General features: G+C 44.2%; 3 protein-coding genes across 8 annotated transcripts in view; 1 reads left to right on the forward strand and 2 right to left on the reverse strand.

Moving 5' to 3' along the window:
• igdcc4 (immunoglobulin superfamily, DCC subclass, member 4) overlaps nucleotides 1-27,837 on the reverse strand; it is a 64,489-nt gene extending 36,652 nt beyond the window's left edge. For 2 of the 5 annotated variants that reach the window (XM_014175439.2, XM_014175435.2), the window contains exon 1: nucleotides 27,354-27,835. In XM_014175439.2, the coding sequence (XP_014030914.2) occupies nucleotides 27,354-27,498 (145 nt within the window). In that variant the 5' untranslated portion in view covers nucleotides 27,499-27,835. Of the gene's footprint in view, nucleotides 1-27,353 lie in introns of all 5 variants that reach the window. The other 3 variants (XM_045708216.1, XM_014175434.2, XM_045708217.1) reach the window with 3 other exon arrangements.
• A 13,210-nt stretch (nucleotides 27,838-41,047) lies between these two features.
• LOC106587235 (secretory carrier-associated membrane protein 5) lies at nucleotides 41,048-49,371 on the forward strand. 2 transcript variants are annotated; one of them, XM_014175432.2, is made up of 7 exons: nucleotides 41,048-41,277; nucleotides 41,864-41,919; nucleotides 42,110-42,235; nucleotides 43,742-43,898; nucleotides 44,185-44,286; nucleotides 45,285-45,402; nucleotides 45,599-49,371. In XM_014175432.2, the coding sequence occupies exons 2-7, from the start codon at nucleotides 41,913-41,915 to the stop codon at nucleotides 45,788-45,790; spliced, it is 702 nt and encodes a 233-aa protein (XP_014030907.1). In that variant the 5' UTR covers nucleotides 41,048-41,277; nucleotides 41,864-41,912; the 3' UTR covers nucleotides 45,791-49,371. The 2 variants fall into 2 exon arrangements, with proteins under 2 accessions (XP_014030907.1, XP_014030908.1); XM_014175433.2 differs by having other exon boundaries at nucleotides 42,113-42,235.
• Nucleotides 49,372-59,036: 9,665 nt separating this feature from the next.
• Nucleotides 59,037-94,871, reverse strand: LOC106587234 (lysyl oxidase homolog 1). Its single transcript, XM_014175431.2, has 7 exons — nucleotides 93,351-94,871; nucleotides 74,360-74,468; nucleotides 73,043-73,180; nucleotides 65,287-65,443; nucleotides 64,897-64,992; nucleotides 62,302-62,417; nucleotides 59,037-60,808 (listed from the first exon to the last, which is right to left on the reverse strand). Exons 1-7 carry the CDS (start codon nucleotides 94,438-94,440, stop codon nucleotides 60,802-60,804), a joined length of 1,713 nt encoding a protein of 570 aa, XP_014030906.1. The 5' UTR covers nucleotides 94,441-94,871; the 3' UTR covers nucleotides 59,037-60,801.
• Nucleotides 94,872-144,179: the final 49,308 nt, after the last annotated feature.

Below are 144,179 nucleotides of genomic sequence, written 5' to 3' on the forward strand. Positions count from 1 at the left end.
TCAAGGGTCTTATTCTGGTGACATGATGATCGATGCTTGGCTGCCGTTTGACAAAGAAAAATGATCTTGCACCTTTGTCCATAATAATCTCATCATGTAGGCTATACCCGCACTGTATTTGCGAGCTGTTGGCTAGAATGCATGTGCCAATACCAGATCGGGCAGATTGGGAAACATAAGGAGCATTTTTAGTGACAAAGTAGACCGAGAGTTGAAAATGCCATGGAAACTAGAGGTCGACGGATTAATCGGAATGGCCGATTAATTAGGGCCAATTTCAAGTTTTTATAACAATCAGTAATTGGTATTTTTGGACACCGATTTGCCGGATAAAAAGAAAATATATATATATATATATATTTTTTTTTACACCTTTATTTAACTAGGCAAGTCAGATTAAAAACACATTCTTATTTTCAATGACGGCCTAGGAACGGGGGTTAACTGCCTTGTTCAGGGGCAGAACAACAGATTTTTACCTTGTCACCTCGGGGATTCGTTTTTGCAACCTTCCGGTTACTAGTCCAACGCTCTAACCACCTGCCTTACATTGCACTCCACGAGGAGCCTGCGTGGCAGGCTGACTACCTGTTACGCGAGGGCAGCAAGAAGCCAAGGTAAGTTGCTAGCTAGCATTAAACTTATCTTATAAAAAACTATCAATCTTAACATAATCACTAGTTAAACTAGTAATATCATCAACCATGTGTAGTTATCTAACGTGTCCTGCGTTGCATATAATCGATGCGGTGCCTGTTAATTTCTCATTGAATCACAGCCTACTTCGACAAACAGGTGATGATTTAACAACTGCATTTGCGAAAAAAGCACTGTCGTTGCACCAATGTACCTAACCATAAACATCAATGCCTTTCTTTAAAATCAATACACAAGTATATAACATATATAACATGAATTTCTTATAACTAGGGAAGTGACATTGTGTCACTTCTCTTGCGTTCTTGCGTTCCGCAAGCAGTCAGGGTATATACAGCAGTTTGGGCCGCCTGGCTCATTGCGAACTGTGTGAAGTCCATTTATTCCTAACAAAGGCCATAATTACTTTGCCAGAATTGTACATAATTATGACATAACATTGAAGGTTGTGCAATGTAACAGGAATATTTAGACTTAGGAATGCCACCCGTTAGATAAAATACGGAACGGTTCCGTATTTCACTGAAATAATAAACGTTTCGTTTTCGAAATGATCGTTTCTGGATTCGACCATATTAATGACCAAAGGCTCATATTTCTGTGTGTTATTATGTTATAATTAAGTCTATGATTTGATATTTGATAGAGCAGTCTGACTGAGCGATGGTAGGCAGCAGCAGGCTCGTAAGCATTCATTCAAACAGCACCTTCGTGCGTTTGCCAGCAGCTCTTCGCAATTCTTCAAGCATTGCGCTGTTTATGACTTCAACCCCCGAGATTAGGCTGGTGTAACCGGTGAAATGGCTAGCTAGTTAGCAGGGTGCGCGCTAATAGCGTTTCAAAAATCACTCGCTCTGAGACTTGGGAGTGGTTGTTCCCCTTGCTCTACATGGGTAACGCTGCTTCAAGGGTGGCTGTTGTCGATGTGTTCCTGGTAGGAGCTCGAACTGGCTATACTACAGTGCCTATAAGAACATCCAATAGTCAAAGGTATATGAAATACAAATCGTATAGAGAGAAATAGTCCTATAATTCCTATAATAACTACAACCTGAAACTTCTTACCTGGGAATATTGAAGAGTCATGTTAAAACAAACCACCAGCTTTCCTATGTTCTCATGTTCTGAGCAAGGAACTTAAACGTTAGCTTTTTTACATGGCACATATTGCACTTTTACTTTCTTCTCCAACACTTTGTTTTTGCATTATTTAAACCAAATTGAACATGTTTCATTATTTATTTGAGGGTAAATTGATAGTATTTATGTATTATATTAAGTTAAAATAAGTGTTCATTCAGTATTGTTGTAATTGTCATTATTAGAAAGAAATAAAAAAATCGTCCGATTAATCGGTATCGGCTTTTTTGGCCCTCCAATAATCAGTATCGGCGTTGAAAAATCATAATCGGTCGACCTCTAATGGAAACCCATTTAATTTGTATTTTTTAATGTGCACTACGTGTTTACGCACATACTTTTATCCGCAACAAGTCAATTTGATGGAAACAACCCTGATGGGGAAATTAGCATATTCATTTTATGCGCATTTTAGAAAAGTCGCATTAAAATCTGTCGCCAATTGAATGGAAACCTTGCTATAGACACCCTAAAGACTGTGCAAGTTGTCACTTAGATTATGCCTACATATCATTGTTCACCAGCAGACAAGCCAAAAGAAGCTTGTAAGAATAAACTCCCCCTCATATTCATCTGGAGGTCGAGCATTTTAAGCAGCTCGGCTGGCTATCTGTGGACAAAAGAGTAGTATTAACCACTCTTGGGTAGGGGGCAGTATTTTCATGTCCGGATGAAAAGCGTGCCCAAAGTAAACTGCCTGTTTCTCAGGCCCAGAAGCTAGGATATGCATATAATTGGTAGATTTGGATAGAAAACACTCTAAAGTTTCTAAAACTGTTAAAAAGATGTCTGTGAGTATAACAGAACTGATATGGCAGGCGAAACCCCGAGGACAAACCATCCCCCCCCAAAACAATCAGCCTACCACTGTTTTCAATGGCTGTCACTTTTATTATAAGGCGAAATCCTCCCAGATTGCAGTTCCTAGGGCTTCCACTAGATGTCAACAGTCTTTAGAAATAGTTTCATGTTGGTTTTTGGAAAAATGAGCCAGAAATTGTAGTTTTTCTAAGTGGCTCCCATTTTGGCTGTAATGTCTCCAAGCGCATGGAAGAGAGCGCGTTCTTTGGTATTTTTCTCCAGTAAAGACAATAACAATTTTCCATCTTAAATTGTATTGTTTATTTACGTATTAGGGTACCTAAAGTTTGATTATAAACGTTGTTTGACTTGTTTGGAAAAGTTTATTAGTAACGCTTTTGGGATTCATTTTGTATGCATTTTGATGGAGGGAAACTGGGTGGATTATTGACTGAAGCACGCCAGCTAAACTGACTTTTTATGGATATAAAGAAGGACATTATCGAACAAAAGGACCATTTGTGATGTATCTGGGACCTTTTGGAGTGCCAACAGAAGAAGATCATCAAAGGTAAGGCATTTATTATATCGCTATTTCTGACTTTCGTGGCGCACCTGCCTGGTTGAAATATGTTTTTCATGCTTTTGTATGCGGGGTGCTGTCCTCAGATAATCGCATGGTGTGCTTTCGCCGTAAAGCCTTTTTGAAATCTGACACAGCGGCTGGATTAACAAGAAGTTAAGCTTTAGTTTAATGTATTACACTTGTGATTTTATGAAATTTAAATATTTATAATTCTGTAGTTTGAATTTTGCGCTCTGCAATTTCACTGGATGTTGGCCAGGTGGGATGCTACTGTCCCACCTGCCCATAAGAAGTTAATTCAACTTGGTCTGGTCCACAGGATTATCACGGATAGAGTTCAGTACAGTGCAGTAGGGTACAGTACAGTAAAGTATAGTTCAGTACAGTAGAATATACTGTACTCTACAGTAATATACTCTTCTTTTCTCCACTATACTGTACTGTACTACATGACCAAAAGTATGTGGACACCTGCTCATCGAACATCTCATTCAAAAATCATGGGCGTTAATATGGAGTTGGTCCCCCTTTGCTGCTATAACAGCCTCCACTCTTCTGGGATGGCTTTTCGCTAGATGTTGGAACATTGTGCTGGGACTTGCTTCCATTCAGCCACAAGAACATTAGTGAGGTCGGGCACTGATGTTGGCTGATTAGGCCTGGCTCACAGTCGGCATTCCAATTCATCCCAGACGTGTTCAATGGGGTTAAAGTCAGGACTCTGTGCAGGCCAGTCAAGTTCTTCCACACTGATCTCAACAAACCATTTCTGTATGGACCTTGCTTTGTGGACGGGGGCATTGTCATGCTGAAACAGGAAAGGCTTTACCTGAACTTTTGCCACAAAGTTGGACGCACAGAATTGTCTAGAATGTCATTATATGCTGTAGCGTTAAGATTTCCCTCCACTAGAACTAAGTGGCCTAGACCGAACCATGAAAAACATGAAAACCAAACCATTATTCCTCCTCCACCAAACTTTACAGTTGGCACCATGCATTGGGGCAGGTAGCGTTCTCCTGGCATCCGCCAAACCCAGATTCGTCCAATGGACTGCCAGATGGTGAAGCGTGATTCATCACTCCAGAGAACGCGTTTCCACTGCTCCAGAGTCCAATGGCGGCGAGCTTTACACCATTCTAGCTGACGCTTGGCATTGCGCATGGTGATCTTAAGCTTGTTTGCGGCTGCTCGGCCATGGAAACCCATTTCATGAAGCTCCCGATGAACAGTTATTGTGCTGACTTTGATTCCAGAGGCAGTTTGGAACTCGGTAGTGAGTGTTGCAACCGAGGACAGACGATTTTTAGGCGCTACGCGCTTCAGCACTCGGCGGTCCTGTTCTGTGAGCTTGTCTGGCCTACCACTTCACAGCTGAGCCATTGTTGCTCCTAGACGCCATTGGACTCTGGAGCAGTGGAAACGCATTCTCTGGAGTGATGAATCACGTCATTTACAGTGGACCGGGACAGCTCTAGCAGGGCAGAAATTCGACGAACTGACTTGTTGGAAATGTGGCATCCTATGACGGTTCCACGTTGAAAGTCACTGAGCACTTCAGTAAGCCATTCGACTGCCAATGTTTGTCTATGGAGATCACATAGCTGTGTGCTCGATTTTATACACCTGTCAGAAACAGGTGGGTGCACAGTGGGTGAGAATGCTGGTTAAAGTAAGTGGAAAGAGAGGGGGCTCATGGGTAGGTGTCAGTAAGATCTTTGAGATGTGACATTAACTGGAGAGGGAGAGAGAAACGGAGGTTGTCCAGACTCATACTGTTATAACACTCTTGGTTTGACCTCCAGACAACAGAAAGACAAAGATAACAGTTATGAGCTGAACATAACAGTATGCCAGTGGAAGGGAGGACAGTGACCCAACTGCGGTTTGTGATTATTATGATTTCCCATTGTAGCCAATTCAGTTACAGTAATTACAGATTTTTTGGTAATTCATTTACCAATTTTAATCACTTATGGTAGGTCTACCATGACTTGTTACTTCTGTGAACTTTCATTATCCTCTCTCCTGGGCATGGGCCCTCAGATCCTCAAAAAGTTCTACAGCTGCACCATTGAGAGCATCTTGACTGGCTGCATAACCACTTGGTACGGCAACTGCTTGGTATCTGACCGCAAAGTGCTAAAGAAGGCATAGCCGTGGGAAGATGGGGGTGGGGGTGCTACAATTTAGCGCTACAGATGGCTATATACCCGTGTTACAGACACACTACAAACGGCTATATCAGTCTGCTAATAAAGGACTAGTAAAGGCCCAGTGCACATTTTTTTTAAATTATTAATGAAACAAATATTCAGGATTTTTTAGGGGGTGCTGCAACACCCTCAGCACCCCACGCCTATGACAGAGGGTAGTGCGTACAGCCTAGTACACTGGGGCCGAGCTCCCTGCCATCCAGGACCTCTATACCAGGCGGTGTTAGAGGAAGGCCCTAAACTTGTCAAAGACTCCATCCACCCAAGTCATAGACTGTTCTCTCTGCTACCTCATGACAACCAGTACTGAAGTCTGGAACCAACAGGACTCAGAACAGCTTCTACCCCCAAGCCATAAGACCGCTAAATAGTTAACCAAATAGCTACCCAGACTATCTGCATTGACCCCCTTTGTGCTTACTCTTTTGACTCAACACATACACTGCTGCTACTGCTTATTATATATCCTGTTGCCTAGTCACTTTACCCCTACCTATATGTACATACACTGCCTTCAGAAAGTATTCACAACCCTTGACTCTTTCCACATTTTGTTGTGTTACACTCTGGATATAAAATTGATTAAATTTTGATTTTGTGTCACTAGCCTACACACAATCCGCCATAATGTCAAAGTGGAATTAAGTTTTTACAAATGTTTACAAATGAATTAAAAATGAAAATCTGAAATGTCTTGAGTCAATCAGTATTCAACTCCTTTGTTAAGGCAAGCCTAAATAAGTATAGGATTAAAAATATACTTAACCAGTCACATAATAAATTGCATGGACACTATTAGTATTTAACATGATTTTTGAATGACTACCGCATCTCTGTACCCCACACATACTGTAAGGTCCCTCTGACGAGCAGTGAATTTCAAAGACAGATTCAACCACAAAGACCAATGCCTCGCAAATAAGGGCACCTAAAGGGTACTGTAGATGGGTCCCCACCAAAAAAATACATTGAATACCCCTTGAGCATGGTTAAGTTATTAATTACACTTTGGATGGTGTATCAATACACCCAGTCACTACAAAGATACAGGCATCCTGTCACACCCTGATCTGTTTCACCAGTGTTTGTGCTTGTCTCCACCCCCCATTATCCCCAGTGTATTTATACCTGTGTTCTCTGTTTGTCTGTTACCAATTCGATTTGTTCTGTCAAGCCTACCAGCGTTTTTTCCTGTGCTCCTTTCTGTATCTAGTTCCTGTTTTATAGCTTTCCCAATTTTTGACCATTCTGCCTGCCCTGACCCTGCCTGTCGTTCTATACCTTGTCATACCACCCTGGATTACTGACTTCTGCCTGCCCTGAGTCTGCCTGTCGTTCTGTTCCTTTCGGACTCTACTCTGGACTATTGACCTCTGCCTGCCCTTGACCTGTCATTTGCCTGTCCCCCTGTTTTTGTAATAAACTTTTGTTACTTTGAAACTGTCTGCATCTTGGTCTTTTCCTGAGCCTTGACAGTACGAACGGACCCAGCAGACTTGGACCAGCTCCGCAACGCCGTCTCCCCCCAAGGAGCCACCAATGGAAGGCACGGGGAGTTCCTTCGTGGTCTTATGGAAGTGTTCCAGACCTTGGCCGAACGCCATTACCATGCTTTGAACACTTTCCTGGAGCAATTCTGCGGGTTGTCTGTCAGGCAGCCTACCACGACGATAACCTCCCAGCCCCTCAGTAACCCGGCTGTTAGCAGCGCGGCCCCCCGGTTTCTTGAGAGCCCCGCTTACCTCCCCCGGAACACTTCGCTGAAAAGCCAGGAACCTGTCAGATGTTTCTTGTGCAGTGTTCTCTCATCATCGAGCTGCAGCCCTCTTCCTACCCCTCATATCGCTCGAAGATAGTGTACCTCATCACACTGATGTCCGGGAGGGCTCTCGCCTAGGCTACAGCCGTGTGGGAACAACTGTCGGCCGTTTGCTTCAGTCTGGAGGAGTTTGTGGCGAAGGTGAAGAAGGTTTTTGATCCATTGTCCGGGAGAGAGATCCGTACAACCGACGGATCTTGACTCACTCATTGCCTTGACCATCTGGATAGATGGGCGGCTATGGGAACGCAGGAAGGAGAGGGGGTCCGATTCCACTCGCCTGCTCAAGGATTCCACCTCGTCTCTGAGGCATCCCGGAAGTCCCCGATGTCTCTGTTGCCGAGAGGACCCGAGGCTACCCGAGTTCCACCCAGAGTCTCAGAAGTCTGCCGAATCACCTCTTCCTGCACCTAGGCAGAGCTAGGCTGTCCCCAGCCAAATGTCCACACCGGCTTCACACAAAGAGTTGCCTGTATTGCGGGACTACTGGTCATTTCGTGTCCTCTTTTCCACTAAAAGACCAGGCTCACCAGTAGGAGCGAGTACTCTGGTGAGCCATAAGGAAAACTTTTCCTCTCCCCTTACGCGCACCCCTTTCCATAAATTCTGCTGTGGGGGAACCAGTCGAAATCTCTTCGAGTACTGACCAACTCTGAGGCTGATGAGAGTTTTATGGATTCTACCCTGGTGTCCGAGCTGGGCATCCCCACTCAGCCCCTCTCCATTCCCATGGACGTTAGAGTGCTGGATGGGCACTCTACAGGCTGGGTCACCCACAATACCACTCCCATCAACCTACGAGTGTCAGGGAACCACAGCAAGGCTATCCAATTAAGTCTCCTCAGGTTCTCGTGTACTGGGATTCTCTTGCCTCCAGCAACACAATTCCCTTATTGACTGGACTACTGGTGCCATCATGGGCTGGAGCCCGTTCGGCCACGCTCATTGCCTGAAGTCAGCGCAGCCTGCCCCAGGACGTCTTCCAGTGGGCTCAGAAGTTGCCACCGGACCTCTCCGCCATTCCTGCGGAGTACCAGGAACTCTGGGAGGTTTTCAGTAAGGCCCGGGCCACTTCACTTTCTCCGCACCGCCCCTATGACTGCGGGATCGACTTTCTCCCAGGCACCACACCGGCCCGGTACGACTGTACTCTCTGTCGGATCCGGAGACCAAGGCTATGGAGACCTACATCAAGGACACCATGCATCGACTACCGGGGCCTCAATGACATCATGGTGAAGAACCGCTACCCGCTACCACTCATCGCCTCGACCTTCGAGCCACTCCAGTGGGCCACCGTTTTCTCCAAGTTGGACCTGCGGAACGCCTACCACCTAGTGAGGATACGGGGGGGGGGGGGGAGTAGAAGACTGCCATCAACACGGCCAGTGGTCACTACGAATATCTGGTCATGCCATTTGGCCTTACCAATGCCCAAACTGTGTTCCAGCCCTGGTCAATGACGTTCTCCGCGACATGCTGGACCGGTTTGTCTTCATCTACCTTGACGACATCCTCGTTTTCTCCCATTCAGCCCAAGAACATGTGCTCCAAGTCCAACAGCGCCACCATCCCCTTCCTTGGGTACATCATCGCTGCAGGGAATGTGCAGATGGATCCCAGGAAGGTGAAAGCGGTGGTGCATTGGCCTCAGCCTACGTACAGAGTGCAGCTGAAACGTTTCCTGGGATTTGCCAACTTTTATTCACGCTTTATCCGGGGCTACAGCACCCTGGCTTCCCTCTGTCTGCACTCAACTCTCCCAAGGTTCAGTTCACGTGGGCCCCAGCTGCTGACCGGGCATTCCGGGACCTCAAGCACCCCTTCACCACAGCTCCCATATTGGTTCATCCTGACCCGTCCCGTCAGTTCGTGGTGGAGGCCGATGCTTCAGATGTCAGAGTGGAGGCTGTCCTATCCCAGCGTTCTTCCCTGGACCTCAAGTTACATCCCTGCGCCTTCTTCTCCCACCACCTCAAGGCCAAGGAGAGGAATTACGATTTGGGAAATCGTGAGCTTCTCGCAGTGAAGATGGCGTTGGAGGAGTGGAGGGGGCGTAACATCCGTTCATTGTGTGGATGGATCACAAGAGCCTCTCAATTCCAGTAAAGCTAAGTGGGCCCTGCTTTTCACCCAGTTTAACTTCTCCCTCTCCTACCCTCTCCTACCATTCTTGGACCAGGATCCAAGAATATCAAGCCGGATGCGCTGTCATGCCGCCATAGCCCCGCGGCTACACCCTCGGACCCCGAGACCATCCTTCTCACCTCGTGCCTAGCACTCAGCCAGGGAATAGGGAAGCAGGCTGGGAACAGGGGGGGCCCAGATAACCAGATTTTTGTTCCTGATGCTGTCCGCTGCTCAGTCCTGGAGTGGGCCCACTCTTCCAGGCTTGCCTGCCACCAGGGCTCCCATTGGACCCTGGCCTTTGTGCGGCAACGCTTTTTGTGACCGACCATGGTCCCGGACATCTCCGCGTTCGTCGCCGCCTGCATGGTCTGTGCGCAGAACAACACTCATCGGGAAGCTCGGGCTGGTCTCCTTCAACCACTGCCTGTCCCTCACAGTCCCTGGTCTCACATATCCCTAGACTTTGTCACAGGTCTTGCCCCGTCTGATGGCAACACCGCCATCCTGACAGTAGTGGACTGGTTTTCCAAAGCCGCCCACTTCATTCCCCTCCCCAAGCTACCCTCTACCAAAGAGACAGTCCAGCTCATGGTGCAGCACATCAAGAATAGACTGACGAGTTTCAGAAGAAAGTTCTTTGTTTCCGGCCATTTTGAGCCTGTAATCGAACCCACAAATGTTGATGCTCCAGATACTCAACTAATCTAAAGGCCAGTTCAGAACAACAGTTTTCAGCTGTGCTAACATAATTGCAAAAGGGTTTTCTAATGAGCAATTAGCCTTTTAAAATTATAAACTTGGATTAGCTAACACAACGTGTCAGTAGAACACAGGAGTGATGGTTGCTGATAATGGACCTCTGTACGCCTATGTAGATATTCCATTACAAATCAGCCGTTTCCAGCTACAATAGTCATTTACAACATTAACAATGTCTACACTGTATTTCTGATCTATTTTATTTTATTTTAATGGACAATAAATGTGCTTTTCTTTCAAAAACAAGGACATTTCTAAGTGACTCCAAATTTTGAACGGTAGTGTATGAGTCCAGAATATATATATATATATATATATATATATATATATATATATATATTACGGACTCTGACATTGCTCGTTCTGATATTTCTTAATGTCTTTATTTTTATTGTTTGGATTTGTGTGTATTGTTCTGTATTGTTAGGTATTACTGCACTGTCGGTGCTAGAAACATAAGCATTTCACTGCACCTGCAATAACATCTGCAAATATGTGTATGCGACAAATACAATTTGATTTGATTTGAAAGGGGTAGAGAGGCAGAGGCTAATGTTTCCATGCCTGCTGTTTAGTTATACAATACCTCACCCTTCTAATAACTTCTAGATGGTAGGAAATGGCAAGTCCTGCATAACAGAGTCACTGGGAGGAGGAGCCGAGAGAGAGAGAAAGAGAGACAGACAGAGAGAGAGAGAGACAGAGAGACACATAGAGAGAGAGAGAGAGAGACAGAAAGACAGAGAGAGAGATGAAGAGTGAAATGTTCTGTTCCCTTCATATGAGAAAGAGAGGAGAGAAAGAGTAAACAGGTGGATAATGTGTAGGGCATACACCAGCTGTCAAAAAAGACTCAATCAGCTGGGCCTTTATAAAATAGATTAACTCTACTTTCACTAAAGCATATAAAACCCAAAATAATGGTCTTTCTAGGATCTCTTTTGTGGTTTTATTTTGTGGCTTTATTTCTTAGCAAAGCAAATGATAGGGTAACTTCCATACAGACACACAGACACTGGTCATTCAATCAATGAACTGTCTGGATATGAATCTCTATTGTTATCAGAAACATTATTACTGCACACAAACTGTGGCTCTGGTTTGACTAAATGGGTCATATTTCAATAGAAATCGTTTAAACACATTTGTCCATATCTATTCAGGAACGATAGATAGTACACTGGGATCTGTCACACAACGGCTGTTTTGTTGCTGAAGCGCGAATGTATGATGCATGGAAGAGCGCCTGTACTTTTGTGTGTTTATCTTAGGGTTTCCATTTTGAAAATGTGGCGCCAGACATTTGACCGGTAGCATCTTAATTTACCGGATATTCTCATTATAAACCCAGCAATGCTATCACGGTTAACGGAAACCATGGTATGTGCGTTTGCACGTGCATGACTGTTGGCGCGTGTATGTTTGTGTGTGACTGTGTGCGTGAGTGTAACTGTACATGTGTGGGTACGTGTGTGTGTGTGTACCCACAGGAGCAGGGAACATTATGTGCACTGCACCAGCCCTACGGAAAGGGTGGACAGAGACAGATGGGCTGATTGATAGCACAGTGCAAATACAGTCTGACGATCAGCAGGACGTTGGAACATGCGTTTGCCCCTGTTTGTGTGTGTGTGTGTGTGTGTGTGTGTGTGTGTGTGTGTGTGTGTGTGTGTGTGTGTGTGTGTGTGTGTCAGCATAAAAATCAACCAACTTTACGTGCATGAAGACAAAGGGCTTACGCCTACCCACTCACTCACAGGAATATTACCATATTATCCTTTTTAAATATATATATATATATATATATATATATATATATATATATTTTTTTTTTTACAATTTGTGGTCCAAGTGGCGTAACTACAGTAGTTGAAAACATCTATATCAACTATATGTGGCTTTCTAATTAAAATCAGTTGTCAAACATTGCAACAACAAGAAGGAGGAAAGTCCCAGGCAGCCATTAACCAAGGTGGGCAGGGAGGGACTCTCCAGTTTCACCACGCGCTAGGGAGCTCCGTGTACAATAACATTGACTAGGCGCCAATTTTATACAGCCAAACATACCTCACAATTGTCTAAACATTTAACCTAATAGCTTTTATCTGCGTCACCTACAGCCTGCTGAAGTAGGGTATAATGTTATCTGATTCTTCCTGGAGAAAAACGGAATCAGTCTAGTGGAGGGCGAAGAGGTAAAGCACATCAATATCTCTCTCTGAAGGGGAGGCAAGGGGCCTTCCCCTGTTAGCAAACACTTTGGCTCTTGTTTTAGTCCTCATGTTTCCTCTAGGCCCGCATTATTAGCAAAATTATGATCATTCTACGCAATTAGACAGGCCCACTGGACTGACGATGGACCAACCCATCTGGCATTTGCCAAAACTGCCCTATGGCCAGTCCATTTTTGGCATACGACATGGAATATACTGCATATTGCCTTAAATTTCACACAGTGTGGGTCATAAACATTCTGCTCCATCTATGTACCTTGTCTTGCTCTGGACCAAACTACAACAATGGAGAAGTTGGGAAACACTAAACAATACATTGCCTTGCTGGTGATTTTCAGTTTGATTCTCAAGAGTAATATCCACATGCTATAATTCCATCCAGGACAGGCTGAGTAGAGTTTGAGTCACACACTGAGTGGAGAAATGCACGCAACCCCAGCAGCAGCTGCAGTGTCAGCTGCTGGCCGTTCCAGCTGTGCCCGCCAGCGGCTCAGCTACAGCACGATTCTCACAGTCACCCACATGAGGTTTCACACCGCTCTCAAGTTGGCACAAACTGGATTTATACTCTTTATCATATTTATACTGTTTATCGTATAGGCCAGGCGTACAGTAAAGTGACCAATCATAATGCAGTTCAGCAGAGGTAGCAGAGGCCCAGGGAGCTAGACTCTTTCCCACTCATGTTTACATTTATACTCGAAAGGACAGTCTGCAACATATTAACAATGGGAGGCAGACAGATACATAGATGGAAAAAGAGAGAGAGAGGGAGAGAGGGAAAGAAAGAAAGAGAGATGGGGGAGAGAAACAACAGAGAAGAGAAACATGGCCTGAGTTAGCATTTGTTCCCCTCCAGTGCTTCATGACTGCTGGTGTGCTCGCTCTATGTACAGTACTCATTCATGCAAATCCTGGGCTGCTCCAATCACAGGCCTGTGTTCCTATAGGCTTTACAAATGGCCTCAGAGCAGCATATGGCTAGGGGCCTCGGTGTGGCCATGGCTACATCAATGGGTCAACAACACCAGCAGCAAAACTAACATGGGACGGACGGGAGGCTGCAGGAGGGAAAAGCCCATCCAGGGCAACCACAAGGTCATATACTGTAGCTGCAGGGTTGGAGAGAGAGGGACACGGACTATTAAAAACCCAGAACTCCCCCCTGACGTTTTATTATTGTGTCTGTGAGATTTGATTTGATCAACTCAACCAAATGGTTTCAGAGGGAGACACTTGATAGTATCACAAGGCAGAGATCAACAGCACTGATATAAACCGAGTGGTGGTGTGTTATGAATCAAGATGATACATTGGTCATATATATACTGGTTAGAATGTTCTGTTTTGTCTTTTTAAAACGGGTTAAATTGCTATTTTTACCCTGTAGGCACCTGCAACTTACCACAGGTGAGCAAAACTACATAATAAACGAGGCTCACTTGCCTCCAACCAAATTAATTCGAATTTTTAATAACTTTGTCAATTTTTGGACTTTTAAGGGCGATAAATCATTTTAAGTTTTGATTTTTTTTTGGGGGGGGGGGGTTCTGTGCAGTTGTAAACCAAAAGAATACGAGTGAAGACCAAAAGTTTTTTCAATTTCAACTTATTTATGAAGAAATGGTGAATGGTGCAAGGGGGACAATATATTTGACCGCAACTGTACATACATACATCATGGTTGGATTTGTGTCACAGGCTACACAGTTTTGTTTGTGTATACCCATGTGTACTCTGTACAACCTCTTATGTCCAGTCCAATATAAACCCCTAGCTCCTGCTCCTACTGAACCCCTCCAGTCTCTTAAATTGGATGCAGCGGAGAACGAATGCCCCCTCTTATTGAAGCCACCGAAGTTCATTGCCAAACACGGTACTGCAGGCATTGTTAGCAGAAAACAGGATCCCTCATTATAGTGAATGGAAAAATGGCGATCTTTGTGGTCAATCTTCATGATAATAAATAAAAATGACACTACAATCATGTTACCAATATATAATATAATATTGCTTCTAATTCACCAGATGTATGTCCTTAAAATTATTATTTTTCAAATCGCACCCAAAAGAAGCTATACGGATAATTGAATTGCTAATGGCAGCATACCGTACCCCGGTCGGCCTTCGACTTGAAATACTCAATAAAAGGGGGCAGCACTGAGCTAGCCTGCAATGTTGCTTCCTGGAGCAGCTCAAATTACGCATGTTATGTCTCCATGAGATGACATCTTAATAAGCGACTTAATTTAGCTTCAATGTGCTGTTGAGTCTTCACGTAGGAATGAATGGTGTCACATGACCAATGGCTTTGTCCATTCATATATACAGTCATTGATTGGATTAAGTAATATGGTGGAAAACCTCACCTAGCATAAAAGAGGGTTAATTAAGCAATGAGGTATGAGGGGGTATGGTATATGGCCAATATAACAGGGCTAAGGGCTGTTCTTAAGCACAACGCAACGTGGAGTGCCTGGACACAGCCCTTAGCTGTGGTATATTGGCCATATACCACAAACCCCTGAGGTGCCTTATCGCTATTATAAACTGGTTACCAACGTAATTAGAGCAGTAAAAACCCATGGTATACGGTCTGATATACCACAGCTGTCAGCCAATCAGCATTCAGGGCTCGATCTATACCATATTGTTTATACCCTTCTTAACTTTTCAGATATGCAAATAGTGTTTAGAGGTAGGGGCTAGGGATTGATTTGGGTCTGGACCCTACTCTGCACCTTGCCTACTCAATCAGGGTTCTCTCCCCTCATGCAGCGGCCCCTCCCCTCCTCAGTCCCCCTCCCCACTGCAATCCCCATGCTACTCCTCCTTGGTCATGTGACTGAGCGGACAGCAGTGTGGAATGGAAGGAATGTGATCGCATGACTGTTTACCCAACCAGCGCCGTGAGGAAGAGACCCTGCTCTTATACACACACACACACACACACACACAAATCACCATCTCTGCCTAAAGCACACACACACATACACACTAGCAACAGAACAAAAACATGTAGCCTGTAGCTTGTGACTCGTTTACCACACATAGACACGTCTTTTAACTCAAAAATGATTATCCCTTAGATAACACAGCTGACAAACCCTAATGAGCCAGACATAATAAATAAGAACCATCTAAAACAAATATATTGATGAAGTTACCGTGTGGCATTATACAATACAAAAATGAATCCATCAAATCAATTACTTTTCTTCAAGATAGCGGTACCGTCCTGTTAAAACTAACCAACAGTAGGCAGTGGGCACACAGCAGCAGCACATGAGTGTTTTAACATTCAGCCCTAGCTGTAGTGTAATACTCTGGGGATCACCTGACTGGACCCATCCCTGTGATAAACGTATCACACAGCATATTGATCCAGCACTATTGATCCTGGGCTGTTTATAGCCCGGGGGGGCATCAATACTCACAACGCTCTCTCTGAAGTCCCGTTGGCACTGATAGGTATTTCTAGAGAACATCAAAACTCCCCACAGCCAGTGGGAACTCCCCACAGCCAGTACTGGGAAATGGACTTGAGAGGGCCATGCACTGCAGCAGTCAACCGTGACCGTGTAAAAGGAGTAGGCCTATGTGTTGTGGTTGATTAAATAATCATCCCAAACCGATTGCAGAGATGAGGCAAATAAGTAGCTATACATCAACCAATAACCAATAAGCCTTTTTAGTGCGGAGTTGGCTTAAGTGTAAAGGTTGTTTTGAGAAACTTAGAGGAATCCTAGACGTCAGCCTACAGAGATTTAGGTGCAGTCTAATTGAACAGAATGAGCTCTGCTCTTATCCCAGCTGGCAGCCATCAGAGCAGGGAAGGAGGCTTTAGAGACCAGACATCTCTAACAGTGCAGGAAGATGGACGTCTTACATTCACAGGTGGATGGATCTCAACATCATGACGTACCTTACACATACAAATAAAACTTTTTGGTGCAGATCAAAAGTATACCACAGAAAAATTTAATTGGTGCACCGGTAATAACAACAAAAAACATTCATTCCACTCCATTACATACAATATTGTTACTAGGGGGCAATTACAGTGTTACTAACACACATGATAGTATGAAGTACAGGTCGATCGATTAATCGGCAAGGACGATTAATTAGGGCCGATTTCAACTTTTCATAACAATCGGTAATCTGTCTTTTTGGACGCCGATTATGGCCGATTACATAGCAATCCAGGAGGAAACTGCGTGGCAGGCTGACCACCTGTTACGCGAGTGCAGCGTCAAAAGGACCTTGTGGCTGCAAGGAGCCAAGGTAAGTTGCTAGCTAGCATTAAACTTATCTCATAAAAAACAATCAATCTTCACATAATCACTAGTTAACTACACGTGGTTGATGATATTACTAGGTTAACTAGCTTGTCCTGCGTTGCATATAATCAATGCGGTGCCTGTTAAACTATCACTTAATCACAGCCTACTTCATCTTCGCCAAACGGGGGATGATTTAACAAAAGCGCATTTGCGAAAAAAGCACAATCGTTCCACAAATGTACCTAACCATAAACATCAATGCCTTTCTTAAAATCAATACACAGAAGCATATTTTGTTAAAAGAAATTCATGTTAGCAGGCAATATTAACTAGGGAAATTGTGTCACTTCTCTTGCGTTCTGTGCAAGCAGAGTCAGGGTATATGCAACAGTTTGGGCCGCCTGGCTCGTTGCGAACTGTGTGAAGACCATTTCTTTCTTACAAAGACCGTAATTAATTTGCCAGAATTTCACATAATTATGACATAACATTGAAGGTTGTGCAATGTAACAGCAATATTTAGACTTAGGGATGCCACCCGTTTGATAAAATATGGAATGGTTCTGTATTTCACTGAAAGAATCATCTTTTTTTCTCTCGAAAAGACAGTTTCCGGATTTTACCATATTAATGGCCAAAGGCATCAATGCCTCTGCATCGTCAGCTTCCTGACTACTCATCTAATATTTGACAGTAATCTGGTTAAAGTCAAAGGGAAGCTCTCTGAACCACTTACAGGCAACCACCGACTTGTGCAACCACAGAAACCCTGAACCTGAAGACGACCACCACAATAAAGAGTCCAGTAGACACCATAGGCCAGACATACAGTAAAAGTGAAAGTCTTCCTGTCTCATTCAAGCTACTTCCCTCTGTCACTGAACAGTCCTTTATACCACCTCTGAGACTGGGATTGGCCCTCTGACACTACCAAACATGAACATACACACTCAGCCAGCCATACAAACCAACATCTTCACTGGACAAAGATATGCAGCTCCAATTCAGCCTGGGGCCTCTTTAAATAATATGCATCCTAATTTAGCTGTGTATCTCCAGGGGGATCACGATGCACTCACATACAAATAGAGTAGGCACTAGGCTTGGGCGATATGCTGTTTATACCATATACCGGGGTATTTCGAAATACAGACGGTATGATTTTCAATGCCGTTGCGGGGGTTGCGTCCTATGCCACTGCTTATAAGTTAAGTATAACTATAAGAAATCTAAGATGTGTCAAATAAATCATATCTGGCTCGGGGCTCCAGCTATGCATTTGGTTTGCTGACTTGCTAGCTAGGTGGCTAGATGTCAAGATCCAGCTTCTTGGTTACAGCAGAGACATTCAATCCCCTCCTGGATTAAGATCGCTGTTGCCTAAATTGTTTTGGGCGTCAAAAAATGTGCACCCCTTGTGTGCACATTCGGTAATACTGTATACCCCGGTATGGTACAGAAACGGTATGACGGTATGACAATCTGGATACCTCACAATCCTAGTAGGCACACATGTATGCACAGTCAGACACACACAAAGACACATACTACACTAATCATGCTTATAAACATGCCATTTCCACCCCACTGGGCTGTCAGAAACACAGCAATCACACCTCAAGGACCAAGGGATTGAGATATGGGCACAATAAATCAAATAAGACGGCTTGGATTACAAGCGGATTTTTGCCAGACAAAGTTCAAATAATGCTAATGACTTTAGCCAAGCGCATAGTCATTGATGCAACAAACTTAACATAATTACTCCATTTACAGAACATCTCATTAAGGACAAAGAAATGCAATTATCTTTATTAAGCAGGACTTGTTCACAAGCATCCTCCAGGGGCTGAGTTAGGTTGCTGAGGAAGCTGCAGACAGGGGCTGAGGTAGGTTGCTGAGGAAGCTGCAGACAGGGGCTGAGGTAGGGTGCTGCAGACAGGGGCTGAGGTAGGGTGCTGCAGACAGGGGCTGAGGTAGGGTGCTGCAGACAGGGGCTGAGGTAGGGTGCTGCAGACAGGGGCTGAGGTAGGGTGCTGCAGACAGGGGCTGATGTAGGGTGCTGCAGATAGGGGATGAAGTAGGGTGCTGCAGACAGGGGCTGAGGTAGGGTGCTGCAGACAGGGGCTGATGTAGGGTGCTGCAGACAGGGGCTGAGGTAGGGTGCTGCAGACAGGGGATGAAGTAGGGTGCTGCAGACAGGGGCTGAGGTAGGGTGCTGCAGACAGGGGCTGAGGTAGGGTGCTGCAGACAGGGGCTGATGTAGGGTGCTGCAGACAGGGAATGAGGTAGGGTGCTGCAGACAGGGGCTGAGGTAGGGTGCTGCAGACAGGGGCTGAGGTAGGGTGCTGCAGACAGGGGCTGATGTAGGGTGCTGCAGACAGGGGCTGATGTAGGGTGCTGCAGACAGGGGATGAGGTAGGGTGCTGCAGACTAGGACTGAGTCAGTGGCATGTAATAGGGATGGATTGGGTGGACATAGGCCCTGTTCCAATTTAGATATCCTTCCTAACTCAACTCCTGGGAAAACACAGATCTATATATGATTGGATGGGTAACTAAGGTTACCTACCAATCCACTACTTTCACCAATCACAACCAGTTAATATCTGTGATTACATTGAGAAAGGTAGGAATGAAGGGGAGGGAGGCATTGAACAGGGCCAATGATTAAGGACTAGGAGGGGCAGAGGTCAGTCGAGCCTCAGACAGAGGTAGGAAGAGTGAGGAGGAGTCAAATTGAAGCAGTAGTCAGTGGGCTGATTAACACTGAGCATTAAATCATTGACCATGGATGAGATAAGATGACTAGGGCGAGTCAGGATTAGAGAGTAAAATGAGAATGGGAGACAACGCTGGGAACCATAGAGAGGATGCCTCTTTTGAGTGAAGTAGTGATGAGGGTTCAGTGAAACCCCAGTAATTTGGTCGGTGTGCATGTGACACTCCTAGCAGGAGTACTGGGTTAGAGGGAGGGAGAGCGAGAGAGAGAGAGACAGAGAGCTTGTCTAAACACACAGACACTCACTCACTCTCACAGCATTCATTTGTTCCTGATGAGTTCAGCGGAGTTGACATATTTTCATTTGATCTTTCAAATGGAAAAAACAAGCTCTTTGTTTGTGGATCTGATACAGCGACATCCCATGCACCCAAACTCTCTCCAGTCAATTAATCCCCGCCCCACTATCAGCCCCTACTCCCACCCAGCAACCTCCATTCACCAGCTCCAGTTCCCACAATACCCTCCCAACCAACCCACCACCCTTAACATTCCTCTTTCTCTCTCCAAACATACCACACTCACAAACACACACACACACACACACACACACACACACACACACACACACACACACACACACACACACACACACACACACACACACACACACACACACACAGGAAAGCTCCCACTAGTCCAGCGAAGGCTCTACAGTGCTCCACTGTGGGAACACACCCTAGGGTGTATGAGGGCTGAGGGAGATGCTCACACACACTACTGTGGGCCTTGTGATGAGCACATGCCACTGTTGCCTGTTCCAAACACACACACCTCTAATAGCTCAGGCTGTCAACAGGTGTAGCGGTGGTAACGATCCACTCCAGTAACTCACGCAGCTGAACAATTTGTTTGTTTGTTAAACTCTGTCTGTAAACACGCTGGATGATTCAGAATCCATTGAAGAGCTTGAACGATTCATTGACGAGAGATACTTATGAACTCTTAGAAACATGTCGCTAGCTTCGGAGGACTCAAGCATTGTTAAGGACAACCAACCCAATCAACAAAACAAAATCAGGTTGGACAATAGGTATCAACGATGGAACCAAACCATCCCCTAGTAAGAGGGCGCGTGTGGCGAGTGGGGAGAGGTTTACAGATATGGATGTTGACTTGTTAAAATCCATCAATGAAAGGCTTGCCAAACTTGATATCTTGGATATATTACGAGAGGACATCAATGCATTATGTGCTAGTCTAGAATTTAGCCAACGTCAAATTGATGATCTAAGGAAAGAGAACACGGAGCTGAAAGGTACTGTAGACTCTATTCATAGCAAGGTGGAGGTGGTACAAAGGGAGAACAAACAACTTAAAGAAACCTTGCTTGATGTACAGTGTCGATCAATGCGGGACAATCTCATATTTTCAGGGATACCGGAGAATGACAACAGCAGAGGCTGTGAGGACACAGTCCGAGATTTTATGTCAACTCAACTAAAACTGCCCACTGATGTTGTGCGTGATGTCACTTTCCATAGAAGAGTCCATAGAATAGGTAAGGCCTCTGGAAATAGGCCACGGGCTATTATTGCATGTTTTGACAAATTTAAGCAAAAGGAAATGACGAAGAACATGGGCAGAGAACTCAGAAACACTGATTTTAGAATGAATGATCACTTCCCCACCGAGATCAATGAAAGGAGGAAAAAACTATATCCCATCATGAAGGAAAAACGTTGCCTGAATCAACGAGTCTCCATGGTGATGGATAAACTTTATATCAGCGGGCAATTGTATCGGGACTCTAGAGTAACTCCCTGGCTATTTTAATTTAATGTTCAAATTTGGGTTTGTATGTTGTAGTGTATCATGACAACTTCAACTATAACGAATACATGCTCTATTGATCTTCACTTGACAAGGAAAGGGTTGCATATAGCTCAGGTTAATGTATGTAGCCTTCCTAACAAAATACATGAGGTTTTTAACTTGGTCAACATAAATAATATTCATATTTTGGCCTTGACCGAAACGCATTTAGATGAATCTGTAAATGATGGGCAAATTAACATTCATGGATATAGTCTACTTAGAAGGGACAGGAATAGGAATGGTGGGGGTGTAGCACTGTATATTCAGAATCAGATACCTTTTAAGAGGAGGGATGACCTTAATGTATGTCAAGTAGAGGCACTATGGGCTCAGGTACATCTGCCTCACCAGGCAGCCATATTGGTGGGATGTGTGTATAGACCTCCTAGCTCTAAGGTGTCCTATCTGGATGACTTATGCACTGGGTTTGACAAGGCCACAGATAGCAACAGAGAAGTATTTATCTTGGGTGATTTGAATATAAATTGAAAGGATCACAATAATTTGAATAGAACAAAATTGATGAGATATGCGGAGAACTGTGGTTTGAAACAAATGGTTAATGATACTACTAGATCATCAATTAAGTTGGGTCATCGTTCAGACACATGCATTGATCTGATTTTCTGTAATATACCATCGCAATGCTTAAAAGCCAGATCAATGCCAGTGGGCTGGACAGACCATAATATTGTGACCATAACCATGAACACCAAGGTTCCAAAGAAACCCCCTAGGATTGTGGTCAAGAGAAATTTTAAAACATTTAATTATGAGCTATTTCTAAATGATTTGGCTGCTGTACCCTGGGAGCTGATTTATCTAGAGGATGATTTAAATCACGCTACAGAATGTTTTATTGATTTGCTCACTGAGGTTATGGACCATCATGCCACTATAAGAAAGAGTACAGTTGGTGCTCGTCCATCTCCATGGATTGATGATGAACTGGGTGAGGCTTTTTCTCAAAGAAATATGTTAAAAGTCTTAGCAGCCAAATCAAAATCAGAAATTGATGAACAGAATTATAGAACATTGCGTAATTATGCAGTTAAATTGAATCGAAGGAAAAAAAAGTTATTTTTCAACAATGCTTTTATTGATTGTAAAAATGATTCTAAAAAGGTATGGAATACAGTTAAGGGCTTACTTGGTACATCTATCTCATCATGCCCATCTAGTGTGGAGGTTGACGGGAGAATAATAACAAAACCAGTTATTGCCAATCATTTTGCAGATTTTTTCACAAGGAAAATGTATTTACTGAGCAACAATGTAAACATACATTCTTCCAAACAAGCTATTGTCCAATGGATTGATGATCATATTATGAGCAACAAGATCTGCTCTTTTAGTCTGCAAACGGTGTCAGTGGAGGAGGTGTTAAACCTTTTGAAGTCATTACCTGATGGGAAATCTACAGGTTATGATCTTATGGACAATTTTTTGCTTCGCTGTGCTGCTCCCCAGATTGCAGTTCCACTGAGATACATATTTAATTGGTCACTGGAAAAGGGGATGTTTGCAAATGTATGGAAGCATGCTAAACTTTGTCCTATTCCAAAAGACTGCAAAGAACCCGCTACTCCTGCCAATAGTCGACCAATTAGTCTACTTACTCCCTACACTCAGTAAGATATTGGAGGGTATTGTGAGTAGACAAATATGGGAATACATGGAAAATAATGATCTGATTACAGCCAATCAGCATGCTTATCGCAAAAATCATTCCACTACCACTGCATTGGTTGACATGACTGACCAGTGGCTCAATGCTATGGATAATGGCAAGTTTGTGGGGGTACTATTTTTAGATTTCAGTGCAGCATTTGATTTAGTGGATCATGAGATAATTTTGACAAAATTAATGCATTATGGTTTTAAGGAGGTAGCATTGAATTGGGTACAGTCATATCTAACTGACAGGAAACAGTCCACCTATATCAATGGTTCATTTTCTTCCCCACATGCTTTAAACTGTGGAATACCGCAGGGCAGCTGCCTTGGGCCACTTCTTTATTTAATATATACCAACAACCTTTCCTATGCCCTAGCTGAAACTCAAGCTACTATATTTGCAGATGATACTACAATTTATGCAGCAGGACAATCGGTTCAACAGGTACAGCAAGCTTTACAAGGAGATTTGGAGAATATTAGGGAGTGGGTTTGCCAGAATAAACTTGTTTTAAACACCAAGAAAACCAAAGTTATGTTGGTCTGTTCCACTAGGAAAAGGCCAAAACAGCATGGGATACAATTAAGTATGGGAGGAGTACAAATTGAAGAAGTGGCAGAAACCAAACTATTAGGAGTGCAGCTAGACAACTGCTTATCATAGTCATCTCAAATAACTAATCTATGTAAAAAAAATATTAAAACAGCATGCATAATCAGAAGGATAGCTAAATATTTACCAGGAAAAATTCTTAAGCAAATAACAGAAGCTTTAATTGAGAGTCAAGTGAACTACTGTTCTGTGGTCTGGGGAAATGCATCATCAAGTGAAGTAAGGAGGCTGCAGATTGAACAGAACAAAGCAGCAAGGATTGTTTTACGGTGGAGATATGGTTTTTCTGTTGCACTCATACGCAATGTTCTTGGTTGGTCATCAATCGACAAGATAATTGAAAAAAACATGCTTATTTTATTTCATAATATACATCATTTAAAACGGCCAAGTACAATTCACAACGGTAATCAGTTGGTAAGAGACAGACATTCCGTAAATACTAGGAATAGATTGTCCACCATCTATGCGTTATCCAGACAGAAAAGAGAAATAGGCAAAAGAACATTTCGATTTAGAGCAATAAAGAAATGGAATAAATTAACTGAGCAAACCAGAAACCTTTCAATATATAAATTTAAACATTATTTTAAAACAATTTAAATATAATACACAGAAATGTTGTGGGATTACAGTAGATGAAGAATTCATATTTTTTAGATTGATTATTTATTGGTTTATTACGATAGTATATTATGAATGTTTGTAATAGTGTGTTATATGTGAAAATGTGTTCGTATATAAATTGTATTTTAATATTTAAGGACTCTTGGAAGATTAGTCCAAATGGGGACTAAAAGAGATCCAAATCAAATCAAAATCAAATCAAACACACGAGCATGCACACACACACAACCCCTCAAGGTAATGTACTGTAGTTTGTATCTCCAGCTTAAACCTCATTGTGACAACATGATGGATAGAACGGGTAGAAAATGCATTATCCTGGAACAAAGTTTGTGTTCTCTAGCCTTGAAAATGCATTAGTAGAAATTACATGATCAACAACCTCTTTACCCATCCTATAGGTTTGTGAGCCATACTTGAAGTCTCACTTGTACATATACAGGTAGAACAGGGAAGTTCCTCCATGCATCTTGATTAACAGGAAAGCATTGTCAGTCCTGATACCACTATTCCTCCACGTTTTTGAAAGCAATGATCCAATATGTTTGCCTGTCCTCTAACGTGAGCTACTTCAGATAGTCTAAACCAGAACAAAATCCCATCGGCCTACAGTGAGGGAAAAAGTATTTGATCCCCTGCTGATTTTGTACATTTGCCCACTGACAAAGAAATGATCTGTCTATAATTTTAATGGTAGGTTTATTTGAACAGTGAGAGACAGAATAACAACAAAAAAATCCAGAAAAACGCATGTCAAAAATGTTATACATTGATTTGCATTTTAATGAGGGAAATAAGTATTTGACCCCTCTGCAAAACATGACTTAGTACTTGGTGGCAAAACCCTTGTTGGCAATCACAGAGGTCAGACGTTTCTTGTAGTTGGCCACCAGGTTTGCACACATCTCAGGAGGGATTTTGTCCCACTCCTCTTTGCAGATCTTCTCCAAGTCATTAAGGTTTCGAGGCTGACGTTTGGCAACTCAAACCTTCAGCTCCCTCCACAGATTTTATATGGGATTAAGGTCTGGAGACTGGCTGGGCCACTCCAGGACCTTAATGTGCTTCTTCTTGAGCCACTCCTTTGTTGCCTTGGCCGTGTGTGTTGGGTCATTGTCATGCTGGAATACCCATCCATGACCCATGTTCAATGCCCTGGCTGAGGGAAGGAGGTTCTCACCCAAGATTTGACGGTACATGGCCTCGTCCATCGTCCCTTTGATGCGGTGAAGTTGTCCTGTCCCCTTAGCAGAAAAACACCCCCAAAGCATAATGTTTCCACCTCCATGTTTGACGGTGGGGATGGTGTTCTTGGGGTCATAGGCAGCATTCCTCCTCCTCCAAACACGGCGAGTTGAGTTGATGCCAATGAGCTCCATTTTGGTCTCATCTGACCACAACACTTTCACCCAGTTGTCCTCTGAATCATTCAGATGTTCATTGGCAAACTTCAGACGGGCATGTATATGTATTCTTGAGCAGGGGGACCTTGCGGGCGCTGCAGGATTTCAGTCCTTCATGGCGTAGTGTGTTACCAATTGTTTTCTTGGTGACTATGGTCCCAGCTGCCTTGATATCATTGACAAGATCCTCCCGTGTAGTTCTGGGCTGATTCCTCACCATTCTCATGATCATTGTAAAGTCCACGAGGTGAGATCTTGCATGGAGCCCCAGGCCGAGGGAGATTGACAGTTCTTTTGTGTTTCTTCCATTTGCAAATAATCGCACCAACTGTTGTCACCTTCTCACCAAGCTGCTTGGCGATGGTCTTGTAGCCCATTCCAGCCTTGTGTAGGTCTACAATCTTGTCCCTGACATCCTTGGAGAGCTCTTTGGTCTTGGCAATGGTGGAGAGTTTGGAATCTGATTGATTGATTGCTTCTGTGGACAGGTGTCTTTTATACAGTTAACAAACTGAGATTAGGAGCACTCCCTTTAAGAGTGTGCTCCTAATCTCAGCTCGTTACCTGTATAAAAGACACCTGGGAGCCAGAAATCTTTCTGATTGAGAGGGGGTCAAATACTTATTTCCCCCATTAAAATGCAAATCAATTTATAAAATTTTTGACATGCGTTTTTCTGGATTTTTTTGTTGTTATTCTGTCTCTCACTGTTCGAATAAACCTACCATTAAAATTATAGACTGATCCTTTCTTTGTCAGTGGGCAAACGTACAAAATCAGCAGGGGATCAAATACTTTTTTCCCTCACTGTATTTCATGTTTCTACTCCCGTGTTCCTGCACTTTTCTTTGTCGAAAATTCTGTGGCTGGTCTCTCTCGCTCAGCGCCTGCCTGCCTCGCTCCCTCGCCGCCTATCGGTGGCTCCCTGGCTCTCAAATCACCGCTTCCCTTCTTCATCTGAAGGCCACCGCAATGCCTGAAAGGCAGCGACCAAGTGCATCCACTCCCAAGCCCCCAAAACACAAGGCACATGTTCGATATGACGATTCAAACATCACAAAATATAATAAGACTTCATTTGTTTCGAGGCAAGAGCACAAACATAAATACAATTATGTGACAATTGATGAGAAACGTTTTCGTGTCTAAGGTATGAGAGCAGCTCATAAATAATTGTAATAACAGTGTTATTTAGACATACACCTCACTAGAGGCAAACTCCTGTCGTAGCAATATGGGGTATTGCATTCGATTTATAAATCGTGACATCTGAAAAACGATTTTGTCCCACCGGCGACGCTTTTGAATTGTGAAAAATGATATTTGTGCAGAAAACCCACAGGCCACATGTTTAACGCTCATTATTTAAACCTCTTGAAACGCAACTCACATTCCTCAAACTCAACTCCACAGCACATATCTTCAATGAACGCATGCCTCCACTGTAGCATTAAATACGTTATAGCAGATAATGGTTACATAGTTGCAGATGTGCAACTAACTTTGTAACCGGCAGTCCAGCATTGGGTATAAAGATAAAACCGACAGCGTGTGCTGGAAGACGAATAGGCTATTGAAAAAAAGTAAGAACGTTACAGCCTTTGCTAGATAGACCTACCATAGTACTGATACCTAGACTGAACAGTTAGATACAAACACTTCAACGAGTAAGGTGCAAAATGTGTTCACTAACCAATCTCTTCTTATCGCACCTGCATGTTCTGAAAGATAACTATAATAGAATACATTACTAACTTGAAAGGCATGCGCAAGTCAATAACATCGCTTTAAGCTAAGCGACTTACCTTGAACGGATGGTCCACAGAAGCCCAACGAAAGTAGATAGAAAAACCAGATAGTCTCCACCGCCATGTAAAGCATTGATTTCCAGCAGAGGGGTAAAGCAGCGTGTGGGTCTCTACAGCCAGCTATAGCACTAGCAACATGCATATAATGGAATCCGCAATTAGATCCTCTCTGAAATAGACTATTAGTTGGCTATTAGTTAATGTATTTCCCTTTGGCATAGTACCCTGCTTTCACTCAGAACAGGGTTGCATTTAGTGGGGAGAGAGCCGTCGTGTCTCTCGGCGCTTCATCGCCATGTTGTGAGCGAATGTAAGTGTGTGTTGGCTGCTCCACACACACACACACACACACACTCGTACACACACACACGCACGGACGTATGCACGTATACACACACACTCCCTCAAACACACTGGCAAGTCCAGCTTTAGGTGTCTCCTGGAGTCACCTGAAACGCTGCCAATAATTTCACACACCCCCTATCTTTGTTGTTGAGCTCTACGCTTGTGAATAGACTGCTGTGTGCCGCAGCCGTGCCTATATAGCCGGCAAAAAAACTAGAATCAATCTCGCTGTATTGGGCTCCCGAGTGTCGTCTAAAGAACTGCATTTAAGTGCAAGAGGCGTCACTACAGTCCCTGGTTCGAATCCAGGCTGTATCACTTCCGGCCGTGATTGGGAGTCCCATAGGGCGGCGCACAGTTGGCCCAGCGTCGTCCGCGTTTGGCAGGGTTAGGCCATCATTGTAAATAAGAATTTGTTCTGCCTAGTTAAATAAAGGTTAAATAAATAATAAACATGCAATTCTGCAGTTTCATATGAAGACACAGCTTGGGCAGCTGAGTCAACTGACGTTTAAAACAGAAGTAGTGTCCAGCAGCGATTTTAGCATGTAAATATTGATGGGGCAAACAAAATAATTATAATAGGGATGCAAGCCAGCAAAGCCGCTACACAACACAACACCTAACAATACATTAATTGCACTATAGCGGTGAAAAACGGTGCCCACAAACTGTCAGGGCCTACATAAAGCTGTCCCAACAGCAGTCCCAACACCTTACCACTGCTACACCTGGCTATCAGCAGAGCCTTGTCTGGCAGTAAAACAGTTCATTCAGCTTCATTTACTGCCTTTAAAAAAAACTTAGCTGATATGGCTGACTTGCTTAATCAAATGTGGTTTCTACTGACAATGAGATGTACAAACTATGGCATAAGGGGACAACAAGGAGATAAGAGGTAATCTGTAATTTCGATTAAGACATTAATGAGCGAGCTGACATAGTCCATATATTTATTTGTTCAGCACTTTTGAAATGTACAGCAACAGAATTCAGAACATGGGCGTTCTTAGAGTATTCTCCCTCTACACCAAGTCAGAACCGTAGGCCAAAAAAGGGGGCATATAAGCTGACAATGAATGCTCTTACAATATTCTATGATTATATTTCTCTAAAGCAGTTATAGGCTACATGTGCACCACCAAGTCAGAACAGTAGGCGAAATTAAGAGGGGAAAATAGATCAAATTATTAGGGTGAGGCACATGGGCTACTAACAGCTTACTATACAACATACACTTAGTATTACTTTCTTAGCTAAGGAATACATATATCTCTGGCATATTACATCACTTATGCAGCAGCATACAATACATTTTTGGACTCACCATGTTGTGCTGTGCTCACTTGAACAGGAAGGTGGCGCAGCGGTCCTTCGTGAGCACATTTTCTCATTAAACTTTGTTATCGAAATCTGGCATTCTATGGATTTATGGTGCTTTCAAGACAACTGAGCACTCTGAAAAAAACAAGGTTGAATCATGATGACGTCAGTGATCTTCAGGTTGTAGGTCTAGAAAGAGGACAGAGTTCCCGACTTACAATTCCGAGTTGGATGACTGTTCAAAACCTATTTTCCCAGTCGGAGCTCGTTTGTTCCCAAGTTCCCAGTTGTCTTGAACTCACTGAAGTCAGATTTCCCAGTTCCGAGTTAACAGTTGTTTTGAGCACGACAGAAATCATGCTGGATTGACAGCATGGCAAACGTTGAATGTTTATTATTTTACATGTGGAAAAGAGACACTTAAACCCAGAATTGGGACCACACACCCACTCCACTGAATAGCAGGCTAGTGATTGCTCTGCAATGCTTGCAGTTAGCAACTGATTCCTTCCAAACCACTCATTGTTGAATTTGCGATTTCCAATTTGTTGTGTAATGTTTATGTCCAATGGCCAATGAGCACTTATACATTTTATTATAATTTCTCTTCATATGACAAAGATTAAAAAGGATTTTCATTAGATTGTCAACTTGATAATGATGATGACTGCTAGCTAAGATTTTTAAAGTATGATGTTGACATGATCAGTCCAATCAAAGCTACTGTAGATGTAACGTGATTTGACATCATATTTATCTATGGCCAATGACATTGAGCCTTCTTGGATGGGCACTTCTAATGTAACTCTATGGCAGCACCCAAGGAGCTTGAATTTTCAGGCTCTACCCTTAGATTTGGCAGTGACGTAGTGTCCCCATGAGTGACAGAACACTGAGCCAATCACAGCGCTACTAGAGAACATTACCAACCCCTAAGCTCCATATTTTCCGCTGGCTGCCCCACCACCACAGAATGCACTGAGCTAGGCTGCCCCACCTGCCCTGAATGACAGGTCGCCACTGGTGGTGTCCAAGGTTGGGTGCACCTGCCATGTTTTCAAGATGCACAGGTGGCACTCATAAAGCCTACAGCAAAACAAGATTTATCCCAGATAACTATTCATATCACACATCATTATGATAGCCAACATAATACATGCTCCCTAGTTGCTCCATGGTTTAGCCAGTACCCTTAAATCAGTTGAAAGGAAAGGTCATTTTTATCTCAATTCTCAGGGCATGCAGCCTCACCCTCTCCCCTATCCAGAGGGCTGAGAGAGAGAGGGAGAGAAGAGAGAGGGTGGTAGAGAAAGGGTAAAGATGAGGACCAGGGATTGAACATGTGCTCCTTCACTAGTGAAGGGGCTCTGACTGCATACCAATCACCCATCTAGTCGCCGCCTGGCCTGCCCTGCCGTGCCCTGCACCATGTGTTAAGGGACCCGCCGTTGGTTTTCACATGAAAACACATAGCAGGAGCCAGCTGGACCCCAGCCGTCTGAGAGAGAGAGGAGACAATAACATGCTGTGGCATACCCAGCAGCCCCATGTGCCGTTTCCGCTCTGCAGCCAGGGGAATAGTATAGTCTACAGGAGAAGATGGGTTGGAGAAATGTGGCTGAGGGATTAGTGCCTGCACAGACACTTTGCATTGCAGCCCCTTGTTTCCAGGGATCTGACGGGTCTATCTGAGTCCATCCTGTTATTGTGGTGAATAGGTAAGACGAACTCCCATCTCCTGTTCAATGCCTCGCCAATGTACAATGCACTCTGTCTATGCTTGGTGTTGAAATTAGTCCCGTGTGATTGGATTATGGCCACATTCAGAGAGATTGGTGATTTGGGCCAGGTGGGATGAATTTCAATACCATGTGCGGACACAAATCCTGTGATTGTGTTGTTATTTGGATAATTTGTTATTGGATTAGAAACGTTCCTTTTGAGTGTAATACCAGATGTGGTTGGGGCTTGAGTGCTTGTGGTCTGACAACGCTTTCTCTCCTTTCACCAGCCGTCATAAAATAGTGAGTGCATTGGTTACTTCAATACAGGAACAGCTGTCCGTAAGAGGTAGTACAGTATATAGTATGACCCCTGCAATTAAAACTCTATTACTATGCAAAGTGTAGTAGGCTGCATTCTGAAAGTGATTACTTACCCAAGAGAAATATGTTCCTACTTTAACCAAAACATAAATGAATGAAGCCTTTATAAACCATTTATAAGCTATATGATGCTTATGAAGACTTTAGAAATGCCTTTTAAAGTTGTTTGCTAAAAGTCTGATCTCAAACAGTATTGACAAAGAAAAAGAGACAGAGCGGACAACTTCTGTGTGTGACTTGTAACATGGCAGGAGCAGAGGGTGCAATGTTGCAGTTTTAAAGCAAGTCTGCTGCAGTTCTACACAGTCTGCCATGGGGCGGAGAGATGATTTTGCAATTTTATAAAAGGTTTCATGCAATTCTATTCATTTCACAATGGGGCGTAGAAGCAAAATGAGCAGTTTTACAGCTAATTTCCTGCAATTCTACACATTTTGCCATAGGGTGAAGAGAAATGTTTGCAGTTTTTAATATGATATCTGAGTAAGAGTGTCACGGGCGTCATATGAATTGGACCAAAACGCAGCGGGAATGTGTATGCTCATTTTCTCCTTTATTTGAAGAAACGAAACAAAAAACACACGAACAAAAAAGAACAACGAAAAACAGTCCTGTCAGGCACACAGCTAAGCAAGAAACAACTACCCACAAAAAACCCATGAAAAACACCCCTACTAAATAGGACCTTCAATTAGAGGCAACGAGGAACAGCTGCCTCCAATTGAAGGCCAAAACAATAAACTAGACATAGAAATAGAAAATAGAACATAGAAATACAAAACATAGAACACTACCCAAAAACCCCGGCAACACAAAACAAACACACCCCTGCCACATCCTGACCAAACTACAATAACAAATAACCCCTTATACTGGTCAGGACGTGACAGTACCCCCCCCCCCAAAGGTGCAGGCCCCGTATGCCCCTCACACAAAAGTAAACACAAAAAAAAATAAACCCCAAAACAAAAAATTATCCTAAATGAAGGGAGGGTGGTTCTTGTGCTACACCCCCCCCCTCCCCAGCCTCCTACTACGGAGGTGGCTCAGGCTCCGGCCTTACTCCCCAACCTAACCTGTCCACCCCCGCTAAATCCTTGTTATATTTTACCCCTCCCGAAGTCTCTGGGCTATGGCGCATCGCTGAAGACCTCGGGCTGATGCGCGTCGCTGGAGACCTCGGACTGGAGGGCGACTCTGGGAGCTCCGGACTGGAGGGCGACTCTGGCTGCGCCGGTTCCGGACTGGAGGCCGACTCTGGCTGCGCCGGTTCCGGACTGGAGGCCGGCTCTGGCTGCGCCGGTTCCGGACTGGAGGCCGGCTCTGGCTGCGCCGGTTCTGGACTGGAGGCCGACTCTGGCTGCGCAGGCTCCGAACTGTGGGCCGTCTCTGCAGGCTCCGAACTGTGGGCCGTCTCTGCAGGCTCCGAACTGTGGGCCGTCTCTAGACGGGGCACTATCGCTGGAAGCTCAGGATGGGGCACTGTCACCGGAAGCTCAGGACGGGGCACTGTCACCGGAAGCTCTGGACGGGGCACTGTCGCCGGACACTCTGGACGGGGCACTGTCGCCGGACACTCTGGACGGGGCACTGTCGCCGGACACTCTGGACGGGGCACTGTCGCCGGACACTCTGGACGGGGCACTGTCGCCGGACACTCTGGACGGGGCACTGTCGCCGGACACTCTGGACGGGGCACTGTCGTCGGAAGCTCTGGACGGGGACTGCGCACTGAAGGCCTGATGCATGGGTCTGGCTTAGGAGGCGCCAGACTAGGGACACGCACCACAGGGATAGTGCGAGGAGCAGGAGCAGGACGAGCTGGACTGGGCTGACGCACTGGAGGCCTGGTGCGTGGTGCTGGCTTTGGAGGCGCCAGACTAGAGACACGCACCTCAGGGCTAGTGCGAGGAGCAGGAACTGGATACACCGGGCCATGAGTAGGCACTGGAGGTCTGGAGTGCACCTCCTGCACAACCCGTCCTGGCTGGATGGTAATAGTAGCCCTGCACGAGCGGAGTGCTGGCACAGGGTGAACTGGGCTGTGCAGAGGCCTGATGGCAGCCGTGCGTAGAGCAGGCGTAGGGTAGCCTGGAACTAGGAGGCGCACTGGTGGCCAGATGTGCTGCGCAGGCATCCTCCTTTCAAGCTGGATGCCCACTCTGCACAGCACTTGCGAGGGGCTGGGATCGCTCGCACCGGACTGTGCGTGCGCATGGGCGAGATCGTGCGCACTTCCGCATACACCGGCGCTCTCCACTCCACACACATTTTCTCCTTTATTTGAAGAAACGAAACAAAAAAACACACGAACAAAAAAGAACGACGAAAAACAGTCCTGTCAGGCACACAGCTAAACAAGAAACAACTACCCACAAAAACCCCATGAAAAACGCCCCTACTAAATAGGACCTTCAATTAGAGGCAACGAGGAACAGCTGCCTCCAATTGAAGGCCAAAACAATAAACTAGACATAGAAATAGAAAAACTAGAAAATTGAACATAGAAATACAAAACATATAACACTAGCCAAAAACCCCGACAACACAAAACAAACACACCCCTGCCACGTCCTGACCAAACTACAATAACAAATAACCCCTTATACTGGTCAGGACGTGACAAAGAGTGACTAACAAGATCAATGGGGGCCCCCAGGTTGGTAATTCGACCATGATTACTTCAAGTTTAGATATCTGGCTAAACTAATTTTCCAATCTAAAAAATGTTAACTGACATTGGTGACTGTCAGTGACTGACAAAAAAAGTGAAAAACTGCTGATGCACAAATTTGTTTTGAAATTGCTCCTTATGCATTCTACTATTCCAATAAGTTGAGACCACGACCAAGTTCATCAATTATCTTTGTAAATTATTATTTGTAAATCATTTTTGATCCGCAGGGCCTACAAAAGGGGAGCCGCAGGCCGCCAGTTGCCCATCCCTGCACTACATAAATGTTAGTTTGCCCATGGTAGAAACAAAGTCGCAGTGCTCCAGACATGCATGTTTACAAAGTGATGAGACTTGATTTGTCCTACTAGTGCCACAGAGCTAGTTAACAACAGAAGAGACGTGGTCCTGAGCAACTCTACTCTGATCTTAATTCACTCTATTCCCCCCAAACCACAAACCGACAGAACCTGCCAGAACAACAACAAGAGTACCCCATCTGTGATTTGTTAACACTACAGAAACAAGCCTCGTAATAAACCATGTTCAGATGGAAAGCATTTTGAGATCTGTGGCGCTGTGATTCTACACTGGTCTCTCTCATTACCACATCAAAGGTTATTTTTGTCAAAGGATAATACAATACAGATATAGGATCTTAATTTGAGCCGGTTTGCTACAGCAAGAAAATAATCCTGCAACAACAGGAAATTTGAATTATTATGTGGATTATAATCAATGGACATTTTGTAGGGGTTGATACATTTTTTGTAAGGTAAAATCAAGTCTGAAATTTCAAAGTGGAAATTACAAACTTCAGACGCCTTTTTTAAACTAAAATACACTACAGGTTTTAAATGGCTGGAAAGTCAACAGGGTGATCAAATTAAGATCCTACATCTGCTCCAGGAACGATGGGCTGCTATTTTTACTCTGGGCCTCCTTTCTCTTCACAACGAAAACAAGTCAGAGAGAGCGAGCAAAGAGAGCTAAAGATAGGGCAAGCTTATTACAGACAAATTATTTACACACTTTGAGGTTCCACTTAATGAGGCCAATTAGGATAGTAAAGTTGTCAGGCTTCAGTGAACAGGGAAGGCAGTTTTTATTTTGGCAATGAACCTAATGTTTGTGTTTTTCCTGTGTGTGAACAAATCAGATTTTTCCTTCTTCTCCTAGGGCCTTTTAAAATGTAATTGGTTGTGTGTGGGACTTCACATCTTGGACAATGGATGGCAGTAGTAGACAGGATTACCACGCTCAGAGGAGAGGCTGAGGCAGAGCGATTGTAAAACCAAATAGGCCCAAACCCTGTCCTGTCTCGCTGTATACTTTTAATGGTTGCCAAAAAGGCCATGCAAATTAGTTGAGATAAGCATCCATTTTCTTCTCCAGCATCCCCTCCCAGCCACCTGTACGGTCCCATATCTCTCCTGGCCTCTATCTCCGGCTGTGGTTCCTGCCCTGGCCTTTGTGCTCTGTAGAGGTCACAGTGTTCTTGAAGTGCCGATGTGTTTGTATTTTGGTGGTGCTGACTGCAGTAGCCTCCACAGTGGCTGAGTTTCATCCCCCCCAAGGTCAGGTCTATCTGTCTGACAGGCAGCAGCAGGGCTGCTCTACAATAAGGAGAGGAGAAGACACAGACAGAGCACTGCCCTCTGGTGGAAAAGCTGAGGTGACGTTACATCAGACAAACATACCATGAGTTATGTCAACAAAGAACATGCTACAGGGGACGAGAAAAGACCAAAAGAAGTATCTTATGTGCTTCTTTTTTCGTTTACACGTCAGATGATGCAATTAGTGCGCAATTCAAACAACAAAAGTGGTTTGGGTGAAATGAATAGCTTTTTACTACCTCTTTTTCTTCTCAGAACAGCCATTCAACCAACACTAGTGGAATCATTTGGGGACCAAACTGTGCACTATGCAGAAGTTCATGGTCCATGTTTGCATATGTAAAGTAGGTGAGTGTGTGTGATTGGTCGGCTTGGTGTTATCCCACCCCGTTCCGCTGGAGGGGTGCCGAGTGCATGCTTGGCGAGGAGGAAGGGTCTCCATAGAAACCAAGACTTAGGGTGACTGGGCAAATGGTTTGCTTTAGTAGTACAATACCACCAGGGTCTCACTGGCAGCATGCCCAACCCTGGAGCACTGAGGAGGGGACAGGGTGGGAGGAGGACATTCATATTCAGAGTTTAACAAGGCAAACGTACTTACCTCACACACACACACACACACACACACACACACACACACACACACACACACACACACACACACACACACACACACACACACACACACACACACACACACACACACACACACACACACACACACACACACACACACACTACCATTCAATGAGGTACCAGGGTGTGTGTGTTTGTTCATGATGTAATGCCTCCCTCTTTTCATTATTCGGAGCACATCCTGGGTTATGATCTCATGGGCAAAGGCACAAAAGCCCAGCCTTCTGCCCACTCCTACCAATCTGCCTACAGAGGGAGAGGTGAGGGGTGAAGAGAGGGAGGGAGGGAGCAGAGAAGGGAGGAGAGAAAACATGAACTCTGTCCTCTATCTTCTTTTCTGGGCCGTGGAACATACAGTCGGCACAGCCCCCCCCTTTTCTGTTCTCTCTCTCACTTTCTCTCTCCACTAGTAGCACCCACTAGTAGCACCATTCACCATCTCATCATCAAGTCCTCATTTCATACAGTATGTGCCCTCTGTCTAGGGGAAGATATATCAAGTAATCAACCAGACAAAGAAAAGGCTCATTGTGCCTCATCAATGCAGTGTTGGCCAAGCTGATGAGGCAAAGCTGACTTTCCCATCCTAATCTCCTCTGCTGAGAGGGGCAAAGAGAGGGGAAGCCAGGGAGGAGGAGTGGAGGGGAACAGGGTGGGCAGAATCCCTCTGAACACAGGCTAAAACAAATATTCTGTGAAGGAAGCGGTTTGTATCCTAATTAGCTTAAAAGTAGATTTAAAATCTCAGTAAAAGGCTGTGTGGCTCGGTCCTGCTCTGGGAAAGAAAGCTTGGTCCTGCTCTGGGAAGGAAAGCTCGGTCCTGCTCTGGGAAAGAAAGCTTGGTCCTGCTCTGCTAACATGTCGTCGTCTCAAGTGTCCCATCAATGGGGGCCTTGTTTGCTGTGGGAGAGAGAGCCCCAACCACCAGCCAACTCTTATCTGTGTTTTGGCTTTCTATTGAAGGTGCATGTTATTAGAGATGGTTTTAATAAGCACTGTTGAGACTGGACCTGCCGCTGGTGAATATTCATGGAGTACAGAGAGAGGGTCAGATAGGAAGGAGTAAGGACGGGGGAGATGGGGAGAGGGGGAATGGAGGGAAGGAGGGGGAGAGAAAAGTGGAAGAGTTGCAGGAGTCTTAAGACGGGAAGCAGGGAGCTCCTGAAAGCCTGTTCAGAACATTTCAAAGACATTCACATTTCCATCTGTGAGTCTCTGATGTAGATTATGTGTAGCATGGAATATGTTCATGCTACACGTACGTAAAGAGAATGGAGCTGATATCTGTACATTCTTTACTGTCAGGGAGGCAAGAAGGATCTCTCCCAGAGATGTGCTGACCCCTGGTCGGCCCCTGTTACATCTGAAAAGCTTCAGAGCCATTCCAACATAGAGATCTTATAAACTGGAAACAGACATTTCCTCTGGCTGGGAAGATTTGGGGGAATGATTCAAGCGACATCACCCATTTGGGACTATACACTCTTATAAAAAAGGGCTCCAAAAGGGTTATTTGGCTGTCCCCATAGGAGAACCCTTTTTGGTTCCAGGTAGTACCCTTTGGGGTTTCATGTAGAACCCTCTGTGGAAAGGGTTCCCCTATGGGGACAGCTGAATAAACCTTTTAGGTTTAGATAGCACCCTTTTTTTCTATGAGTGTAGTAGCTCATCTCAATTATGGTTACATTTCCAAATACTATGTGGCTTTTCTAAATATGGCCTGTTTATCCTCAACGCTCCAAAGCGTATCCATCCACTGTGTTAGTTGGTGATGGACAGATACTGTCAGAGTGAAAGAATGCTTCAGAAAAAGATTAACATTACAGAGGGAAAAACCCTGTTTCATGAAGGCCGACTATTCCAGAGAGGAGAGAAATGTATTGATCATTTAGTCGTCTACTGCAGATCAATAGGAGGCTGAGGGGCCAGGGTTTTTAGGGGGAGGTTTGTGATGCCCAGCGTTGCCTCTCTCTCTCGCAGGACACTCTCCAACATCTCATCCCTGTGTCTAGTGAGGACAAGTGGACAGATGCCTACCTGCAGCCCTGTGGACAGGCAGACAGGGGCCTTTGAATACTAATAGCCTTGTTTATTCATTTTCCAGAGCTCTCTCTCTCTCTGAAACTGTAAGTTTGTCACAGGCTAAATTGTATAGTATGTGATGTGTGTCATGCGATATGAGAAGAGGAGACTAGACAATGACTGTAATGTGTCTCCTTGGGCAAGCAGGATTTCATCACTGAGAATTATTGCCATTACTTCTCAATGTGACACGTCAGGAAGATGAAATAGTCCTTGTGGTTTTATAATATGAGTATTTTCTGCTTTTTTGTTGTTGCCAGATGTGTCAACTGCCCTCAAAATACTTCTCTGTGTCATTGGAGAGGGGAGGTGTGCTGCCAACCGGCCTTCTTGTAGAGAAAACAGTGTGAAGGCCAATCTTTCCTCTCCCTGAAGCTGTGTGTGTGTGTGTATGTGTGTGTGTGTGTGTGTGTGTGTGTGTGTGTGTGTGTGTGTGTGTGTGTGTGTGTGTGTGTGTGTGTGTGTGTGTGTGTGTGTGTGTGTGTGTGTGTGTGTGTGTGTGTGTGTGTGTGTGTGTGTGAAGATAGAGACCACACTCTGAACAACAAGTACAAACCCACAACTCTGAAAAAAAAGGTGACTTACACAAACAGAGAAATAGGCACAGCAACTATACATAGGTTAACCACGACAAGCCAAAAGCCATTTTTTGAAGCACTCCATCTAAAATAGCACAGGAAAATGAACAAACCCAGAGTCACCCAAGTAGCTTCAGCAGCAGCAGTAGCAGTAGCATACTGACAGACCTCGCTCACACGCATTCACAGTTTGAGGAAAAGTGGATCACAGTGCCCCCTAAAGTTCATTGAACAGAAGTGCTACTGCAGGATTCCTGTGTTTTCCTTCTTTGTTGTGATGACTCCCACACCCTTCCTCTCAGCATGAGGCTCTTGGCATCCTCCAGTCTGTTGGTTTCAAAGCAAGGCCCCTGCCTGCCAACACAATAATCAGGTTACTACAGGGCTTTAGTTATGCAGAATAAAAGCCAAGTAGTGGAAATCAAATTACAATTTAACAACTTATCATGCAGTGCACTGCAAGGTTAAGCTCCTTATCCTGTTGATACAGGAATCACCAGATGTCCATACATGCTGCAGTACGAGCACTTTCAAATAATGACCATGCAAGTTTTACCTGGATTCATGTTAGAATGGACTCAGGATTTAACCTACAGGAAAGCACAGTAAACTTACAATGCAAACAAGGTATCCTCTCTAGATGCTCTGTAGGGACTTGACTCTCTCTCATGCTGTGTCTGGGACAGGCAGAGCCCAGTCAGCCCAGGGATCTAGATATACCTGTACTTTTCTTTACTTTGTATCACTAACATCCCGGTCAGCCATACGTCAGGTCTAACCTTAGCTTATGTCACCAGCTCTGATGAACACAGACTCATTGCCCCTGTCTCACCGGCTAACCTTCAGCCCCCATCACCCAGCCAGCCACCATAATGAAATACACAGGGCCATATGAGTTTAGAGCCACTGGTGGAAATGATTGGCCTTACAGAGAGCAGCTAACTGACTGACTGCCTCTGTCCTTACATGAACTGAACTTCAGCAGCTAGGCTAGGCTATACTGTCTTGTCTGTTTGATAATTCAATGTTTTTCTTCTTTTTTTCATCTCTGTGAAAATGTAAGTGGCTGGAAGAATCCTGATAAGGTTTTAGAAGAGAGGCATTTCCAGGTGGGCAAACATGAGGGGTTTATCTCAGTGATGGAAAAGATTAGAAGCAAATATAATGACTCATACACTATAAATATTATTATATGTCGAAGAATATATTTTTTTCAATCACACATTTTGTGGTAGATTTCTTAAATTGTGTCCCTAGACTTGATTTGATTTTTAGTAAGGATCTCTTTTAGCCCAAGGGCTAGTGTCCCAGGAGTCCAAGACTCAAGTACGTATTCATCACATGCAAATATGTGCATATTTTGACTTTGTGAAAGATATTGTAATCACTGATTGGGCACAATATATGTATGAATTATTAATGTTGTGGATATGAGTAATTGAACATAGGGACAATTGGGTCTGTAGTTGAAAAGGGCTGGAAAGGCTCTATGGTCAATACTTCCAATTTGTCATGCTAAGCTATTTGAGGACAATGAAGGAAGGGCAGTGCATTTTGGGTATGCCAGTCATTATTGTTGGAATAGATGTGTAGAATGTTTAACCAGTGTTGTACATAGAGGTTGAGGTTTACTGTAAACAAGAGAAGCACAGTGAAAAGATCTGCATGCTAAATTCATCCATCATAAAGCATTAAAGCATAAATGGCATATTACTCTGTAAGATGAGGAACATTCATAGGATGAGTATGTCAAGGGGATAGATAGATGATACCGTAACTTCCATCAGTAAAGCAGTGCTGAACTGAACCCCCTAGCTGGCAAACCAGAAACAAACCAATATCAACACTGCCATCTGCTGGCTAACCTCCCCTCCTGTTTTGTACATTATTGATAGAAGACATGAATAAACGTCAAACACTGTTAGTCCTGCCCATAAACCCCATGACCCCTATCATACAGTATAAATGAGACCCCTGACAGACCGTAATTGCTGACCATAATTTCTGCATATGAATATCAAACATTAAGTGAAAGATTTTATGCCACTAAAAAAACAAAATACATATTACTAGATAATTATTGAATAATAATCCTGTATTTGATTAATTTCATAAACGTTCATTTGGTGATCATTATGAGTGAAATTATCGAAGCGCGCCAGTAACACCAGAGTAGGTCACAGATTACTTCGCTTTCTCTGTAGACAGCGGGCTATTAACTTCAGCACCGTGGAGAGCAGCCGCCATGGAACGAGGGAGAGCCACATAGCGATTGGATAATAATGTTAAGACGCAGATATCGCGAGTAGAGAGCAGTGTGCCTATTGGTCAGGACTGACGGGACAGTAGATTTACTGACACTGAGAGGACAGCTACGGCATTGGAGATACATTACTTCCACGACCTCGTATAAAAAAGTGAAATAACAGTGATTTATTCTACTTTATCTCTTCATTATCAAGCTTTGTCATTCCTCATATTCGATGAGGTGGAACTGATAGCATGCAGCCGAGGGACAAAACATTGTAAATAGCAACAGTGCGCTCAGGACAGGAGGAGGTAAGCAGATTATGTTTCCAATGGAAGTCCGTAATGCCTTTAGAGTCAGTTGATCCCTATCAGGATAGCACTAACTTCAAAGATAGCGGGTTGACTTGAAGCGAGTACCGGTAGTATATGGGTCTATTCAGCGAATTCAAACCAAAACACCACGAATGTTAGGCTATGAAGACTCTGGCTGCTTTATTGAGTCTCCACTTTTACTCGCGCACCGGAAGGATCCCAGTTCTTAAACCCTGAAGATCCACCATTGAGCCGATGCCACCAACACGTCCCTGTGTGTGTGTGTCGCAAATCTCTTCAGTCGAATGTGACAAGTGACAACGTTGAGATTATAGATCTTGAAAACACTGCATTGGATAAAAGCATAGCTACAGTATGTCACAAGTGGTGTCACACATAAGCTGCACACTGGCATAATTGATCCATCTCTTTCTGTCAATAGTCTTTGTTCAATTATTGTGTTCGGGCCTACTAATATAACGTGCAAATACATTTCACCTGTGAGTGCGAAATCTGATGTTTAGTGTTGTTACTGAGTTTTAGAATGACTGCATTTACAAAGCTACACTTTCTTTATTTGTAGGTTCAAAAGATTGAGGACCAAAACAATCTGAACAACAAAACCAACAGTGATGGCTGGTAAGGATTTGCATGAATTGAAATTGACACACAGTATGCATATGTTTTGGTACATAATCATAGTGTTCTATAAAAGTCATTTACTGTCTTGTTTGGCTAGTCTCTGATCAACCAATCATACAAACACTAGTATCTAGCCTAACATGACACACCTGCCAATGCCACTAATGTATGATTGCCATTTCTCCAGCAGAGAATAACTTCCCTCCAATACCAGGGTTCATCCCCCTGCAGCCATGTTTCTACCAGGACTTTGATGAGGAGATCCCTGAACAGCATCGCACCATGTGCAAGAGACTCTACCACCTGTGGATCTGTGAGTGCCCACTGCCCACTACCCACAGCCCACTACCCACAGCCCATACTAGAACAACTCTAGTCAGCCACTCTGTCATAGAGTCCACATATTTAGGGGTTACGATGTCTTATTGCACTGTTATACTTCTTTCAGACTACTGAGCTGAGCCAAGACAGCCTAGCCAAGCTGCACTGCGCTGGCCTGATTACTCATCAACCATAGTTGCTGGAACTGTGCTGGAAAGGAACGTGTAAAAGGGAAATAAGTGTGCCAGGACAGTACGGTTCAGGAAGCCACAATAGTGTGAAACAAGTTTCCCCTCTGTGCAGAGTTTCTGTGTAGCCCTCTCTCCAGTGTAGCCTACTGTTTAGATTGGATCATTGTGGTGAACACACAGGAGCTGACAGTTAACCTCTCCCATGCCACATGGGTTGTCTTCATCCACCACAGCTACAAAGAATGACAGAGGGTCTTCTGCTGTAACTAGATATGTGTAGGTCAGCGGTGGTCGCTGCCGTTTAAGATGAGGGAAGACCATTTTTTTTTTTATGAGCATGGACTAAATCAATGATTTAGTGACGTGACTATATTTGTGTATAATTTTATCTAAAAAGGATAACTTTTTTACTGTTTGACTATTGACATTTTTCTGAAATTCACTGAGGAGGATGGTCCTCCCCTTTCTCCTCTGCGGAGCCTCCACTGGTGTGTCTCTCATCCAGGCCGGTGGGAGATTATGCATACGCTGCCCCTTCTTCTCATCTAATGACTTATATTTTATTCTCTCTGCAGATCCCCCCATTAAGTGATTAACATTTACACAGGTATTCTGTACCTCTGTGTTTGCACTTATTCACCAATAACAGTGTTGATGGAATAATCTGTTATATCCTTTCTGTCATTCATTTTGTGTGTTGTGCTTGCTCTGCATGTTTGATGTTTCTATCAGTTTATGTTTCCATGATTTCAGTCATTCTAAAATGTATTTTAATCCATTTAGCTAATCTCATTGAATAATCACCCTTGTTACATTAGATGTATTGGTCAAGAATAGACAGAAACTCAAAAGTAACCAATTAAAATACTTCTAGCCTTCACTTCGTTTCTTTGCCCGAGATGAAAAAAGTCTAATCACTTAATGGGTCTATTATTATAGCTCTGGTTGAGTTTGTAGTTCGGATGAAGGGATTTCTCTTCCCTTTGTGGACCAGTAATTGAAGCTGATTGGCTGCCTGTGGCAGTTCTGTGGAGCAGGCTGGAACTGAACCCCTAGCTCACGCAACGCTTTAATTACAACCAATTCGATCTTAAGAGGAGTAGATTTGCTAGATTACTGAGACTTAGAGCAAAACAGAGAAGGGAAATAAAATATGGACACCTGCAGAAAGGGCACTCAAGGAACCGGAGTGGACAGAAAGTGATCATTTATCTGAGAGCTGGTTCCCCGACTGGTGTTATATTATACTTTTGCATTGTTCTACTGGTGTGTATAACAGTGTGTTCTCCTGGTGGTGTGTTTTACAGTGCATGCAATCACCCTGGCTGTGAATCTGGTGGGCTGCTTTGTGTGGATGCTGGGTGGAGGGGGCGTGACAAATTTTGGCATGGCCATCATATGGTTGATTCTCTTCACCCCCTGCTCCTATGTGTGTTGGTTCAGGCCCATTTACAAGGCCTTCAAGTAAGTGGATTTCAGACACACCCATGAGGTATCCAACTACCACTAGATCGTTTTAAGCTATAACTAGGGCCCATAGTTTTTCTTGATCAGGCTATGTGGTCAGGAAACCCCCCCCCCAGTCTTACTATGACACCATTGTCCTTGATCATAGTGATATACCATCAGTCAAGGGAAATCAGTTACCGCCAAGCGGAATCTTGAAAAGGGATTTACTTATTAACAAGTACCACACTGTATAATGTGTTGTGTGTCCGTGTACTTACAATTCCTTTTGTTGTTCTCCTAGGACGGACAGCTCGTTCAACTTCATGGCGTTCTTCTTTGTGTTCATGGCCCAGGTGGGCATCAGTATTATCCAGTGCATAGGGATCCCAGGCTGGGGAAACTGGTAAACTGGTTACACATTCAAATCACCTTCAATAATAAGCCCATTATAAATGATTCTACACATGTATAAATGCTTCAAAATGTTCCATAAAGTATTATAAATGAAAGTTATTGTGTTACCGACAAACTCTGTTTAGCCAAAACATGTATGTCTTTAAAACAACAGCAGTATAACCTCCTACCTTACCACACCCTGTCATATCATTAACAATGCAATAGATGACAGTCAGGAAATAGCCTCACTCAGGACATTTATGACTCCATTCTGTCAATAGAGTTTAAGGCTGTTAAGGGCTAAATGTCACCTGGCTTCACTTTGATTAGCAGATATAATTGTAATGGCAGCTTCCATAAATGTCAACATTCAGAAATGGATGGTTTTATATGTGGGACACAAAATGTTTTTAAGGCTGAGCCAAAATATTAGCCTACTACATAAAGGGATCATGCTCTTTCCACGACATTGACTGATCAGGTGAATACAGGTGCGAGCTATGATCCGTTGTTGATGTCACTTGTTAAATCCACTTCAATCAGTGTAGATGAAGGGGAGGAGAAGGATTTTTAAGGAAGGATTTGAAAGTCTTGAGACAGTTGAGACATGGATTGTGTGCCATTAAGAGGGTGAATGGGCAAGACAAAATATTTAAGTGCCTTTGAACAGGGTATGGTAGTATGTGCCAAGCGCACCGGTTTGTGTTAAGAACTGCAACGCTGCTGGGTTTTTCACGCTCAACAGTATCCTGTGTGTATCAAGAATTGTCCACCACTCAAAGGACATCCAGCCAACTTGACACAACTGTGGGAAGCATCAACATGGGCCAGCATCCCTGTGGAACGCTCTCGACACCTTGTAGAGTCCATGCCCCGACGAAATTGAGTCTCTTCTGAGGTCAAAAGGGGGGTGAAACTCAATATTAGGAAGGTGTTCCTAATGTTTGATATACTCAGTATACAGGGGCAAATGGTAAGTGTCTTCTTCTTCTCTACATCTCTCAGCGGCTGGCTGGCGACCATCTCTTTCTTCAGCTACAACCTTTGGATCGCCTTGCTGATGCTCATCCCCACCCTCTTTTTCACTGCCACGGCAACGCTGTCCTTCATCGCCCTCACCAAGGCAAGTCTGTATCATCTGTGTTACGTCACAACCATGGGACACGTAGAGCATGAAGATGTGCATGGTGATCTTTATGTCGCTCACTCATGCCCATTGTGCCGGCTGCATAGGGCAGCAACAAAGGTCTCAATTGCTCTCTGTCATCTTTATGTGCAGCCTGACATTTTACTGTCGTCCCACTACTCCCTCTCTCCAGGTCCATAACTTCTACCGTGGCAGCGGGGGAAGCATAGGCAAGGCTCAGGAGGAGTGGACCACAGGGGCCTGGAAGAACCCCCACATCCAGCAGGCAGCGCAGCAGGCAGCTATGGGAGCCGCCACGGGGGCCATGATGCCGGATCAGCAGTACTCCAGCAACACCCCACAGTACAATGACAACCAGATGTAGGGGATAAAGTGGAGGGAGGGACACATGTCAAAACATGAGCAGGAGTTTGGTATCTGTTTATCCCATCCCCCAAAAATGTGTCTTCATCACAGCAGCTCTTTCTATGGCCATGGGTCTTCAACCTTTTTTTGCCCCGGGATCCCCTCCCAGGCAAACCGGCAACCCGGCAATCATACTTTAGCAATTTTTTTCTTCTCACATGTCGTCTTAGCATCAAGTGAATGATAATGGCAAGGAGAAGTAATCAACATTATTTTTTTTTTATTATAGATTTGGTAGATCGTTTTTCATTATTTTAATTGGGAAAGGAAGTGTAAACTCTAACATAGTCTATTAGCTAGAAAGGTAACTCCCGCATTTTGTTTTAGCTAAAAGCAGCTGTTTAGCTGGTTAAACAAAGGTTACCCATATGTTTGCAAAAATGTATGTCTATGTCAAGAAAGCTTACCAGCAGCCAGCGCCTACAGTATGTCAGATACTTCAGTGTCAGCTGGTTATTGGCTCCAGTGACTGTAATTTTCTCAATATTAGGAGTTAAGAAACAATGTTGACATCATTAGAAAGAAGATATTCTCCTCTTTCTGCTGTAATCATTGATTCTGTTGTTGCTAGCGATATACCCCTGCTATAGGGCACTACACTACCACACTATACCAGCTGACTCTGAACACCCACAACGTAAAGACAGTTCATGTTCTCAGCATCTCCATTGAATTACAGTATCCGGTTTCTACTGTGTGATGTCATATTTCTGCTTCTGCGGCTTTGTTTTGACGTGTCACATCAAAGATGTGTCCCTATCTTATATCACTGTGTTAGCAGGGCCCTGTGGCCACATGCACACAGCACCAACTCTGCTTGTCAGAGCTCATTCTGATCACCCACTATCCTCTCCTCAATGCTCTTCGGGGAGGGGGGGGTGATGGTTTTTGGTAGCCTCCTCCTGCTCATGACTTGTAAAGTCCTGTTCATGATACAGTATTTCAATTATATATTTGTTTGTTTTATACACTAAGTTACTGGACTCTAGGTTTTGTCGTGAATAAATGTATTCTTACATGGAAGAGAGCTATGTAAGACTGTGTTTGAGTGCAGTACCTTTTTTTATCTACAGAAATGTCAAAGCGTATAAAATCTTTTTATCACAGAAAGTAGCACAGAGATAACTTTAATATTTTACCAGGCGTGTTTATGTACTGTAGGAGATAGCTTATTTGTGGTATAAATATGTATTTTAAGAATGTATTCTTCATTAAGTGAATGCCAGCTGATTGAACAAAAAGGGCTCTCCTCTAAGCCATCAGGGTGCTTTGTGATTCTCAGGTAAAGCAAAGCTATAAACACTGGACAGATACTGTGAACCTTTTCCCTTTATGTCCATGTGTGTGTTTTTGATAGCTTATATAATATGTATTTAAAATGAAACCATAGTCCTGTTGCCTCAGGGATATTAGTTTTATTTGATTCATTCTGTAACTTGAAAAAGGTATTACTGTGAGCTAAAGAAGGCCAGTATGTACTGTAGTTACAGTACATGGAGATGTGTAGAAGTGCGCTCTTTTATCTTATTTATCATTTATTTTAACCCTTTAAACTTGATATTAGAGCAGCACTCAACTACTGAATGTGTGAACGACCTCAAAAAGTCAGTATCCCACATTTTACTGCAGACATCTGAATTTCAATACAATTGAAAGAAGCAATAACTTGCTGTTTTGATCCTATTCGTAGTATGCGCTACCTTTGATTTAATACTGAGGAGGTAGCGAGATTTGGAACTCCACTCCCTTTGAGTTTGGCCTGGACGTTGGCGTTGGTGTCCCTGGGGCTCACTGTCTACGTTGATATCTTTCATCAGGCTAGCTCAGAGGCTGTTTTAAATGTAGAGCTAACCGTGTGCTCCCAGCTCCCAGGCCTGAGCTGAAAGATCACAGGCCAGTTGCATTGTCATTATCCACAGTCATGGAAATGGGACTTTCTTCTTATAGTCTGAGAAGTAATGAATGCATACCAAAACACGGAACTCTTTTTAGGGGACTATTGTACAATATGTCTTTAGAGCAAGGATTTCCAAGCCTGTTCCTGGAGAGCGCTACCGTCCTGTAGGTTTTCGCTCCGGTCCTAACCTAGCGCACCTGATTCTAATAATTAGCTGGTTGATCATCTGAATCAGGTAAATTACAACTGCGGTTGGAAGGAAAACCTACGGGAGGGTATCTCCAGGAACAGGGTTGGAGAGCCCAGCTTTAGATATACGTGACATCTAACGTAAATTAATCAATTTCAGCTATAAATTAATTGCTAGGATTTCACTTTTGTTTCTTGTTATGTAATTGTTTTGTATTGAATGTCTGCATGTCTTATAGGGTGCTCTTTTTAAAAACGTGTTCTTAATGTCTTGTCTGTGGTAGACAATGTTAGACAGCAATGTTGTATTGTATGTCTTGTTGTATGGTTGTTTGACCACAGAGGGGCGCCAATGGTTCCTTTTATTTGTTTGAGAGAAAATCCCTGATATACAAGCTGCCTGCGCTCAGTCGTCTGTCTATTCATACAGTAGACTTTAAGTCTATAGCTTAGTCACTATTCAGTCAACAGCTCAATGGTTCCTCCTGTTCCCAGGTAGTAGCTACATGTGACCAGGAAGGAAGGGACAGATAGCCTTACATCTAAGTGGGCTCCAGTCAGCCTCAGCCTGGCTCATACTGCCCTCCTGCCACCTCTCTCTCACAGGACAGATGGCTGAGCAGGCGGTCCCTGTGAACACATTACAGTGTGCTCTATGCTGTAGGGGAAAGAGAGACGTTTATGGAGCAATATGGGTGCCACTTTCTCTGGGGTTGTAGGGGTTTGAAAATGACCTACATGGGCTCGTGTTGAGGGAAGGAGAGAGAGAGAGAGAGCAGTGGAAAAACAGTGTTCCCCAGTTGGTCATTAGTTCATGTTCTAGCTAGATCACTAACCTGGCCTAATCTATATATAACAAGGCTTCTTAACCCCTCAAGTAGCTGTATTCAACATTATTACAGTATGCACATTTAGAGAAATCCCCCAAACCTATACTTCTTTTCTCTCCTACATCTAAAAGGAATCAGCTATGTACTCAGTGTAGGAACTGTGGTGTAAACTATGCAGATAACCCTTGACTATGGAAGGGATGTGTTTGCAAGTACAGTTGTTTGGGCTTCAATTAGCCTGCGGCTGATGTAAAGATGTGTAGAGCACTGTTAGCTTAAACTGTGATATAATCAGTATTCAATTAGCTCCATCTCTGCAGTAATCAAGCAGAAGCATTGACCAAAGTGTTCCCCTGGTACACATTCATGTGCAACCACCACAGCTCATACCAGCAGATGCTGTTGCTTCTTTGTCATGTCCATGTTATTAAATGTGTGGGAGATCATTGTACCAGTGGGATATCCTCCTTATGCCGATCATGTGATCATTATGTGGTCATCTCGGAGAGGCAACGCGACAGTATTCTGAAGCACAGTTAGAAGGGGACTTTTATTCTAAAGTGCAAATGTTTTAGACTTAATTGTTACCTACATTTAAAAAATAAAATTTGTCTTGTCATTTTATGTTTTGATTTCCCTTACGGACATTAAACAAACTCTATTCCATTTTACACCATGAATGTATATTTTCTAGTCTTTGTGTGTCTTGACTGTGTGTTGTTGGGAAGTGGAGCCATGGTATGAATGTTAGTTGGACTGTCTGTTAGTTGCGGTCGCTGTAATAGCTCTCCAGTCCCATGCTGATTTTGGAACCAGGCAGTTAAATATGCGTTATGAGGGTGTTACATAATTTCAGCAAGTAGTTTTGAAAGTAGTGCTCCCGAGCCAAAACGGATCCCCGAAAATTGTGCGGTATTGTGTACAACGTCATCCATTTCATATGATATGTGACACCCCTCCCCCACAATCCGTATGATATGTTACGAATTCCAATTCGTACAATATGTTAAGTGCTTAAAGGGGAATCTGCAGTTGCTATCAATTTGTTGACTTGAATTAATGAATTATTTATATGTACCCATTAAATCATGAAGAATATAACTTAGAAATGCCTCATGAGCATAGTTCAGCTGTCGGTACGACCCAAAATATATACTCGTTTAACCCCAATGTTTGTTAAGGAAGTAAATGTAAACAAACACGATATAGACGAAAAATATGGTGAAAACTATCATTTTTATATAATGGATGGTCAGTGTTAGCTCTGGTTAAATTTCTCCAGCCCCATCCCTCAGTTTTTAACCGAAACAGGGAGCGGGGACATCACTTTGCTAATGATTAAACTGGTGATTGCCGCTTTAAGATCTCGTTCAAATCTCTAACTTGCAGTCTGGAAGTTATTCATGTCACTTGTTTACCCACCGTCTCTGTGCAGATCGTTAATCTACGGTCACTAAAGCATCTCACAATGTATGGCACCTATTTATTGCAATTGCCTTGTCTTCGTTTTAATCAAAAAGTTGCATTTCATAATTAAAATGTGATGATGAAATACTTTCCAAAACATTAAACACAACACATTTTTTCTCTATCTAGTGAGAAAACCTAGGTTGAGCCTGTGCATCCAGGTGGCAGTGACCAGAGACGGCCTATAGGTGGCAGTGTTGATCCGGTGTGAGTGAGTGGTGGGCTGTTAACTGTTCAACCAGTTGTCCACTGGGGGCAGTATAGGATCTGTGTTTTCCTCGCTCCGCCAGTGTGTGATTTCCCCAGATACACAGCCCTGAACACGAACAGAAAGAAATCCCAGATAGTCAAGGTGATAAAAGCGATATGGCCAGCATTTACTTGTCTGGCTAATAACTTTACTCTTGGTAAACTCAAATTTACTGAGCACAATTTCACCCTGGAAATCCTCTGAGAAGGTGTCTCATCATAGATTAGATTCAAAAGCCCTTTAAGTGGATTTATCCGTGGATGTCCCCTTGCTTTCCCGTTCTCCCTGTGTTGACAGTGATAGAATCACTCAGAGGAGCTGGAGGAGAAATTACACAGTGATATAGGCACCCAGAGGACCCACTAGCAGTCACGGACCAGCCCTGTTATTGATATAAACATGAAAACCTATCTGTTGAATTGGGCCCACGTTTTATGAAAGAACAAGTCAGATAGATGCCTTCTGGTTAATATGAAATAGCTCTGGTTGGCAGCTATGGAATTGCATCATTGATTCATAAACCACTAAGGTTGTATAGTTATAGTGCATATCATACTCAGCATGTTATAAGCATTTAGTAACATTAATAGTATTTAGACAGTTGCTGTTTTTAAAACATATTGTTTTGGTTTTCATGATAGTGTAGTAGACATGAATAGACCAGGAACTCAGCTTAGCAACATCTCACCCAGGTCTCAAAGAAGATGTGAAAACTGCTCTAGGTGTAGAATTTACAACATAAAGTCAATAGCCGTTCCTCAAAATGTGTCGGCATTAACTTTTGACCTGGCTGTGTATCCCCCTCCGCCTTCAATATTTTGATGACCGTTACCATGGCAAACTGCAAAAAAATTCCCTCATACAGTTAACACATCTCTTCCCCATGATCAGTCAAGCTTACAGTACATGAGAGGAGAGGGCGGTGGAGGGAAGTGTGAAGAAGGAGGGGGGTCCACACAGAGGTCACAGTGTATGACCCGGAGCAGGCCGAACACAGAGGGGCATTATGTGCTACCATTCAGCAGAGAGAGACAGACAGAGAGTTCCCCTTCATGCTGTTCAAAACACCCCCAGGGACCTGGGCTGAGGGATCACACCCTGGCTACTGCTAAACCCGGCTCTAAGAGGTGTGTGTCTGCGGTCACTTACCTAAACCAAACCTGGATTTCACGCTCTCTCTCTGGGATCACTCAGGCGTGTGGTGAGTCACCTGGACAATGGTGGAGCTGAAGATCAGGTTAGCTGTGGCCTGGTCTCAGTTGGCCTTCTAGACCAGGCCTCTTGGAAGGCCAGACTTTGGTTTCTCTCATTTAGTGGCTCATTAGGATAAATACATCAGCAGCTCAGGGTAAATGAACAGAGTGATTAATGGTTAGTAGAAGGGACACAGAAAGGCAGTATGGCAAACCCACAGGCATCCCCTGTTCTTATTTTCTTGAGTGTGACTTAAAATGATGTATTCTGGACACTCTCTCCAAGAGTAGAAGTGATCATGTGGTAAGAATTCCCAACCCAGCTCATCTTCTCACGCACATCACGAGATGGATAGAGCAGCCAGCCAAGAACTAAGGAGGGGTCACCAAGCTGTCTGGAGTCAGGCCACTTTACTCAGCTACAGCAAAGACCGCTGCCGCCACCGGGGTGTGAAATCACCTATCTGACGATGGGAGGCGTCCCATTGACGCCCAGAGGAGACAGGGACAGTACAGGCTGTAGTGTAGAATGAGCCCACTGAAATATGGTGCTGTCAGAGGGGAGGGGAGACGCTGAGCAGAGTGGCGCGGGCGGCTGCAGCCGAGGCCTCATCACTCCCTGTGGCTGACTTCATCAGCTTTCTGTGCGGCGATCAGTGGGAAGGATGACGTCTGCAGACATTCTGTACATACATACATACAGACAGATATACCCCTCACTAACTGGGGGAGTCCTGTCTCGCCTCCTGAACATCCATTTGTTTCAATTGTCTGGGACCATAAACACGAATATCCCAACCTCAACTTCTTCCCCTTTCAAAGAAGGGGAGTCTTAATGAGAATGTATTACCCTGTTGTTGCAGCCGTGCAGTCGTTCGGACTCCCAGGGATAGTGAAGGAACGAGACATTTGCATACTCCTTAAAATTGATGAGTGGAGAAAGTGAGAGAACCCAAGTTTTAAGAAGAATACATCTTTGCCTCAGACACCAAAACCGGGGCCAGATGTTTCAGAGATGAGGCACGAGGCATTTAAACTGTCAGGCTGTGCACTCGAGTGTGTCGTCAGTCTACTACTCAAGCTGCTTCCCAGCCTCGTATAACGCCCATCACTTTTGATGCAGAGTGCTAACACAAAAAGTGAGATGTTTGTTATGTCAGATATATACGGCACACTCTGCTCTGTATAAAATATGTGCAGGATGAGGCAGGATGAGCCATTATCAAAACAAATGAGCCAGTGACTGCAGCTGCATGTAAATCAGAATATAATCTTTTCTCACGGTTAAAATGATGGAAACAGTTTTTTCTTCTCGACTTACACTGTGCTCACTCAGTCATTGCTCCCTTTCTCTCCATCCAACCTGGACTCAGGGGTAGATGCAACATAGTAAACGGAAATCCGGGACACAAACTAGTATGATATGTATTGTATGGGTATGGTATGTATCAGTGGCGGTCTGTAACTCTTTCCTGCAGTCAAATGACCAAAGCGTCCTCTAGTGGCCTCATGGGTGGAATGTTATAAATATTTTTGCGCAGCAAATCTGGTGTTTGTAAGTCAAATGGTTTTGTTATATTTCATTCTGTGATGTATATAAAGTGTAATTGTCACGTGTGCTCCCTCTCCGACCTCTAGGTCACCAGGCTGCTCGTTTTGGCGCACACCTGTCACCATCGTTACGCGCACCAGACTCCCCAGAATCCATCACCTCCCTGATTACCTTCCCTATATATGTCACAGGTTTAGGCTACTACATGATACTAAAATGTTCACTATACCTATCATGAGGTTGCTACAACCTAGCCTATGAATGAAAGTTTACAATATAGGTGCACAGATTGAGAGGAAAATATGAGTAATCAAGGTGACAGACAGTGATACTACATTCAATACCACCTTGCACACTCTTGCCTGCATCTGGCTGATCTAGGGTGTAATCATTAGTCTAACAGTTGCAAACAAGACTTTCTATTGGACAAATTCCGATATGTTTATTCCAGTTTCATTACGTTTGCTTCCATTTAAGAAATGTTTTTCACCAGAATCGGCGGAATTACTAAAACCCTGATCACACGCAAACACAGTTGACTTTCATAGCAGCCACATACAAACAGCATAATCATTTTGCTTGTTGTAGAATTCCTTCTCGCAACTACGCGCTCTCCACCTCTCATTTTTTATCTTTGCTTGTGGACGCTTCTGTGACCAGGAAAAAAAAACCTTCCAAGCCAAACCTTCATATCATAACCGCTAACCACTACACGTAGCCTACATTGTTGTCAACAACCCGCTACAAGCAGTTTCCCCGGCGGGCAACGGTAGCAATAAATGAATAAAACCTAAAGCTTACCTTGACTTGGAAGAGTTCCTGTGTTGAAAAGCCATAACCAGCTAGCTAACATAGCATCCCTCTATGTTTGAGCCGGGTGTTTGAGAAGGCTAAACTAGCTAGCTGCATTTGTTAGCTAAGTGAAAGTGAAAAAAAATACAACAAAATGTAGCTCTCTCTCCCTCTCTTGCTTCTCCTTCATTTTTAAAGAAATTCATTTGTTCAGACCTGTTCAACTGTTGTCTTTCTCTTTGAGTCAACTACTCACCACATTTTATGCACTGCAATGCTAGCTAGCTTTAGCTTATGCTTTCAGTACTAGATTAATTCTCTGATCCTTTGATTGGGTGGAAAACATGTCAGTTCATGCTGCAAGAGCTCTGAGAGATCGGAGGACGTTCTCCAGAAGTTGTCCTAATTACTGTGTAAGTCTATGGAAAGGGGTGAAAACCATGAGCCTCCTAGGTTTTGTATCGAAGTCAATGTACACAGAGGAGGACGGAAACTAGCTGTCCTCCGGCTACACCATGGTGCTACCCTACAGAGTGTTGTTGAGGCTACTGTAGAAACTTCATTGCAAAACAGTGTGTTTTAATAAATTATTTGGTGACATGTAAATATATTTTAGTATAGTTTTATCTAAAGAGGATAACGTTTTTAATGTTTCCCTATTTTGATTTGTATGAAATTCGAAGAGGAGGATGGTCCTCCCCTTCCGTCTCTGAGGAGCCTCCACTGGTATGTATTAATTTGTGGATGTCCATCATCCATTTCGTGTGATATGTTATGAATTGCAATTTGTACAATATGTTACAATTTTCAATATGTATATGTTACAAATTCCAATTTGTGTCTAACACTAAGGTTAACTAGGTGGCTTACATTTTTTTTTATTTTACATTTATTTAACTAGGCAAGTCAGTTAAGAACAAATTCTTATTTTCAATGACAGCCTAGGAACAGTGGGTTAACTGCCTTGTTCAGGGGCAGAAGAACAGATTTTTACCTTGTCAGCTCGGGGACTCGATCTTGCAACCTTTCGGTTACTAGTCCAACGCTCTAACCACTAGGCTTCCTGCCGCCCCATTATCTAGAATAGGGGTTAAGGGTTAAGGTTAAGGTTCAGGTTAGGGATAGGAGTTAAGGTTAGGGGAAGGGTTTGCTAATATGCTAAGTATTTGAAAAGTAGCTGAAAAGTAGTAAATAGTTGCAAAGACGCTTAATAGCTAAAATGCTAAAGTTGGGCTGCTAGACGTTTGTGTTATACGCAGACCCATTCAACCCGACCAACCACCCTTCTTTAGTTTTTGCCTTAAGTAACCTTCTTTCTTATGTAACCATATCAAACGTAACATATCATACAAATTTGAGTGTCCTGGATTTACATTTACTATATTACGTCTAGTCTATGAGACCAGGCTGCTCCATCTCTCCTGCTCTCATTCTTTCTTCCCTCCTTTCCTAAAGACAATCTCTCCTTTCTCTTTAACCACAGAGCAACATGTTAAACCTCCCTGAAAACAAAGGTGAGCCTTTATTCATTGAATTAAGTTGAAAAGCACAGTAACAGACAGAAGATGAATTACCTGTGGCCTTGATGTTGTGCCCCAGAATATGTGTGCAGCAGGCAGGCTCTGCAGATTGAGACCTCATGTCTGGGGGTTATTTTTTGGCACTGTCTGGTTGCATAATAATTCCTTTTCTTTCCTTCCTCTAAATTCAATTATCCTCACCAAGAGAATGCTTGAGTGGGGAGAATAGCAGTCTCAAGTTGTGTCTTCAAGCCTTGTCTCATCGCAAGCCAGCTGGTCAAATTATGTTGGAATGCTTAGTGAGCTTGTAGGTAGTTATTTCTATCATTGATCTGAGAGTAAGTAAGGATAGAATGCTAAGGCCAAGTCAGAACACTTAGAAGCTTTATAATTGTGTCAGAGGAAGTGAGATGGTAAAGACCAAAGGTGGACTAATGAATATTGATGGAAAGGAGACAGACAGGCAGAGGCAGGCAGAGATACATAGACAGGCTATGGAATGAAGATCCATGTAGCTATGACATGATTAAGTGTTCCGTGACTGGCTATTAGATACATCAATTACCTGTCCACTCCCTCTGGCCTCGTGAGAGTTTTAATAGATGGATCTCTAGGACAGTAAGCTGTCCTGTACCTCTCCTATGGGTGTGAATGGACCTCAACTTTGTCCTGAGTGACGGTCTGTGACACCCTCACAATGAGGATAATGTCAGATTTAACTCTGCAACACTGTACAGCTCATCATGTATTTTACAAGTCACTCATCACCCTCATCGACCCTCCTCACACCCACTGCTTCCTTTCCTAGAGCCTAAGAAGTACAAGACCTCAACTGATCCACATAGAGCCACGCCTGTAGCATGAGAGTTCTTAGATGCCAAAATGTGTTCCCAGTGTTTACACAAAACTGAATCACATGCCATAACTTGGATTACATTCACACTTGTCCATTTTTTATGTAAGAGCCTAGAAATGTCTACCCACCCTGTTTATAAAGCTGATGTCAAATTATGTACAGTAATTCACTGCAGTGTATTCTGTTACACGGTCCTCTCTTTCAAGCAAGCACACTCACACACACACACACACACACACACACACACACACACACACACACACACACACACACACACACACACACACACACACACACACACACACACACACACACACACACACACACACACACACACACACACACACACACAATTATCTGGAGGACTTTTTTGGAAGTGTCTGTGTACCGTAAGGAAAAGGCTGAGAGCAGCCTGAACAAATAGCCATCACAGAGAGGAAGTCCCGTCAGAGTGGCCAGGGTAATACAGGGACAAACAGGAGGAACATAACAACCATGGGGATGACACAGGAAATATTGGACATTTTGTTCTCCGGAGATGAAAAATATTTTCATTCCAAAGGATGACAATGCTTCCTGAGCAAACACCAATGACTATTGTCACCCAACGTATTCAAATCATAATTCTTTATGCAATCATGATTAAACATTGCCTTCAAGGTCCAATGCAGCCGTTTCTATCTCAATATCAAACATTTCTGGGTAACAAATGAAGTACCTTACCATGATTGTTTTAAATTAAAATGGTAAAAAAAAATTGCTTCTTAGCAAGAACAATTTCTCAAGCAAGAATTTTGCTAGGACTATCTGGGCGTGGTTTGAGTGGGGAGGGGGAAACTGAAAATTAGCTGTTATTTGCAGAGAGGTATGGAACTCTCTTTCTTATTGGTCTATTAACTAATTTACAGCATGGTGATGTCACCATTGAAAGCCGAAACTCCCTCCCACCACAACAGGCTGATATTTCAGGCGGTCTTTTCAAACAGCTCTTATACTAAAAGGTCATTGATCATTATCACTATTTCACAATTTCACAGTTTTATTCCAACCTTATAGTATGGAAATATATATAAAATACAGGTAAATCTAATTTTTGACTGCACCGGGCCTTTCAAGTATTACAGTAAAAGTAAAGTTGAAGTGAGTTTAACAGAGGACAAATCACTGTTTTTAAAATCTTATCCTGCTGCATTAGTAACACAGGAAAAGTATCGGCCAGACTGTTACACAGGCAAACAGTCCCGCCCTCACAGTATGAATCTAGGCTGCTCCACTCTCCTGGTGAGACAAGCCTGTGAAATATCCTCAAACACTTTCACTCAGCCTCTGTGTGTGTGTGTGTGTGTGTGTGTGTGTGTGTGTGTGTGTGGGGGGGTTGTATCTGTTCTCTTCTCCTTTCATTCTCTTCCATTGGGTTTTTCAAAGAAACCAAATCAACTCTTCTTTGTTTGAAGAACCTTCTAATAACCCTTTCTACCGAAGGTGATTGTTGCTTTTAGGAAGTCTTCAAAAGGGTGGATATTGCTTGCTGTGATATGTCCTATACCCCCTACTCAGGCTTTCCTGTTACCTCTTGTTGCTTTAAGTGTGTATCACTAACCCACACATTTGTAGTCTAGTTAGATCGGCCTGTACTGTGGGGTCAGGAATGCTCAGTAAAATAAGCCGTAGCCCTTCAGCTGCTGTTGGAAAAGCATCATTATAGAGAAACACGTCAACAAATGCTACTTTTCAGTATTGGGGTCATTTGAGAAAGCTTTTGCTTTTTATAAAAAAAGGCTACACTTATTTGTGTTTCTTTACCGAAGGCACTGTGTGTCCATATCCATATTCTTATATGGACATTATGGCATTGGATGCTCATAATGATGTTCAATTGTAAAGCCGGCCCAATCGAGCTGATCTTGCAACGTGTCTGCGGACAGGAGATGTGTGCTCTGTTTCAGGCTTACTAACATAGAGAGAGACTGATGACCACCAAGCCTGCTCGGAGACACAAAGTAATTAGTTGTGCGATATCACACGATGAATACATGACACAAATGAGACAGCCATGTCTCTTGCTTGGCCATGAGGAGCTGTCTGTATATTTGTATTTTGAATCTGAAAAGGTCTGTTTTGCATTCCTGCCTGGATGCTGCATGATAAATGTACACGACTACACAGACAGACCTACAGTAAATGCCGTAATGCATTAAACATACCGCACCTGACATTTCAGAGTAGGAAACCATAAATAACTTTTCAATATTCAAATCTCAGGGCATTTCTGAATCAACAGAACTGTTTGTTTGGGTGTGTGGCCTATTATGTGAACACTCCGGAGTAGTGGAATCCCAAACTGACCATGGAATTCTTATTTACACATAATAGGGACAATAAAATGAAGGTGCCATAACAAAATGGATGTATGTCCAAATCCTAACATGAGATACACACACGAAACTGGAACTTTAAGTACTTTCCAGCATTGAAGTTTGGTCTAATGTTTATGTCTCGTGCATGCAGATGTCTAAAAACCTTGAATACATTTTTGATCCATTATTATCCATGCTATTATCCCACGAAAAGCGACATATTTGTTTTTAACACAATGACAGAAACCACATCGGTAACTACAGCCTGTAAACAACATTCACATGTCAGTCCAAACACCTTATAGAGGTGTAAATGTATGTCTTTATTGGGTATGTCATTTTTGACAGGTGTTCAAGAACAGAAGGATTCAAGCAAATCAACATATACTCATATATTTAGTAATACCTGCTATAATCCACAAGTCTAATAGTGTCATTCCATTGATTGAATAGAATCTCCTAATTATACTTTCCTCCTGTCTTTGGTAAAAATACAATATCAAGAGCAACCAGAATACAAAAAAGTGTTGGTCAATGATAGCATTGATAGACTACTATGTACAATGTTAAAATGGTAATGTTAACGTGTAATATGGTACATAAACAGTATACAAGACTAGACTTGTTCTGCATTTGTTCATGTTCCTAAATCCTTTCTCTTAAGTGTTTTACTGTAGGTGTGTGCTGCAGCGGAGTGTGTGGGAGGCCATAGTGGGCCATCATCACAGGGATGTGTAATAGAAACCGTACACTCAACTGGAAACAATAACTCACTCTTTTAGAGGTAGGTAGAGGCGGCATTTCGGCACTCTGTCTGTCTGTAATGCCAAGCTAAACCTACCAGTGTAATGCATCACAATGATAGGTTTTTACCACATTAGTTTCTTTTTTACAGTCACTCTCTGCCACAACACACTCGATTTGAACAAATCAAAAGTTTGGTCTGGATTTGCATAAAAAAAACTATATATGAGTTCCTGGAATTTCACAAATACAGCAACAATTCAAACACAGTACTAAAGACCCTTTCGTTAAAAAAAGACAAGAATCAAAATACAATCAATTAAAACAAGTACAGTTCTCCATAGCTAAAACCATGCATCAGTGGGTTAATTGTCATGTACATTCTTCTTACAAAGCTACAGACAACCTATTTGGCATCTGACCAGTGTTGGTAGTTAAAAAAGAACAATCCAATGTAAGTTTCATTCTGGAAAGCACCTCCTTGGCAGTTCTGCCAACTAAGCTTTATGTTTTCCTGTGAGACAAATACAAAAATGAAGGACGAGGACGAAAACTGACTTTGACGGTATTTAGAGGCGGTAACGCTCTATGTTCTGACAGCCTCTTTATGTTGAGTGACTACTTGATGGAGACTAACGCGTGCAAACAAACAAGACCTGGCTTCTCCCCATAATATTACACTATGCAAATGTACTCGGAGAATCACAATTTTTCAACCTGGCACAAAGAGGCAGAGAGAAGAAGAAAAACAACACTATAATGGTCCTGGTGAGTCACTGGCTGGGCTGCCATGTCGTACTCCCAGACAGCATGGATGAATGCACCATTTTTTAAATTTGTTGAATTGCAGTTGAGCCCAGACTCGTCTGGGACCACTAATTTCAGCACCAGCTCCATTTCACACCTTATTTAAAACTAAACAGAGCTACTCTGCTCACAGCTGTGAGCAACGTATTCACAATGTCCAAGATGTTTACTATTTCATGGACAAAAGCCTCATTAAGGCTGTCAGAGTAGAAATAAGAGCAGTGGGGTTGGTCTGGGAGAGAAGGTTATGGATAATATAGAAGGAAAACAACAATGGAGACTGTGGGAGACTGGAGTGTTGAGTTTGGTATGGGTTTTCAGTTTGTGTGCTTGTGTAAATATCCCCATGTTTTCTTCAGTGCCACTGGAACCCTTGTTCACTCTGGGCCCAGGAAACAGCACAAACAAAACAACAGCAACAGCAACAACAATAACAAAATGAATTCCATTCACATTTCAATGGAACAGCACTGTCCTGGAGGACTCACCCTGGCTGGGCAGACTTCCCACGTCTGATCAGGACCTTCAGGATGGACACAGAACAAACAACACAATGAGACGGGTGTTCATAACACAGAGAGACAGAGAGTTTAGCGTACCTGTCCACACATTCTTATTAAAGGCCTTTTCTGTAGACCAAGGCAAGGTTATTATAGTAAACTTAAACTGAAGCTAAAACGAAAACCAATCATGAAAAACTAGTTAGAAACTGAAATTAAATAATGAACAAACCCGTTTGTAAAACTTAAACTATTATCTTTGACTCCAAAATGAACTAAAAGAAAATAAAACAATCATGAATTATGTTCAGTTTAATTTTTTCCCCTAAACTTTGGACAGAAATCGAAGGGGGTTTTCAATGGGGTTTTCATGCTTTTGAAGTGTTTTAAAGCTACTGAAATGCTTCCAGGAGATGGCGAAGTTTCAAATAGGCCTAGTTTGTGCATCACTATCACTAGCTATCACTAGCTAACAAGGAAAAAAAATCGGCTAAGTAGCTAACTTGATTCTCCTTTAGGAACGGACTGGCCGAAATGTCAGATGGGCTGGTGCATTTTTAGCCCAGTGGGCCTGTCTAGCTTTTTTGTTGTTGCACAAAATCATCATTATCTGGCTAATAATGGGTGGCCTTAAATAAATAAAATGGTCTGGTGAGGGGCCCTCAAGTGAGAAAAAAAATGTCTGGTTTATCAGGGCTGATTTCTGGTCCCAGTCTGCCCCTGTCCATCTTATATGTACCACTAAAGTTAAAAAGCATTGGATTGGCGTAAACATGGGTGAGAGAGAGTTTCCTTCCACCATATTTTTTAGTACCAGTCTCAGCGCTTGAGATGGAGTTTATAATTGAATCCTAACCTAACCTATGGCCTGATCAATCAGCCCCAAAAACTTTACAATACAAATGGCTCCTATCCTCCCCACATGCTTTCTGTCCCTAACACAAAAACAAAAACTGAAACGAAACAATAAAAAAACGAAATAGCATGTTTGTTGTTAGTTATTGACAACTAGGACATACACAGAGGGTATATACTGTCATTATATGTTTCTATTTCATTCCAATGTCAAATAAAACTCCACATATCACTGTTGTATCATAGGGTGACATGGTTTTCTGAATGCTTTAGCCCACTCACCATTTAATGATCTGTGTACTCCCTATATACTCCATAGAACTACAGGTGATTTACCACCTCACCTGTACATTTTCATTGCTCAGATAAAGTATGCTCTAAAGCTAAGTCTTTTTCATAAAAATGATTTATCAGTAATTCGGAGTGTAATGTAATAATACACTTCCTAATCAACCCATTGAAAGTACCAATAGCCTTACTGCTCCTTCTGAGAGGCAGTATAAAACAGTCAGTAATCATTCATCTTGGTGACATTGATGAACATGATTCACAGAATCATTAGGTAATAAACTAAAAAACATTAGTTCTAACAGGTAGTTTGGCATAATAATGAGAGCTTGTCTTTTGACTAGTATCACAAAAAAGACGTTGCTGTACTCACTGAGATATCTTGCAGTTGGTTGTTGTGACGAAGCGTCCCGTGTAGTGGATATTACACCTCACCACATTGTTGGTGAAGTCAGACTCCAAGATAAGGTACTTGGGGTTGACCTGGAGCTGCGAGGCAGAGGAGGATACAAGAGGATACCACTACAGCTAGGCAGGTAGGAATAAAACAATAACTTACACAGTACTTTTATCCGTGGAATTCTGGGCAGAGACTGGTGGGAGAATCTTGATTTGAGATACTGTATGTGTAAATAAAACATTTGAAGTGCTGCTTAAATCATTTGTTGATATCAATGGGGAATTAATGAGGAACTAAGATATCTATATGTGTGCTCTAGACTAATTTATGTGCTCTCTGACACCTGGAGTTGCATGGCAAATGGTCCAGGAACAAAGGACAATGCCCAAGGATTAGTCAGCCCTTCCCCTTCTGAGGGGCCAAGAAGAAGGGGGAAGGGCTGACTAGTCCTTCGGCATTGTCCTTTGTTGTATCTGTTATCTCTATAGTATCCACATATGGTTTGTATTTGAAACTTGTTCACTGAGGATAACTCTGATGCTGTCTATATATATGTATTATCTCTGTGGTTACTGTTCACTGAGGATAACTCTGATGCTATCTATATATATGTATTATCTCTGTGGTTACTGTTCACTGAGGATAACTCTGATGCTCTCTATATATATCTATTATCTCTGTGGTTACTGTTCACTGAGGATAACTCTGATGCTATCTATATATATATATGTATTATCTCTGTGGTTACTGTTCACTGAGGATAACTCTGATTCTATCTATATATATGTATGATCTCTGTGGTTATTGTTCACTGAGGATAACTCTGATTCTATCTATATATATGTATGATCTCTGTGGTTACTGTTCACTGAGGATAACTCTGATGCTATCTATATGTATGTATGATCTCTGTGGTTACTTGTGTCTGTATAGGGTGAACTCTGATTTACTATATGCAAAAAGATTTGATGTTCATCTCAGGAATTCTGTCTTATTTACATTGGTTTCATCCCCCACTCAAGCCTTTAAATGCTGTGACACCCTGTGTAGATTGAGCCTGGGAGTGTTTAGGTTACTGCCAACTTGGTATCATTTGATTGCTCAATGGTGGTTGGTTTTGGGTTGAAAGGTTACACCTTCAGATGTTATAAATGGAATGAAATGCCTTTGATCTCTCTCTCATCCTGTATCCAGTCCAGGCCCAAAAAATGGTCAAAGACTCCAGTCACCCAAGTCATAGACTGTTCTCCCTGCTACCGCACGGCAAGCGATACCGGAGCGCCAAGTCTAGGACCAAAAGGCTCCTTAACAGCTTCTACCCTCAGGCCATAAGACCGCTGAACAATTAATCAAATGGCCACCCGGACAATTTACAAACCCCCCCCCTTTGGTTTTACACTGCTGCTACTCTCTGTTTATTATCTATCTACACGTTACAAATTTCCTCAACTAACCTGTACCCCCACACATTGACTCGGTACCCCCTGTATATAGCCTCGCTATTGTTATATAATTTTCTTGTGTTACTTTTTGATTTGTCCCATGTGGCTCAGTAGGTAGAGCATGGTGTTTGCAACACCTGGGTTGTGGGTTCGATTCCCACGGGGGACCAGTACGGAATTTTTTTTAATGAAATGTATGCAATCACTACTGTAAGTCGCTCTGGATAAGAGCGTCTGCTAAATGACTAAAATGTAAAATTTGATTTTTTTTTAAAAACTTGAGTTTATTTAAATATTTTCTTAACTCTATTTCTTGAGCTTCATTGTTGGTTAAGGGCTTGTAAGTAAGCATTTCATGGTAAGGTCTACACCTTTTGTATTCAGAGCATGTGACAAATTACATTTGATTTGGAGGAAGGTTGTAGGATCAATTCCAATTTCTTAGGCTTCCAGGCCTCTGGACTAGTAAACATATTTTTGTTCATGCTTTGTCCTGTAAATTAATCTTAGAATCTACTGTATATACTTAGAATAATGCCTTGTAATGCTTGTTAATGCTTTGTAACTTAAGCTTTATGGCTTGTAGGTGAATCCATTCATTGTACAATGTTAATTAAATACCTGCCTTTGATATAGATCATTCTCAGACCAATTCTTGCTAGTCAACGTCAACTCACTGCCTAATGCTTTCTTGTATATTTTAATTATCTTTATGGAGTCAGAGAAACATTTTAATAGGATAATTGTTCAGTCTTCTTACACATGTGAGGTATTGAGGTATTTATAATATAGTATTTATAATATCATATATACTGTATATAGACATGTCAAATATTACTGTCCACTACATGCAACCCAAGTTAGGATTTGTCCCACATTGAAACACTTGAGGTCAACACAGACAGGCAGAGAGCGATGGGACTGAATGGCAGTCAAAACTAGTAGATCGGTATGAGCCACAGTCTAGGAAACGTAATGTTTTATAGCTTTAGACAACTTTCCAAATGTAAAACTTTCCGATACATTTTTCCAGTAAGCTTTTCCTATGGAATGTTGCCTTTGGAATGTCGCCTTCCTGGAAGATTACAAAGTACACATCAGAACTTTCCTCTGCTCTTAGTCTCACCTTTAGTATGTAGTTCCCAGGTTGGATGTCTGTTATATCGATCCACTGGCAATCAATATCAGCGTTGTACGTATCGTAGCAGCCCGGACTCAGACCCTGGAGGAACATAGAGGAGAGTTATTCATGTTGAACATCAACAGACTATGCTTATAGCTCTGCACCAGAGACACGTGCCTGCACCATCTCTGACTCATAGAAAGACTGAGTGGGGTGGAAGAATTGTTAAACAAGAGACATGTTGTAGTTGCTCGCTGAAATCTCAGATGATGACACATTGTTGCAGTACCTGGTGCAAGACCATGACACCGACTTGCCGTCGGACAAATGAATGATGCCATGCCAAGTGTATTGGCAAATCTACCTTAGAGAGATATGTGTTGGTGTATCTACCTGAGTGTGAGATGTGCAGGCATAACGCTTCAGGTGACCAAAGTCACAGGTGGTGTCCTCCAGACAGAAGCTGGCCTTGTGTCCCTCAGCCACCTTCCTTCCTGTGGTGACCTCCAGCAGGTCATAGTGGCTGAACTCATCCATACTGTGGTAGTGTCTGTGGGTAGACAGAAGGGAAAGTAGGTGGTTGGTTGTGCAAAAAGAGGGGAGTAAATGTCCACTTTTACCATATTAAAATGAATTTGTGACAGGTAAAAAGCGTCTGTGTGTAGCGCAGGAGAGAGAGGAGGCATGGCACAGGCTGGTCAGCAGGGGAACAAAGAAGAGTCTAATTTTAACATTTATAAATTCAGTTAATGACAGGTACAACAGCCAATACTAGAGACGTGCTCAATTTGCATAAAGTATAATTACATGATAATCAGTAAACCAACACAAAACAAACTGTTTACTGCAGGCCACCATCCAAAGTCTTTAAATTAGATGTGCTTGTTTGTTTGAACAGCCCATTGCCCTCACCTGTCAACACTTCAACTCGGTGCAGCTTGACTGAGGATACCACTACGTACCAAAGGAGACTAGAATGTAATTAATACCTACAACCATGCACTGATGAAGCAAGACATTAACAATCTATTGATGTATGAGGTCTCGTTAATTACTTTATATCAATCTGGAAAGTTTTAATCACTACCACAAGATAAGTGAAGGATTGAGCATGTGTTCGTGTGTGTGTGAATGTGTTTACACAGCTTTAACAGTGTTGGAATGCTGCGTTTTGCCACTGCTAGCCTGGTTACCCATGAGAACAAATCATATCCTCAGAATGGGAAATGAGTTACACCACTCCGTGTCTCAGTGTACTGCTGGTGCTGGTTCATCTGAAATCATTTACTCTAATAGCCTTGCACCATCTTGTAGCTGGGATGTGGACCAATTCCAAGTGTCAGACAGTGACCTGAGAGGGCTGGCTGTTTACTGTTGCCCTCTGCAGACCAGCATGTTGTGAATATCCTTTCCATACTAACTGTTAACACTGTGGTACTCAGATAAATCAGACAGATACTGTTACACTGTAAGGTTGAGCATACAAGTGACATACATGGGGGATTCCTTTAAATATGCATTAGAAAAAGTGTTGCACAGTGAATAAGAAAGCTTCCTCTGTCTTATTCAGTCTCCTGCTGTTTGGAATAAATGGCAGCATGGTAAATGTAAAACATATTCCATTTCGATTCCCAGATACAGTCATGGCCTCATATTTCAGCCAAGTTGGATTTCCTATGAAAGACGTCATCTGAACTGTGAATACAGCGTCTAATGGCTGAAAAGCTGGAGTGCTTTGTCAACCTATTCATCTCACATGTACTTAAATGTATCCTAATCCTAATTATTGCAATTAATCACCCTTTCTTGCAATTTTTACCGAATGTCACATTCCAGATTCCAGACACTAAGAATTTTGTCAGTGTGTGTTTTGGTGAATGTAGTGCAGGTGTGGTAAGTGCTGGAGCTGGTTCAGTCAGTTGGACTCAGACTGTATAAATAATAACCTAGTCTCCTTACCTCATGTTCCCTGTTTTAACATAGCTACAACTTTTTAGTGGCGTAGTCATTAAAGATTGAATGGAGGATTGGAGGGAAAGGCAGACGGGTACTTTCCACCAATGGAGGAGGTGACAAATGAAAGAAGAAGTCATTCTTTCCATAGCAGTTGAAGATGGTAAACAGCTCCTCTCAGGTGAGGAACAGTGTGTTTCCGCAGGCTAAAAGCTACACCATGTGATTCTCTAAGGGGAATCTGCACCGACTACACAGGGAATCTGTAAACCCAGAGGAATGCACACAGCACACTGGGTATCCTGAGAGGGCATCTCTCTGCAAAACACCCTCTGTATGTGGTGTGTCTGAGTGTGTGTGTGTGTGTGTGTGTGTGTGTGTGTGTGTGTGTGTGTGTGTGTGTGTGTGTGTGTGTGTGTGTGTGTGTGTGTGTGTGTGTGTGTGTGTGTGTTTGTGTGTGTGTGTTTGTGTGTATGTGTCTAAGGGCAGGGGTTTTGAGGCGGGTGTTCAGTGCAATGGGGGTTTCAAATATGGCCATCATTTTTTCCCCATGACAGACGTTTATTTATAGATGGTAGCCTTGAGATTGTTATCTCTCTGTGAGAGTGGGACAGACAGGGAGACACTGGGCCTAGAGCTGTCTGGACTGGAGGGCCCTTTCCCTCACCTTGAAATCCTGGATCTCCCCCTGTGACTATGTCAACTAGAGAGAATTAACTTTTGGAAGGACACAGGGAGAAGGCTGGAATAAGACTGGCTTGTAATCCTAACACGCAAACATTCCAATCCCACTTTGCACTTTATACCCATGAGTCATATCCCAGTTGTGTTAAAATGCAATACAAAGACTTCCAGGTGGCCAGGTAGGAGAAGGGGGGGAAATATTTAGTGGATGGTGTTTGCATTCCATACAGTGCAACCAGATTACATGCATGGTGGTGGCAGCATCAAGCTGTGGGCGTGTTTTTCAGCGGCAGAGACTGGGAGACTAGTCAGGATCAAGGCAAAGATGAATGGAGCAAAGTACAGCGAGATCCTTGATGAAAACCTGCTCCAGAGTGCTCAGGACCTCAGACTGGGGCGAAGGTTCACCTTCCAACAGGACAACAACCCTAAGCGCATAGCCAAGACAACGCAGGAGTGGTTTGGGACAAGTCTCTGAATGCCCACTTGAACCCGATCGAACATCTCTGGGGAGACCTGAAAATAGCTGTGCAGCAACGCTCCCCATCCAACCTGACAGAGCTTGAAAGGATCTACAGAGAACAATGGGAGAAACTCCCCAAATACAGGTGTGCCATGCTTGTAGTGTCATACCCAAGAAGACTCGAGGCTGTAATTGCTGCCAAAGGTGCTTCAACAAAGTACTGAGTAAGGATCTGAATTCTTATGTAAATATAATATTTCTGTTTTTATTTTAAATAAATTAGAAGCAAAATAATAAATTAGACATTTTAATAAATAAATATTTCTAAAAAACTGTTTTTGCTTTGTCATTATGGGGTATTGTGTGTGTAGATTGTGTGCAGATAGATGATCCTAAAATCAATTTTAGTATAATGCTGTAACTTAACAAAATGTGAAAAAAGTCAAGGGGTCTGAATACTTTCCGAAGGCACTGTACATCATCCGGACTTTAACTGTGTACATCTGTTGTTCTGTTTGATTATTATTGAGCACTCTATTGTGCAAATGGACAGAAATGTAATATTGAGATGTACATACTTTTTAATAGAGAAATCTGAATCTAATGATGCACACTGTATTTAAATTAAACAGAGTTCATACTATCTGTTTGTCTCCATAAAACACTGATTCTAAGGTTTTATCCTAAACTTTCTGTACCGTACAACATTTGCTCAATACACAAATTAACATATGGATGGATTAAGGGGGCATACTCTGACTACACATTGTATTAAAATATTCCATTGGGGGGCAAAATGTAGGACAGTAAAGTTGATTTGGCAAAGAGTGTTTATTTTCTCAAAACAAGCACACTTGTTACTGTGTTCTTTTTATTTATTTAACCAGGCAAGTCAGTTAATAAGAACAAATTCTTGTTTACAATGATGGCCTACCCCGGCTGGGCCAATTGTGAACCACCCTATGGGACTCGCAATCCTAGCCAGATGTGATGCAGCCTGGATTTGAACCAGGTACTGCAGTGACACCTCTTGCACTGAGATGCAGTGCCTTAGACCGCTGTGCCACTCGGGAGACGAGGGGTTCGGTGCTGTTCCACTAACACAAAATCATGTCATCATATAATACCAGGCACCAGGCCTATGATGCCAGGGCACAGATTGACAGGAACATTTATGGATTCTATTCACATTTCCATTGGCCAGTCAAATCGAGCTGTTGCATTGGCTAACTCCCGCCCTGGAAACCAATGTATAAACGAACAGTGATGTCAGCAGGCAACATTGCCAATCTGCTAATGGGCAGTCAACATTCCATAGAGCTGAGGACAGTAAGTACAGCCTGAGACTTGTTGCACAAACCCAATGAACCCAGACATACTGTGACCAACAAAATCATTGTGGAATGCAAGGTCATAGAGGAAGGCCAGGGCAGAGGGTGTCCAAACATATCAGTGATGTCATGACATACTGTATTAAGGAAAGTCATGATTTCACCAAAAAGAGCAAATGTGAACGCACCGAACTCAGCTAACCAAACTAATAGAAAACGAATGAGCTAAACAAACAACTTTTAATGTTACATGAAACAGAAAATCTGATTAACCCTGTAGAGCAAGGATCTTACAGTTTTTAGCATAGCAAGGTTGTGTACAATGGCAACGGAAAGGATGGCTGCCGTTTTATGGGCTCTTGACCAATCGTGCTATTTAGTTTGTTTTTTCGCATTGTTTGCAACTTATTTTATACATAATGTTGCTGCTACTGTCTCTTATGACCGAAAAGAGCTTCTGGACATCAGAACAGCGATTACTCACCTCGAATTGGACAAATAATTTTTCTTTAATGAGTCGGAAGAGAGGGTTTTACTCCAGACACCTGAACAGGCCCTCATCCCCGTCATTCGCAGGAGAAAGAGACTGAGGTTTCGAGGAAGGAGATCGGGGTGCCTTGTGAGGATCTGGCAACGAGAGGCTAATCTGCCTTTGCCATCGGTACCATTGGCCAACGTACAATTGCTGGATAATAAAATAGACAAACCAAAAGCACGTATATCCTACCAACGGGACATTAAAAACTGTAATATCTTATGTTTCACCGACATGAATAACATGAATAACCAACATGAATAGCTGGCGGGTTATACACTGTACCGGCAGGATAGAAAAGCAGCCTCTGGTAAGACAAGGGATGGCACCCTATCAGTAGTTGTAAACAACAGCTGGTGCACGATATCTAAGGAAGTCTCGAGGTTTTACTCGCCTGAGGTAGAGTATCTCATGATAAGCTGTAGTGGCTTCTACCTAGAGAGTTTTGATCTGTATTTTTCATAGCACACAACACCACAGACCGATGCTGGCACTAAAACCGCACTCAATGAGCTGTATACCGCCATAATCAAACAGGAAAATGCTCATCCAGATGCGACGCTCCTAGGGGCCGGGAACTTTAATTCAGGGAAGCTTAAATCAGTTTTACCTAATTTCTATCAGCATGTTAAATGTGCAAACAGAGGGAAAAAAATTCTAGACCAGCTTTACTCCACACACAGAGACGCATACAAAGCTCTCTGTCGCCCTCCATTTGGCAAATCTGACCCTAATTCTATCCTCTTGATTCCTGCTTACAAGCAAAAATTAACGCAGGAAGCACCAGTGACTTGGTCTATAAAAAAATGGTCAGATGAAGCAGTTGCTAAACTACAGGACTGTTTTGCTAGCACAGACTGGAATATGTTCCTGGATTCTTCCGATGGCATTGAGGAGTACACCACATCAGTCACTGGCTTCATCAATAAGTGCATCGAGGATGTTGTTCCCACAGTGACTGTACGTACGTACCCCAACCAGAAGCCATGGATTATGGGCAACATTCGCACTGAGCTAAAGGGTAGAGCTGCCGCTTTCAAGGAGCGGGACTCTAACCCGGAAGCTTATAAGAAATCCCACTATGCCCTCCGGCAAACCATCAAACAGGCAAAGCGTCAATAGAGGACTAAGATTGAATCGTACTACACTGGCTCCGACGCTCGTCAGATGTGGCAGGGCCTGCAAACTATTACAGACTACAAAGGGAAGCACAGCTAAATAACTTCTATGCTCGCTTCGAGGCAAGTAACTGAAACATGCTTGAAAGAATCAGCTGTTCCGGACGAATGTGTGATCATGCTCTCCGCAGCCGATGTGAGTAAGACCTTTAAACATGTCAACATTCACAAGGCCGCAAGGCCAGATGGATTACCAGGACGTGTACTCTGAGCATGCGCTGACCAACTGGCAAGTGTCTTCACTGACATGTTCAACTTCTCCCTGTCTGAGTCTGTAATACCAACATGTAAGTCGCTCTGGATAAGAGCGTCTGCTAAATGACTTAAATGTAAATGTAAATGTAATGTTTCAAGCAGACGACCATAGTCCCTGTGCCCAAGAACACTAAGGTAACTTGCCTAAATGACTACCGACGCGTAGTACCCATGTCTGTAGCCATGAAGTGCTTTGAAAGGCTGGTCATGGCTCACATCAACACCATTATCCCAGAAACCCTAGACCCACTCCAATTTGCATACCTCCCCAACTGATCCACACTGCCCTTTCACACCTGGACAAAAGGAACACCTATGTGAGAATGCTATTCATTGACTACAGCTCAGCGTTCAACCCCATAGTGCCCTCAAAGCTCTTCACTAAGCTAAGGACCGTGTGGTGCAAGGACAACAACCTCTTCCCTCAACATGATCAAGACAAAGGGGATGATTGTGGACTACAGGAAAAGGAGGTCTGAGCACATCCCCATTCTCATCGACGGGGCTGTCATGGAGCAGGCTGAGAGCTTCAAGATCCTTGGCATTCACATCACCAACAAACTATCCTGGTCCAAGCACACCAAGACAGTTGTGAAGAGGGCATGACAAAATATATTCCCCCATAGGAGACTGAAAAGATTTGGCATGGGTCCTCAGACCCTCAAAAGGTTCTATAGCTGCACCATCGAGAGCATCCTGACGGGTTGCTGCTCGGCCTCCGACCACAAGGCACTACAGAGTGTAGTGCGTACAGCCCAGTACATCACTGGGGACAAGCTTCCTGCCATCCAGGATCTCTATACCAGACGGTGTCAGAGGAAGGCCCTAAAATTTGTCAAAGACTCCAGCCACCCTAGTCATAGACTGTTCTCTCTGTTACCGCACGGCAAGCGGTACCGGAGTGCCAAGTCTAGGTCCAAGACGCTTCTAAACAGCTTCTACCCCCAAGCCATAAGACTCCTGAACATCTAACCAAATGACTAACATATTGTCACGTCCTGACCAGTAATAGGGGTTATTTGTTATTATAGGTTGGTCAGGACGTGGCAGGGGGTGTTTGTTTCATGTGGTTTGGGCTATGTATTTAGGTAGAGGGATATTTGTTTTATATGGTTCGGGGTGTGTGTGTATGTAGAGGGGTGTTGGATTTATGTGTTCCAGGGTTTTTGGTTTATGTTCTTGTTTTTGTATTCTAGGGTTTCTATGTTGTGTATTTCTTTGTTGGCCTGGTGTGGCTCTCAATCAGGAAGAGCTGTACATCGTTGTTTCTGATTGAGAGTCATACTTAGGGAGCCTGTTTTCCACCTGTCCCTTTGTGGGAGATTGTTTTTTGCATTGCTGTTTTGTGTAGCCTGCGAAACTGTCTTACTGTTGTTTTTTTTCGTGTTCACCTATAAATAAAATAATGATGAGCACGCAACCCGCTCCGCCTTGGTCTAATCCCTTCGACTACCGTGACACATATGTTACCTCGACTAACCGGTGCCCCCGCACACTGACTCTGTACGGGTACCCCCTTTATATAGCTTCGCTATTGTTATTTTACTGCCGCACTTTAATTATTTATTACTTTTATTTTATTTTAGATTTTTTCTTAAAACTGCATTGTCGGGTAAGGGCTCGTAAGTAAGCATTTCCCTGTAAGGTCTACACCTGTTGTATTCGGCGCATGTGAGAAATACAATTTGATTTGATTTGAGTATCATAAACCAATAGCATATATGGGTTTGGGGAGACACTGGTTACTCACTGATGGCAGCTGTGCCACTCCCAGGTGTGTCGGGGTCGGTTGGGCATGAAGTCAGCTGTCCCCTGGTTCTTAACCCTCTGTGGGAAGCGAAGCAGGACTCTGATGTCATAGTCTGTAGTCTCACCGCTGTAGGCAGTGCTGTGGGGAGACAAACGCAAAGTATGGAATAGCAATGAGTGAAGGAAGGTACAGATGGCTACAGAGAACTAGTCTCCCAAGGGTTGTCCCAGTGAGTTTCTGATACCTCAGGCTCACAATGTGTTCCTGCAACTAGACAGAATTGAGCGGGCCTGGAAAAGCTAGAGGGAAGGAATATGATAAATAAATAATTTACATTACAGTTTACTGTGATTAATCTCCATAGCCTACTGCACACCTTTTCAGTCTTGTAGCAAGGGAATCTTTTTAGTGGACAGGCATACACTGTGTAGAGAGGTCCAGTATGAACACATGTTTTAGAATTGTTATAATAATAACCTGCATTCCAAAGTAGCAGTAAAAATCTTTGTAATTCATCTTATGGCTGTTGTTGACATTGGAGTGTATTACACATTATACAAGGCCATCTGTCCATGATTGCTGATAACACAGACATAATATGAGAGGGCTTCGAGGAATGGCTGTGCTTGAGATGGGAAGGAGTGCAAACAGGAGAGCCAGTGGCACAACAAAGTTCATCGCCATCATTTAAATGCTCTGCAGCCTGGGCAATTGTACCGTACCCATCTAACCCTGGGGCCAAAGTCAGAGGCCCATTATGTGTGCTGCGACTGCAGACCAAACCACTCAGAGAACCATTTACTGACAGGCCAGGATAGATAGACAAGCTTTAGGCTGCGTTTACACAGGCAGCTCAAATCTTATCTTTTGCCCAATTATGGGCAAAAGATATGATCTGATTGGTCAAAAGACCAATTAGTGGCAACATATCCGAATTGTGTAAATGCAGCCTTAGTGACAGGCATAGGTGACCAGATTTTTGTTTATTGATGTTGCACTGTGAACTGGGTTCCAAACTTTATATACTGCAAATTAGATAAGGAGTAACTTTACTAAGCAGGTAGATAAAACAATCCGGTGCTGAGACATTAAATGAGAATATTCACCGATAGGCACATGGAATCTTTCAATCTGCTCTAACTGGAGGAGACTGATTGTCCATCGGCATGTGTATACTGGCTTACAAAAACTGGTGGTCATTTTTCATGCCATTAAAGTGTGCAGAGTGACTACTAACAACACTATGTGTGTTCTCCTCATCCAAAGCAAATACAGACACTTATTAAAACACTTGAAAGGTTGAAAATGGTCTCTTACCTTGCCAAGCATTTCTCCTCGGCAGCACAACGGAGAGAGTACATGTGAGCCCTCTGGATATACGTGGAGGCCTGCACATAGTTGGGATCAGGAACCAGGTCTGGCAAACCTAGAACAATACACTTGGCTCAACACATAGTATCCTTCAACAGCAATTGATTCAATCGTGTTAGTACCAGTATCTTGATGCCAATGTCAATGTTAACAGGTCTGCATCCTCCCTTGACAGAATATAGAGTATTGTTGTGGTGCACCGACCAGTGAGGTCATTCCTCAAATAAAACAGCACAGCTTTACACCCGTTTATCAGCTATATTTAATTCCCCTGCATCGTGTTATTGTAAGGACTTTGATACAGATGCAGTAGAAGGTCCTGCCTTAAATGACATGCAGCTTATAAAGCCTTCATAAACACTGCAAAGATGTGTTACAAATCATCTGTAACCGTATGTCAGGCTTTATCAATGGTTCATAAATGTGGCATAACTGTGTGACATAACCACCAATGTCAAATGTGACACAACCCACCATGTCAAATATGACATAAACCTGTGCTTTATAAAGGGTGGTAGAAGCACCGCTTAATAAAGGTCTTATAAATCATTAAATGGAGGCTTCAGAAAGCATTTATAACCCTGTCATGCATCTTAGTAGAGCATCACAACGGCAGGCTATTGGGTTTGATTCCCAGGACCACCCATACTTAAACATTTATTCACGCATGACTGTAAGTCGCTTTGGATAAAAGCGTCTGCTAAATGTTCTATATTAATTCACTAAAACATTTTTTGGATGGCCCAACCTCTTTCCCTCTTGGGTGCAGAGTCAACATTGGACCTGAACTCAACTTCCTCCAAAATGCTGTGCTGCAGAATGAAACACACTCTAATGTGCAGTCATGCACAGCAAAACACGTTGGTAGGGCCTTTTTCACACTTTTTTTAATAGAAAAACAACCAAATTGGATTTTCTGTGTTCACAACAATGCTGAAACCACATTAGGGGATGACTTTTGAGGTCTGGAAAAAATCAAAGAAACTAAGATTTTTGGGTGTTGTTGACCTTTAATTCAATGAGCATGCCCTGCACTGTTGTTTGGTTTGTGGGTTTTCTGTAGTGAAGTAAGCGCACATGTAATGTGATTTGGGCCCCATTGGAATTGGTTGAGTAAAAGGCCAGCAACACCGTATTATTCAGAGCCCCATGAAATGACACCATCTATACATTCTAGAGACCCTACTGAGTATTCCCTACAATACTAAGCCCATACGTATTCCATATACAGTGATTCGCATTGGGGGCATTTATTTAACCTTGGAACATATTTTAAAACCCAAATTTAATGCAAATGTCACTTAAATATGAAAAATATGAGTCATTTTTAACGTTTAGTCAGTTATTGTTCATTTATCAATAATGGTTATTGACACTTTTCTACTATTACGTTGGGCACTTTTCTTTTTTTTTAAATCAGAAATTCCGTGACACGGAAGTACTTTTTTAGTGTTGCCGACGACACGCTGATCATGTGATGAGTTCAAATGCCCACTTGTGCTGCCACTGGACAGTGAAAAACAAGTAAGTTAACCTTTATATACTGTAATTTAAATGAGTTTGTAGTAGTTAATAAGTGTTGAGTTAGATTACATACTATAGCTACCTCAATTGTTATTTAAAATAATTTTGGTGACTTCACAGGATTTGCTAGCTAGCCGAAATGTAGCTAGCTAGCAGGCTCAGCAAAATACAAATCCCCCTAGATACAGCCGCGTCTCATAGTCACGTCATGATAGTAATATTACGAAGTGAATATAGTTTTCCATCTTCCTTCCCAGTTAGAGTTAATTAACATGAACATATTAGCATCTCCTGGCTTCCATGCATAGCATTGTCACGTCCTGACCAGTAAAATGGGTTATTTGTCATTGTAGTTTGGTCAGGGCGTGGCAGGGGGTGTTTGTTTTGTGTGTTTTGGGTTTAGGTTCCATGTTTTCTATTTCTATGTTTAAATCTAGTTTTCTATTTCTATGTTGGGTTTTTTGGTAGGAACTCCAATTAGAGGCAGCTGGTTGTCGTTGTCTCTAATTGGAGGCCATATTTAGTTGAGGTTTGTTTCACTTGTGTTTTGTGGGTATTATTTTCTGTATAGCCTGTGTGCCTTATGGAACTGTTTTTCGTCGTTTGTTTATTTTGTTTAAGTGTTATCTTTAAATAAATTAAGTATGAGCACAATACCCGCTGCGCCTTGGTCCTATCCTGACGACGCGTATGACAGAACCACCCATCAAAAAAGGACCAAGCAGCGGAAGAAGGAGCAGCAGGAGAAATATTTGGAGTCGTGGACATGGGAGGAGATTTTAGATGGGAACGGACCCTGGAGGCAGGCTGGGGAGTACTGGCGACCGAGGGAGGAACTGAAGGCAGCAAAGGCAGAGCGGCGCTACTATGAGGCGCTGTATAGGCCCAAAGGCAAGTGCGAGAGGCAGCCCCAAAATGTTTTTTTTTGGGGGGGGGCACATGGGAAGTTGGGCAGAGTCAGGGTGGAGTCCTGAGCCAACTCCCCGTGCTTACCGTGGGGAGCGGGTGACGAGGAGAGCACCGAGCGACGCAGAAATGCGCACGGTGTCGCCCATACGCACGCACAGTCCGGTGCGGCCAGTAGGGGCTCTGCAGCGTTGCCGGGCGAGAGTTGGCCGGCAGCCAGGGAGAAGTGTACCGGCGCAGCGAATCTGGCCACCAGTGCGTCTCCTCGGTCCAGCTTACCCTGCGCCTGCTCTACGCACGGCAGCCCTCACTCTCCAGCACAGCCCAGTTCGCCCTGTGCCAGCGCTCTGCCCCTGCCGGGCTACAGTGACCACTCAGCCAGGACGGGGTGTGCCAGCCCTGAGTTCCAGACCACCGGTGCGCCTCCACGGCCCAGTGTGCCCCGTGCCTGCTCTGCGCACCCAGTCTCCTGTAAGTCTCCCCAGTCCGGGGAGACCGGTCCCAACTCCACGCAGGAGGCCTCCAGCGACGCTCCTCAGCCCGGAGCCTCCAGCGACGCTCCTCAGCCCAGAGCCTCCAGCGACGCTCCTCAGCCCGGAGCATCCAGCGACGCTCCTCAGCCAGGAGCCTCCAGCGACACCTCTCAGCCTGGGGCCTCCAGCGACGCCTCTCAGCCCGGGGCCTCCAGCGACGCCTCTCAGCCCGGGGCCTCCAGCGACGCCTCTCAGCCGGGGGCCTCCAGTTACGCCTCTCAGCCCGGGGCCTCCAGCGACGCTCCTCAGCCCGGAGCCTCCAGCGACGCTCCTCAGCCCGGAGCCTCCAGCGACGCTCCTCAGCCCGGAGCCTCCAGCGACGCTCCGCAACCCAGAGCCTCCAGCGATGCTCCTCAGCCAGGAGGCTCCAGCAACGCTTCCCAGTCAGAAGCCTCCAGCGATGCTCCTCAGCCCGGAGCCTCCAGCGACGCTCCTCAGCCCGGAGCCTCCAGCGACGCTCCTCAGCCCGGAGCCTCCAGCGACGCTCCTCAGCCCAAAGCCTCCAGCGACGCTCCTCAGCCAGGAGCCTCCAGCGACGCTTCCCAGTCAGAAGCCTGCAGCGATGCTCCTCAGCCAGGAGCCTCCAGCGACGCTCCTCAGCCAGGAGCCTCCAGCGACGCTCCTCAGCCCAAAGCCTCCAGCGACGCTCCTCAGCCAGGAGCCTCCAGCGACGCTTCCCAGTCAGAAGCCTGCAGCGATGCTCCTCAGCCAGGAGCCTCCAACGACGCTCCTCAGCCAGGAGCCTCCAACGACGCTCCTCAGCCCGGAGCCTCCAGCGACGCTCCTCAGCCCGGTGCCTCCAGCGACGATCCTCAGCCCGGCGCCTCCAGCGACGCTCCTCAGCCAGGAGCCTCCAGTGACGCTCCTCAGCCCGGGGCCTCCAGCGACGCTCCTCAGCCCGGAGCCTCCAGCGACGCTCCTCAGCCCGGAGCCTCCATCGACGCTCATCAGCCAGGAGGCTCCAGCGACGCTTCCCAGTCAGAAGCCTCCAGCGATGCTCCTCAGCCCGGAGCCTCCAGCGACGCTCCTCAGCCCGGCGCCTCCAGCGACGCTCCTCAGCCAGGAGCCTCCAGCGACGCTTCCCAGTCAGAAGCCTCCAGCGATGCTCCTCAGCCAGGAGCCTCCAGCGACGCTCCTCAGCCCGGTCGCCTCCAGCGACGCTTCCCAGTCAGAAGCCTCCAGCGATGCTCCTCAGCCAGGAGCCTCCAACGACGCTCCTCAGCCTGGAGCCTCCAGCGACGCTCCTCAGCCCGGAGCCTCCAGCGACGCTCCGCAGCCCGGAGCCTCCAGCGACGCTCCGCAGCCCGGAGCCTCCAACGACGCTTCTCAGCCAGGAGCCTCCAGCGACGCTCCCCAGCCCGGAGCCTCCAGCGACGCTCCTCAGCCCAAAGCCTTCAGCGACGCTCCTCAGCCAGGAGCCTCCAGCGACGCTTCCCAGTCAGAAGCCTGCAGCGATGCTCCTCAGCCAGGAGCCTCCAACGACGCTCCTCAGCCAGGAGCCTCCAGCGACGCTCCACAGCCCGGAGCCTCCAGCGACGCTCCTCAGCCCGGTGCCTCCAGCGACGATCCTCAGCCCGGGCGCCTCCAGCGACGCTCCTCAGCCAGGAGCCTCCAGTGACGCTCCTCAGCCCGGGGCCTCCAGCGACGCTCCTCAGCCCAGAGCCTCCAGCGACGCTCCTCAGCCCGGCGCCTCCATCGACGCTCATCAGCCAGGAGCCTCCAGCGACGCTTCCCAGTCAGAAGCCTCCAGCGATGCTCCTCAGCCCGGAGCCTCCAGCGACGCTCCTCAGCCCGGCCGCCTCCAGCGACGCTCCTCAGCCAGGAGCCTCCAGCGACGCTTCCCAGTCAGGAAGCCTCCAGCGATGCTCCTCAGCCAGGAGCCTCCAGCGACGCTCCTCAGCCCGGCGCCTCCAGCGACGCTTCCCAGTCAGAAGCCTCCAGCGATGCTCCTCAGCCAGGAGCCTCCAACGACGCTCCTCAGCCTGGAGCCTCCAGCGACGCTCCTCAGCCCGGAGCCTCCAGCGACGCTCCGCAGCCCGGAGCCTCCAGCGACGCTCCTCAGCCCGGAGCCTCCATCGACGCTCATCAGCCAGGAGGCTCCAGCGACGCTTCCCAGCCCGGAGCCTCCAGCGACGCTCCTCAGCCCAAAGCCTTCAGCGACGCTCCTCAGCCAGGAGCCTCCAGCGACGCTCCTCAGCCCGGAGCCTCCAGCGACGCTCCTCAGCCCGGAGCCTCCAGCGACGCTCCTCAGCCCGGAGCCTCCATCGATGCTCCTCAGCCAGGAGGCTCCAGCGACGCTTCCCAGTCAGAAGCCTCCAGCGATGCTCCTCAGCCCAGAGCCTCCAGCGACGCTCCTCAGCCCGGCGCCTCCAGCGACGCTCCTCAGCCAGGAGCCTCCAGCGACGCTTCCCAGTCAGAAGCCTCCAGCGATGCTCCTCAGCCAGGAGCCTCCAGCGACGCTCCTCAGCCCGGCGCCTCCAGCGACGCTTCCCAGTCAGAAGCCTCCAGCGATGCTCCTCAGCCAGGAGCCTCCAGCGACGCTCCTCAGCCCGGCGCCTCCAGTGACGCTCCTCAGCCCGGCGCCTCCAGCGACGCTCCTCAGCCCGGCGCCTCCAGCGACGCTCCTCAGCCCGGCGCCTCCAGCGACGCTCCTCAGCCAGGAGCCTCCAGCGACGCTCCTCAGCCCGGCGCCTCCAGCGACGCTCCTCAGCCCGGCGCCTCCAGCGACGCTCCTCAGCCCGGACGCCTCCAGCGACGTCTCCGCAGCCTGGAGCCTCCAGCGACGTTCTCCAGCCTGGAGCCTCCAGCGACGCTCCTCAACCCGGAGCCTCCAGCGACGCTCTCAGCCCGGAGTCTCCAGCGACGCCTCTCAGCCCGGGGCCTCCAGCGACGCCTCTCAGTTCGGGGCCTCCAGCGACGCCTCTCAGCCCGGGGCCTCCAGCGACGCCTCTCAGCCCGGGGCCTCCAGCGACGCCTCTCAGCCCGAGGCCTCCAGCGACCCCTCTCAGCCCGAGGCCTCCAGCGACGCCTCTCAGCCCGGGGCCTCCAGCGACGCCTCTCAGCCCGGGGCCTCCAGCGACGCCTCTCAGCCGGGGGCCTCCAGTTACGCCTCTCAGCCCGGGGCCTCCAGCGACGCCTCTCAGCCGGGGGCCTCCAGCGACGCCTCTCAGCCCGGGGTCTCCAGCGATGCCGCACAGTCCAAAGTCTTCTGAACGGGAGCTACGCCCAGAGCCAGAGCCACCTCCGTAGTGGGAGGATTGGGAAGGGGGGGTGTAGCACAGCTCCCTTCCCTCCCTTCAAGTTTGGGGTCGTTTTTCTGGGGTTTTTGTTTTTGAGGTGCATTCGGGGTCTGCACCTTTGGGGGGGGGGTGCTGTCACGTCCTGACCAGTAAAAGGGGTTATTTGTCATTGTAGTTTGGTCAGGGCGTGGCAGGGGGTGTTTGTTTTGTGTGTTTGTGTTTTTGGTTTAGGTTCTATGTTTTCTATTTCTATGTTTAAATCTAGTTTTCTATTTCTGTGTTGGGTTTTTTGGTAGGACCTCCAATTAGAAGCAGCTGGTTGTCGTTGTCTTTAATTGGAGGCCATATTTAGTTGAGGTTTGTTTCACTTGTGTTTTGTGGGTGGTTATTTTCTGTATAGCCTGTGTGCCTTATGGAACTGTTTTTCGTCGTTTGTTTAAGCGTTATCTTTAAATAAATTAAGTATGAGCACTATACCCGCTGCCCCTTTGTACTATCCTTACGACGCCTATGACAAGCATACAAGCCACTGATGCAGACCTTTAAAACATCTACATTTTAAAAAGTCAATAAATCCATTAAAGAATAGTATACACCATCACAATAAATCCATTATTTATTTTAGACAAATCTAAAGAAACATGATATGAAGAAAATGTAGTCTATTTCAGAAAAACAGAATTGCATATTCTGTGCTCTCCTTTATGTTAGGCCCTGATCTGGCTATGCCATATGGCTGTGGGCTACACTAGTTCCTCACTACATATCCGTCGCCAAACCCACTGGTCATCTATAAGTCTTTGCTAGGTAAAGCCCCGCCTTATCTCAGCTCACTGGTCACCATAACAACACCCACCCGTAGCATGCGCTCCAGCAGGTATATTGCACTGGTCATCCCCAAAGCCAACACTTCCTTTGGCCGGCTTTCCTTCCAGTTCTCTGCTGCCAATGACTGGAACAAATAGCAAAAATCTCTGAAGCTGGAGTCTTATATCTCCCTCTCTATCTTTAAGCATCAGCTGTCAGAGCAGCTTACCGATCACTGTACCTATACACAGCCAATCTGTAAATAACACACCCAACTACCTCATCCCCGTATTATTACTTACCCTCTTGCTCTTTTGCACCCCAGTATCTCTACTTGCACATCATCATCTGCACATCTATCACTCCGGTATTAATGCTAAATTGTAATTATTTTGCCTCTATGACCTATTTATTGCCTACCTCCCTACTCTTCTACATTTGCACACACTGTACATAGATTTGTATATTTTTATTTTCTTTTGTGTTATTGACTGTATATTTGTTTATATGTAACTCTGTGTTGTTGTTTTAGTTGCACTGCTTTGCTTTATCTTAGCCAGGTCGCAGTTGTAAAGGAGAACTTGTTCTCAACTGGCCTACCTGGTTAAATAAAGGTGAAATAAAAAAAATAATACATTTAGCAGACAAGATTTGCTTAGAATTCCATTGCATTATTTTATATTATTTTATAGTATGAAGAATACAGAACATAAAATAGAAAGGATATTTTCTCCAAATGATTTCTGAGGGAGTACACACACGGCTATTCAGTGTTGAGTGGTTAACAAATAAACAAGTCCTCCTATATGCTTAATTTAGAGTTAATTATGCAACTTTAGTTGTGATACAAACATTGGGCTACATGTTTGAATTATTTTTGTATTGTACTGTCACGTGCTCCATCGTCAGACGAAACAGAGAAATCATCGTCTGAGAAAGTGGACCAATACGCAGCGGGGTTATGTGTACTCATCTTCTCTATTTCTGGATAAAAAGGCAAACCGTAAACCAAAAACACGTAGACAAGAAAATAACAAAAACGAGGACGAACAGTTTCACAGGCTATATAATGACAACAGCAGCGCGAAATACAACTACCCCAAAATACAAACAAAACTCATACCTATATATAGGACTCTCAATCAAAGGCAACTACAAACACCTGCCTCCAATTGAGAGTCCAACACCCAATTACCTAACATAGAAATACTAAACTAGAGATAACATAGAAATACAGAAAAACATAACCCAAAACCCGGAAATAATAAAACAAACACCCTTCTATTCAAACCACCACCCCGAACCAACCAAAACAAATACCCTCTGCCACGTCCTGACCAAACTACAATACAAATAATACCTAAATACTGATCAGGACGTGACATTACCCCTCCCTAAAGGTGCAGACCCCGGATGCACCTCAACAAAAAAATAAAAAAATAAACCCCTAACTAAAGGGAGGGAAGGGAGGGTGGCTGCCGTCAACGACGGCACCTGTGCTACACCCCCCTTACCCAACCCACCTATACTGGAGGTGGCTTAGGTTCTGGCCTACTGTCCTCCAGACTGTAGGCAGAGTCTCTTGTCTCCGGACCGTAGGCAGACTCACTCAGTTCCGGGTCGTAGGCAGACTCATTCAGTTCTGGGCTGTAAGCAGACTCACACAATTCAAAGTTATTGTAAACTTCATTCTGATGCGGACCGCAGGCAGACTCACTCGGTTCCGGGTCGCGGGCAGACTCACTCGGTTCCGGGTCGCGGGCAGACTCACTCGGTTCCGGGTCGCGGGCAGACTCACTCGGTTCCGGGTCGCGGGCAGACTCACTCGGTTCCGGACAGTGGGCCGTCTCCCCTGGTTCCGGACAGTGGGCCGTCTCCCCTGGTTCCGGACAGTGGGTTGTCTCACCTGGTTCCGGACAGTGGGCCGTCTCACCTGGTGCCGGACAGTAGGCCGTCTCACCTGGTGCCGGACAGTGGGCCGTCTCACCTGGTGCCGGACAGTGGGCCGTCTCACCTGGTGCCGGACAGTGGGCCGTCTCACCTGGTGCCGGACACTCTGGACGAGGAACTGTTGCCGGACACTCTGGACGAGGCACTGTTGCCGGACACTCTGGACGAGGCACTGTTGCCGGACACTCTGGACGAGGCACTGTTGCCGGACACTCGGGCCTGGTCTGACGCACTGGAAGCCTGATGCGTGGGGCTGGTAGTGGAGGTACCAGCCTGGGGACACGCACCTCAGGGCTAATGCGGGGAGCAGGAACCGGCCGAGTTGGAGTGGGCTGACGCACTGGAAGCCTGACGCGTGGTGCTGGTACTGGACGTGCCAGCCTGGAGACACGCACCTCAAGGCTAGTGCGTGTGACGGGAAACACTGGACCGTAGAGGCGCACTGGCGGTCTCGAGCGCAGGACTGGCATCACCCCTACTGGCTGGATGCCCACTTTCCCCTGGCACATGCGGGGCGCTGGTACTGCGCATACCGGCCTGAAAATACCCGGCCTCGCCACAGCACCCATCACCCCGAAGCACGGGACCTGTCCAGTCATATGTCGCCCAAAAACGTTATGGGGATTTGGCCTGGGGCTCAATCCTCGCCCAGCCAAACTACCCGTGTGCCCCCCCCAAAAAAATATTGGGGCTGCCTCTCGGGCTCCCTTCCCAGCCATGTTCCCCGGTCCTCACTAGACTTCCTCCATGGACCCTCTCCGGCCAGAATCTGCTCCCAAGTCCATTTCTCCCGTTGGTCCAACTCAAATTCACGTCGCTCCTTTCTCCGCTGCTTGGTCTTTTTGTGGTGGGTAGTTCTGTCATGTTCTCCGTCGTCAGACGAAACAGAGAAATCATCGTCTGAGAAAGTGGACCAATATGCAGCGGGGTTATGTGTACTCATGTTCTTTATTTCTGGATAAGAAGGCAAACCGTAAACCAAAAACACGTAGACAAGAAAATAACAAAAACGAGGACGAACAGTTTCACAGGCTATAATGACAACAGCAGTGCGAAATACAACTACCCACAAAATACAAACAAAACTCATACCTATATATAGGACTCTCAATCAAAGGCAACTACAAACACCTGCCTCCAATTGAGAGTCCAACACCCAATTACCTAACATAGAAATACTAAACTAGAGACAACATAGAAATACAGAAAAACATAACCCAAAACCCGGAAATAATAAAACAAACACCCTTCTAATCAAACCACCACCCCGAACCAACCAAAACAAATACCCTCTGCCACGTCCTGACCAAACTACAATACAAATAATACCTAAATACTGATCAGGACGTGACATGTACCCCATTTTTTTCCACCAATTTCAATCTTGTCTCATCGCTGCAACTCCCCAACGGGCTCGGGAGGCAAAGGTCGAGTCATGCGTCCTCTGAAACTTGACCCGCCAAACCACACATCCTAACACCCACCCGCACCAATGTGTCGGAGAGAACACTGTTCAACTGACGACAAGGTCAGCCTGCAAGCACCCGACCCACACAAGGAGTCGCTAGAGCACAATGAGCCAAGAAAAGCCCCCCTGGCCAAATTCTCCCCTAACCCGGTCGACACTGGGCCAATTGTGGACCGCCCTATGGGACTCCCATCACAGCCGGTTGTGATACAGCCTGGGATCGAACCTGGTTCTGTAGTGACACCTGTAGCGATGCAGTGCCTTAGACCGCTGCACCACTCAGGAGGCCTATATGTTTAGATTTTTAATACATTCTAAGAGTGCATGATGCGACTCTAATGATTATTTGAAAAAAGTTGCATGAATGGCATGAGCTCTAGTTTGTTTCTTGCACAGGCTGCATACACCTCATCAGTCTCTCATTCACAATTTGACAAGCACTTGATAATGCCTCAAATTTCCCCCTAAAAAAAATCCATGCCTTCTTCGGCCAGCGGCCGTTGTGCCCTTGGGCTGAATATAATAATTATAATTCCCATCACCCGGCTGCGTGCTCCGAAGCTCCTCTCACTTCCATGGCTCTCTCAGATATCTTAATTCTTATTAACCAATGCCCGTCACGTGATCTGTTTCTTCCCCCAGGCATCTCAGCACCTATAGGCTACAAGTGAAGAGAGACACATTGGGGACGCAACTGCGCGTCCTTCTTATCGAATTCTGAGGCGCATATTGAAGATATTGGAATAACTGTACATACACATTTACTTTTCGTCAGCCAACAAGATGAGTAGGCCTAACGAACAGCAAAGCACTAGCCTATGTCAATATTCTATCCCCCATAGTATAAAAGTTGACCTATTCTATTGGTCAACTTGTCCTTATGTGCGAGAAATAAAAATGTCAAACATAGTCTGGGACAGTTGTGGGATGCGATAGATCGATATTAATACAACCACTTGCATCATATATTTTTTTTAAGTAAATGTAGTTTACTGTAGCTTACAATGTTGATAAACTATTAGACCATTTTTTCACATTATAAGCGCAGCAATGTGCACATGGCAGTAGGCTATAGGCACGAATGTTCCAAACTGTTATCAAAATTAGCAGGAAAAACACCATTCTCAAAAGTGACCGCAAATGTGATTATGCACGTAATTCTTTATTATGAAGGTGCATTTTTATGGTGAAAAGTATCTTCCCCAAACTTGAAACTCACGCGCTGCCTATGTATGCCAGTTAGGCTCTACACCGGTTGTAAAACGGATTAATGTGCTTCATTTTAAGAAGTCATTTGGCTACTTTAGTTGTGATTCAAACCTTATGATACAAAACATATAGGCCTATGGGCTAGGCTACATGACGTGTGCGACTATGATTTTAGAGGGTAAATCAGTTTAGTATTGCAGATAGATTGTGGCTTCCATCAAAGTAATTGTCTGCGTCATTTCCATTCCCCCATATATATTTTTGTAAATATACACCACCGTTCAAATGTTTGGGGGCACATTTTTGGTCCATTAAAATAACATCAAATTGATCAGAAGTACAGTGTAGTTGTATGTTGTAAGTGACTATTGTAGCTGAAAACGGCCGATTTTTAATGGAATAGTTTAGTTTGAGAAACAGATGCCTCACAAGTCCTCAACTGGTAGCCTCCTTAAATAGTACCCGCAAAACACCAGTTTCAACGTCAACAGTGAAGAGGCGACACCGGGATGCTGGTCTTCCTCTGTCCAGTGTCTTTGTTCTTTTGCCCACCTTAATCTTTGTGCCGCCAAGTTACATATGGCGGCACATTCAGATAGGTGGAAATAAGGGTCCTGTGGTCAGTTGTCAGGAATCACTAATTACAGTACATTCCAGATGATAATCTTAGCAGAATTAGTACTCCCTCCCTATAGGTCACTACAGATTCTGATCTTAGTGTATAGAAAAAAGATAATCATGCCAAGAAAAATAAAATGAGTATACATGAATGAGTCAATCATTCTTTTAAAAATTCTTCCCCTCGAACCTGAATGTGAAAGTGAAAACATGGTTGGTACACACAGGGAGAAATTATGGTAAGACGCTGGGGCTTTCCTAATATGATGTGATGTTTCATGACACTAATCCTAATATGAACTTGTCATTCCATGTTAACCTTTGGCATGAAAAATACATTCAGACTATTCATATCTGGAGGGGATAATGCTAAGCATTAGAACATCGACTTCACCAGAATACTAGACTTACAATTATGTTCTACTACAGTATCCAAAGTTTATATTTCATATTTGTTGTAGGCTCCTAGTAATCAAACATTTTAAGATCTTTCACATTTATGCAAGAAAATGTGAGAGATGGAGGGATAGAGAGAGAGAGAGAGAGAGAGAGAGAGAGAGAGAGAGAGAGAGAGAGAGAGAGAGAGAGAGAGAGACAGAGAAACACGCTAAGGTAAAACAACAATGATCTCACACCCCGCTGTTCCTAAACTGGGCCAGTGACTGACTCTGTCAGAGAAACAGAAGAATAAATAAAAAAGCAGGCCTGAGTTGTCAGAGCTAATGTGTGTCCCATTTCCAGTAAAGGGCATGCCAGAAAGGGTCACTGGGATACCTTAACACCACCCCCTTCCCTCCCCCTTTACATCAACCTCAAAGGCCAGACATCCACTTAAATGTGAACCAGTTGGAGCAACATAAAGTCAATCCCAAGTTTTGACCTCTGGTAGCATAAAAAAAACTACCATCTGCTTCATTTTGGTTCCAGTAAAATTGACAAAACAGTAAAACAACTGAAGGCATATGGGGATATGATATTTAGCGTTGTGCTTTTCTATTCCCACTCTGTCGTTACTGTTGTTTACAGCAGGCCTTGGATACAATTTGTTTATAGGAATTCTACAGAGAAAGCTTCCTATCTCCTCTGCCTGTTTAACGTCCAGGTGTGCCTTCCCCAGTTTAGACACAGGTTCAAGTGAGGGTTCTGTCTTTCCAAGCACTGTGTACACATCCTATTTGTCATCTCTCTCTGAAGCAGACTTACAGGCCACGGGAAGCTTCCTGGGGCAGACCATGTAAACACTGTAAGGCCTGTGTGAAATGCAGAGGTTTTCCATCCAGCAGCGGATTCTTCTCCCTCTTCTTTCGGCAAGGCCTTTGTTCTCTGGCCCCCTAATCTCCGGAAACTGGAAATTGGGTATTTTTCAGAGGGATAAAGTGTGTCTGAACCAAAAGCTGATCCTCCCTCGAAAGCATTTGACAAGGCTACATACTGTATCATATTCTAAATGGGGCACTAGAGAAAATATGTTGGATTTTGCCATTTCTTTAATAATGTCTTTCCCTGAAAGTGTACAATACACAACATGCAAACTCATCCCTTTTACTAAGTCAATGGCATGTCATTTCTTTTTGAGAACAACTCTTTCATTATAGTGGGTGCATGTGAGAATATGTGAGAGCTTAAGAGTGGTGAGAGAATAGAGTGCAATACAAATATTGCACTATATAATAGTTTGTGATGGTTGCAGTCACAGCACTATGTGAACAAGACAAGTCCGAGCCTATTGCAACACACCAACACAGGTTCTTTCCACCACCTAATTTTATCTTGTTCCCATTAACCTGTTTGGGATAGGGGGCAGTATTTTCACGGCCGGATAAAAAACATACCCGATTTAATCTGGTTACTACTCCTGCCCAGAAACTAGAATATGCATATAATTATTGGCATTGGATAGAAAACACTCTAAAGTTTCTAAAACTGTTTGAGTGGTGTCTGTGAGTATAACAGAACTCATATGGCAGGCCAAAACCTGAGAAGATTCTATACAGGACCCTGTCTGACAATTGTTTCTACTTCTAGGGCATCTCTATCAAAAATACAGCATCTCTGCTGTAACGTGACATTTTCTAAGGCTTTCATTGGCTCTCAGAAGGCGCCAGAAAGTTGAATGAGAGCTCTCCAGTCTCTGGGCGAAAAACAGCAGGGGTTTTTGTGAGTGGTCTTTCTGGGAACAATGACACTGGTGCGCGCGTGCACGAGACGACTCCATTTTTTCTTTCAGTGTTTGAACGAATACAACGTTGCGCGGTTGGAATATTATCGCTATTTTACGAGAAAAATTGCATAAAAATGTATTTTAAACAGCGTTTGACATGCTTCGAAGTACGGTAATGGAATATTTTGAAATTGTTTGTCACGAAACGCGCCGGCGCGTCACCCTTCGGATAGTGACTTGAACGCACGAACAAAACGGAGCTATTTGGATATAACAATGGATTATTTCGAACCAAAACAACATTTGTTGTTGAAGTAGAAGTCCTGGGAGTGCATTCTGACGAAGAACAGCAAAGGTAATCCAATTTTTCTTATAGTAAATCTGAGTTTGGTGAGGGCCAAACTTGGTGGGTGTCAAATTAGCTAGCCGTGATGGCTGGGCTATCTACTCAGAATATTGCAAAATGTGCTTTCCCCCGAAAAGCTATTTTAAAATCTGACACCGCGATTGCATAAAGGGGTTCTGTATCTATAATTCTTAAAATAATTGTTATGTATTTTGTGAACGTTAATCGTGAGTAATTTAGTAAATTCACCGGAAGTTCGCGGTGCATATGCTAGTTCTGAACAAAACATGCTAATGTAAAAAGCTGTTTTTTGATATAAATATGAACTTGATTGAACAAAACATGCATGTATTGTATAACATAATGTCCTAGGAGTGTCATCTGGTGAAGATCATCAAAGGTTAGTGCTGCATTTAGCTGTGGTTTTGGTTTTTGTGACATATATGCATGCTTGGAAAATGGCTGTGTGATTATTTTTGGGAGGGTACTCTCCTGACATAATCTAATGTTTTGCTTTCGTTGTAAAGCCTTTTTGAAATCGGACAATGTGGTTAGATAAAGGAGAGTCTTATCTTTCAAATGGTGTAAAATAGTCATATGTTTGAGAAATTGAAATTATAGCATTTTTAAGGTTTTTCGTATTTCGCGCCATGCGCTACCATTGGATATTGGCGGAACGTCTGTCCATATTAAGGCCATTTGGCAATAAACAAGACAAGACAAGTTACTACTTATCCTGTTATGGCTAGGGGGCAGTATTTTCACGGCCGGATAAAAAATGTACCCGATTTAATAATCTGATTATTACTCCTGCCCAGAAACTAGAATATGCATAGAATTATTAGCTTTGGATAGAAAACACTCCAAAGTTTCTAGAACTGTTTGAATGGTGTCTGTGAGTATAACAGAACTCATTTGGCAGGCCAAAACCTGAGAAGATTCCATGCAAGAAGTGCCCTGTCTGACGATTTCTTGGCCTTCTTGATTGTCTCTATCCAATACAGGGGATCTCTGCTGTTACGTGACACTTCCTACGGCTCCCATGGGCTCTCAGAAGGCGGCAAAAAGCTGAATCGTGGCATTGCAGGCTCTGGCTGAAAAACATTAGCGCGTTTGGATAGTGGCTGGTCACAGTACTGTGAGACTCAGGCTCGTGCACGAGTTGACTCCATGTTTTATCTTTGAACGAAAACCACCACTCCCGGTCGGAATATTATCGCTTTTTTTACGAGAAAAATTGCATAAAAATAGATTTTAAACAGCGGTTGACATGCTTCGAAGTACGGTAATGGAATATTTAGAATTTGTTTGTCACGAAATGCGTCGTGCGCGTGACCCTTCGTCACCCTTGGATAGTGTCTTGAACGCACGAACAAAACGCCGCTATTTGGATATAACAATGGATTATTTTGAACCAAACCAACATTTGTTATTGAAGTAGCAGTCCTGGGAGTGCATTCTGACGAAGAACACCAAAGGTAATCAAACTTTTCTAATAGTAAATCGGAGTCTGGTGAAGGCTAAACTTGCTGGGTGTCTAAATAGCTAGCCCTGTGATGCCGGGCTATGTACTCAGAATATTGCAAAATGTGCTTTCACCGAAAAGCTATTTTAAAATCGGACACCTCGATTGCACAAAGGAGTTCTGTATCTATAATTCTTAAAATAATTGTTATGTTTTTTGTGAACGTTTATCGTGAGTAATTTAGTAAATTCACCGGAAGTGTTCAGTGGGAATGCTAGTTCTGAACGTCACATGCTAATGTAAAAAGCTGGTTTTTGATATAAATATGAACTTGATTGAACAAAACATACATGTATTGTATAACATAATGTCCTAGGGTTGTCATCTGATGAAGATCATCAAAGGTTAGTGCTGCATTTAGCTGTGGTTTTGTTTTTTGTGACATTATATGCTAGCTTGAAAAATGGGTGTCTGATTATTTCTGGCTGGGTACTCTGCTGACATAATCTAATGTTTTGCTTTCGCTGTAAAGCCTTTTTGAAATCGGACAGTGTGGTTAGATAAAGGAGAGTCTTGTCTTTAAAATGCTGTAAAATAGTCATATGTTTGAAAAATTTAAGTTTTTGTATTTTTGAGGAATTTGTAATTCGCGCCACGCCTATCATTGGATATTGGAGCAGGTGTTCCGCTAGCGGAACGTCTAGATGTAAGAGGTAACTCTATTGATAACTCAATACAGTAACACTTCCCACTGGGCAAAAACTAGTTGAATCGACGTTGTTTCACATTGGTTAACAACTCAACCAAATATAAATCAAAACTAGACATTGAACTGATGTCTGTGCCCAGTGGAATTATTTGGATAGTCCATATGTAGATGCTCTACAGACTATCTACAGACTATCACTAACATTTCAACTAACTATCTACTAACCCTAACCCTAATCCTAAACTTAACCCTTACCCTAACCCTAACCCTAAACTTAACCCTTACCCTAACCCTAGCCCTTGCCCTAATGTTGCTTATCAACAGATAGTTTGTTGATGGTATGACCATCCGTAGAGCATCTACAGATGGACTAGCCAGACTATCCAAATAAAATGTGACCCTCAATACTTCTGTATCCAATCTCTCTTTGATTTGTGTCCTTGTATTCATTTGAGTGGGAACAAAGCGAACCGGTCTCCACATTTGAAGGTATGTCAGTTAAATTGGAATCCCTTGCAGCCTGCCTTTGCTTCTATTGACTGTCAGCCCATTGGAAGAACTTCCATCACATTGATTAAATGGCGTGTGAGAAAGCTGAGGCATCTGCACACATGTTGGCTGCTTCTAGGACAGAGAAGAATGCTTCCACATTCCTATGTCTTAATGAGTGAGACTGAGTTAGGAACTGAAGCACATGGCACATTAAAGAGCCTGATGCACAGCCAGTCCAGGCAGAGGAATAGAGATATGTGTAAGTCAATCTTCCATGCTCCTAACGAGAGGAGAGGATCCCATCTGATGTCCCACCCCCTCAGGCCGTGGAGGCTCCTAGCAGCTAGAACAGAGAAAACGCCCACACACGTGTTGGCAATTGCGTCACTTTTCGCCACACGGCTTCAGTTACTCTAAATAAATGTTTTCCACATTGCCAACTTTGGGTTCCAATAATAAAGTCGGTGTCCACCCCCTACCCTCACCCTACTCACTAACCCAGCCCTGTGATTGGCTCTCAGAACAGAGTCTATCAATTACCCATGGTTTTCAAGAAATTGCGTGTTTTTAATTACGAAACGAGTCCTGGGCCTTTTGGCTGGGCCGCTGCATGTCTAAAAGCAGCTCATTGATGCTCCCTCCCTCTTCACCCCAGCTCATACTAAATATTTGTTTGATATCCTGAGGCAATGGACCCCATGTGTTACAGGGGCTCTCTCTCTCTCTCTCTCTCTCTCACAGGCAGACCCCCCCCCTCTAACCCAGCCCCAACACCGAGGTCCTCTATTCCCAAGTTCTGCATCCAGGTCTCCCCAGGAGCCAAGCCATTTTCAAGCTATGATACAGTGAGCCCTGTGTGTGCGCTCATCACATTGGCAGGCCTTTCTCAACACCTGGTTTCAATAACCCCTGTGAGTGAGTGGGAAAAGATGAATCGTCCTTCAGTACAGTTTGCTTTTGTTTGGCAAATTGGAATTGAAAGACTTGAGTGTTTTGGGCCTGAGAGATGTGAAACGAAAGACCTCTAGAAAACAGTGTACTTCTCCAGCTGCAGAGGCACATAGCTGGGGAGACAGGTGGTAAGGTTTCTGCTCCCCCTGGGCTCACACTGTCCACCGCTGTCAGGAAATAGCAGAGGAGCAGAGGAAAGGAGCCACATTCCCTTCTTGTTTTCTCTCCTTCAACTGAGGAAAAACTTGGATGTGACCCCACAAGTGCATCATCCACTTCACATGTGTACTACCATGAGGCTCTGGTGGTTCCTTTGTGGTTTGCATGACTGTCTTGTACTGCTCACATCAAATAGTCTATAAAGTTGACTAAATAGAAGATGACAAATCTCTCTAGTTTCTTTAGGACCACATACAGATAAACTTTCATACTCTCAAAACGAAGTAATGTACATTCTAATGATTTAAAACATCTGGTTGGACAGTGGACAAAGAGCTGGCTTTGTTATAGGACATAAGACGTTGAACTAAATGACTTTGTGCATGTACATTGCGCATACCTCTCTGTTCCGGCCGGTAGACACTCCCGACGTTGACGCTGGGGTTCTCTACGGCCGTGTTGGGGTTTCTTCCTGGCACCACAGGCTGGAGGAAAGGAGGCTGTGGCTGCACCTGGGGCCTACCGAACGGGGGGAACTGCTCGTACTGGGGGCTTCGTACTGGAGGCTGAGCGCCACCCACTGTCCTATCTGGGACAGCGGGCACTGCGTCGGCAGGGGCAGCAGCAGGATCCTCTCCTCCATTGTAGAGGCTGTGTGTGTATCTGCGGTCCAGGCCATCTGAGAAGGGTGGCTGGGCAGCCCGTGCTGGCACAGCAGGCACGGCAGGTACGGCAGGGTTGGGCCCGTAGCCATAGGACTGGTAGTAACGGTAGCCATCCTCACCATAGTCCTGCGGGGAGCGTGGAACCACAGGTGCCAGACCAGCACCAGTTCCATACCCGACTCCAGTGTATCCTCCACCGACACCAACATATCCTCCACCACCAGCACCATAGCCTCCACCTGTGGCCCTCTGGAAGGGTGGCTCTGCGTAGCCTCGACCTGCTCCCTCCACCACACTGGGATCATAGGGCAGGGGGTAGGGCTGCTGAGGGAAGGGGAACTGCGGGTAGGGTTGGACAGGGATGTTGTAGGAAGATGAGAAGGATGACGAGGACGACGAAGAGGACCCAGTGGATGGCCTGAAGCGGGGGTTGGTGGAGCCTGTCCCCACTGAGCCCTGGCGCCAGTTGTCGGGCACCTGTCCGAAGCCAAATGGATGTCTGGCCTGTCCTCTCACGGTCTCCGAGCCTCCCCTGGAGGGGGCCTGCCTGCGTACGTTCCCTCCTTGTGGTCTGCGGGGGGTTCGGGGGCGAGAGTCAGCCACCACCACTCTGTGACTTCTCTCCTGGTCCTGTGCTCTAGCAGGGACGTACTCAGCTCCACTGTTGAGGAGGCTGAACCTCCGGCCGTTGTTCTCCCACTGGATCATTTGTCTCCAGGGGGTGGCAGCGCCATCCTGCCCCACAGCCTGGTCCTGGGCCTGGGCCCATCCAAAGCCCAGTAGTACACACACCAAGCTCTTCACAACAAGAGGCAGCATCATCATGACACTAAACACACCTCAACTCACCACCACACAGATAAAACAACCAACAGCCGCTCAAACACGACCAGCCACCTGTAGCCTGTGTCAACACAGCATGAATCCTCTTCTAGGGGTATGGAGCAGCACGTGGTGGGAGTGTGGAGAGGATAGCAGGAGGATATGCCAGTGGTTCTGTCCATTCGCTGCTCCTTACAGCTGGCTAGAGAGGCTGAGGATCAGTCTGTGTCCAGGAGTAGTCATATCCGGGAGGGGGGAGTGGGCTTCAGAGGCCCCGCTGGTGGTGCTAGTGTCTGTTAGTGCTGTGAGAGAATGCCCTGTCTTCCTGGCTGTCTAGCTGCGCTGTGACTGTCAGTTGACTGAGCATTGCTCTCACTCAGCCTTCTGGAGAGGAGTGCCTGCCTGTGTGCCTCGACTGCAGCCTTCTATTTGCTTCTCTGATTGCTTACAATGGGCTGTGAAAAAAAGCACTCAACTTTTTTTTTTTAAGGAGAGGTCCCACATGGCCCTAGTGCTAGAGCGGTTTCCTGGACTGACTGCTGGAGCCAGGACTCACTCTGTAAGGCTTCCAGAGTCAACATCACCATCTGCAAAGGCATTCGGATTTATATCGCGGCTCACTTTCCATTGCCCAAATTCTTTTATCATCCTCAACAAGCAGAGATGCGTTGAACATGGCCTGCATTCACCCACACAGGTGTCTAGCAAACCCTTTAACCTCATAACTACGTACAGATGGGAAATAACTCGTACCAAAAATAACTTTAGAAAGTAATTGGTAACAGTCTTCCTCACTCAGATCAGTTACAATGAGCAACAGGTTCCTTTAAACTGGAGAATTGATGAAGAGGAGAGAGTGTGAGGGACAGCTTTCAGAGAAACACAGATGGATCAGATAGTCTTTGATTCAATACTTAAAAGAGAACGGCCATTGAAAACAGTCACTATTATTGCCTTCTGTATACTTATTTCCTGATATGAGGGGATTTTCCATCTGGTTATAGAGAAAGTCTTGTTACTTTTTAATCTCAACAATCCACCCACTATGTAGTTGTACTCATGTTTGGAAATGTGAAGTGTCCCCCACCCCAAGACCTATTTTGCAATGCAATGAAGTTGAGGTCAATTAAGCAACCCACCCAGCATCTCCCCTGTGGCCAGTACAATGCACAATACACCCATACAGAGCTCCCAGATCAAACCGTGTGCACTGGCCTAATAGTACCCCCTTTTAAATGATATTGTAGGGGAACATTTTAGATGAAGTTGCTCTTATACCTGGGCAGTATTGCTGTAATCACACTAGTACACAACTGTTCTCAAAGGAAGGTAAACACATTCCAAACATGGGATAAACAGCGGATCTGGTTCCTGCTTGCCTTGACAGAGTGGAGAGAGAGAGACAGAGAGAGAGAGAGAGAGACACAGAGAGAGAGAGGGAGACAGAGAGGGAGAGAGAGCGAGAGAAAGAGAGGGAGAGAGAGACAATATAATATTTTTCCTGTTATCAAAGTCAGCGGTTTCCAAGGTGTTTGAGTTGGTATGGGCTTTTGTCGGGAGCGGGCAGAATGTGCCACAGACCAATGAAAGGACAATATTCCACCACCACAGACAGGATCAGAGGTTTAAATGAATCAGCTGAGATCTGCCAACTCCGCTCGGCTTCTTTTGAAACATGACTCAGTAAAACAAAGTGATTTTGTTTTTCTTCACATTTTCTGAAAGTCAGATCAATGTCCTGCAAAGAGCTAGCCTGGTTCCAGATTGGTTTGTGCTGTCTTTCCAACTCCTATCTTTAAAAAAAAATGTAACCTTTATTTAACAAGGCAAGTCAGTCAAGAACAAATTCTTATTTACAATGACGGCCTACAGTGGGTTAACTGCCTTGTTCAGGGGCAGAACGACAGAATTTTACCTTTTCAGATCTGGGATTCAATCCAGCAACCTTTCGGTTACTGGCCCAACTCTCGAACCACTAGGTTACCTGCCACCCCTCCCGTGGTCAACGCTAATGAGGAGACGTAGGAGGCGCTCCTCCAGGGACTGGGCAAGGTTCCTGTAGAGGGCATCAATATGTATGTGATACTGTGATGCTGTATACAGCAAAGCAGAGAACTAAATCATTCCCAGGGGCCACTTGGCTACAGTTCTACACAACCTTCATGATCCAAGGCTGTATGGAGCAACCAGCACAAACTCAAGAGGGATGAGAGGGGAAATCATTTGAGTATTGAAATGCTTTACTGCATCTTACACGCGTCAAGCAGATATTCTTGGTACGGCCTTAGTTTAGCTAGTTCTGTCATTGATGAATTAGGATCGTTCAACAGGTCAAGACCGGAAAACGACCGTAGCAAGATAGCAAGCAGTCCAGAGGAGAAAACAAGGAGGCAATTTCAACATATCTCCCCATTCGGAGAGTTGGTTGGAATCACTAGCATTTCTCACATGCTTTCCCTTCTTGCAAAGTGGATTACCTACTGAACAGAACAGAACAGAGAGCACAGCCGTTCTGTTGTTCTTCCCACTCTGACTGCAGCACAGTTGATCTCTAATAGCCTGGTATGAGCAGATCATTATTTTCTTGTGCAGCTATCACAGGCTGTTAAAATGTCAACTACCTTTCATTCACCAAGGGAAAATTATTACAGGTTGGAGGCAATTACCCTCGATTTACCACGTTATTTAACAGCAGGGCACTGCTATGCTGCTGTTGAGACAAGTGCTCATTTATGGCAAAGTTCAGTGGCAGAATACATCTGGTTTTATTCTTGCTGTTAAAACTGTAGTACCGATGATTGCTGCCGATTCGCTGCTGCTTTCCTCTACTGTGTAGAATGCTACTACCGTGGTCATTTCATTATCACTCGTCTCAATACTTTAGTTAATAAATCCTCTACAGGATCGGTGGGTCCCCCGCGGGACGGTTGCGCTAACGTAGGCTAATGTGATTAGCATGAGGTTGTAAGTAACAAGAACATTTCCCAGGACATAGACATATCTAATATTGGCAGAAAGCTTAAATTCTTGTTAATCTAACTGCACTGTCCAATTTACAGTAGATCTTACAGTGAAAGAATATAATGCTATTGTTGAGGAGAGTCCACAGTTATGAACTTGAAAATGTATTAATAAAACAATTAGGCACATTTGGGCAGTCTTGATACAAAATGTTGAAAAGAAATGCAATGGTTCATTGGATCAGTCTAAAACGTGGCACATACACTGCTGCCATCTAGTGGCCACAATCTAAATTGCTCCTGGGCTGGAATAATACATTATGGCCTTTCTCTTGCATTTTAAAGATGATGGTAGTTCGATTTGGTTATGTCATTTTAGGAGAACATTGAAAAAAGGGGCAGATCCTTAAGAGGTTTTAACATCAAGGATAGCCAAGTTAAGGTTCAGTTCAATGTACTTAATGGTTGGTAATGTTTGCATGCTCCGAGTTAGTGGACCTCCTCTGTGAATATAATGATTAGGCGGTGGTCTCAATGGGCCGAGTTAGTGTCCAGGATTCCCAGTATTCTATATAAAGCAATGTAGTTCAACTATGTAGTCATATAGCTGACATGCATCTACATGCATCCTTCTGACATGCATCCTACTCTCCACTTACTCCATTAAGTTGATATAGCATGGAAGTTCACTGTCCTGATCATTCCACGATCCAGCATTTTCCTTCCACCTGTGGGGAGTGCATTCCAAGACCACTGTTATCCATCCAATCTACAGAGCTACACAGATTATTTGAGGATAGATCCATCCATAAGGTATCCATCTCTCCATCTCCCATGGCTCTCCCCATCACCACACAACACCCTTCATGGGACTGCCTTAGCTGGGATTTTATCTCCATTAAGCTGACATAAAATAATTAAATTCATCATGGAAGAACAGTGCAAGATTCCTGTAGTGGCAGACAATTGATGACTCTGTGACATGTCCTAATTATGCTACCTCCATAGCTTTTGTTTTTAAAGACAAGTATTTCCCCCGTGGACACTGTTTTTTTTTATCCCTTTATTACCACAGTCATACAGAATTTCATATCATTACAGTTTTTAGGCTTAAATTAAGTTTAGAGTTTTTTTTTAAATTATAGAATAATCCCAGGAGATTCTCTTTCCGAATAAAACGTGTTGGTTTCAATAGCAAACCCACAAGACTGATTCTAAGTGCCCTAAAATCCCATCTTTAATACATTCCGTTGAGATTTGGTTTGAGCTGTGGCAGCTTCTCACGTCTCGTAGAAACACTGTGCACTTTGTGAAGAACAGCGACAGAAGACATTGATCTAAAGGGACTGTGAGGCTGTGTGCTGGGGAAACCCTGAGGGAGCAGGTGCCCCACTGAGAGAGAACAACCCTGCGAGCTCCACATAACAGGACACAAGTATATGCTCTTGTTCTGCGATCTCACATCTACAGTATAGTCACTTTCTCAGCTTATGATCTAGGTGAAATGTCTATGTCCTCTTGCATGTTGTTGGTTCTATGGTTGTATGTAATTACCCTAGACTAAATGTACTACCATAGTCACATTATGTTTTAAATGGTATGTCTCAATTCAGCTACAGTATTTGCTCAGCGTGTGCACTTTCACCCAAGTCCGTGCTAGATAGATTCACATGCCTTGAACACTGTCAGTACTCTCCAGATGTCTGTTGGGAATCACATTCAGTAGTGCTCTCATTCCCTCCTTCCGCTCCTCCCTCTCTCTTTTCCTGTCTCTCCTGGAATTTGAGCTCAGAACGTTAATCTTCTGAAGAATTGTTACTGTGAAATGAGAAGTAAGAAGTCCATCTTTTTGGCTTAATTCCGGTAATGAGAAGCGGTAGGTGGTACTTATTATTTTACTGCTCCTTTGACAACTACTGATGAGCATAATACTAATGTCTGTTTGATCTTAGCCTGCTCACAAGAAAGTAGTCTCCTGTATTTAGTTACTTCCGCTCACGAGCCCAAGTTTCACTTCAGCATGTCCACTGCAGTAATATATACAGCTGAGGGAGGCTGGCTATTGTAAGATAGTTTGGTCATACAGTACTGGATGAGAGGCTTTAGTCTTTGACGTGAACCCAACTGTTTTCAATTACATTCCATTGGCATTCAGTGAGAAGGCGTGATGCACCTGACGACAGTTTTCCTGGCTCTACATTAAGCACAAGGACTACCAGACAAACCCTCCAAACCAACAATTCATTACATTCGGTTTCATCATGACATACAAAAATCAGCCTGGTAATGTTACACAGATGAACAACATGATACACAAATGAAGATTGCTTCTCTGTCAAGACAAAGCACGTGTTGGTCTACTTGTACTTCTTTAAACTATCTTTGTTCTTCTTGTAACATCTGATTTGCGGTTTTCCATACAAACCAGACAAAATCAAGTAAGCCCTTTTTGGCTGCTGGAACAAATCTCTTAGCTGAACTAATGAGTGAGCCTTAAGCCCAGTTCACTCAATATGGACAATCTGACTGGATTGACTTGGGCTCCAGGTGTACAATAATCACTACATGGTTCAGTCCACCTGCACCACTGGCCCCTGGTGCTTGTTGTTTTGTGTCTGTCTGTCACACACCACACGGCACACAAAGCACACGACCCCTACCTGTAACCGGGACGGGAACCTCTCATTGGCATGTCAAGCCTCCAGATATTCTAACAAACGTCAGTGGGCGGGAGCCCTACGCATGCACCACACGAAGAATCAATGAAGGGTAGAGAAGCTCTAGGGAGAGGATGTAGGCTAGACACAGGAAAGATGGGCATCGATGAGCGAGGGAAGAGAGTGGCTATTTACTACCCCTGGTAGATTCTGGAGACCGCAATGTGCTGTATGCAGGAGTGACATGACTGATGTTGAACATCGACAGAGGTTACTCAGGGGAATAGAGCTGTCAGGGTGGCAGGACTCATTTGGTACTGATGAGCATGTTACTATGATGCAAAGGCACCGGAGGGACACATGTTGATGAGAGAAACATGTAGGCACACGCAGGAACACAAGCATGCAAACGGACACACATATGCACACACATACATGTGCAAACACAAAAACACCAGCATGTCCATATTCCCACCCACACTCCCAATGCCACTATGTTATTGAAAGGATCCCTGACCTTCTGGTTTCCCCCAATGTCCCATCGGTTGTGACCTCAATACGTTTCCCCATCTGCTCCCCAAATGTTACAGTGGAACATTTCACTGGACAGACAAATGAAGGAATACACAGGTGGTCCTCTCCTCACCTCTCCTCTCTCCTCACGGTTTTCCTGTCCCTCTCACTGAGATATTGTGACCTGCAGCCCTCTGCCTCCAATGTAATGTTCTGCGCCTAGAGCTCATTTGAGATGGGGGTTCCATCGGATGGTGGCCTTTCGCACATGTGGCACATACAGGCTCAAGGGAAGGACAGCGGCATAACACCAAATCAAAATCAAAGATAATAATACAAACAACCCCATGGGTCTCTCTAATGACTAAGGTGAGCCCCAGACTCTGGCTCTGACTGCACCGCAATACTAATGAGCAGTCTCATGGACGGGGAAATGTCGAGGAGAGTGACTGGCATAGTAAGTGGTTCCTCATCTCACTGTGGGTTTCACTTGCACAACACCAGCACAGTTAGCTAACACACCATGTTGTGATGACTGGCCATGAAATCTAAATCCCAAAGAAAAGAGGGAAAAACAAAGACAAAGGAGGGGGGGGAGAGAGAGAGAGAGAAAAGAGAATAGGAGAATTCCATTGTCATGTGTTTCCCAAAGCAAATGGAGCCTGTAAATTTGATGAAGCGGCCCATTCAATTAGCTCCCGACATCCACAGCTGTTCCCTTGGGAGTCGTCCTCACAGATGTTCACTGTGCTGTTGTCTGCAAACCCCAGAAACTCTCTACTCTCCCCCTCTCTCTCTCTAGCCTACTCTCGTCTCCTCTCCTCTTCTTCTCTCTCTAGTCTCCTCTCCCTCTCCCCTCCTCTCCCTCTCCTCTTCCTCTCCTCTCCCTCTAGTTTCCTCTCCCTCTCCTCTTCCTCTCCCTCTTCTCTTCATTACCCTCTAGTCTACTCCCCCTCTCCTCTTCCTCCCTCTTCTTCTCCCTCGCCTCTCCACTCCCCTCTAGCTACCTCTCCTTCTCCTCTTCCTCTCCCTCTCCCTCTATCCTCCTCCCCTCTTCCTCTCCCTCCTCCTCTCTCAAGCCTCCTTTCCTCTCCCTCTTCCTCAAGCCTCCTCTCCTCTCCCTCTCTCTAGCCTCCTCTCCTCTTCCTCTCCATCTAGCCTACTCTTCCTCTCCCTCTCCATCTAACCTACTCTTCCTCTCCCTCTCCATCTAACCTACTCTTCCTCTCCTCTCCTCTCCTCTCCTCTCCTCTCCTCTCCTCTCCTCTCCTCTCCTCTCCTCTCCTCTCCTCTCCTCTCCTCTCCTCTCCTCTCCTCTCCTCTCCTCTCCTCTCCTCTCCTCTCCTCTCCTCTCCCTCTAGCCTCCTCTCCTCTCCCTCTTCCTCTCCCTCTAGCCCCCTCTCTTCTCCATCTTCCTCTCCCTTTCCCTCTATCCTCCTCTCCTATACACTCACCAGACAATATCACAACAAGGTCCTGCCTGACTGAATGATTATAAAGAGCTAGCAGACACTTACTGGTCTGAATCTGAAATCTCAGACCGCTGCAGCTTGATATTGCTCAATGACAAACAGACACTTTGCCTCATAAATGGCTCGCTTAGTCACCAAGATAGTTTGTTTTTGTCTATTTTAATAACATCCAGACAGGGTGACAGACCCACAGATGAACAGACTGTCAGACAGAGGCTTTCCTTACGTGGACACAGACACACACAGTCTTGTACAACTAACCTTGTGGGGACACACAATTCAGTCCCACTCAAAATCCTATATTCCCTAACCCCTAACCCTAAACCTAACCATACCCTAACCCTAAACCTAACCATACCCTAACCTTAATCCTTACCCTAACCCGAAAACCTAACCTTAACCTAAAACCACACACACACACACACACACACACACAGACCACAGACCAGCCCTTTGTGACAGACATAGTGATTGATCTGATACAGCCCTGGGTGCCACTTCATTATGTGGATTCTCATTGATAAGAGAACAGCTATACAACTATTTTCTTTCTCTTTATCTCTTATGCGGGGTGGTGTTGCTACAGAGACATCTATGGACCCTGGCTAAATATCATTATTCATTTGGTTCCCAGGCTTTAGGTCATGATTAGTCTACACATACTACAGTACAGCCCAGAAATTCTTGCCAAAGGCCACAAATACGGCTTGCTCTTTACCGAGGATTATGAACACACATACCATCTTACAAAACTCCAGTTATACAAGCAGCAGAGTTGTCTGCCTTCCTTCCCTCTGGATAATTGAAACATTTTATTCATTTTGGACAGGTGTTGAATGTGGAGCTTCGTACTGAAATTCCCACTTTAAACTCAGGGGTCAGGAGCGTGAACACAGGAACTTAGACACCTCACCCCGTTCTCTCACCCCCTCAGCCTCTCACCTGACCCCATTCCCAAGTCACTGCTTGGAGAGAGAAGGCCATTGGCCTGAGTAACATACAAACACACAGCATATGTTCACTTTTTAATCTACAGCAATGGTTGGCTTCATGTATATAATTCAATCGGACTGTGTTCCCAAACTGTGCTGCATCAGGCAGTAGACTATAATTCTTCACTCCCGTGACTAAACTCCATGCATGTCCTATGCTACCTATAAAACACAATTAAGTCTCAGTTGGCAAGCATGATAAGAAAATAGACTATTCCAATAAATACAAAACTGTCCGTGTTCTCCCCAGACTAAAGAGCAGAACAGAGTATTTCTCATTGATGTAGCTATGCTGTTCTGAGCGGCGGATGCCAAAGTATTTCACTTGAGAGAGAGAGAGAGAGAGAGAGAGAGAGAGAGAGAGAGAGAGAGAGAGAGAGAGAGAGAGAGAGAGAGCCGTGCAAACCCACACGCAGGGCCAAGCCAAAAAAACGGCTAGAGTATTTGTTCTCGGCTGCCTGATTTAGAGCTCTGGCATTTGGGATTTAGATGGGCAGGTTTAAACATTGTCCAGGCATTTCCTGACGGCACACGGTGTGAGGATAAACCTTGGCTGCTTCCACTTCACCAGATATAGATACAGACGCTAGACAGAGGGACATGTTCTTTCTCCATGTCAGCCCTGGTCTGTGGAGAGGAATGGTGGTAGGTCCAGACAGTGTCACACACACAGACCACCAGTCTCTACACCTCCCTTCTACATCCTAGATGTCCAGTATACTGTTCCCACCACACAGCAGGACATTAACCCTGTATACACCTCTATTCCTATCCCAGAAGGCACACATACAACCAGCTAACATATACACGGGCACAGGCCAGCGGAAGAGTACATTGACATGTTGTCGAAGACATCACTCCAGAAGTCCTGTAAATACACAGTTACAAAGACAATTATTTGTGTATGAAGAGAGAATATACGGGAAACAGTGAACATCTACCCCAGACAGTTGCAGTTGAGATTCAAGAGTTTTGACTGGTCTTCTGTCGATTACCATTGTTCACAACAACAGACCAATTTGAAGACTGAGAAGAGCAGGAAGTTTTCCAGAGGCAGAACAGTAATGGCTGTAAACAAGCCTGACTCAACAGTACTATTCACTGACTCAATGACTGGCGGCTCTTTGGAAACCCTTTCATTTTTCTGCCCAATCTCATCCCCACTGTCTGCTGAGCGTTTTAGAGACAGGCTATTGGGCAAGGCTCAGAACAAATGCATTGGACCAAATGCATCATCAATACAAAGGGTCCTCTAATGACCAAGTTTGTAATGAGCACAAATTGTATTTTGTTTCTGTTCATTATCAGGACAATGGACTCACACTAAAGGCATTAACCATCTCACTACAAAGTCAAATAGGTTGAAAGAAGAAACCTACAAATTACTGCCACCTAGTGGCTGCCATGGTAGGTAAACGTGTAATGATTGACACAAGTTGAAAGATATATTTGCAGATGCTTGGATGCTCTCAGACATTCACTGTTATACACTGAGTGTACAAAACATTAGAAACACCTTCCTAATATTGAGTTGCAACCCCTTTTTCCCTCAGAAGAGCCTCAATGTGTCAGGGCATGGACTACAAGGTGTTGAAAGCGTTCCACAGGGATACTGACCCATGTTGACTCCAATGCTTGGTTGGTGGACCACTCTGGACGCACACTGTAAACTGCTAAGCATGAAAAACCCAGCAGCATTGCAGTTCTTGACACACTCAAACCGGTGCGCCTGGCACCTACTAGCATACCCTGACCGTGTAGCTCTGTTGCTGCGTTGCTCCCTGCATATTAATGTCCTCTGCAATGAATCAGCCAGACCTCCAGTAAGGTGATACTCCCGTCCTCCGTCTTCGTCTCTCATAGGACACCTTCACAGTGTACACACACACGACCTACAGACCACACTAGAGCTCCCTTCTGCAGGCGCGATGCAGTGCATGACTACATCACACTACTTCATGTGGTTGGAGGACACGACAGCGGATGGATAATAGCACCATGACTCACTATAGGGTCACATAATGTAGAAGCCGATGCTGTTACTGAGCGTATGGCTGAATGTATGAGTGTGAGGGAACCTAAGTGGTCCAAATTATACTAGCATATTAATGGGACGTTGATGAACAAGTGATTAATATTCCTTGCTGTATCCCGTTATAACAACCCTGGGTTCCACCCACAAGCTTACAGTAATAACTAAGGGACATGTAGGCCTGAGGGACATTAGGATGACAACTTTTAGGATGGGAAGGCCCAAAACTTTATGGTGACAGTCTACAGGAACGGCAGCAGGTGTGGATTTGGAGAGGGTAAAGACTAGCAGAGAACTTGCGATTCTGCTTGCATCTTCAATGTGCCCTTCGCGACAACAATATGCTGGGACAAACATAAATAAATAAAAGGGAAGGACATATTATTATTTTCATGGTGCACTTCTCAGGTCTTTATCAAGCTGATATAGTATTCACTCTCAGCCCTTTCAACCCCTGGATTCTCCTCCACCAGAGAGATAAGAGGAGTGCCCTTTCTTCACCTGAGGAATAAGAATGCAGCGTTCGTCCCCGTCCCGCCGCTCCCCAAAAATAAAACGCAGGACTCTGGCTCCTCGTCCCGCCCGCCACGGCAGAAATGTCATCCCAACCCGGCAATAAATCACATGGTCCTGTGATGTGTTTACTTAGTACAGTAAGCAGCATGGCTGTCATTCTCTGTTCTTATTTACATCTGTACACCGCCAGACATGCAGGTCTAGTCACTCCTACTGCTCCATCTCTCTGTCTCTGACCCACACATACATTTATATAGGATGATATCGTCCTATAAAAGGTTACAGGACACTAAAATAGCATTACAGATAGAGTTACACAATGTTCCTTTGTTGTGAATTGAAACACCTCTTCCAAGAAATGAAATAAGCCTCCAAGAATAATCAATAGGCAGCACTCAGTAACCACCAACCAGGAACAATTCTAAAAGAGCACCTACTTTTAAGTATGCCCAGTCGAGGGGACAAAATGCCAGACGGTTATTATCGCTCTGAAATGCAATCTCCAACAAGCCAATAATGTACAGTACTCAAAGCACTAGACAGAATATCAATCGTTCTTGGAAAAGGGCCCCAGTGAAATCTATGTATGCGGGCAGAGCATAGGTTCATCATGTATGCATTGTCTACTTGACTATTGCAACACCCACCCAGGCTCTCAGAGGGCTCTTCCTGCTTCCTCTACACTCAACAACAGAACACTTAACCTTCTACTGAGCACCTCTTAGCCCTAACACAACACCATGTACTTTATTTTGGCCTCATAAGAACCGTAAAGGTTGCAAAAGTGGTGAGGAGCAAAACAGGAAGATCCTCTCTCTCCTCTCTCTCTTAGTCGGTACAGGAAACAACGCAGCTGCAGCCAAAGACAGCCACGAAACGGTTTGATAAAAGAAACACCTGGCAATTACACTGCAGCTGCCCACATGAGAATAAGAGTGCATAACCTTGTGCAGTGACATGGTCGTCATTAAGCCCCCAGAGAGGTAAAACAGGCACAGCAGCTCTGTGATCACAGTGTCTGGCTGGCTCTCTGAAGCAGAGCAGGGTAGGGCTCACTGCTGCCTGGCTGACTCTCCTCCCTCTCTCCCCAAAACTACATGATGATGGCCAAAGACACAATGACATGAAAAAGCAGAAAGTGTCATCAAAATAACACAATTTAACTAGGCGACTCAGATCCTCTGGCCCCTCTGATCTCCTGTGGTCATTAGTGGGGAAGGCTGTGCTCTTAAAGAGGCTTACGGAGGAAGACGTCTAATGCCAGAAGTTAAGTCTTTGCAAAGTATTACAGACTAGGACCCACTGTCCCAGGCTTTATAATCACTTTACAATGCCTGATTTTGCTGATGATCATGGATGATAGTTAATGCAGAAGTATTTTGATGTTAGGAACCATTCATTGAGTGGTGAGGGTGAGTTCTGTGTTGGATTGGACAGTTCTATACCAGTTTTAGTGAAAGAAAAAGCCAAGTTTGCTTGGGTGTTCAACCTAAAAATGAGTAATCTCTTCTTGCCAGCCTCAGGGATACAGGCACGGATACTTTATATGAGTCTCCCTAACAGCAGCACAGTCTGTCCTCTCCTCTGCTCTGCCTACCTGCTACACCGGCACCAAAAACACTGACAAAGTTCATTTCAAAAGCATGACTCAACTCTAAGTCCTTGTCTCCAACTCTCCATGTTAAAGTTAGCCCTGGTGTCCTGTCCTTCCTCCACCCTTTATTCCAGCTGGTATTAGTCAAGCAACACTATTAGAGATATTTCCCGCCGCTCACCATCAATGGCCCGCCTGGTAATACTGAACAGACCAAAGATACAGGATAATTCCTTTTTTTCCATGCCTGTTTTTCATTCATGTGCCAATATTGCAATTGATTTCATAAGGGGGGCAGAAGATGAGCCAGCTAGGATAGATCGTCTGATTGTGCCTAATCATGCTGCCAGTTGGACTTTGTCTCAACAAGTTAATCATCTTTGTGATTGTCCCCAATGCAGTGGAGGCTGAGCCCAGAGAAGTGCAGGTATTTTTGGGAGAGGGGATCAAAGAGTGTAGCCGCCCATGCATAAGGCCCTCATTTGTTCTGAAAGTACAGTCATGCTTCACTACGTCTGGACTGGGCCTCCACCACTACCCTGGCTTAGAGCAATGCTGTGTTTAATAGTCACATGTACAGGGGTTGCAGGTGGGATTGCAAGGTACAGTTCAAATATTAGGCTCCGAGCTGCAGGACTAAGTGAAATAAAATAATGAAAATGGTAATAAAAAACAACAGCCATAGAAATAGAAGTAGCACTATATACATCATCACTGTAGCAGTGATCAATAAATACATGTCCATTGGGGTGGAGGCAGAGTAAAGCCTGCGGGGGGGGGGGACAGGGCGTGGCTTTGGGGGCTGGGGTCCTTGATGATTTTATTGGCCTTCCTGCCACACCTGGTGTTGTAGGTGTCCTATAGGGCAGGCAGTGTGCATCCAATGGTGCGTTCGGCTGCCTCGGCTGCACCTATCACCCTCGGCTGCACCTATCACCCTCGGCTGCACCTATCACCCTCAGCTGCACCTATTGCTGTACCAGGCTGGGATGCAGCCCAACAGTATGCTCTTGATGGTGCTCCTGTAGAACACTGTGAGGGCCCTCGGGGACAGGCCGAATATCTTCAGCATCCTGAGGTTGAAGAGTCGCTTTCGTGCCTTCTTCACCACAGTGTCCGTGTGGTTAGACCATTTCAGCTTCTCTGAGATGTGTATGCAGACGAATTTGGATTTATTGACCATCTCCACGGCAGCCCCATTGATGAGGATGGGGCGTGTCCAGTCTGGTTCCTCCTGAAGTTTACAATCAGCTCCTTTGTTTTGAAAACGTTGAGGGAGAGTTAAAAAAAAATTCAGGGAGTAGATCAGCTTTAACATTGCAGATAGATTGCAGCTTCCATCAATGTAATTGTCTGCATAATTTCAAATCCCCTATATAGAAAATACCAAGAGTGTGCAAAGCTGTCATCAAGGCAAAGGGTGGCTACTTTGAACAATCTCAAATATAAAATATATTTTGATTTGTTTAACACTTTTTGGTTACTGCATGTTTCCATATGTGTTATTTCATAGTTATGATGTCTTTACTATTATTCTACAATGCAGAAAATAGTAAAACAAAGAAAAATCCTTGAATGAGTAGGTGTGTCCAAACTTTTGACTGGTACTGTATATATACATATATTTGTTAAATACATTTTCCTTCATTATTTTGCACTAACCCTACCACCTCTCCTCTAATTGGAGTAAAGTAATGAACATTTCTCCTTTTACTTCAAGCTTATACATGCTATTAACATTTTACGGACAATAGTTATATTTTGTTTGTTTTTAGTCCTGTCCTTCCTCTACCCTCAACCTGTCCATCCAGTTTGATTTCTATTTGCCATACATTTTTAACTGTGCTGTTTCACAAAAGTTTTGAACCTATATATATTTAATGGACACATTAGTTATCTTGTTGTTATCAGTCCCGCTCCATTCAGCCCCTCACATCTGTCTCTTAATTTATATTTGCCATATATTTTTCAACTGTGCTGTGATGTTTCACAACGTTCTGAAGCTTTCCATTCTCATTGTTTCTACAGATTATAAATGAAAGATAAACATTTTTGCTAAAAGTACTATTATATTATTGATTGATTGACTATGACTTTTCATATCACTCCATCTGTGGAGTTAGTGCCAGGTAAATGTTCCCTGACCTGTGAACAAAAACAAGCTACATCTGGACAGTACCAAAATAAATGATCTAATTGCTTTGTCTCTTCGCAGAAAAATCTGCGGAGCTGGGAAGGTTGTATCCCCCACATATATAACATTCTTGAATTTTGAATAATAATTTAAATAGAAAATTCAAAATGTTGAATCCGGCATCGTTTTGGAGAGGTTGTTTACATGGCACCACGCCGTCAGAGTGCCTACCTCCCTGTAGGCTGTCTCGTCGTTGTTGGTAATCAGGCCTACTACAGTACTATTGCATCATCAGCGAACTTGATGATGGAGTTGGAACTGTGTCCACACAGTTGTGGGTGTACATGGAATACTGGAGGGGACTGAGGGGCTCCCGTGTTGAGACCAATGTTGAGGAGGTAATGTTGCCTACCTTCACCACCTGGGGCGGCCCGTCAAGAAGTCCAGGACCCAGCTGCATAGGGAGTAGTTTGACGCAGGGCTGCGATCTTTGTAATGAGCTCATAGGTTACTATGGCATTTAAAAAATATATATATTTCACCTTTATTTAACCAGGTAGGTTAGTTGAGAACAAGTTCTCATTTACAACTGCGACCTGGCCAAGATAAAGCAAAGCAGTGCGACACAAACAACAACACAGAGTTACACATGGAATAAACAAACATACAGTCAATAACACAATAGAGAAAAAAGTCTATATACAGTGTGTGCAAATTAGGTAAGATAAGGGAGGTAAGGCAATAAATAGGTCATAGTGGCAAAATAATTACAATTTAGCAATTAAACACTGGAGTGATAGATGTGCAGATGATGAATGTGCAAGTAGAGATACTGGAGTGCAAAGGAGAAGAAAAAAAACAGTATGGGGATGAGGTAGTTGGATGGGCTATTTACAGATGAGCTGTGTACAGGTGCAGTGATCTGTGAGCTGCTCTGACAGCTGGTGCTTAAAGTTAGTGAGGGAGATATGAGTCTCCAGCTTCAGTGATTTTTACAATTCGTTCCAGTCATTGGCAGCAGAGAACTGGAAGGAAAGGCAGCCAAAGGAGGAATTGGCTTTGGTGGTGACCAGTGAAATATACCTGCTGGAGGGGGTGCTACGGTGGGTGCTGCTATGGTGAGCACTATGGTGAGCTGAGATAAGGCGGTATTAACGGCCAAGTTGTATTTAAAGAACAGCATCCTCAGATATGCATTCCTTTTGTCCAGGTGGGTAAGAGCAGTGTGCATTGCAATGGCGATTGCGTCGTCTGTGGATCTGTTAGGGCGGTAGGCGAATTAGAGAGGGTCGAGTGTGTCGGGGAAGGAGGAGGTGATACGGTCTTGACTAACCTCTCGAAGCACTTAATGATGACGGAAGTGAGTGCTACTGGCCGGGAGTCATTCAGTTTAGTTACTTTCCCTTTCTTGGGCACAGGAATGATAGTGGACAACTTGAAGCAGGTGGGTATAGCAGCCTGAGCTAAGGAGATAATAACAATGTCAGAAAACACAACAGCCAGCTGGTCTACACATGCTCTGAGGGCACGGCCAGGGATGCCGTCCGGGCCGGCAACCTTGCGAGGGTTAGCACGTCCTCAGCGGAGACTGTGAGTGTGTAGCCCATGTTGTCATCGGGGGCTCTCCTCTGCAGCTCAGTGTCATTGTGCTAAAATTGTAAGAAAAACGTGTTTAGCACCTCTGGTAGCGTGGTGTTGGTGATTGCGATGTGGCTGGCTTTCTTTTTGCAATCTGCGTTTGTTAAGAGCCCCTGCCACATACGCCTTGTGTCCGACCCACTGAATTGCTACTCCACGTTGTCCTTATACTTGTGTTTCGCCATCTTGATCGATCTGCGTATGTCGAATATGCGTTGTTTAAACCAAACTATTGTCCCCGGTCACCTTGCCCTTTTTATAAGCAGCATCTCTCTCTTTCAGTTTTCCTACAAGGCTGCTATCAATCCACGTTTTTCAATTCAGGAACGTTTTGAGAGACACTATCGGTATCACATCATTTATGCATTTTTCTATGAATCCGGTGCCTGAGTCAGCGCATTCATTGATGTTATCTCCAGAGGTGACACAGAACATACTCCAGTCCACGTGATTAAACCAGTCTTGTAGGCTGTCTATACTTTATATGCGTTATATTTAGGATGACTGCCAATCATAAAATGATTGAGCAATCTAGCCCTTATGCTATGCTGTGTCACACCTGCTCCCCGGCATTGCTGATTCCTACAAATGTAGGTATGTAGGTATGATGACTATACTGTAAATTGGATCTTAATCATTGTTGGGGCATTTATAACATTTGTAAATGCATAATGCATTTATCGATGCAGTCATTAATAAATACTGGTCCAATAATGCAGACCTCAGGTAATGCCTGTGTCTTGGAGAGTCCATATCTGTCTGTTTTGAGTAATGGCCTCTGTTTGGAGATTAATCATGTTTGGACACGGATTGGAGATTAATCATGTTTGGACGCGGGGACGGGAGTCAAGCCGGGACGGGGATGTGAAGCGGGTGGCGCAGGGCAATGACTCCTATCCTGGGTCCACTGGGGACAAGCAGGAGGCTTGAGGGACTCTGGGGCCAACGCTGATTATTTGGGAGCCTGTTGCATGGTGCTGCAAGGGCCTGGCTCCATGTAGGGTCTCCATTCACTCTGGTGTGGGAGAGAGGATGGGTAGAGGGCTGCATCAGAGAAGACGGGCTCCATTGCTCAATTAGATTTCAGCAGGGATCTTCAGCATCGCTAATAAACAATAACTGACATGTTACAGCATTACTTTACATTTGCTCAGTTCCCCCCGAGAAAACTATAGAACCCCCTCCCCAAGTGAATTTCATTTTACAAGAGGATTGGAGTGTATGTATAGATGATGAATCAAATTAAGACTTTGCCAGTGTTGTGTTTGAGTGCCTTGCTGAATGTGGAGAAGGAACCTCCATTGGTTCATGTTTTCCTGTAGTAGTAGTTTTTTGTTGTGCTTGTGTATTTAAGTGAGAGCGATTAAGCATGAAGAGCTGTGTGAATGGACGATCATTATAGCCATTTAGAAATGAGCACCGTGTAGAATCCCAAGCAGAATAATAGATGATGTCTTTGTTTATGGAACCTTTGTTTTAAGGGGAGTGTACAGAGTGTATGGTTTGTGAGTGTACTCAAATAATGGGACACTTAACTCACTAGGGCGCAAAACATTTCAATGGATGCAATTAAAGCAAGGCAACTCTCATTTTACAATGCGCTCAAGCCTATCAAATTGATCACACTTTTTCAGCAGCGGATTCTGAATTGCGGAGAGGGGGAAAGGAAAACATATGGTCAGCGGTTTCTTTTCAATCCTTTTCACTTCTTCTCGTGTGAGGCGTACTCAGGTGCTAATGTTCTGCAGCTACTAGAGGAGAGAGAGCTAGGCAAGCAGCAGGCGGGATAGAGCCCCCAGTGTCGCTAGCTGCTCCGTGGTGTACAATATGAGAGTCAGCAGGATAAGAGTTTGGCGCCCTGCACACACACACACACACACACACACACACACACACACACACACACACACACACACACACACACACACACACACACACACACACACACACACACACACACACACACACACACACACACACACACACACACACACACACACGCACACACACACTAGACATTCTGTCAAGAAAGAGGTCAGCTGAAAGCGGAAGCCAGACAAATTACACATCCACACTGACAAAGGGGTTGGAGAGAGGGAAGGTGCATTGTGGGTCCCTCCAAGGGCCTGGATTTGTCTCAGATGAGTAATGGTGTTGGGCCCGGTGCTGGTTGATCATTCATGCAATCAGTGTGAACCAGATGCTTTCAGAAGACTAAAATCCAGTCTGTGAGAGGACAGTTGGTTTCCCAGGCCTGTGCTTAAAACGTAATCTCATCTTCACCAGTAGATGGCGTGGATGTCCCAACTCTGCTGCTGCCATACTGGAGGTTTTTTCCTGCTTCCTTCATTTTACTAGTTTTATAATGATGTTGCTGAATTACATAAGAGTGCAGCACCCCTCTCACTCTCTCTCTCACCAGGCTGGCTCTCCATAAGAAATTATGCGTTAGATCTTCTCTGCTGAAAGTCCCTCGCTTTTTTTTTCTTTGTTAATGCGCAGGGCTCCGTCATAGAGCCACCAAAATGTTTTTTTTTCTTCTTTCTGTACAGTGATAGAGAAATCCGGCTTTGATCACTGACCTAATTAATGAACCAATTGATGAATGCAAATACCAGATTAGCTATGCAAATGTCACAGCGGAAAACAAATACTCTGCCCTCATTTGGAACTTCTGAAGCCTCTAAAGAAATTAGAAATGCATGAGACAAGATCTTGTTCATGATACATTTAAGAAAAAGCAAAGCTGTGGATTAGGGTCTGTGGCTGAGCTGAGTGACGATCTTTTGGGGGACATTGTGGCGGAGAACGGGAAGGGAAGAGACTTCACACCGGCGAGGAGGCCCTGATGTGAGGAGAAAATAATGAAAAGAGAGCAGAGGGGCTTAAAAAAGTCATCTTTCTAAAATGACCAGTTTTTTCCCCACAAGTCTGTGCCATGTACTAAGGATCAGTGTTCCTCCACATGCTACTCATGTCCGTTTCTGCACTGGAGGGTCCAGGGATTAAGTTGCTGGCCTTGGAAATAAAGCCAAACTGGTCTGAGGTTCACTGTGCAAAATATATATACAGTACCAGTCAAAAGTTTTAGAACACCTACTCATTCAAGGGTTTTTCTTTATTTTACTATTTTCTACATTGTACAATAATAGTGAAGACGTAACTATGAAATAACACATATGGAATCATGTAGTACCAAAAAAAGTGTTAAACAAATCAAAATATATGTTATATTTGAGATTGTTCAAAGCCTTGATTACAACTTTGCACACTCTTGGCGTTCTCTCAACCAGCTTCAACCATCTCCAGAGATGTTAAATTGGGATCAAGTCTGGGCTCCAGCTGGGCCACTCAAGGACATTCAGAGTCCTGAAGCCACTCCAGTGTTGTCTTGGCTGTGTGCTTAGGGTTGTTGTCCTTTTGGAAGGTGAACCTTCGCCCCAGTCTGAGGCCCTGAGAGCTCTGGAGCAGGTTTTCATCAAGGATCTCTCTGTACTTTGCTCCGTTCATCTTTCCCTCGATTCTGACCAGTCTCCCTGTCCCTGCCCCTGAAAACAGCATGATTCTGCCACCACCATGCTTCACCGTAGGGATGGTGCCAGATTTCCTCCAGACGTGACGCTTGGCATTCAGGCATTCAGGCCATTTCTCATGGTCTGAGTCCATTATGTGCCTTTTGGTAAACTCCAAGCGGCCTGTCATGTGCCTTTTACTGAGAAGTGACTTCTGTCTGGCCACTCCACCATAAAGGTCTGATTGGTGCAGTGCCGCAGAGATGGTTGTCCTTCTGGAAGTTTCCCCCTCTCCACAGAGGAACTCTAGAGCTTTGTCAGAGTGACCATCAGGTTCTTGTTCACCTACCTGATGAAGGCCCTTCTCCCCCGATTGCTTAGTTCTAGGAAGAGTCTTGGTGGTTCCAAACTTCTTCCATTTAAGAATGATTTATTTATTTCACCTTTATTTAACCAGGTAGGCCAGTTGAGAACAAGTTCTCATTTACAACTGCGACCTGGCCAAGATAAAGCAAAGCAGTGGGACAAAAACAACAACATAGAATTACACATAAACAAACATAATCGATAACACAATAGAAAAATCTATGTACAGTGTGTGCAAATGTAGAAGAGTAGGGAGGTAAGGCAATAAATAGGCCATAGAGGTGAAATAATTACAATGTAGCATTAACATTGGAGTAATAGATGTGCAGATGATGATGTGCAAGTAAAGATACTGGGGTGCAAAAGAGCAAGAGGCTAAGTAACAATATGGGGATGAGGTAGTTGGGTGTGCTATTTACAGATTGGCTGTGTACAGGTACAGTGATCGGTAAGCTGCTCTGACAGCTGATACTTAAAGTTAGAGAGGGAGATACAAGACTCCAGCTTCAGTGATTTTTGCAATTTGTTCCAGTCATTGGCAGCAGAGAACTGGAAGAAAAGCTGGCCAAAGGAAGTGTTGGCTTTGGGGATGACCAGTGAAATATACCTGCTGGAGCGCGTGCTACGGGTGGGTGTTGCTATGGTGACCAGTGAGCTGAGATAAGGCGGGGCTAAACCTAGCAAAGATTTATAGATGACCTGGAGCCAGTGGGTTTGGCAACGAATATGTAGTGAGGGCCAGCCAACGAGAGCATACAGGTCGCAGTGGTGGGTAGTATATGGGGCTTTGGTGACAAAACGGATGGCACAGAGATAAACTACTTCCAGTTTGCTGAGTAGAGTGTTGGAGGCTATTTTGTAAATCTCATCGCCTAAGTCAAGGATCGGTAGGATAGTCAGTTTTACGAGGGTATGTTTGGCAGCATGAGTGAAGGAGTCTTTGTTCTGAAATAGGAAGCTGATTCTAGATTTAATTTTAGATTGGAGATGCTTAATATGAGTCTGGAAGGAGAGTTTTTACAGTCTAACCAGACACCTAGGTATTTGTAGTTGTCCACATATTCAAGTCAGAACCGTCCAGAGTAGTGATGCTAGTCGGGCGGGAGGGTGCGGGCAGCAATCGGTTGAAGAGCATGCACTTAGTTTTACTTGCATTTAATAGCAGTTGCAGGCCACGGAAGAACTGTTGTATGGCATTGAAGCTCGTTTGGAGGTTTGTTAGCACAGTGTCCAAAGAAGGGCCTGATGTATACAGAATGGTGTCTTTTACGTAGAGGAGGATCAGAGAATCACCAGCAGCAAGAGCGACATCATTGATATATACAGAGAAAAGAGTCGGCCCGAGAATTGAACCCTGTGGCACCCCCATAGAGACTTCCAGAGGTCCGGACAACAGGCCCTCTAATTTGAAAAACTGAACTCTATCTGAGAAGTAGTTGGTGAACCAGGCGAGGCAGTCATTTGAGAAGCCAAGGCTATTGAGTCTGCCGATAAGAATGCGGTGATTGACAGAGTCGAAAGCCTTGGCCAGGTCGATGAAGACGGCTGCACAGTACTGACTTTTATCGATAACGGTTATGATATTGTTTAGGACCTTGAGCGTGGCTGAGGTGCACCCATGACCAGCTCGGAAACCAGATTTCATAGTGAAGAATGATGGAGGTCACTTTGTTCTTGGGGACCTTCAATGCTGCAGAAATGTGTTGGCACCCTTCCCTAGATCTGTGCTTCGACACAATCCTGTCTCGGAGCTCTACGGACAATTCCTTCGATCTCATGGCTTGTTTTTTGCTCTGACATGCACTGTTAACTGTGCCTTCCCAAATCATATCCAATCAATTGAATTTACTACAGATGGACTCCAATCAAGTTGAAGAAACATATCACGGATGATCAGTGCAAACAGGATGCAGCTGAGCTCAATTTCGAGTCTCATAGCAAAGGGTCTGAATACTTATGTAAATAAGGTATTTCTGTTTAAAAAATGTCTAAAAACCTGATTTTGCTTTGTCTTTACGGGGTATTGTGTGTCGAGTGATGAGTAAAAAATACGATTTAATCCATTTTAGAATAAGGCTGTAACGTAACAAAATGTGGAAAAAGTCAAGGGGTCTGAATACTTTCCGAATGCACAGAGGGCAGGGGAGAGGAGAGGGAGCTGCCAGTCAGTGCTCTCTACTTAAATTCAAACTCTTCTGTGACGAGTGAACAAACTGGTCTCTGACTGACCTATGTTTCTTTTTGCCTATGCATCGCTATTGTTATCCAGTTTAATACCTAAATAAAGGATAACATTCTAAAAACACAGGGTAAAAACTCACCCCTCTCTCCCTATATGCATATGATGCATTCAGAAAGCCCAGGGTTGTCAGAGCAGTGCCGTGTTCGTTGATCTCCAATGCATGCAGCTGCAGGCGATAGTGCCGTTATCTGGCCAGATTTGCATAGGTAAGTGGCAGCACTCTGGTGGAACTGAGCTGTGCTGCAGCAGGAGGCTGACCCAATGCCAAGACGTTGAGACAGAAACACTTTCCCTTAGCCTGCTAAAAGGTTAAAACAGCTTGCTACCCCACTCTCTCCTCTCCTCTCCATGGGCCTCAGTGGCAGCTGTCAAAGCTCTGCTGTATGAATAACCAGAGTACACTAGTCAGAAAGCATCTACTGGCTGGGTTACCAGAGTACACTAGTCAGAAAGCATCTACTGGCTGGGTTACCAGAGTACACAAGTCAGAAAGCCTCTACTGGCTGGGTTACCAGAGTACACTAGTCAGAAAGCATCTACTGGCTGGGTTACCAGAGTACACAAGTCCGAAAGACTACTGGCTGGGTTACCAGAGTACACGAGTCAGAAAGCCTCTACTGGCTGGGTTACCAGAGTACACTAGTCAGAAAGCATCTACTGGCTGGGTTACCAGAGTACACAAGTCAGAAAGCCTCTACTGGCTGGGTTACCAGAGTACACAAGTCCGAAAGACTACTGGCTGGGTTACCAGAGTACACAAGTCAGAAAGCCTCTACTGGCTGGGTTACCAGAGTACACTAGTCAGAAAGCATCTACTGGCTGGGTTACCAGAGTACACTAGTCAGAAAGCATCTACTGGCTGGGTTACCAGAGTACACTAGTCAGAAAGCATCTACTGGCTGGGTTACCAGAGTACACAAGTCAGAAAGCCTCTACTGGCTGGGTTACCAGAGTACACTAGTCAGAAAGCATCTACTGGCTGGGTTACCAGAGTACACTAGTCAGAAAGCATCTACTGGCTGGGTTACCAGAGTACACTAGTCAGAAAGCCTCTACTGGCTGGGTTACCAGAGTACACAAGTCCGAAAGACTCTACTGGCTGGGTTACCAGAGTACACAAGTCAGAAAGCCTCTACTGGCTGGGTTACCAGAGTACACTAGTCATAAAGCCTCTACTGGCTGGGTTACCAGAGTACACAAGTCCGAAAGACTCTACTGGCTGGGTTACCAGAGTACACAAGTCAGAAAGCCTCTACTGGCTGGGTTACCAGAGTACACTAGTCATAAAGCCTCTACTGGCTGGGTTACCAGAGTACACAAGTCCGAAAGACTACTGGCTGGGTTACCAGAGTACACTAGTCAGAAAGCCTCTACTGGCTGGGTTACCAGAGTACAGGAGTCAGAAAGCCTCTACTGGCTGGGTTACCAGAGTACACTAGTCAGAAAGCCTCTACTGGCTGGGTTACCAGAGTACACTAGTCAGAAAGCATCTACTGGCTGGGTTACCAGAGTACACAAGTCAGAAAGCATCTACTGGCTGGGTTACCAGAGTACACTAGTCAGAAAGCATCTACTGGCTGGGTTACCAGAGTACACTAGTCAGAAAGCCTCTACTGGCTGGGTTACCAGAGTACACTAGTCAGAAAGCATCTACTGGCTGGGTTACCAGAGTACACTAGTCAGAAAGCCTCTACTGGCTGGGTTACCAGAGTACACGAGTCAGAAAGCCTCTACTGGCTGGGTTACCAGAGTACACAAGTCAGAAAGCATCTACTGGCTGGGTTACCAGAGTACACTAGTCAGAAAGCATCTACTGGCTGGGTTACCAGAGTACACTAGTCAGAAAGCCTCTACTGGCTGGGTTACCAGAGTACACGAGTCAGAAAGCCTCTACTGGCTGGGTTACCAGAGTACAGGAGTTGGAAAGCCTCTACTGGCTGGGTTACCAGAGTACACTAGTCAGAAAGCCTCTACTGGCTGGGTTACCAGAGTACACTAGTCAGAAAGCCTCTACTGGCTGGGTTACCAGAGTACAGGAGTTGGAAAGCCTCTACTGGCTGGGTTACCAGAGTACACTAGTCAGAAAGCCTCTACTGGCTGGGTTACCAGAGTACAGGAGTTGGAAAGCCTCTACTGGCTGGGTTACCAGAGTACACTAGTCAGAAAGCCTCTACTGGCTGGGTTACCAGAGTACACTAGTCAGAAAGCCTCTACTGGCTGGGTTACCAGAGTACACTAGTCAGAAAGCCTCTACTGGCTGACACGGGCCTTTGATGACTGATTTGTGATTTTACATGACTTCAAAGACATTAACAGAAGTGATACTGTGCTTTAAAAACAGTTCTAGCCATCACGTAAGAAGAAAACAATGCTTTTTAAGAAGGAGGGAAAGCTCTTAGAGTGAAGTGCCTGTGCCTGCTGAACCAAAGCAGCCTCAGTAAGGAGTGGAGAAAATCCTGTTGACCTTGAGCCAAATGAGACTTTTAAGCTGTTGACAAACACTTCCATAGTAACCAATGTTGTGGTAGCGAGCTGGCTCTTACATTTCAACTCCAATACTGAGTGAAACAAAGGTGGCACTTAGGAATTCAGGAGCTATTCAACCTGGCAAGACTCCAAATTGTGGTAGGGTGAGAGACCGAATGGATCAGTTAAGACTAGGCTGAACATTACTACTAAACTACTACAGAAGTAGAGGCTGCTGCACAAAGCCTCTGCACTCCCATCCACCCTGACATGATCTGACGTGGCACCTAGAGGAAAATATCAGATCTCTAGCCCATCAAGTCTGAACAGATCCAATGTGGACTCATCTGCAGGGTGAATGGAAGGATTACAAACTCAACAGAGCTCAATGTGAATCTGACCCATTGACCACCTGAAAGAGACACTCATCCTCAACTCATTGTAGGGTCATCGTCGGTGTCAGCATCTTATCTCCGCCACTACACATACAGCTCCCTGTGGACTTCTTATGTGGAGTCATTAGATCCTGCAGAATATATTACAATAGGAAAGTAGATGAGAAGGGAACAATCATGATGGCATCACTGGAAAGGGAGCTTTAGGGATGGATATTCCCCAGTGGTTCAATAATTATTGGGCTTTACCTGTTCTCAATCCATGCAAGTTTGTGGGACGGGATGTTGTTTGACCTTTATGATTCAAACAACATGTCATCATAGACACCTGCAATCATAGAAGTGGGAATGCAGCTAGCTGGTATATTTTCTCTCCATACAAATGATGTCACGCATATTCTGCGGTGTCCTAAAGGCCTACCGTCAAAAGAAAGAAGCATTTTCAGTCAACCATTCTAAAGTCAATAGGGGCTTATGAGTTTAACTAATTCCATCAGCAGTGGGCCTGAGTTAATTAAACCTTGGGAACAATGTCACGGACCAAAGAGGACAGCATTGCTACAGTACCTCACTCTGTCTGACTGTGTGAAGGAAATGCCATTACTTCAATGTTCCCTTAGTCAACTGAGAAAACATTTTCACACAGGGAAGAACGCTCACAGCCTCGGGCTATGTTAATTTAGCATTTCGTCATCACTGTTTTCTAGCTACTACTAATGAAGTACTTTGTGTTTGTTGGTAGGCTAAAACTATTTAATCAAAAGTTATAAAAGACCAAACTCTGCATTGTTACTGTTCCTAGGCAAAACACTTCAGTCATGTTTCAATTCACATGATCAAGTTTAGTTTTACAACTTCAAATGGACCTGTAGAATGTAGTCTGCTTGCTCCACCCTGGTATTAAGCTTTTAAATGTTTATAGCTCATTATCAACCAGCAATTAGAGCCAGTTCAGCAATGTGGAAAATGGAATTTCCTCCCATCTATCGTCCCAGGTTTTCCAATGAAGTGGCTTGCACTTGAACGCACTGAGAAACAATGGAACCTGGGCGCCGCTTAATTAAAAGAACCCAGCATCTGTTTCTTCAAACAATTAAATATGAGAGGTATTAACTTGTGGTATTTAAAGAGAGTTTTGGCACTATATATTCTTTAACAGATGATTTAACAAACATCTGTTGCCTTTTTCTGCAATGAACAGGAGTTTCCATCAGTCTGCCAAGCCTTTTCGTTACGCTGCCATTTCTCTCGCTTCAGATGCTCGCATCACATAAGTCTCGCTTGGCAGCCACAGACTGCTAGCTGGTTCACGGGTCAGGTTTGGTTGACCTCAGACTTCTCCTCAATCTATAATGTTCTATACTTAAACACAACTTCAGAGTAAATCTTTAAGAATTTCTTCTAGAAGCTGTCTCTGTGCACCAAGTAGGCCTATAAGCCAGCTGGTGAAAGCTTTTTATGTTTTAGAGGTCTAGGGATTGTAACATGCTCAGCATTCATACAAAGGCTACTCAAACAAAGAATAATCTTCAAAGATTCTGACAGATCAGATATGGTCAAACCAAATAGTCATTCAATAGAAGGTTATTTTCCCTTGTAGTGAATGAAGTTGTACGGACCGCAGAGCGTAACTGACAGCTGAGCAGAACAGGCTGGGCGGTGTGTTGGTAATGCCCTTGTTTCTTTAGAAGGCAGAGGAGGGCAGTCACCATGGTGCCTGCTGCTGGCTCTCCTCAACTGCTTCCTGAGGGATGCTCTGATAGACATACGGACAGACAGGTGAACGGACAGACAGACGTGAGCAGGGCATGAGTCTTCACTGTGTCTCTCAGACTGTAGTTACAGGGAATGTTATTGGAATCAAAGGTAATTCTGAAGACAGACTTGTAAGGCTGGGTCATTGTTACTGGGGTTATTCAATCGTGTGTGTGTTTGTGTGTGAGACAGAGAGAGAGAGGGAGAGAGAGAGACAGAGAGAGAGAGCGAGAGAGAGAGAGAGAGAGAGAGAGAGAGAGATCGAGGGAGAGAGAACGGGAGAGATGGAGACAGAATGTGAGTGCGTATGTGCAACTCCACCTTTGGTGAAGCACACCTCTCCATAAACCCTTTCTCATCTCCCCTGGTATCCAGACACAGGCTTTGAGTGATTTCCATTAATTCCTCCTGTCAGCCCTGGTCCTCCCGTCCTCCCAGACGCAGCTGAGGAGAGCTGAGCAGAGCAGCATGGAGAGCCTTGTCACTTCCCCCTTGCCACCAGCACCACCTCCACCAAGCTGTCTGTCCGTCTCACAGGAGTGCCCTTGACTGCCTCATCATCCTAGTGTTCTCCCGATCATTAAAAAACAGTCCTCCTCGCTACACGCTCCTTTTAATGTGGTCCGCCATGAGGAGAAAAAACAACAGCATCAGGCCAGTCACAGTGTTGGTAATTGATTTACAGTGCATTAAGTGACTCTTCACAGCTGTTGGCTAGGGTTTCTTTCAGGTACTGCAGTAATAATAAGATGCTTGTTTGAGTTTCAGTTCAGAGCGGCGCCACAATCCTTTGAGGTCCATGTCTGGAGTAGGGCTATACATAATTAAAGTTCACAGCATAACACTGCTGTGCTGTCCCAGCAATGGAGGATGATGCCACTTACTCACACAGTCTTCACAAGACAGACACACGCTGATGAAATGGAAGCAGAACTCTGTTCACTCAAGAGTCCTCTGTGTGCCTCAAGAAGCAGAGTTGCGGAGACATCTTGGAAACTGAGCCAAGTTCACAGCAAAAAGTGTTAGCCCTGACAACAAAAAGTGCAGTAGAACAAATGGTACAGTACAGTGAAAACGTATTGCGCAGGACATGGGAGTGTGACATTTAGCTTAAGCACCATTTCTAATAGCACAGGCTGTGCAGTTTGTGTTTAAAATTACAATGTCACCTTTTCGCTCGGGTCCTGTGTGTGTCTGTGCGGGCATGACAGTGCATGTCTGTGTGTGTGGTGTGTGACTCAGCAGCACAGTCCTGCATCTGCTGTTGTCCTTCCACCGGCTCTGAGGAGCTCTGCTCTACCGTCGTCCTTTATCATAAAGGCTGCTTCAGAGAATATTAAGAAGCCATCTGTTTATTCTGCTCACTATACTATTTATAGGAACACCAGCAAGGAGGAAAGCCTACAGAGGTCACAGTAACGGAGGGAGCAGACACCAGCTAACCAGCTAGCAGAAGTGTAACAGTATGCTGTTCACACACAGAGCCTGAAGAACACATGCAGCTTTACAGCCAGTCAAATCAGTTGGCTTCGGTTGCAACCCCCCAACACGAATCGGCTTGTCATCCCCCTTACGGAGCAACAACGGACCTGTCATCTGAAAGCAACAGAAACAGACTGGACAGTCAGACAGATTGAGCCCCCCTCCATTACCATGCAGGGCCAATAAGCCATGGGATACAGCCATCAGTGTAATATGATAAATTGGACACTGATGAAGGAGAACAATGCTCTCTTCTAATGGCTAGGGTTCTCATTTAGAGACAGGGCTAATCTTTACACTGCTCTCCGTCTTAGTCATGGTGCCTCTCCTCTCGTAAACCCAAGTGAGATGGCTCTCCTCCTCCTCCTCCTCCTCTGCTGACATCCCCATTAGAGCGATCCCCTCTGATAAATGCCACGCAGATTACAAAAGGGCCGATTCTCATTTCAACATCCTCCTTTGGCCGCGCTTGAAGACAGCCCCAGTCCTCTGCTCCCCACCCTTTAAATAACACCTTGTTTTTTCACACAGTCGACCAGGAACCACTGCACATGAATAATGCATGGTGGGTAATCAGAGCGGCATCTCACTGACTGGCCACAGAGGGGGAAAGATTGACAAATATGGACCGGGTTTGGTTTTGCTGGACAATGTATGTTTAATACATACCACGTTTGATATATTCCACACGGATCATAGGACCATATGGGTAAACCATGAAGCTTACCCCCAATAAATTAAGTAAATGTCAAGGGACTTCTCAGGTAGTCATAGAATTTTGATGAGGACACTTCCTTAAACAAATCAGTATTGAGTATCTGCCATCCCATGGGATTTTAAGCAAATGGATAAGACAGTACTACATTGTAACATTATACAGTATCTATGAGGTCTCATTTTACCAGCAGCTCCATCAGTGAAGTTAGGTCTCTGAGGACGAGACATTGTTATTATTGAAGAGCGATCCATCAGGAGTGTTCGAGGGGGTGCTGACGCCACACTGAGAGGTCTACAGACTATGCAGTGAGTTAGTCGATCAATCAGAGACAAAGTACATTCTCCCTCTCCATGGCAGTGGGACAGTCTGTTATCACTGTAACCGCCTCTTCAATTATAACGCTGGTGGGGTGCAGATCAAAGATAATGCCAAAACCCAAGAATGGGCCTTTGAGGCAGCTTACAGTGTTTCTTTCAGGAGCAGTTAATAAAGGCACTGGGACCTGCACTCCATCAAAAGAACTGGCTCTGACCCATGAATGTGCTTTCTGTAATAGACAAAGAGGGAAGGAACTCTAATGGGAACGCAGTGCTGGATCTTCTGCAGGTGAGAAAAGAAGCCTTGTCCTTCCCTTGTTTCATTTTCAAAGCAGCCTCTTTACAGGCCCGACTGACTCCTCCATCACAGCACAGGAGTGAATGGACACAAAAATATTCAAGAATGAGGGATAGAGGGCCATCTCTGCTAAGGAGATCCCCCCCACCCTCCAAAATGATCAAATGGATAAAAAAGTTAGCTGACTATTGATTTCTTGAATGTATCACGCCCAAAATCATCTATCTCAAATGCATATATCTGAATTTCAATCAACTGAACCACAGAGAACTCATATTTGTTATGCTGGTCTGAAATACGCATACAACTGCCAAGGCTATTTGAGTTCAACCTAAGCTGACCGCAAGTTTACAATAATTGCATCAGATTTCACATTCAAGAATTAGGTGCAATATTCATAGATTCCTGCGAAACGTATCAATAAATGTAATCTCACTGGTCTGTAATACACATACTTTTGCCCACAACAAAATAAAGTGCTTGACTTTAAATGCATCTAACACATTTAAAGACAGTATTTCAACAGTAATACCCTCTTCTCATCTGTCAACAGAACACAGCTCATGTGTATGCTTTTAAAGACTGTACAACACTTTGAACAATGTAATTTCTGAAAATTGTCTGACATAGTCTCCAGTCAGTTACCATGGTGGTGGGGAATAAGGCTTGGTGCTAGCTTTACCACACAGTGAACCTGCTGTTGAAGTTGTTCAACGCTCAGTGGCAGACAGGCTTTGTTAGACTAGGGGAAGCTGAAAGCTTCACGCAATCTGAGGAATAATAGGGTTGTGAACACTCCAATTTCTCTTCCAGGAAATCCAGACAGACAGGTTTCTAACTGAAAAACATAATGTTTATTTTTACTAAGGCCCCTAGATAGAAACAATGTCAACCATAGTCCTGTGTCCTCAGATAGGGATTGTAAATAAATGTCTCATTCTTCGCACAGTGCTTATAAGAGTGATCTCCAGATGCAAACACACAGACCAAAAACAAGGATACACTTGAAAAAAGTAAGATTAAAGAGTGTACTGAAAGTGGCTGTGCCATTGAATTAGATTTTGGGACATAGAGGGGCGGTTTCCCGGAGACAGATTTAGCCTTGTACTGGCCAATTTTTTGAAAAATATTCTCAAGGACTAATATTTCATTAAAATCCAACAGCAGATTATAATCTCCAGTAAAACCAACCCATTTAATGCCAGTTAAAATTATCTCTTTCTGTCAGAGGATGAACTTAAAACAACATTTTGAAAGGATATGATGGCCAGAGAATGAGAATCTCACGGTCGTTCCATTTGATTTCCATAACTTTTTGACAGCACCCCTTTTGTTTTGTACTACATTTTCTATACATATTTGCCCATGGTAGAAGTGGTCAGAAAGTAACTTTTTGGGCCCGAATGCTAAAACATTTAGGAGAAAGAGGTGCTCAAAGTTTACCCATTTTGCATACCCTACCATGAGACATGCATGTCTTGTTCACTGGAAAAGATAAACAGTTGAGATTGATATAATTTAAAAGCTTCTCAAAAAGTTGTTTCAAACTATTTTATAATTTCTTTAAAAAAATTGTAAATAAAATGTACAGTATGTCATTTTATATCCTTTTAACGTCAATTATCTAAAAACGCGTCAACTCCGATGTAGTTTAGAACCTATTTTACATAATCTAAAGTATTTGTGTTGTGCTGTGTTGTTGAGTCCAGGGTGGATGTAATTTCAATCATTCAGAAAACAGAATTCATAGAATGGACATATCCCTTCAGACCACTGCTATTTAACTGGTACATCATTGAAATGTAATTTACATTTTAACTTCCAATTACTACCACAATTCCACCCATTGTCGAATGTCAATTTAAATAGTGTCGTGTCTTTGGCTATGCCGGATTAAGTGATATGACATGCTATTCTATAAAATCATTTCTCTGTAATTAATATTACCTGATTAAGCTAATCATGTAAATGTAATTAACTAGAAAGTCGGGGCACCACAAAATAATGTTTATAGAGCTGTTATCTTCTGAATAAACTCTTAAAGACCTAGTAATCTTTAACCTCAATAGCAGTCAATATTTAATTGTCACCTTATTTAGTCTCATCTGAAAGTTGTAAATTCTTGGTTATCTTCACAAACCCTGGCTAACAAGTTGAGACAACAATACAAAATTTGGTTTAATTATTTATTGAAAGGGCTGTCGGGAGAAAAAGTAGACCAAGGCGCAGCGGAGTTAGTGTTCATCATGATTTTAATTGAACAACGTGAACACTATACAAAAACAAGAAAACTGACTGCCAAACAGTCCTGTCAGGTGCAAAACACTCAACAGAAACAATTACCCACAAAACCCAAAGGAAAAACATGCTCCTTATGTGTGACTCCCAATCAACAACGAACTTCAGCTGTGCCTGATTGGGAGCCACACACGGCCCAAAACAAAGAAATACAAAAACATAGAAAAAGGAACATAGAACGCCCACCCAATGTAACACCCTGGCCTAACCGAAATAAAGAACAAAAACCCCTCTCTATGGCCAGGGCGTTACATTTATTTACAAAATACCTAAATAATCACACAGAATTACATATACACAGAATGTATCATACATTGATTACAAATTATGTCATAAAGGAAAACGTCCTTAGCGGACGGAACAGATATGACAGCTGGTTACACAAAGAGAGGGTTGGGCTTGAGTGAAAGAGCGGGAAGACTAAGTAACAAAGGGAGAAGCTATGCTATCGTAAATACAGAATCTTATGCATTCTAAATAACCGCCCATTTGGAAAAGGAAAATTCAATAAATATTTACTCTGAGCAGCGCTTCGTACGGTTGGTCGTAAATGGAAGGCTGGGTTGTCCTTTGAAGAATGTCTGGTGGTAGAACGAATACTTGGTAGTACCGTCGTCCTGTGGTAGAACAGATACTCTGTCCGTCCTCTCCTAGCCCACATCTACAGTTTCTGCGCTAATGCAACGGCTAGGAGGTATCACTTCTTTAGTGAATAAGAGTTCAAAGTTCATACCAAGTTGCCATACTTTAAGCTCATGCTATATTCTGGCTGGTATAGTTGAAATTCATCCTTTCGGCGTGTCGATCATCACCTTCACATTGAAATTCGATGCTAATTTCGTTAGGTTCTTGCTGAGTTTGGCTTAGTTCTGTAGGTGGTCTTTGTCCTTTCTTGCAGTCCCCACGTCCTTGGAACAGGAAGTTGAATTTTCGTCAACGGGTTTATATAGTGGTGAAAGAAGGGTGTGTTTCATAGTTTACAACCAGTGTCTGTTCACTTGGGCGGGGCCTCTGAGTGAGCAGAGTTTCTCTATGGCAAACCGTTCTCTCATTTAAGAAGCTAAAATTACATTTTACCTTTTCGCAAATAGTTTCATATTTAAATATTTAAATTGCACAACAATTCCATGTGAATCTGACAACTAGAATGTGTAGACCTTCCAAGATACAGTTTATGTCGTCCTATCAGTAATAATGTCTCAGACGCCAACTGATCTGACATCATATTCATTAAGTACCAACGCATATTTTCAACTGGTTGCATTGCCGAAATGTGGTTCAGTTTCCCAGCTTTTGATGTTACCAGACTCTCTATATTAACAAAGGGATTTTCAATAGTCACATCGGTAGAGTAGAGAGAGGAAAAAGGGGAAAGGTATTTATAGGGGTCATAAACCTCCCCCAACAGGCCAATGCCATGACAATCGGAATGGCTATTCTATTATCTATATTTCTATGATTTCAATAGGTTTCCTATGGAGGATTGACAGTATAATTTAAAGCAATAGATATTCTCATATAAGTCAACATTCTCTGATGTGTGGACCTCCAACCATCTTTGTGCTACCATTTGAAAGTTTAAATTCTGGTTTGATTCCCATTTTAGTACATTTGTCAGCCAAAACATGACACCCACCCTGTATTCAACAGAATGCTGTTTCTCAACCGATGGCTGGCACAACACAAAAACGTCACATGATGTAAAATAGGGTCTAAGCTAAAACAAATGACAAAATAAAAAACATGTTTTGAGATAATTTATGTTAAAGGTTAAAAAAAAATCTTTATACATAAAAAAAAAGATCAAATCGTTTCATAATCCTGTTTGTGAGCTTTTAAATTATATCAAACGTAATCGTTTATCTTTTCCAGTGATGAAGACATGGATGTCTCATGATATTCAAAATGGGTCAACTTTAAGCACCTCTATCTCTTAAATGTTTTGGCCTCCAAAATGTTCTTTTCTGACCACTTCTACGATTGGCAAATATGTATAGAAAGTCTTCTTCATACCAAAAGGGGTGATTGAAATCAAATTGAATGACCAGTCATGGATATGGATATATAAAGGTCCAATGCAACTGTTTTTATCTCAATATCAAATCATTTCTGGTTAACAATTAAGAACCTTACTGTGATGGTTTTAAATTAAAATGGTACAAATTAAACAAAAATAGCTTCTTAGCCAAGAGCAATTTCTCAAGCAAGAATTTTGCTAAGACTGTCTGGGAGTGGTCTGAGTGTGGAGGGGAAAACTGAACACTAACTGTTATTGGCAGAGATGTTTGGAACTCTCTTTCTTATTGGTCTATTAACTAATTTACCACCTGGTGATGTCACCAGGCAGGCCAAAAACCCATCCCACCAAAAAGTCTGAAATTTCAGACGTTCTTTTCAAACAGCTCTTTCAAACAGCTCTCTAATAGGGCATTATCATAATTTTCACAATTTCAAAGTAATATTCCAACCTCATGGTGTGGAAATATATACTGCTGAAAAAAATAAAGGGAACACTTAAACAACACATCCTAGATCTGAATGAAAGAAATAATCTTATTAAATACTTTTTTCTTTTCATAGTTGAATGTGCTGACAACAAAATCACACAAAAATAATCAATGGAAATCCAATTTATCAACCCATGGAGGTCTGGATTTGGAGTCACACTCAAAATTAAAGTGGAAAACCACACTACAGGCTGATCCAACTTTGATGTAATGTCCTTTAAACAAGTCAAAATGAGGCTCAGTAGTGTGTGTGGCCTCCACGTGCCTGTATGACCTCCTTACAACGCCTGGGCATGCTCCTGATGAGGTGGCGGATGGTCTCCTGAGGGATCTCCTCCCAGACCTGGACTAAAGCATCCGCCAACTCCTGGACAGTCTGTGGTGCAACGTGGCGTTGGTGGATGGAGCGAGACATGATGTCCCAGATGTGCTCAATTGGATTCAGGTCTGGGGAATGGGCGGGCCAGTCCATAGCATCAATGCCTTCCTCTTGCAGGAACTGCTGACACACTCCAGCCACATGAGGTCTAGCATTGTCTTGCATTAGGAGGAACCCAGTGCCAACCGCACCAGCATATGGTCTCACAAGGGGTCTGAGGATCTCATCTCGGTACCTAATGGCAGTTAGGCTACCTCTGGCGAGCACATGGAGGGCTGTGCGGCACCCCAAAGAAATGCCACCCCACACCACCGCCAAACCGGTCATGCTGGAGGATGTTGCAGGCAGCAGAACGTTCTCCACGGCGTCTCCAGACTCTGTCATGTCTGTCACGTGCTCAGTGTGAACCTGCTTTCATCTGTGAAGAGCACAGGGCGCCAGTGGCGAATTTGCCAATCTTGGTGTTCTCTGGCAAATGCCAAACGTCCTGCACGGTGTTAGGCTGTAAGCACAACCCCCACCTGTGGACGTCGGGCCCTCATACCACCCTCATGGAGTCTGTTTCTGACCGTTTGAGCAGACACATGCACATTTGTGGCCTGCTGGAGGTCATTTTGCAGGGCTCTGGCAGTGCTCCTCCTTGCACAAAGGCGGAGGTAGCGGTCCTGCTGCTGGGTTGTTGCCCTCCTATGACCTCCTCCACGTCTCCTGATGTACTGGCCTGTCTCCTGGTAGCACCTCCATGCTCTGGACACTACGCTGACAGACACAGCAAACCTTCTTGCCACAGCTCGCATTGATGTGCCATCCTGGATGAGCTGCACTACCTGAGCCACTTGTGTGGGTTGTAGACTCCGTCTCATGCTACCACTAGAGTGAAAGCACCGCCAGCATTCAAAAGTGACCAAAACATCAGCCAGGAAGCATAGGAACTGAGAAGTGGTCTGTGGTCCCCACCTGCAGAACCACTCCTTTATTGGGGGTGTCTTGCTAATTGCCTATAATTTCCACCTGTTGTCTATTCCATTTGCACAACAGCATGTGAAATTTATTGTCAATCAGTGTTGCTTCCTAAGTGGACAATTTGAGTTCACGGAAGTGTGATTGACTTGGAGTTACATTGTGTTGTTTAAGTGTTCCCTTTATTTTTTTGAGCAGTGTATATAAAACACAGGAAATCACATTTTGACTGCACTGGGCCTTTAAGCAAACAGCTAGTTTGAAATTGAAATGAAACAAAGTATAAAGCTGATTACAATTGGAGATCCTATCCATTTTCGTCAGTAGCCGCTGGCCATTCTCACCACAGAAGCACTCTGGTCCGCTCACTCACTAGTTCTGAATAGACGTGTCTAGAGGAGGACAAGAAGCAACTATGGAACGAGCAGAGAGGAAACAATTCCCTGCAGCTGCCCAGGCAGCGTCTCAATACCTCAGAGAGCAGAGATTACCTAAGCGATAGAAGACCTCTGCTCTCACTGCCACAGAACATGTGAGAGAAATGCAATTTCCATGCAAATTCAGAGCACATTTACAAAAGTATTTCCATATTCAGTGGGATTGTGACTCAAATGCTCTCCGTCTTTTTATGCTTAACCTTTTGTTTTATTTGTACAACTGCTGGTGTCATCTATTTCCTATTATCTGGTTTGACACTCTGGGGTGTTGTTGTTGTGTATGGACTTGTACCTGCCTGCAGTGTTCTAGGCACAAAGCTAGATTTGTTATTCATGCGACACCGTGTCCTTTTACTTCATCCACCCCAGTGCTTCACTAGGATACAGATGGTTAAGATAACAGTCACCACTGATCGTATGCCAGGCAGTCAGACAACACCATTCATCTCTCTTATCAGCATCTCCGTGGGTACTCTGTCTGACTAGACTGTACAGAATGGTACACTTTGCATTGGGCCCCTGTCGCTCAACGGAAGCTAAACAAACCACTGCACTCCCTCCGGTCTGCTTTAGCTCACCACTCTCCCTACGCCGTTGAGTTGACCACTTTTTAGTTATTGTTCGATCCTTCAAAGTGCTTTTGGCTTCTTAAACCCGAGACTTGACAATTTTGTAATTGCGTTGTGTGATAAAAAGCTAATTAACTTATGGAAAGATCTCTTATCTGTCTTATTTTTCCCAGTGTCTATCCCCAGCCTGGTCCTGATAAGATCAGCTGAGAGCATGTGTGCCCCCCCCACCACTGCTTCTCTCTGTTATTAAGGACAGCGATATCTACTGTGGATAGAACGGAGATGAGAACACAGTTGTTAATGCCAGTAAGCCAAGCGCATGCAGAGATATTGACGTGATAAAAATCATGGAAGTGCCTAGGGGAATTACCGACAAATAAAGTTCTGATGCTTGACATCACATAAACAACTGATAAGGCTGGGATGTGTAATGAGTTGAATTATTTGACTTGCGCTCAGAAAATGTGAGTTGACTCGTGTCTTGTGAAGCAAGACAATATGCCCACGCATGCAAATTTGGAATAAAAGCCAAAGAAAATAAGTTAGAGAAAGAAGCTGGTGGTGGCAGACAGTATAGTGAAGGGGTAGTGAAACAGGTACTGCAGGATTAGGTTCCAACTAGGCACCAAACTGACCAATTTAGCTAATTGATCAGTTCAGTGATTGCCTAAATTCAACACACCTGGTCTTCCAGGTCGGTTGAATCAAAACATGAAGTGCCTGCGGCACTCCAGGACCAGGGTTAAATCATCTATATACAAATCTACCTCCAGGCAATTTCACCCCTTAAGCACTACACTCAAGACATGAGCACCATACACAGCCATATTGAGACTTCAACTCTTTTTCTAACAGCCTCCTCCTCCCTCTAACATAGATGCAGTGAATATGGCCTGGAGCAGCAAAGACTCAATTCCTCCTCCCTTGATTGTGAATTAGAACAGATTAGGATTGTGCTGTCTGTGCAGGAAATACGTCGTTGTCTGGGATTTCAGCTGCTTGCAGTCCCAAAAATAAAACACCTTTTGTTTTAGTTAGGGTTGCCACCCTGGGCCTAAATAGCTTTTCAGGCACAGAGACGGATGGGCGTCAGGTATATCTCCCCCAGTCTCCACCAGGGCTTTGTTAGCGGTGGTCTTGCCTGCAAATGATGCTGTTTGCAGCTGAAACTGAAGAGCAGATGCTATCAAAATGAAAGGAATACATTTCTGCTTCATTTCTGCCTTTCTTCACAGCAGCCATGATGTGGCATTTCTCTCTTTTTGGATGGTTGAGCTGGAAGAACTGCTTTGAGCCGGAGGGCATCTGACTGGAATATTTGACAGTGGTTTAGCACCATGCATTACCATGCATTACCCAAATTACCTGGCACTCTCTCAGAGCCTTCTTTGGCATAAATAATGCAAAGATTCTCTGTAGCTAAACTTTAAAGGAATTCACATCACGTTTGTGGGCTGCTGCCTTTTACCATGTTCCTCAGAGACGAGCAATACATCACAATGCCCAGTTATGCTGTAGGGACTGTCGCACACCTGTAATATGTCAGCCCAGACATCACCTGCCAGAGGCACATGGCATCAGTATTACTAGTACAGTACCAAACAGCCCTTAAGAATAAGAGGGAAAGACATAAGGGTGATCATGTTCGAAACAAGAGTTTTAATTGCGGCGTAAAGTTCCTAAGTCAAGAGAGAATGCAAAAACATTAGAGAGAGAGACACAGACAGACAGACAGACAGACAGACAGACAGACAGACAGACAGACAGACAGACAGACAGACAGACAGACAGACAGACAGACAGACAGACAGACAGACAGACAGACAGACAGACAGACAGACAGACAGACAATAATAGGGGTAAAACCATGAAGGCGTCAGTATCTTAATGACCACGCCCATGTCCCTGTTAAGAGGACAAACATGAAAACCAGCAGACTCTTAGCACTGCTTTGTATTCAACGAGAGGTGTTAGGTTGGAGGTTTGGGAGGATAGTTACACGGCCACTCTGCTGGTGAGACATGTCCTGAATAGGGCCACTGGCAGAGCTGCCTGGCTGGTTGACTGTAATTGCTTAACAGACTAATTTCTAGTGTGCAGTTTGTAGTGCTGGAGCGACTGAGGCTCAGCCCCCTCCATCAGGGAGAAGGACAGAGGCTGCAGGCTCTACTGGCTCCAGGGCCAATAAAGGATATGAGCCAGAGGCCAACTGAACTGACACAGTGAAACAAATAGCTCACGACAATCCATCTCATTCAGTATTTGCATAGGGACATCGATCGGCAGGCAAAACCCCAACCAACCATGAATAAACTGTTTACGTGTCAGGGGGACTGGAGAGCTTGTTCAAAGCTTAGGTTATAATGCAAGGGATAGGAAAAAACAATCCCGGTCAATCTATGCATTTTAAGCTGATGGTCACAAAGGAATGAAGTATTGAGATGTTTTAAGTTGGGGTGTAGGGACTAAGGGGACGGGGTCTGGAACATATCGACACGTCAAGGAAAATGTCAACCAATATTACTGCCCTCAGCACTCCAGCATTTGGGCCTGACAGACAGGCTCATTATTGGATGACCTCACTCAGTAAGCTCACTCCATCAAGCCTCTGGTAAATAAATGTTGGTCTCACCAAGCAGAAAAGTCAAATACGGTACAAATGGCCTCTGAAAAAAAGGTGGGAATGCGTTCATATAACGCTTCCATTCCATTTGTGTGAAATATTTTGACCGGACGATGGAAAGAGTCACTTGCACACTTAGTAAAGTAAAACAAATATGAGGAAAAAAAGAACAAAAGGATCATTTCAAAAATATAATTCTTATCGATCTTGATATGGTATTTGATTATTTGATTGAAATCAATTTTAAAATCACTGTTGGGGAGTAGTGACCTACATTTAGTTGAACTAGTAATTTACCTACATTTTGCAGTAGCTTGGTGGTAATTCTAATCTTAGAACAAAAGTCTAATCTAGGTAGTGTTTTCAGAAGTTCATTACTTTTAGCCATGCAACAGTGTAACTAACTACTGGAACTACACACTACTTCTTAGCAAAAATAAAATATAGGTGATGTTGGCAATAATTTCCTTTCGTATTCGGCATCAGATCTGCCTAATTCTTCCTTGAAACATAGTCTTTGTTTTTAATAGGCTAAATTACACATTCTGTAAACATGGGACTCCAGAGTGAACTATTCTTGCAATTTGTAGTCTATGACATTTCAGATTTAGATACGATGAATTATCACTAAGTAGTTTGGATGCAGTGAACTACTTTTTCAAAGTAACTTCATTTAATTAAACTACATTTTTCTTAAGGGTAGCTTTAGCGTAGCTTAACTTCTTCCAGTGTGAAGTAATTGGTAGCTTGGTAAACTACCTTTTCAAAGTAGCTTCCCCAACACTACTTAAAATGCAGCAAAGTTATTTTGTGGTGAAGAAATAGCATGGGAAAAGCATTACCTGTGTCTACATTAGGCTACACTAGCAACCCTGACAGCATGGTTGTTGCTGGTGGCACGTAAACTACATTTAGTTCACTGTGCCATTCCCTTCGTCCTTCTCACAGTTAAGGAGGAAACATCTAGAATTCCAGTTGCATGAGCTCTTGCAATTATCCCCCAATCACCTCCTCTCCTTGTGAGCTTGGGCAACACACTAATGATAATGTAGTATCCCATCAATGCCAAGAATCTACACGTATGCAGGGACATGAAATTACTAATCATGTTGCAAAAAACATTCCTGGAAAGACAGTCGAGTCAATTCCCTCTCCATCTCCCCCTTTCTTTCTCTGTCTCTTTCTCCGCAACATCTCTTCCTCTCTTCCATCACCAAATACCTCTCCCTCCCTGCCTGTCTGTGTAATGGGTGGCTGTGGTCCAAGCTATCCAGAGTTAAACTCGTTAACCCCTTCATACAGCAGGAGATTGCTGCCACATGCCCTGGGCTGACTGAGGAATGCTTGTGTCCAACGCCCCTGGTATCTCATCCACTTGGCTGCAGCTGCTGGCTTGGGCCCTAGCATGGTTCGCCCATCCCTTCCCTCAATTAGTAATGTTTGTGTTGGAAAGGCAGGCTTCTTCTTAGATAGGCTTAACACAGACAGCACACATGTTCAGAGTACTATAGATGATAAAATGGCTCAGGTAAATAGAGTGCTTTACAGTATCAGATTAAACAAGACAAGCCGCAATGAAATCCCCCCTACCTACATGGTCAATGTTGAAAGTATTTAGCTAAAGCCATTACACATGCAATAGCAGACCATTCATCCAAATAGCCTCTCTGGGCTAGGCGGGACGAATTCGTCCCACCTACGTAACAGCCACTTGAAGCCTGTGGCGCGATTTTCAAAACCTTAAAAATCCTATTACTTCAATTTCTCAAACATATGACTATTTTACAGCTATTTAAAGACAAGACTCTCGTTAATCTAACCACACTGTCCGATTTCAAAAAGGCTTTACAACGAAAGCAAAACATTAGATTATGTCAGCAGAGTACCAAGCCAGAAATAATCAGACACCCATTTTTCAAGCTAGCATATAATGTCACAAAAACCCAGAAGACAGCTAAATGCAGCACTAACCTTTGATGATCTTCATCAGATGACAACCCTAGGACATTATGTTATACAATACATGCATGTTTTGTTCAATCAAGTTCATATTTATATCAAAAACCAGCTTTTTACATTAGCATGTGACGTTCAGAACTAGCATACCCCCGCAAACTTCCGGGAATTCGCTAACATTTTACTAAATTACTCACGATAAACGTTCACAAAAAGCATAACAATTATTTTAAGAATCATAGATACAGACCTCCTCTATGCACTCGATATGTCCGATTTTAAAATAGCTTTTTGGTGAAAGCACATTTTGCAATATTCTAAGTACATAGCCCAGGCATCACGGGCTAGCTATTTAGACACCCGGCAAGTTTAGCACTCACCATAATCATATTTACTATTATAAAAGTTTGATTACCTTTTGTTGTCTTCGTCAGAATGCACTCCCAGGACTACTACTTCAATAACAAATGTTGGTTTGGTCCAAAATAATCCATCGTTATATCCGAATAGCGGCGTTTTGTTTGTGCGTTCCAGACACTATCCGAAATGGTAAAGAAGGGTCGCGCGCATGGCGCAATTCGTGACAAAAAAATTCTAAATATTCCATTACCGTACTTCGAAGCATGTCAACCGCTGTTTAAAATCAATTTTTATGCCATTTTTCTCGTAGAAAAGCGATAATATTTTCCGACCGGGAATCTCCTTTTCGGCAAACAGAGGAAAAAATCACAAAGACGGGGGCGGTCAGGTCACGCGCCTAAGCCCAGAGTCCCTTGATCGGCCACTTGAGAAAGGCGATAATGTGTTTCAGCCTGGGGCTGGGATGACGACATTCAGGTTTTTCCCGGGCTCTGAGCGCCTATGGACGACGTAGGAAGTGTCACGTTAGAGCAGAGATCCTTAGTAAAAGATAGAGATGGAAAAGAAGTTCAAGAAATGGTCAGACAGGCCACTTCCTGTAAAGGAATCTCTCAGGTTTTGACCTGCCATTTGAGTTCTGTTATACTCACAGACACCATTCAAACAGTTTTAGAAACTTTAGGGTGTTTTCTATCCATATGTAATAAGTATATGCATATTCTAGTTACTGGGTAGGAGTGGTAACCAGATTAAATCGGGTATGTTTTTTATCCAGCCGTGTCAATACTGCCCCCTAGCCCTAACAGGATAGCAGTTTTAATATCCATCCTCAGATCAAGTCCAAACAGGAGTCAGTTGCCAACGAGCTCGCTGCGTGAGAGAAATGGCATCTTAAAAATCAGGAGCCAACATGCCTTGCTTTTAACACCTGTCACCTAAACTACAGGGCTGAGCTGCATGGAGGAGATTAACATTCATTAATGAGAGCTCCTATTGATTCACTCCCACTCTTCCCCAATCACAGTGTTACAATCCATGACTGCGGAGTCATGGTTACACAGTGGAGAGAGGTGTATGCCCAACAAAGCAACACTTCCACCACCCACACACACATTCACGTAAGCATGAGAGCACATGCACACACACTCCACAAATCCCCAGGCCTCATCGGAGATGTAGTGACATTAATCAAACCGTACATCACACCTCCATAACTTGAATGGTAGCCACACACACGACTAGCTGCCATTGACACATCTATTTCAGAATATGGTACTGATATCGACTTCATCTCCGGATGTCATTCGCTAAACATATTGTCTGCTCTGTTTTTATCATTCAGATATGGAGGGCAGTCTGCAAATCTTGTTGTATTGGATCCTCAGTTCATACAGAATGAAATAAACAACGAAACTAGATACAGCAAAACTGTTACTAAATTACAAATTCGTCTAGCAATGATAACAAAGACGACAACATGAATACATGTTTGTTGGAGCATGTTTTGGGATCCAGGCTGGTTAATGCTACGTTGGTGCTGTGACTTAGATCACACAGTCGATGTCTATCAGCCGGCTGTTAACCCCGTACCAACCTCAATTCAATACCCTATCCCCACCAGCATTCCCCACTGCAAAGTAAATCAGTACCACTAAACTTTATTGACACTGACAATGTTATTGGCAATGTCTGGGTGAATCCAATGGTCAGGGAGGAGTGATGTTGTACGCTGATGGCCATTGAATAACATCTAAAAACCTGAGACGTTGATGCTCTCAGACCTCCCCATAAAGTGATCCCTGATACTAAATACCCGATGAAAAAAGTCATCTTGTTCTCAAACTGCTGACGCCGCAACGTTCTGCTTCTGCTCCCACCCGTTTATCTAACGCTGATAAAAGTTCATCATAAAACAATATAAAGAGAAATCTATAGAATACACGCATAGCTATCACAGGAGATTAATAGCGGTGCTCAAGCCAAATCTAATTTAACACGTGGGGAAAAAACATTTGACTAGGCATTCTTGTAATTTATTAGGATCACAAGGGGGCAATGGTTGTGGTGGAAGGGCACCATTTTGATACAACATGGGCACTGAGCACATGAACACTAAGCCAAGAGCTCCACATTATTGGCATTAGAAAGCAAACATTGTCCTAATGATCTCCCAACAGTTAATCACCCTTGATATTACCAGCCATTAGATCAGTTTTATATGATAGAAGTGGTCGGAAAGTGGTTAGAGAAGTTGGAGAAGGTGAATCTAATGACGCTGTTGCTTTTTATTAAACCTCTTAATGGTGAAGAGACATTTAATATGTGAAGACAGCACTACTGTATGGAAGATCAGTTTGGAATAGTTAAAACAATAAAGGTGGAAAATAAGGCTTGTGAACTGTGTAATAGCCAGATAAATGAAATATTGCATTTCATTCCATATAGGTTAGATGGTTCAGACAATGAATGACTGAAACCATTGAACATTAATGAGAGTACATTGCTGTACTAAGTTGTGTAACAGTCAGCAGGCCAGTGCAGTGGTCTGGTCTAACACCATAACACCCTAACACCTTAACCTCCTAGCACCACAACATCCCAACTCCCTAATTCTCTAACACCATAACACCCTAACACCTTAACCTCCTAGCACCACAACATCCTAACTCTCTAACACCCTAGCACCGTAACATCCTAACACCCTAACATTATAACACCCTAACACTTGTACACTCTAACAGCCTAACATCCTAATGCCCTAACACAACACCCTAACACCTTTACACCCTAGCACCGTAACATCCTAACACCCTAACACCCTAACATTATAACACCCTAACATTATAACACCCTAACATCCAAACACCTTTACCTCCTAACACCCTAACATCATAACACCCTAACACCTTTACACCCTAAAAACCTAACATCCTAACACCTTTACACCCTAACGTCTTTACATCCTAACACCTTTACACCCTAAAAACCTAACATCCTAACCCCTTTACACCATAACACCGTTACAACCTAGCACCGTAACATTCTAACACCCTAACATCCTAACACCCTAAAAACTTTACACCCTAACAACTTAACACCCTAACACCCCAACCAACAACCTCCATCTTTATCTGACCTCTTGTTTGAACTGTTATTATCATTTTATTCAGGAATAATCATATCTAGAGATCCTCTTGTGTTGGCTCCAACTGTGTATCCTGTGCATTGCTCTGTTTTGACATGAATATATTTGGAGGATTTTGCTAAATTAAGACATTTTGAGAGATTCTGAAGAAGAGAGGTTGTGATTTATTCACCCTGCCACAGAAAATGGGGATGTTGCCTTATTTTTTTCAACCCAGTGTTAGACAATGAGACGAATGGGTGCATTAAAAGATAAAAGAAAGTGAACAAGAATTGTATACAAACAACAACACGAGGACTGCGCCCGTGATATGAACTATAATTCTTTCCATGACGCAAACACTGACCTGAGATACCATCCTTCCCTCCTTCTCTCACTCTTTCTCTATTGTACTAACTAGCCTTTCACAGCAGTCTCCCAGACGACGCCGCAGGCTCAGGAAATGTATCAATGTTGTAAAAAACTCCTTTAATTCAAACTTCCCTCATGTATTTACTCACTCTCACCCCTTTACAAGCACAGTGCATAATATGATCAAATCTGTGTCTCAAATCTACGTTGTCCACGACTGTGTCTGTCTGAAATCGGAAAACCCCTAATAAAGACTGTGCATACATGGTCTGCTGTTGTTGCTCATTGAGCTGTTCCTCGTTGTTGTTAAGGCCTGGTGAGGACGGGGTGCCATGGTAAAGGGTGTCAACAGGCTTGATTGCGATCACTCTCCTTTGTTCTCTGAGAGCAGACGTCGTTAGGATTCTGCACACACACTATCACCCCCTGCCTCCTATCCCGTCCTGACCCGAGTGGAGGGCTTTCAAAATCACTACGACCCAAACGCCACAACAACCTTTATTTTCATTTCTTTTCATTACATAGTAGCACATTAAACTACAGCCTACGTGGTTTATACCTCGCATATGCCAGTATCGATCTGGCTGTTGGACAGTAAGTTAAATCCCTACGTTTGGGCCTTCACCTTGAATCATGTCTGGAGAGCTGCCAGGCTACTTGCAGCCAATTTGCGTCACACTAACAGCACACAGTGTTTTCTTAATAGGATTGTCACAGTGATGGTATAGGGCCCATCTAAACACAGCGCTTCTCCAAATTGCTGATTAGGCCTACTACAAAGACACTAGTAACGTTTTGTATGCAGAGTTTAATGGCGAGCAGCAAAGCACTTAATGTGAGTAGTGGTGGCTCCCATTCTCCCCCGGAGTTTAAAGACCATAAGAAGCGATGAAATATTAAGATCCCTGGAGTTGTTTAAAATCTATATAATGGTGGTCTTAGTATCCGTCACAATCTGGGTCATGAAGCCTTATGGCAATATAATAGGAATGTACTTAAATCAACCTGTGACGTTATGAAAACAATCTCACCATTATCTTAACTGGACTCACTATACTTATCAGAACTAAGTACAACACTAAATATGCTCATGCTCATACTTTGTGTGCATTTTCTAAAAGCCATGACAAATTTATGGAGGAAACGGCAGATGGCGGTTTAGGATTTTCCAAATTGAATGATAAAACTGCATACACCATTAAAACATCCTGTCATCCACCATGCTTCATGTTGCGGTGTTATAATTAAGCCTACTCTCACACATTCTCTCTCTCTCTCTCTCTCTCTCTCTCTCTCTCTCTCTCACTCTCACACACACGCACGCACACACACACACTAAAAGTTACAAGCATTTCGCTGCACCTGCGATAAAATCTGCTAAATATGTGTACGTGACCAATACATTTGATTTGATGAGATGAGCTGAATCAGTCAGAGTTCCAGCCTCCATCACAATCCCACAATCCCTCACACCTACTGGTCCGGCTGACTGTCGAAGCCACGCTGGCTCCTTACATTAATGTGTACATTACGCTTGATGAGCTGCCATTAGGGAGAAAATGTACATTACATGGAGGCAATTAAAGTTTGCTAGACCATGGACAGTGCCCTAGTCAGCGACACGACCATGAAGCAGAATATTCAAATCCGCAGCTCTTTTTGCCTGTGCGCCACAAGAGCAATAAGGAGCAGGATCCTCCCAGCAGGAAGCCTGAGGACTCATACAGTATGTATGTACCCAGACATAATGTAGTAAAGTGGAAAAATCAGCCTTTCTGGCCTTGAGCAAGGCAGTTAACCCCCAACAACAACTGCTCCCCAATGATGTGGATGTCGATTAAGTCAGTCCCCCGCACCGCTCTGATTCAGAGGGGTTTGGTTAAATGCATGAGACACATTTAGAATGAATGCATTCAGTTGTGCAACTGACTAGGTATCCCCCTTTCCCCCTTGTACCCTCAGAGCAGGCTAATACTGTACAGAGCTAATGCATCATGTGTGGATGAGGTACAGTACAGTGGATCAGCTAGTGCTAGTGGGATGTCTGCAAGCGTGCAGTGCAGTATGCTTTACTGCCCAGATGCTAAAGTTCCGAGCACATAGATACTCATACTGCCTGACACCCATGCCAGGATCCTCTCCTCTGAATGACAGAGGGTTATGAAATCAGAGGGCCATGTTATCTATCTGATAAAGATACATCTCGAAGGCAGAGTCGTTTGAAGACCCTGCCCAATTAGATATGATATGCAGAGGGGCTGTGATTTACATTTTCTTCTATCAAGCGACAGATGGATTTATATCGCCAATGCCTCAGATCAGAAGAGAAGCAGAGAGCAAAGGCACAAACATGATTTATTCAACACTGCTGCATGCATAATATAGACTAAATCTATATTCAATAGAAATGTTGTCTCTAAGCTATGTATCCCACTGCATGGAAATGTATGTAAATGGTGTACTGTTGCACCAACTTCTAGAGCTGAGTTTATTTTGCAGAGGCTTTATTTCAGTCTAGATGTATTAATATAGTCAAATTGATTAAAATCAAGTTTGGCAAAGAAAAACAAGCCCTGCATCCACACAGAAAGAAAGAGAAGTTCATAGATAGGATTTTGAAAGCATATTTACAGAGGCTGAAAGCATATTTGGAAATATAGGATTTTTGCTGAGAACAGAGAAAATGGGTCAGGGTTACATTAGTGATAAGGAGACAATGACAGGCGGAGAGTCATGAAAAACTGCTTGATAAATCAGTAAAGCAAAGAGGTAGATATACAAAGTGGATATGGGCTCTGCATCTATAAAGAATGAATTGAATGTATTTCAGCTATCCTTTTCTATTTTTGCACACATAAAGAAACAAAGGAAACTCTTTGTAGGAGTAATCAATGCATTGTGCAGTGTGCTATTTTCCATTTTAGGCTAATTGTGGTCAGCTTCACTTCAGTTGGAGGAGTTTCTGCTCAGTGAAGGTCTCTGCAGGTCAACTCAATTAAAAGAGACTGGGCTGGAGAGAGGAGAGGACACTCTGCATTCTGCTCACAGTTACACTCTCAGCTGCCATCACCCATTCTTAAAGGCTTTGACGGCATCCCTCCCAGGCCAGAGAAAGTACAGGGCCATGGCCAGGACAAGGATGGCCAGCTGGGGTTTGGGGGGTGGCTGGTGAATACAGCGGTTTGAATGAATAGAAGTCAGTCCTCAAAAGCAAGAAGTGTTCAATTTTTCTGTAATTTCAGCACTTTGTGCCACTATATGCCTCTCAAATCCCACACAAAGCTTTCATTCTTTGCTGTATCTGTGTACATCAAATACAATTTTAGAGTGGTTCTTGTGAACAGACAACAAAGAAGGTTTGGACTGCAGTAATATACAGACTTACTGTCAATGTTCCAGATATAAACTACCTAGACTTGTTCTAGTGGGGATAGTACTTTTATAACAAGCTTGGATTTCATGTGGAATTTATCTTGAATATTTCATATTTTCAAATATGCCCAACTGATCATTTGTGAGGCTCAATGACACGACAAAATGGTTGTTTGCTACATGTCAACACAACACGCTACAACTGCTGACAAAGGGAACACAGGCCTACAGTCGTTCCCTCATCTTGCTATCAGAATGAAAGAGCAATGTGAATAACTATTCCCTCTAATTCCATGTCAAAAACAAGACATTCATTGTTGCAAAACTCCTCTTTGGTTTTGATGGGCTAACCACTACCAGATTTTGTTATTCTTTAGCTGTCATTTGCTGATAGACACTTTTTAACACACACACACACACTTCGAGCTGAGGGCTTGCCTGAACAGCTCAACAAATATGGCTTAAATATGGTTTAAGTGTGGTCATTGTAGATAAATGTAGCTAGCTATCAAAGCAGACAGGAGAAGAGAAGAGCTGGACCAATATAGACCAAATAGACCAATTTCCAGAGCTTTCCAGCTGTAATTATGTCTAATTGTGATTCCTGTGTGGCTCCCGAGCTGGCCTCAGCAGTGCACATTTCTCTACAATGAGCCCTGTGGGTCTCACCTCTGCTCAGCACTTCCACACCTCGCACACACAATGCCTGCAGGACTCATTAAC

The sequence above is a fragment of the Salmo salar genome, chromosome ssa26, assembly GCF_905237065.1.
Source record: "Salmo salar chromosome ssa26, Ssal_v3.1, whole genome shotgun sequence".
NCBI classification, from domain to species: domain Eukaryota; kingdom Metazoa; phylum Chordata; class Actinopteri; order Salmoniformes; family Salmonidae; genus Salmo; species Salmo salar.

Bases quoted from the DNA above. Each gene is read 5' to 3' on its own strand.
- LOC106587234 (XM_014175431.2), bottom strand. From the start codon at position 94,440: ATGATGATGCTGCCTCTTGTTGTGAAGAGCTTGGTGTGTGTACTACTG. The intron at 74,469-93,350 runs GTATGCGCAATG...GTATTGTTCTAG, and splicing joins CTACCGGCCGGAACAGAGAG to GTTTGCCAGACCTGGTTCCT. The intron at 73,181-74,359 runs GTAAGAGACCAT...GTCTCCCCACAG, and splicing joins GAGGAGAAATGCTTGGCAAG to CACTGCCTACAGCGGTGAGA.
- LOC106587235 (XM_014175432.2), top strand. The intron at 43,899-44,184 runs GTAAGTGGATTT...TTGTTCTCCTAG, and splicing joins CCCATTTACAAGGCCTTCAA to GACGGACAGCTCGTTCAACT. The intron at 44,287-45,284 runs GTAAACTGGTTA...TACATCTCTCAG, and splicing joins ATCCCAGGCTGGGGAAACTG to CGGCTGGCTGGCGACCATCT.